At 37.6% G+C, this 119,317-nt stretch overlaps 16 protein-coding genes and 1 pseudogene across 21 annotated transcripts; 6 read left to right on the forward strand and 11 right to left on the reverse strand.

The window, feature by feature from the left end:
• Positions 1-1,080: 1,080 nt before the first annotated feature.
• On the reverse strand, positions 1,081-2,130 carry LOC114522383 (dopamine D2-like receptor). The gene is made up of 2 exons (XM_028543053.1): positions 1,832-2,130; positions 1,081-1,222 (listed from the first exon to the last, which is right to left on the reverse strand). Exons 1-2 carry the CDS (start codon positions 2,128-2,130, stop codon positions 1,081-1,083), a joined length of 441 nt encoding a protein of 146 aa, XP_028398854.1.
• Positions 2,131-6,719: 4,589 nt separating this feature from the next.
• Positions 6,720-7,754, reverse strand: LOC114522384 (beta-1 adrenergic receptor-like). The gene has a single exon (XM_028543054.1). It carries the CDS (start codon positions 7,752-7,754, stop codon positions 6,720-6,722), a length of 1,035 nt encoding a protein of 344 aa, XP_028398855.1.
• A 5,196-nt stretch (positions 7,755-12,950) lies between these two features.
• Positions 12,951-13,727, forward strand: LOC114522385 (type-1 angiotensin II receptor-like). Its single transcript, XM_028543055.1, has 2 exons — positions 12,951-13,183; positions 13,535-13,727. Exons 1-2 carry the CDS (start codon positions 12,951-12,953, stop codon positions 13,725-13,727), a joined length of 426 nt encoding a protein of 141 aa, XP_028398856.1.
• A 778-nt stretch (positions 13,728-14,505) lies between these two features.
• LOC114522421 (follistatin-related protein 1-like) lies at positions 14,506-15,396 on the reverse strand. Its single transcript, XM_028543098.1, has 4 exons — positions 15,204-15,396; positions 15,058-15,100; positions 14,778-14,927; positions 14,506-14,662 (listed from the first exon to the last, which is right to left on the reverse strand). Exons 1-4 carry the CDS (start codon positions 15,249-15,251, stop codon positions 14,646-14,648), a joined length of 258 nt encoding a protein of 85 aa, XP_028398899.1. The 5' UTR covers positions 15,252-15,396; the 3' UTR covers positions 14,506-14,645.
• Positions 15,397-16,867: 1,471 nt separating this feature from the next.
• On the reverse strand, positions 16,868-18,644 carry LOC114522325 (turripeptide Lol9.1-like). The gene is made up of 4 exons (XM_028542990.1): positions 18,467-18,644; positions 18,329-18,359; positions 17,087-17,239; positions 16,868-16,984 (listed from the first exon to the last, which is right to left on the reverse strand). The coding sequence occupies exons 1-4, from the start codon at positions 18,512-18,514 to the stop codon at positions 16,950-16,952; spliced, it is 267 nt and encodes an 88-aa protein (XP_028398791.1). The 5' UTR covers positions 18,515-18,644; the 3' UTR covers positions 16,868-16,949.
• Positions 18,645-20,208: 1,564 nt separating this feature from the next.
• On the forward strand, positions 20,209-24,214 carry LOC114522288 (galactose-1-phosphate uridylyltransferase-like). The gene is made up of 3 exons (XM_028542943.1): positions 20,209-20,320; positions 22,134-22,620; positions 22,982-24,214. Exons 2-3 carry the CDS (start codon positions 22,147-22,149, stop codon positions 23,594-23,596), a joined length of 1,089 nt encoding a protein of 362 aa, XP_028398744.1. The 5' UTR covers positions 20,209-20,320; positions 22,134-22,146; the 3' UTR covers positions 23,597-24,214.
• LOC114522286 (exonuclease 1-like) lies at positions 24,152-34,024 on the reverse strand. 2 transcript variants are annotated; one of them, XM_028542942.1, is made up of 12 exons: positions 33,632-34,024; positions 32,737-32,856; positions 31,754-31,877; positions 31,156-31,293; positions 30,414-30,623; positions 29,483-29,664; positions 28,897-28,993; positions 28,405-28,543; positions 27,579-27,801; positions 26,502-27,165; positions 26,035-26,077; positions 24,152-24,596 (listed from the first exon to the last, which is right to left on the reverse strand). In XM_028542942.1, the coding sequence occupies exons 1-12, from the start codon at positions 33,790-33,792 to the stop codon at positions 24,424-24,426; spliced, it is 2,274 nt and encodes a 757-aa protein (XP_028398743.1). In that variant the 5' UTR covers positions 33,793-34,024; the 3' UTR covers positions 24,152-24,423. The 2 variants fall into 2 exon arrangements, with proteins under 2 accessions (XP_028398743.1, XP_028398742.1); XM_028542941.1 differs by having other exon boundaries at positions 28,405-28,624.
• A 120-nt stretch (positions 34,025-34,144) lies between these two features.
• On the forward strand, positions 34,145-35,565 carry LOC114522232 (galactose-1-phosphate uridylyltransferase-like). Its single transcript, XM_028542873.1, has 2 exons — positions 34,145-34,669; positions 34,866-35,565. The coding sequence occupies exons 1-2, from the start codon at positions 34,217-34,219 to the stop codon at positions 35,481-35,483; spliced, it is 1,071 nt and encodes a 356-aa protein (XP_028398674.1). The 5' UTR covers positions 34,145-34,216; the 3' UTR covers positions 35,484-35,565.
• A 3,342-nt stretch (positions 35,566-38,907) lies between these two features.
• On the forward strand, positions 38,908-48,772 carry LOC114522430. Its single transcript, XM_028543109.1, has 7 exons — positions 38,908-39,580; positions 43,276-43,368; positions 43,791-43,940; positions 44,752-45,514; positions 45,982-46,391; positions 47,138-47,365; positions 47,755-48,772. Exons 1-7 carry the CDS (start codon positions 39,416-39,418, stop codon positions 47,887-47,889), a joined length of 1,944 nt encoding a protein of 647 aa, XP_028398910.1. The 5' UTR covers positions 38,908-39,415; the 3' UTR covers positions 47,890-48,772.
• On the reverse strand, positions 42,531-56,017 carry LOC114522429 (endoplasmic reticulum membrane-associated RNA degradation protein-like). Of its 2 annotated transcripts, none has more exons than XM_028543108.1 (9): positions 55,891-56,017; positions 55,138-55,327; positions 53,837-54,287; positions 52,729-52,986; positions 52,370-52,502; positions 50,808-51,509; positions 50,082-50,269; positions 49,607-49,763; positions 42,531-42,577 (listed from the first exon to the last, which is right to left on the reverse strand). In XM_028543108.1, exons 2-8 carry the CDS (start codon positions 55,313-55,315, stop codon positions 49,622-49,624), a joined length of 2,052 nt encoding a protein of 683 aa, XP_028398909.1. In that variant the 5' UTR covers positions 55,316-55,327; positions 55,891-56,017; the 3' UTR covers positions 42,531-42,577; positions 49,607-49,621. The 2 variants fall into 2 exon arrangements, with proteins under 2 accessions (XP_028398909.1, XP_028398908.1); XM_028543107.1 differs by having other exon boundaries at positions 50,082-50,275.
• LOC114522428 (ADP-ribosylation factor GTPase-activating protein AGD4-like) lies at positions 56,009-65,823 on the forward strand. Of its 2 annotated transcripts, XM_028543104.1 has the most exons (22): positions 56,009-56,338; positions 57,135-57,290; positions 57,428-57,541; positions 57,669-57,761; positions 58,130-58,240; positions 58,367-58,435; positions 58,634-58,705; positions 58,849-58,955; positions 59,302-59,390; positions 59,484-59,539; positions 60,068-60,206; positions 60,421-60,577; positions 60,685-60,796; positions 61,040-61,180; positions 61,674-61,751; positions 62,799-62,843; positions 63,064-63,190; positions 63,496-63,629; positions 63,955-64,043; positions 64,432-64,576; positions 64,798-64,878; positions 65,344-65,823. In XM_028543104.1, exons 1-22 carry the CDS (start codon positions 56,216-56,218, stop codon positions 65,437-65,439), a joined length of 2,334 nt encoding a protein of 777 aa, XP_028398905.1. In that variant the 5' UTR covers positions 56,009-56,215; the 3' UTR covers positions 65,440-65,823. The 2 variants fall into 2 exon arrangements, with proteins under 2 accessions (XP_028398905.1, XP_028398906.1); XM_028543105.1 differs by lacking the exon at positions 64,798-64,878.
• Positions 65,824-66,443: 620 nt separating this feature from the next.
• On the reverse strand, positions 66,444-72,873 carry LOC114522427. The gene is made up of 3 exons (XM_028543103.1): positions 72,448-72,873; positions 70,291-71,523; positions 66,444-68,361 (listed from the first exon to the last, which is right to left on the reverse strand). Exons 1-3 carry the CDS (start codon positions 72,720-72,722, stop codon positions 67,509-67,511), a joined length of 2,361 nt encoding a protein of 786 aa, XP_028398904.1. The 5' UTR covers positions 72,723-72,873; the 3' UTR covers positions 66,444-67,508.
• A 6,971-nt stretch (positions 72,874-79,844) lies between these two features.
• Positions 79,845-81,954, forward strand: LOC114522345 (mRNA decay activator protein ZFP36L2-B-like). Of its 2 annotated transcripts, XM_028543015.1 has the most exons (3): positions 79,847-80,023; positions 80,210-80,818; positions 81,420-81,954. In XM_028543015.1, exons 1-3 carry the CDS (start codon positions 79,970-79,972, stop codon positions 81,495-81,497), a joined length of 741 nt encoding a protein of 246 aa, XP_028398816.1. In that variant the 5' UTR covers positions 79,847-79,969; the 3' UTR covers positions 81,498-81,954. The 2 variants fall into 2 exon arrangements, with proteins under 2 accessions (XP_028398815.1, XP_028398816.1); XM_028543014.1 differs by lacking the exon at positions 81,420-81,954 and having other exon boundaries at positions 79,845-80,023; positions 80,210-81,413.
• Positions 81,955-97,896: 15,942 nt separating this feature from the next.
• On the reverse strand, positions 97,897-102,207 carry LOC114522426 (annotated as a pseudogene).
• A 3,484-nt stretch (positions 102,208-105,691) lies between these two features.
• LOC114522423 (zinc finger protein 883-like) lies at positions 105,692-108,922 on the reverse strand. 2 transcript variants are annotated; one of them, XM_028543100.1, is made up of 2 exons: positions 108,772-108,922; positions 105,692-107,697 (listed from the first exon to the last, which is right to left on the reverse strand). In XM_028543100.1, exon 2 carries the CDS (start codon positions 107,567-107,569, stop codon positions 105,794-105,796), a length of 1,776 nt encoding a protein of 591 aa, XP_028398901.1. In that variant the 5' UTR covers positions 107,570-107,697; positions 108,772-108,922; the 3' UTR covers positions 105,692-105,793. The 2 variants fall into 2 exon arrangements, with proteins under 2 accessions (XP_028398901.1, XP_028398902.1); XM_028543101.1 differs by lacking the exon at positions 108,772-108,922 and adding an exon at positions 108,195-108,232.
• Positions 108,923-110,500: 1,578 nt separating this feature from the next.
• Positions 110,501-113,891, reverse strand: LOC114522422 (zinc finger protein 883-like). The gene is made up of 2 exons (XM_028543099.1): positions 113,740-113,891; positions 110,501-112,680 (listed from the first exon to the last, which is right to left on the reverse strand). The coding sequence occupies exon 2, from the start codon at positions 112,550-112,552 to the stop codon at positions 110,777-110,779; it is 1,776 nt and encodes a 591-aa protein (XP_028398900.1). The 5' UTR covers positions 112,553-112,680; positions 113,740-113,891; the 3' UTR covers positions 110,501-110,776.
• An 838-nt stretch (positions 113,892-114,729) lies between these two features.
• Positions 114,730-116,680, reverse strand: LOC114522424. Its single transcript, XM_028543102.1, has 2 exons — positions 116,582-116,680; positions 114,730-115,938 (listed from the first exon to the last, which is right to left on the reverse strand). Exon 2 carries the CDS (start codon positions 115,899-115,901, stop codon positions 114,999-115,001), a length of 903 nt encoding a protein of 300 aa, XP_028398903.1. The 5' UTR covers positions 115,902-115,938; positions 116,582-116,680; the 3' UTR covers positions 114,730-114,998.
• Positions 116,681-119,317: the final 2,637 nt, after the last annotated feature.

Genomic DNA, 119,317 nt, shown 5'->3' on the forward strand with positions numbered 1-119,317 from the left:
AATTTATTCAAATCAAGCAAATTATATACCACTTACTAACCGAATTTGAGGTCCGTACTAGAAAAATATCAGACCGAGGTCTTGACAGTACGGACCGAGCGATAGCGAGGTCCGTACATAAAAAACCGAGGTCTGATATTTTTCCAATACGGACCGAACGTATTCGGTTAATGAGGGATTTATTATATGGCATACAGTATTTAGTTTATTTATTTATACAATGCGCTGCACCATTCTTGTAACGATACTATCTAGAAATTTTAAAATTCTTTCTCGTAAACTGTTTTCGTGAATTTTTTTAGTATTTATATATAAAGCATATACTTCTTAACCTTCGTAAACTATTATATGATTATAGTTGTTTAGCATTTTAATTAGTACATTTTGATCTATATATATAGGAATTACCTGGAAAATTACCAATGTATATATACAATGTCGTTTTACTGAATTCAATGAATGTTTACGTGATTGCAGAAGCTTTATCATTACTGAAAGTGATGTTTAAAAAATGTTTAGGATCGTCTGGAAATATATAATACATCTACTTTTCTGCAACATCTATAATTAACCTTTTTATTTTATTTTCCCGCTAACGAATTTCCTCATATCGCAAAATGCATGACTATAATAGGTATAATGAACATAAAAATGACCAGTTCAAATCCTTAACATGAATGGGTTTCTTTCCAATTTTTACGTACTTTCTTAACAGCTGAACATGTAAAAATGAGAATGTAAAATGAAATCATTCACTTCAGTTATATATAGAGAGCAGTGGCTAGATTTATTCTCAGAAATCGATAAGCGAATTCATGAAATTTGACGGTGCATTCAGAGAACTAACTCAAAAGAGGCCTAATTACTCGGGCTACTGCGGGAGCCGAGTCTACGTTTCGCGATTATTATTTTTTTTTGTGTGTCGAACGATTATATAGTCTTCCGCGCGGACAGTCGCGTAATTACAGTTTATCAACAAGTTTCAGTGCAGTTGTTTACCGTTTACATAGCCCAAGTTAACGGCTACCGGGCGACTAGAAATAGACTGCTGTGCAAGTTAATTTCATATAGGTTTCTTCATCATGCTCGCAGGTTTTGTAATTCTATTGGTGGTTGTTGTCTTCTTGAATCTCGTCCGCGACACATCATTCGGCGAAACAAATTTTTGAAAGCTTCTTTGTACGTTTGGTCAAGACAGGCATAAATTATTGGGTTACAAAGACTGTTAACATATGGAAGTGTTAAAACTATGGTTTCAAATAAGAGCAACACCTTCCAGTGGCTAAATGAACCGCGATTCAAAGTAACAACATTTGGATGGTGAATAAGCAGCCATGTCCATGCAAACAAAGGACCCCAGCAAAATATAAAAGCCCCAACGACAATCAACAGCATTCTGATCACTTTCATATCTCGACGTAATGCAGTTCGTTGGTTAATTGTTTGACCCAGTTCACCATTCGCGAGTATTTTGTTTCGTTTGTGAGCAATACGAAAAATTAGAGTGTACATACTCAATATAATAGTTGTGGGCAGGAGAATCCCAATTATTAATAAACAAAGGTAAAATAGTTTCCTTTTTTCGCCATCAGCGCCAATATTGCAAAAGTTAAACTCGAACGTTAGAATTCCATCGGCCCCTGAGTCGGGAGTGGCGGAGTAAGTGGCAAGCGTAATGGAAATGAGAACGATGACGAAAATAACTTTAAGTGATCTGGAAGTTGTCATTCGTGATTTGTACAGAAGTGGTTTGCTGATTTTGAGATATCTGTCAAAACTGATGAATGTTAGGGTATAAATAGATGATCCTAAGGCGAAGGTGTCTATCCACATCATAAAACGACAAAGATGATCAGGGATTGAAAATAACGATTCGATATTGAAACCGAGTAGACACACCTTCAGTGGTGCTAAAAACAAACCAACCAAAAGATCAGCGACAGCCAGACAGGCGATGAAATATTTATTTGGTTGATGAAGACTTCTTTCTCTCCAAGTGACAATCAACACCAGCATATTTCCCAGAATTATGAATATGGCGATCAAAATTAATACAATTTTCATGCCCAGGATAAGTCGTTCCCAAAATGCTAACAGTTTCAACACATCACTTTTTGTCAGCCAAGACATCTCTGTTTGATTTGTATAATTTAATGTCACAGTTATATTACTTGTCAACGTCATCGCAAATCCTGACCCTTTATGAAATAAATAAAACACAATATTTTCTCATGCACGCAGTTATAACGACGACACTTTAGACGTGTATTAATTGCAATAATACATGTAACGGTGGCTTTCTGACGTTGAGTGTTAACCCCCTTCTTCGGAGCGAGTATCTCAGTCATTTTGTCAGAAAGCAGACTGCGTGAAGAATGCATAAAACTTTATCCACATTATCAATTCTTGTTCCAGATTCCTGGCCTTACTATGACATATCGCATTATAAGCCCCTCCTCGCTCTTATTCTAAAGGCCCTTTCTGTTAGCTATTGTTTCTACGGTTGTACGAACATGCATGAATATATGAAATTATGAATATACCTGTATGAAAACTTTCGCAGCGAGCACGCTAGTTGGAAATTACGATGAGTGGAAAAGAGCCTTTTTGAAGCCTGACTATATGTATATGCATGCAGCTGTATGATATAGTCAGAAAGCCGCCAAGCACAATATTTTATTGAATTTTGATTGAGATAAAACCCCCGAAGGAAAACAGACAAGACTCTACAGTGAAAATTATAATTGACATCAAAAGTACACCTTTCATTGGGTGACCAATCAGGTTGCAGATATATGATGGGTCATTTAGCAGGTGCCAAGGTTTTATCAATATCATTGTCACGTTACTGTACTGAATATCCTGCTCACGAACTTAAATGTTTTTCGACAGAACTGTGAATTAGAAATTTTTAGCTGCATGTATATTATTAGTGTAGAACTCACTTTGTTTGTTGTATCCCAACTTATATTGTATAGCCGAATTCGTATTAGAGACGGAAACTTGTCGTAGAGAAACTCGTCTGATGTGAATTTGATCACAGATGGGTTTGAGGCTACGCCAGTTTTTTGAAATCGCAGCTGTACGATCGTCAGCAAGCAGCGAAGCGCAATTTCATAAAATTTCACGGTAAAAATCGCAGTAAGCCAGTAACTGAAGTTAGTAAATGTTTGGCAGGCCCAGATCTGGTTTACATTAATATAAGGTTTAGATAAAGCTCGCCGATCTATATTGTTGTCACTTATATATATATATATATATATTTGGGAAACAACATTTTAACACTCAAGTTAGTTCATACCTCTATATGTTCACCTTCGAATATATATGCGAATATATGTGAACCTGTTTCTTCCGACTTTTGCTCAGCGAAATGTTAAAACAGAACTCCCAATTGATAATCACTTTCTTAACTCTTAGAATATTAGAATTTGAAATGACTGTTCTCAACGGCTACGTGTCTCTTTAATTCAGCGCAGTTGGGACAAAATTATCTTATCACGTGTTTTCTGTGGTAACCAATCAGATCCCATGAAGACTACGTCATTCTTTAATTTGTCTGAAATTAATGATTTAAAACTAGTCAATTGTTGATCAACAATTGATGCATGTGAATACGGAAACGACATTATGGTTGCAAAAAACGTAGTTGAATAACTTAAAATATTAAAAAATTAATTACAACATATTAGTTTACATTAGAGCAGAAATATCAGACTTTTTTGAAAAAGTTTATCATTTTTAATTAAGCTGCTTCTCAGTTAATTATAATATAAAGATTTAATATTTCACAAGGAAAAGCCTTAAATCCTAGGATGAAATTATAGGACCGTCCGTTTAAGTGGTATATCTATATGCGATTAACAGGCTGCATTTTATTCCACGGCCTGCATTTGAAATTGATAGGCCCTTTACACTTATGGCCCTATAACCATGACTAAAATTGCTATACGCGGTACCGATTTAAGCCGTGTTGTGCCAACAAATTGACGGTAGTGTAAACGCGACTAAGATGTAGTTATAAAGACTCATGTGATATTGTTTATTATAATAATTAATTCCTTCGCACCAATCAACATCGAGAATCCACCAGTGCAATTGTATACCACTTAAAGTTATTCTCCAGATCAGACAAGGGCACAATAGATTTCTGAGAGGCTAGGATGCAGACTATTATGGGAGCAAATACAAATTTACCTAAATTGAGCAAGAGGAGCGTTTATTCTTGGGCAATTTTCGGGTTAGTGACATTAGCATATTGTATGTCATGACATTACAACATATTAGTTTACATTAGTGCAGAAATATCAGGCATTTATTGAAAAAGGTTATAATTTTTAATTAAGCTGCTTCTCAGTTAATTATATAACGGTTTAATATTTCACAAGGAAATAAGGAAAAGCCTAACAAAACTTTCAAAATACCAAAAAGACTATAGTTCAATTTAATTCCCATGATGAAATTAGGGCGGTCCGTTTTAAGTGGTATATCTATATGCGATTAACAGACTGCATTTCATTTGACGGCCTGCATTTGAAATTGATAGACCCTTTACACTTATGGCCCTATAACCTGCATGGCTAAAATTGAAAAAGGTATATATAGAAATATGAAAAAATATACTTATGATGCAAAATAAGGGAATTATCTGCACTGCCCACTTATCAAAATTAGTCTTGATCCAATATTCCATGTTGAAAGAGGTTTGGGACATGTCGCAGTGCTCGGAAGCTTTCGTCCAATTGGATAATGCTTTTCTATGCTATCTAAAGAACGAAGCTATGCTATTGGTTGAAACAGAAATGTATTGTAAAGTTCAGCCAATGAAAATCATTCTTGAGAGGAGCTGCGACTCTATACCCGGGGGGAGAGGTCTGGGTCTTTAAGATATTGAAGAAAAACGACTAATAATTCCGTGAGGAAATACACTTTTTATGCCATTCGAAATACACCATCGAAGGTAGATTATTATATATTAAGCTCGTTTTCATGTACCGAATCGAATAATTTTTATATTTTAGACGATTTACCATTATGATTGCTATAAACTGAGAATTTATTCACTTTTTGTCATGCACTAGATAGGCATGCAGCAAGTATAAGAATCGTGAGTTATTTCCTTTTTCTTCAAATAACCACAAAACCGAGAGTAAAAAGAAAAAGACAGTAAACGAAATAAACAACATTTAGAAACAACGCTGCAGTTGTTTTCATCAATCGAGGAAAAATTTCAAGTTCACTTTCACTCGTAAAAGGGTTCATTTTTTTACATTAACTACAAATCGTTCATTCACAATACATAAAAGCAACCAGCCGTTGGTTCAATCACAGGTTCGATGTTTGAGGCAGCGTGCAACCGCGTAAAAAGAATCACACAATAAAGCGCTAAAAATTTGGCTGAGAGAAAACTGGTCTAAAAAATTACGCTACCGACCATCAAAGAAGCTATACCGATTTTATCAGTTTGTCTACTGGTAGTTGTTGTCTTCTTTGGTTTGTTCGACATATCATTCGTCGAAACAAATGTTTGAAAACTTCTTTGTCAATTAAGACGACATAAATTATTGGATTGCAAAAGACTAATTGTTTTACTGTATAAAGGAAATGATTAAAGGGGATTTTTCGAGATAGTTGCACCGGTGGAGGGACAGTTTAACGGACCGGAAGCATAACAATGATCAAGCTGGATCAGGTATAGCAGACGCTTTATAATAACGTCGTCTAATGTGACTGTGCACTAATTTAATTGAAACATACTCGTATTTTAAATAAGCGCTTAAAAAAATTAATCAAAGTTGAAATTTATTCAAATCAAGCAAATTACAAATTTTTATTACATATAACCATCTAGAAATGCATTTTTAAAATTCTTTTTCGTGAACGGCTTTCGTTAACTTTTCTATACTATTATATACATAAAGTATATTTATATATTCATATACATATACTTCTTAACCTTCGTAAACTATTATATGATTATAGTTGTTTAGCATTATCATTACTACATTTTGATCTATATATATATATATATATATATATATATATATATATATATATATATATATATATATATATATATATATATATATATAGGAATTACCTGGAAAATTACCAATGTATATATACAATGTCGTTTTATTGAATTCAGTGAATGTTTATGTGACTACAAAAGCTTTATCATCTACTGAAAGTGATGTTTGAAAAATGTTTAGGATCTAGTCTGCAAATATATAATATATCTACTTTTCTGCATTATCTATAATTAACCTTTTAATTTAAATTTTAATTTTCCCGTTAACAAAGTTCCTCATATCGCAAAATGCATGACTATAATAGGTATAATGAACATAAAAATGACCAGTTAAAGTCCTTAACAAGAATGGGTTTCTGTCCAATTTTTACCTACTTTCATAACAGCTGAACATGTAAAAATGTGACTGTAAAATGAAATCATTCACTTCAGTTAAATATAGAGAGCAGTAGCAAGATTTATGTTTAGAAATCGATGAGCGAATTCATTCAATTTGACGGTGCATTTCGAGAACTAACCCAAAAGAGGCCTAATTACTCGGACTACTGCATGCGGGAGCCGAGTCTACGTTTCGCGATAATGATTATTCTTTTTTGTGTCACAGGCTTAGTCTTCCGCGCGGACAGTCGCGTATTTACAGTTTATCAATATAGCTCAGTTTTAGTGCATCTTCTTCAGTGATACTTCATCAAGCTCGCAGTTGTAATTCTATTGGTGGTTGTTGTCTTCTTGAATCTCGTCCGCGACACATCATTCGGCGAAACAAATGTTTGAAAGCTTCACTGTACGTTTGGTCAAGACAGGCATAAATTATTGGATTACAGAGACTGTTAACAAATTGAAGTGCGTACACGATAAAAAGAATAATTAAGTCCCGGTACCAGTCGCTTAATGAATTGTTATGCCAGTCAGGCCAAGGATGGTAAAGAAACACCAACGTACTGATAAACGAAGGACCCCAGCAAAGTAAGAAAACTCCAACGACAACCAACAGCATTTTAATCACTTTCATATCTCGACGTAATACAGTTCGTCGGTTCTGATCGTTGATTGTTTCGCCCAGTTCACCATTCGCGAGCATTTTGTTTCGTTTGTGAGCGAAAAGAAAAATGAGAGTGTACATGATAAAGATGATAATTGCAGGCAGACTAAACCCAAGTATTGATGAAACAAGGTCAAATACTTTGGATTTGTTTGTGTCAGAGTCATTAATGCAAAGAACGAGCCCGGTGGTCGAAATTTGAGTCGCTGAGTAAGTTGCAAAAGCAGTTGAAATGAGAAAAATGGAGAAAATTATCTTTACTGATCTGGAAGTTGTCATTCTTGATTTGTACTTAAGTGGTTTGCTGATTTTGAGATATCGGTCAAAACTGATGAATGTCAGTGTGCAAATGGATGTTGTTACCGCAAAGATACTCATCCACTCCATGAAACGACAGAAATGAATAGGGATTGAAAATCTTAATTCAATTAATATAGATAGAATATACACGTCGACTGGTATTGTGAATAAACCAACCAAAAGATCACCAAAAGCCAAAAAAGCGATGAAATACTTGCTTGGTTGATGAAGACTTCTTTCTCTCCAGGTCGCAATCAACACCAGCATATTTCCCAGAATTATGAATATGGCGATCAAAATGAATACAATTTTCACGCCCAGGATAAGTCGCTCCAAAAATGCAAACAGTTTCAACCGATCACTTTCTGTAAGCCTAGACATCTCTGTTGGATTTGTAGAACTTAATGTCGCAGTTATATCACTTGTCGACGTCATTGCAAATCCTGACCCTTTATGAAACAAATAAAAACACAATCTTTTCTAATGCACGAAGTTATTAAAAAAGTGAAATTTATTGTGATGAAGATGGAGTGACGATAACAGCGATATATTCTTAATTTTTTATTTATATTTATATTTTGAAGTTTCTAACTTAGGCGTGTATTAACTGCGATAACACATGTAACGCTGGCTTTCTGACGTAAGTGTTCACCCCCTTCTTCGAAGCGAGTATCTCAGTCATTTTGTCAAAAAGGAGACTGCGTGAAGAATGCATAAAACTTTATCCACATTATCAATTCTTGTTCCAGATTCCTGGCCCGATCATGACATATCGAATCCTAAGCCCCTCCTCGCCCTTACCTAAAAGTTCTTTCCACGCAAAAACCCACCAGAGCTGTCGCCAGTTAGGGGGGGTGTGCATATTCATATATTATTATTATGCCCGACTGATCTCTTTTGTTAGCTATTGTTTCTACGTTTGTACGAACATGAATATATGAATATACCTCTATGAAAACCATCGCAGCGAGTTGGCCATTGCGATGAGTGGAAAAGAGCCTTTTTAAGGCCTTACCATGCATGCAGCTGTATGATATATTTTATTAAATTTTGATTGAAATAAAACCCCCGAAGAAAAACGGACAAGACTCTCAAGTGAAAATTATAATTGTCATCAAAAGTACACCTTTCATTGGGTGACCAATCTGGTCGCAGATATATGATGGGTCATCTAGCGATCAGGTGTGAGGGTTTTGTCAATGTCATTGTCACATTTCTGTACTGACTATCCTGCTCACGAACTTAAATGTTTCTCGACATCACTGTGAATCAGAAATTTTTAGCTGCATGTATATTATTAGTGTAGAACTCACTTTGTTTGTGTCAATCCTAACTTATATGTTAAACCGGCGTTGAGCTGTTACAGTACTTAACAATGAAGAGCCGGATTCGTATTAGAGACGGGAATTCGTTTTAAGCAGTGTTTACACTAGAGACCCATACCTGACCTTAGACCTAACTTAAGCAGTTAGTCCTGTAGTGTAAACGCACTAGGACTGACCTAAGACCGACCTAGGACCGACCTAAGACCATGATTTCAGGCCAAGCATTAGAGGTGTCCTGAAAACATGGTATTAGGTAAGTCCTAGGTAAGTCTCAGGTCAGTCTGGCGGTGTAAACACATTTTCATTGACCCAAGTGTGATCGAAGCTAATTTCCATGACAACAAACGTAAATTCGAGTCTTTGATGTCAGCATTTAGCGGTCTTGGAATTTTCGCGCGATTTTGCAAAAATTAGGGGGAAATTCAGAGTTGATAATTAGCTACATGGCGAATTTCGGAACTTGCCGATAAGTTATATCATATATTTTTTAATTTTGAATGAAATCGTTGTTTGCCAGTAATCCCAGTAATCACTACGTCGTATTCTTTTACGAGGCTTTGTAGTTTGTACGAAATAAACAAACAAAGAACTGCAAGCTTATTTTAATACTCTTCTCAAAGTACTTTATGTTGCGTGAATGTATATAAGTCCCGTTAGGTAACTGGTGTAAACACACCCTGCAAAACTTGGTTAGGTACGTCTTAGGTACGGGTAAATGTCAGCCCCTTCGTGTAAACACGGCTTTAGACGGGAAACTCATATGAGACGGAAACTCGTCTGATGTGAATCCGGTCACAGATGGGTTCATGCCTATTAGCTACGCCAGTTTTTTGGCAGTGCAGCTGTACGATCGTCAGCAGGCAGCGAAGCGCAATTTCATAGAATTTAGGCCCAGATCTGGTTTACGCCGATCTATATACATATATATATATATATATAATTATATATATATATATATATATATATATATATATATATATATAGATATATATATATATATATATATATATATATAGATATATATATATATATATATATATATTTTTATATATATATATATATATATTTGTGAAACAAACTTTTAACACTTAAGTTAGTTCCTATACCTCTATACATTCACCTTCGAATATGTGAACCTCTCTCTTTTGACTTTAGCTCAGCGAACTGTTAAAACAGAACTCCCAGGCTCTTGAAATGACTGTTCTCAACGGCTACGCGTTTCTTAATGGCTACGTTAATTGAGCGCGGTTGGGACAAAATTATCTTATCACGTGTTTTCTGGGTAACCAATGAGATCCCATGAAGACTACGTCATTCTTTAATTTATCTGAAATTAATTTAAAACTAAACTCATGTTGATCAACAATTGATGGGTATAAATATGGGAATGACGTTATCTTTGTGAGCGAATTTAAATTCTAGTTTGCTCACGAAGTTAAACAGAGTTGGGGTAAAAGACGAAAACGGAAAAGCGGTAACACGGAAAAGCAGAAAAAATGATAAATGACGGAGAAAAGGGTAAAAGGCGGAGAAAAGGGTAAAGGGCGGAAAAGGGGTGAAATGCGGAAAAAACAGCAGAAAGAGTAAAAGGCGGCCCTTTTAGTTACAGTCATTGTGATACATACATGCAGTATAAGATTATGAATAATGTTTTTCAGTTAACACCAGCGCTGTCGTACACATGCATGCCTCTCACTATTCCCTATGTTGAAAATATTTATTTCTTAAGGAATTCGTTTGCTCAGTTAATGTGCACCAAAATATTGGCACAGCGGAACGAAAACGTCAGACTGGGTACGCTCATGTTGAATAATGAATAATTATACTGTTATTGTGTAAAAAGTTTTCCAAAACAAAAAGTTTGCTAAATAACTTACTTCGCTAAAAATATGTTAACATGCGTTTAGGAATGCACAAGCATTCTACGCATTAATGGCAAGCAATAGGCTGTATTTAACAGTTATTCTGCGAACTCGAGTCGTATATATGAGCTGATAGTCGTATATGAACTTTGTCGCTCTTTCGGTGCATTTTGGTGTGCTATTATCAACTAAAGCTTGGATTTCTATTTCACTCAACTCCCCAAATCTTTCAGCTATTTTGTTTACTTTCTCTACTAGACAGATATGAGCTGATATCTGTCTAGTAGCCAACCAATGAAATTGCAGCATACCTCATATCTGGCGCTTGTGTATATAATAACACAATATAGTTGTAAATAAATCAGTTCAGTAAATTACAGCCAGTTATAAAGTTTTCACCAATATGTTTTTAATTTTACGAAATTCAATCTTAGTTATAGCTACTTACATTAGAACGACTGGTCTAAAAGAGGCGATTTCCGCCTTTTACCCTTTTTTCCGCCTTTCGCCCTTTTTTCCTCCTTTCACCCTTCTTTCCCTTTCCGACTTTTACCTTTTTCCGCCTTCTACTCTTCAGCTTTTCAGAATAGTAATTTGAATGTCAAGGTTTGCAAAGAGAGGCTGATTTAGAGCAAACTTTCGGAGTTTATAAAAGAGTGGGTCGAACTGAAGTCAGAAGAGCTACACCGATAGTCAGACAGAGTTACACCGCGTAAATATTTGAAGAAAGGAAAATAAGAGGTAAAGTTGAATCACAGTGATAAGCTTACAAATAGGATTTCACTTGCAACAACAATAAGCAGATGAATATACATCCGTGTCGTATTGCAATATATAGAAAACAATAAGAATTTATTGTAACGTTTGTAAATTGTAAAAAAACGAAGATGAAATCGCTTTTGTGTTCGTGGTATGGCCCTCGAGACTCAGCGCGGAATTCTTTTTAAAAACGCCAATACAAAATATCAAATGTGAGAACAAAGTCCTGACGGGCGATTTTAACTGCAACTTTTTACAACCGAAACAAATACCCTGACTAGAAAACTACACTTGTTACACAACTATATTTATAATATAACATTTATAGTACGCGCGTGCTGATTGGTCGAGAAGCGTGTTCCTATACAACTGTATAGAAACACGGGAATTTCTAATTGAATCGAATTATAATATTTGTACAAAATATTTTTATCGAGTCATATTATAAAAGAAATAGAAAACATTATTTCCTGTGTATCTATACAGTTATAGAAACACTGGTGTGAGTTTGGGAGAACTCGAAATAACGTGGAATAAATCGCCATACAGGTTCAAATCGTTTTCATATTTATCCAGATAAGTCGTCCACACGTGCAAAATTTATCCGGTTTCAGTGGGCGAAAACGCCGGAAACGTGTGGACGGAACACGTAACCGTATAAATATTTATCTGTTTTCAAATTTATCCGGATACGTGTGGACGGGGCCTTAAATAAAAGTAGATCTTATTTGTCGTAAATAGTTTCACATTTCATACCAACTAATCTTTCTTCACCCACCCTGATAAATGATCTGAGCACGTAATTGGTTTGACAATGACTTTGGAATAATGTCGAGATATCACAAGAATTCTGCGTCTTGTGTGTTTATAATAACTCAAATCTTAAGAACTCAAAAATAACATCAGAATCACACAATTAACAGGACGCCCGGTAAGGCGTTAACTCGGCCTATATAGCCGGTAAATGCACTGTACTGAAACTGATCTATATTGATACACTGTAAATACGCGACTGTCCGCGCGGAAGACTAAGCCTACGACACGAAAAAAAAATAATAATCGCGAAACTTAGACTCGGCTACCACAGTAGCCCGAGTAATAAAGCGTTAAAAATTTGGCTGAGAGAAAACTGGTCTAAAATGCCGACCATCAAAGATGCTGCCGATCGTCTACAAATTCCAAATTTGCATCTTTGCCTTAGATGAAACTCAGTATATTGTATACATTATAAAGTAAAGGCATTTCAATTATTTGCAGGTCCTAAATTTGCAATGACGTCGTCAAACAATTTCACCGTCACAGCTGTTCCTACACATATAATAGAGACATCTCAGACATGGACTGGGACTTGGACATGGACTGGGACTTGGAGGCAAAATAGTCATTGGTTGAAAGTAGAAGCATTTGAAGAGAGATTACGCCTATGTCAGATAATTCTAATAATTTTCTTCGCCGTCATTACGATTCTGGGAAATGCTCTCATTTTACTTGCAACATGGAGAGAAAGAAGTCTTCATCAACCAAATAAATATTTCATCGCTTGTCTGGCTGTCGCTGATCTTTTGGTTGGTTTATTTGTAGAGCCATTGATTGTTTACCAATTACACTTGAACAAAAATTCGCGAGAAACAATGCCAATTCATCTATGTCGCTTTATGGCCTGGATAGACGTATTTGCGTTAACAACATCTATTTATTCGTTGACAATCATTAGTATTGACCGATATCTTAAAATCAGCAAACCACTTCAGTACAAATATCGGATGACCACTTCCATTATGCTAAAAACAATTTCCGTGATGGTTCTCATTTCAATTTCTTTTGCCACTTACTCCGCCACTCCACATTCAGGGACCTACGGAATGTTAGACACCGCCCAGGGTCAGTGCACTTATAGCTCTGACTTGAATAAAGTCAAAATATTTTTCCTTTTTTTATCAATAAGTGCCTTTTTTCTACCCGCACTAATCATCCTTATTATGTACGCTTTTATTTTTCGAATTTCTCATAAACGAAACAAAATGCTCGCGAATGGCACACTGGGTGAAAAAATCGATCAGAACAAACGAAGTATATTACGTCAACGAACTGCATTACGTCAAGATATGAAAGTCGTTAAAATGCTGTTGGTTATCGTTGGAGTTTTTATATTTTGCTGGGCTCCTTTGTTTATTAAGTCATTGCTATGGCTTTTTTCTTCTGTTATTAATTGGAGAAGCGATTCAACAAGCGTCATGTACCGTGTCCACACATTAAACATGATATCACGCACATTACCACTCGTTAACAGTCTATGCAATCCAATAATTTACGCTTGGCTCGACAAATCTTACAGAGAAGCTTTTAAGCACGTGCTTTATTGCATAATTTGTCGAAGACTCAAGAACAGACCCGCCATGCACCAATAGCGTTACGTTCCCCGTAACACCTGATGAAAAAACTTAACTAGACCACGACTACAGTTTTCAGAAGGGATAAATATCATATAAAGGGGATTTCAAAAGAGATCTTAAAATTTAGAAACATCCATATGTGGGTGCATGACAAGCGGAAAAAAATTGTTTTACCATGAATCTTCACGCGGGACCTTTAGCAAGTTAATCCCGTTTATTTACTTAAATGAAATAACGTAAACATTTAAAAAATAGAGCACCGCGGAACGAAACTAGTTTAATTTATATAGACGTAGCCGCAATTCTTCATACTTAGGTATATATATAAGGTTTCCATTTGCACGTACGTATACGCCCCGAAATGATTCACCATCATTCTCCATCTATGGTGGTTAGCTGGTTACGACGAAAGATCGCCTTTGCTTTGCTTAGAGCTCACGTAGTGTGTGTTCGTGGCAGTCGAAGTTGGAGGACCGTGTCCATCACATCACTTAATGACATCACTTTGTCTGAATGGTACTCGAACATTAGCGAGTCTAGTTAAGTTGTTTTTGTAAATACTCTGTAGAACTATTATATACTTAGTTTTAATGCATGATCAATTATTGTAAATTTCCCTATAGTACTAATAATAAATTGTTAACATTGCTTAGTAAAAAAAAAATACGTACGCACCGAAATTGCTCGAAATTACGGCTTGCGCGTTGACGGCCGCCTTGAAATTATAGACTACAGTTCTACTAGACTATACTAGTTCTACTGTACAAAAAATTAGCTGCAACGGCCGGCTTGGCGACTAAAACAAACAATTTACAAACATTGGGGTCGAATATTCCGGTTTATTAAATCATTGTTTAAGAAAAGCATTTATGCATGCATATATGTACAATCAGACATTTTCAGTCGCTCGTGAACCAAATCCATCAACCAACCTCACGGAAATTGTATTCCTAGATTGGAAAATAATAGAAAATCAGGAAGAAACGTGGTAGTGTATAGAAACGGCAAAAGTTGAAATGTGTAATGTGTAGTTGACGTCATTCATCATAAATCATGGACACATACCGCAAGAACGCCCAGAAATATCCCACGAAATCCTTCCACCAGATTTACACGAGGCATAATCTAATTCACATTTGTTGACATACATTTGCCCATTTGATCCACAAACTGGCCGGTGCGAGAAGTCACAATGGTTTAAGCGACAGACTACGTCTTAAGTGGTAGAAAAAGTATACCTTAGGTTATTCAAAACAGTCGAACCTCAAGAAATCGACGAGAAAAAGATCACTAGTTTTATAGTGTCATATAAAACTAGTGTACTACAATAGGAGTTTGCCCTTACAAGGATTTATACCACCGATGAAAGGTTTCGCCGTGATGAAAGTCTAAATGCAAAGTTGGAAATAAAATAAAAACGAGTTCGCGCCGTCTAAACCACCACGGATATCTTTAAGAAAGAAATCAGCGTTTGATAAACAAAACACTCACCGTCGAGTAAAGAAAGCAGATTACCAACGCAAATGCATAGATCTTCATTCTCGTTTTTCTCCAGCAAGACGATAAAGTTTCTATACCATGCAGTATTATATAACGCCAAAACCCAGATCACTTGGTGGCGCGGTGTCTTGAATATTTGCGAGCATTCTAAATTCCACGCTATTTTATACAGTGTCGGAATAGACATGCGCATATGTTGGGGGAAATGAGCTTGAACAATGAACACGTTAGTTCTCCTGTTAGACTTTCGTTCTTTGACAAGTAAACAGGAAGTCATTATCAAAGGTGTCATACCGACAAGTGCATGTATAGAGAGGAAATTAAAGATCAGGCGTTTAGTTCCTCTTATATAAATTAATTTGTGGTTTCAACAAATATATATAAAAAGCGAGAAATCATCGTGTATATAGAACGGCTGAAATTTATTTGCATCATCATTAAAATTGATTGGCAAAGTTGATTTATTACCTCGGGTCGATGGACAAGAGGTCATAATTTTGGCTTGGTTTGTCGTGTCGGGCTTTCCCCACGTGACATTCGGTTACGTTACTGAAGCATCATCGGGTCAGCGCTGACGTCGCATCCTACTGATTCGTAACGCGCGGATGTGGAAAAAAGTCAATCTACAAAATTATGTTGATTGCCGAAGTGAATATTGAATTGCTCTGTTTCCTTGGCGACCGAAAGTCATTTTAGGCGATCTGAGTGTCTATTCTACAAACCTCCGGTCTCATTTATAAAATATACAGTACCCGATTTGTTGAGGTTAAAGCCGAGTTGGCGTCTTGTTTCTGTATATATCTTGACATATTCTGACGTGAAATTAAAAAGGGAGTGCCTTGTAACATGGTTGTACTGCAAGGCACCGCAAGTGCAATGGGCAGTATTAAGAAGATAATTATAAAGACAGTTATGAACTGAAAACTTTGCTTATAATAACGTTATGCACGTCTGTACATCATCATGCATGGTCATCGTAAAAACGTGCATTGCAAGCGCATTAATTAATTTGTTATTTTTCGTATAAATCGGAACAGCGATGATCGGGGGGGGGGTGTTAATCATATTCATATTTTTGTTCCGCCCGACGCTATTTTAGCCGGTTTCGGATCGTATAGACCAGCAAACGCGATGCAAATCTTGGCAAGATAAGTACAATTAATGCACTGACATACAATGTTTGACAGTAATTTCCCCCGGTACTTCAAAAAGCATGCGTGAATTGCTTATTAGTTAAGGCTTATAGACCTAATATAGATCGAGGGTTTCCGACATGACCGCAGGCAGCGTATGCGGTAACGTTTTATATGATAACTAAAGTAAAACACGCAATATCATACCAACTCTCCTGAAGAAGGCCCTCAGGTTGAAACGTCGAGAAGAATTTGTCTATCTTAGGCAGTTGTTATACCACAGATGACGCAATATGATTGGTTAATTTTCCCGCTTTCCCGGCACGTCTCGCAACATCCCTCGCGCGTGGGACACGCTATCCTGCATAGAAAACCATTTAGTATTTCATTAATGCGACATTACACATGACAGAATAACGAAACAAACTTTCTTTTTGATTCTAGTTTATAAGAAGCAGGATAAGAAGCGTTGCAAGCATGCGTCGTGCATGACGCAGATGTTGTCAAAGACACATGCAAGTTATATAGGCACACGCATGATTCACGCTATTTTTTATTAAATCATCGCTAAAGAATTACATAATCATGCAGATATGAGATATTATCATCGCGAAAGCCATAACAACGGAGATCCTATTCCTAATAAGAGAAAGTAGGAAATTAGGAAGGAATTTGTAGGTTTAGAAAGAATAAACTTAAAACACATATATATTAAATCAATTACATCTACACATAGCTTACCGCCTAATCCGCATGACTCTGGTCTGGCCTCTTGAATTATTCCACCAGAGACACAACTGGCATAAGCTAATAAACATTTGTTGCCGTACTCTTCCCCATCTGTTCCACAAACTGGGGAACCTATTGCGGGGCAGATTGGGTTGCAGCCAAGCCCTTGGTAGAAAAGTATATCATGGTTATTTTAACGCTTAACAACTATAAAGGGTGAGTAAAAAAAAACTGACACCTTTGAAATTCAAATTAGTCGCATAGCGGCTGTAACGTGACAGAAGTTGCTTAAAATATTTCATAGGTATACGAAGGATATCATATAATTAACCTAAAACATAAAGTTTGTTCCCTTTGGGAGTTAAATACAAAAGAACAGTTTTATCAAATCGTTTTTGTTGATTGCACATGGGAATTGTCATATTCCAGCCATAAGTTCGCAGCTAATTTGAATTTCAAAGGTGTCAGTTTTTTTTACTCACCCTGTATCTAATTTGAATTTCAAAGGTGTCAGTTTTTTTTACTCACCCTGTATACAGGGTGTCCCAAAAAAAACGCAGCCACTTAAATATGCAAGAATATTAATATTGTTCGGGTTTGCACCATAGTTCAGCTAAAATGACTTTTAGCATTGTAAATGAAGGATTAAGAGCCATTTTCAATTCCCAGAGGTGCTTATCTATTGCGCTTTAGAGCTGTATTAATGTTCTGCATATTTAAGTGGTTGCTTTTTTTTTGGGACACCCTGTATAACCATAAAAAGTCGAATCGCGATCAATCGCCGTAGCGGTGAAAAGTATAGGTCGGCTTAGCTTATACACGCCTGTTTGATGAGACGTCGAACTTTTTACGTCTTCATGCATCCTAATGAGATGAAGTTTTGTTTAAGTTAATTTGCAGTCGATTGTTTCATGCATCTTATATCAGTCTATCAAACAGGCAACCAGTTTGTTTAGTAAAGCTATATAGTGCAATACGACATTGCTATTCCGTATATAAGGCATATATAAAACCAAGAAAATGTTTAGTAAAGCTATATAGTGCAATACGACATTGCTATTCCGTATATAAGGCATATATAAAACCAAGAAAATTGTATAGCTACATGTTTCACTTGCATGCATGAATTGAGCATGTGTTTTTTGTTGCTTGAAATGGAACGAAAAATATATGAATGACATCCATTTTTGCATGTGAATGACTTGATGTGAAGGTATTTCCCTCGTAAATAATTAGAGTGAGAGAGAAACTTACCAGGGAAAAAGGGCTTTGCCGTGACGAAAGTCTAAATAAAAGGTAGAATACAGTAATTATATCGAGTTCGTATAAAGAATTTCTGATATCTTCTATTTCTAAAATAATCAGCGTTTGATAAGCAAATACAGAACTCACCGTAGTGCAGAGAAAAAAGATCACCAAAGCCAACGCATAGACCTTCATTATCGCTTAACCTCCAGTAAAATATCAGTATATAATTTCTACCAGTATATCGTCAAACCAGATTCCTTGTTGGCGATATTTTGAGCATTCATGCACAAGTATTCTCAAGTACAAGCTTTTTTATATAGTGCCGAAGGAAACACACGCAAGGGGAAATAAACTTGTAGTTCCCCTGTTTTGTATTTTGACGGCAGTATCAGGAAATCATCATCATAGACGGCCGATAAAAAATCTTAGTATCGGACCGATCGACATGCGTGTATAAGTGCCGCGTGAAGACTGGAGGGGAAATTAGCTTGCAGCTTTAGATCCCCTATGCTTTTATGTTTTTTATAAATGTCTCCACAACTCGTGCAAAAGAATTTACACTTCATATTTTTTTCTCACAGTCATATCATTAACGTGAATGGTGCGAAACAAAATGCTCGCGAATGGCACACCGGGTGAAAAAATCGATCCGAACAAACTATTGCGTCAACGAACTGCATTACGTCGAAATATGAAAGTCGTTAAAATGCTGTTGGTTATCGTTGGAGTTTTTATATTTTTCTGGGTTCCTTGGTTTATTGAGACATTGCTATGGCTTTTCTTCTGTTATGGACTGGGAAAGCCATTCAACAAGCGTCATGTACCGTGTCCACACATTAAACATGATATCACGCACATTACCACTCGTTAACAATCTATGCATGGAATACAATAATTTAGGCTTGGCTCGACAAATTTTACAGAGAAGCTTTTAAGCACCTATTTTATCGCATAATTTGTCGAACAGACTCAAGAAGGCAGCAACCACCAATAGCGTTACGTTCCCCGTAACACCTGATGAAAAAACTCAACTAGACCACGACTACATGGTTTTCAGAAAGAATAAATATTATACATAAAGGGGATTTCTAAAGAGATCTTAAAAATATCCATATGTAGGTGCATGACAAGCGGAAAAAAATTGTTTTACCATGAATCTTCACGCGGGACCTTTAGCAAGTTAATCCCGTTTATTTACTTAAATGAAATAACGTAAACATTTAAAAAATATAGAGCACCGCGGAACGAAACTATAGTTTCATTTATATAGACGTAGCCGCAATTCTTCATACTTATATAAGGCCGGCTTTCATTTGCACGTACGTACGTCCCCAAATCGCACGTACGGCTTGCGCGTCGACGGCCGCCTTGAAGGTATAGACTATTTATTTATATTACAGTTCTACTGTCTACGTACAAAAAAATAGCCGCAACGGCCGGCTTAGCGACCAGTTCCGAGTCACCGAGCATGCGCCAAATTGGCCGCACTGACAGTACATGCAAGTGGAGGCCGGCCTTTAGACTTTAAATTTGGCGAGCCTTTCATGACCTTGTTTTGCATGTCCTATACATAAAATTCCACGCAGAGTTTGACACTACAACACTAAAGAATTTAAAACTATGGCTATATAGCTTTCCTATATTATGTCTTTGAAACTTTTGCAATAATATATCTATAAACGACATGCAGAAAGGTCAAGAAACATATACCATGAAGCCAACTATATAAAGACGACGAAAAAAGGCCTAGAAAGCTGGCAAAAACTACGAGCGATGGAAAGTTGTGAGTGCATGTATAATTAATCGTCATGCATGCATATATGAATTTGAAATTTATATACGATTTACGGAATTGCAAAACTTTTCAAAGAATTTAGATCATGCAAATTGTTATAAGCAGCGGGTGCGAAATCAGAAAGTAAAAGTCATACAGCTAGCCGTTACAGAACTTGTCAAACAAATTGTGATTCTGTGTAATTTTGTCTGCGAGTGATCGACGTAAGTTTTCTAAAATACTTTATCTGTGATTCATTTTTCTATCCACATGATTCCAGGCGTAATTTAGGACGTACGCAATTTAAAATATTTAAAAGGGAGTTATACTTATCGCGCTGAAATAAGGAAAAGCGGCGATGAGAAAGACTTTTACCTAAGTATTTGTATCGTATCTTCTGATGTATTAAACATTCATGGCATAAGTTTTATGTGAATTAGGAAATTCGCCGGCTTCAGTTATAACCTTATCGGGCACGTCTATACATGCATCGTCATGCTCTGTTATTCGTTACGAATTCGCAATTGTCAAACAATTGGGTCTCTCCACAACCAGGAGACTAACAAAATCTTGCAATGGGCAAGGGTTTGCCTGTTTCGTATATATGTCATATATGAAGACGGATAGTCAAGGGGGATTAATATAGATATAATGTGACTGTCATAACCGAAAATGCCAGATTGCAGGGTATAACTACCCTACAGGAGCGGCGACTTTTTTCACACATATATATATACGTTTAATTTATAAGCTAGTTCTGAAGAATTGGCACTGCGCATGCATCTAAACGATCGAGGCTTAACATCTTGGAATAAATCTATAGGTTATAAGAATTGAAACTCAAAAATTTTTTACTTGCAGTTGCATTTTACTCGTACATGAATCAAATTAAGATCGTAGCTTTGAACAAACGCATGTGAGTGTACGAAAGTCTGCGAAATAAAGAAAATCCAAATCTTCAATATATATAGCGTATTTATTTGAATTGTTTTGTACAATATACGCAGACGTTTTGTTTATAGCGTTTTTCTAAGGCACCCACCAGGGCCCCGATCCGCCGACGCGATGCGATTTTCATGAACTTTTGAGTTGCCAAAAGCAACTATAGTTTGATCTAATATTATCCATGCATGGTATATTGAAGGATAGCATATCAAAATTTCCTTCCAGAATTCAATTTATTTGCTTCAAAAAACTGAAATTCGCGCGTGAACAAAATAGCTTTGCGATTTAGATTTGAAATTTTTTAGATTTTTTTGCAGACACCATGTGCAGTAAAAATAATCATAATTATACACTATCATATATCAATAACAATAGATGAAATATAGCGACCAAAGTATTCTTCATTATTTGCCCATTATCTATCGAGTATAGTATATTGTCTCAGATGCGTATATACATAGGTCATAGCATAACAGTGCATTAATTGGACATTGTGCATCCGACACGACCAAAACGCAACGTGTAAACTAAATACCATAAATTGGAAACAATGCAGGCTCTATGATTATGGTGCCTGTCGAAGACCAGTCTAATTTCACACAGCACTAGCTTATATACGCAAATCACGATAGCATATTTCAAACGCAGCGATCAGCCATTTTCACACACACTGTAAAAATGTGTCGTGTGCATGGATATAGCAGAAATTATAAGTAGAGTTTTAAAATCTAAATTAGTCATATCTTATGCATGCTTATAGCCCAACATTCGAAACATAATATTAATGGATAAAAATATAAATTCATACTGCAGTAGTTTTTATATACAGATGCACTACCTGCATGTATAATAGTCAAAATGTATTTTACTAGAGCCTAAACGTATGGTTTCATAGATACAGTACAGAACTGTAAACAAAGATTTTCCAATCATTTTTCCAGTAAAAGTTATAGTTGTTGTGATTAAGCATGCATTCATGACCCCCCCTTTTCAAAGATCGTACAACACCCCCGGGAATCGCAGCAAAATATTTTCATCAGTTACATGTCGTATAATTTATGAACTTATGTGATTTTTTTCAAAATTTATCAGTTTTACATATCAAATGGATGAAAAACCACACATTCGTTTTGACCCTTTGAAAGATGAGTGGGTTGTCGTTTCGCCCCACCGCGCAAGGCGCCCCTGGAAAGGCCAGGTTGAAAAACGACAGGAGAAGCTTGTTCCCAGACGAGATATGAAAAACGAGCTTGTTCCTTCGGCCGTACGAGTAAACGGGGAAAAGAATCCAGAGTATGACGGCGTTTATGTCTTTAACAACGACTTCCCCGCGCTGTTAGAGGAGGGGCAGAGCAATGAAGGGTGTGGTGGTGATGATAATGATGGTGGTGGTGATGATAATGATGGTGATGGGGGGTTGTTTCAAAGTGCCCCCGCTAGGGGTACCTGCCGGGTGATGTGTTTCCATCCCCGGTCAGATATGACGTTGCCTCTCATGGAAACCGAGGAAGTTGTCAAAGTGGTCAAAGAGTGGATATCTCAGTTTGCCGAGCTGTCGAAGAAATATCGCTGGGTTCAGGTACAAATATCATATATAGGTATCCGTAGCGGATTCCTTAAGCTTGTTATCATCCAAGGGAAGAATGATTTCAGAAAGACAAAAGATTTCACTCATCAATAATCACCGACAATAATACTTTGCTGATGCAAGTCGGCGTCATATGGACACCAAGCTTTAATCGGTGACACAATTGAAAAGGAAAATTAAACGAAAAATTTCGCTCGATCGAAAAAGTCGGCGTAATGAGAAACTGCGCCATAATAAGGCATTTTCCACTGATCAAAATGTTGCGCGTATTTTCCTACTAATTTTGTTCAATCTCTCAACAATTTTTCAAGCAGTCTTCTCGGGTTCACGATTAGAAGTGTTTGTGTTTTAGATCTTTGAAAATCGAGGTGAAATGATGGGCTGTTCAAATCCTCACCCGCACTGTCAAATCTGGGCCAGCTCATTTCTTCCCAAGGAACCATCAGTTGAAGACAAAGCTCAGAAAGAATACCTTTCGAAACACGGAACACCGATGCTGTCGCGATACATAGAACTCGAACTGTCCAAAAAAGAACGCATCATCATTGAGAACGACCATTGGCTTGTTGTGGTACCCTACTGGGCTGTGTGGCCTTATGAGACCTTGCTGCTTCCAAAAAGGCATGTCCTGCGACTGTCTGATTTAACCGATCAAGAGCAAGAATCCTTGGCAGTCATAATGAAACAACTTGTAACAAAATACGATAATCTATTCGAATGCGTATTTCCCTACTCTTTCGGCTGGCATGGAGCCCCTACCGGATCATGCGACGCTGATTGCAACCATTGGCAACTGCATGCCCATTATTACCCACCACTACTGAAGTCTGCTACCGTAAAGAAGTTTATGGGAGGTTACGAAATGTTGGCCTCGAGACAAAGAGACCTCACCGCAGAAGCGGCCGCAGAGAAATTGAGAGAAACCCCGGATGACCATTATAAACTGAGAAAAAGTGAACAACAGTAAATCCCACGTGTTCTATAAATGAAAATTGTTGCAACATATACAACAGCAATCAAAGGTCTAAATGAGACGACTCACGGATGCACGAATAGCCGATTAACTGTTGGCTAGTGGACTAACCAGATAAACAAGTTTTTAATACTAGACTAGACTAATCAGATAAACAAGTTTTTAATACTAAGCGCACAAAGCAGGTTGGTCGAGTTAATGGCACTAAAGAATGCGAGACCGTTAGCAATGACTCCCTGATACTCCTACGGAGTATGCTTGAGTCAAAAATGACGAGTTTTGAACAGTCGCAATCCTATAGTCATTAGCAATGCTAAAGCTCTAAAACATCGTAATTACTTCATCATTAGTGAGCTTAAGCAAGCGACGTTTTTGACAACACAAACGGCATGAGTAACGTGAAAAAACTGGGTCAAGGATTGTGATTGGTGAAAAACAAAAACTTTACTTCCGGTAAACGTACGTGTTGTCAAAAACGTCACTTGCTTAAGCTCACTATTATCTTAATAACACAACTGCAAAGTCTTAATTGTTATTTTAATTCGACAAATATATGAAACTACTCTCTATATAATAATGATTGTAAAACCATAGAAGATGCAATAAAAGATACACCCTGTTTTCTAGATTGTTGCATTTATCAAACCAGAAAAAAAAAGCATTCAAACACGGCAGAAAAAAAGGTAAAAATTTGAGAGTACTTCTGCATTGGCCGGGGGAACCGCTTTGAATAGTTTATGTCAATTTGGTCAATTTGACCACGGAAGTTTTTAATTTTAACTTTTTTTAATTTTATGATTTAAATCATCTTTTCACGACACTTAAGATGTAGTTCCTTGTGATATTTTGTCACGAGCTTGATATTTGAAATAACTCAATATCGGTACTGAAATCGGATTAGTTTTGTTTTTGGAATCTTTGATGTTCTTTCGTGGATGACTAAGCCCAACACCACGACATCGGCCTAGTCCCGTCGATGGCTTGCTTCGTAGCCCTGGAAAGACAGGAGAAAACATTAGAATTAATACTAATGTGATGGTGATACCCCGAGTTACCAACCGGTAATGGTTGACCGACGTGGTCAAGCTAATTCTCAGAGTAGCAACATCACACTATTAATTCACACATGTGAGTCATATGCACTAAAGTCATATGCATTTAAGTTGAACATTGATAAGCTTGTTTTTTTGTGACACACTGCATGTAAACTGATCTATATAGTTATAAGGAATATTCACACAGGATGCAAGCACTCTATTTTAAATAAAATTAATAATAAAATTAAAAGACGAAAAAATATTTATTCTATGACAATATGCACACAAATGTTCCTGGTTCGCTGAAGACAGGATTGGGACAGATTCTTGATACTACTTACGACAGAAGAATCTATCATCCATTTGCTCAATTCCTGTTTCCGCAAGAATTAAAAAATTAGAATTGTTTAAAAAGCGCAGAAGATATGAACATTTCTAAACGAACTTTAATTTCAAAATTCTCAAGAAATTGATCGAATGAATGCAGGAAGTTTGCAAATGAACTGATCCAATTCCATTGCTCAAACTGCAACTATGCCTATGGCAGGAATGTACACACAACATAATGTACACACAATATATTATTATGCGTTAGCTATGTTTACACAACAACCTGCGTGCTTGGAATATAGCTCAACACATCACGTCAGGGTAGCCTTAGAGCGACCGCTCTGAGATGTACAGATGATGTCAAGTGATGTCAAATCAGTTATGTTTAGATGGTTATGAACGAGTAGACTTACATAGCCTCATTAATTCTTACCTTTTCATTTCCGATTTTATTAAACCAGGCAACGTTTTTTTTTTATTCAAAGGAAAATGAACTGATTTTAGCTCGCAAAAGAGCGCATGTTCTGTTTTTTCGTTTCTACTCTTTTAGCTAATTTTTTCAGCCGAATATCGCTATCCAATTCAGCTGAATTTCGCCAGTTAAATTTTCGCGATAACACTTAGAGGTAAAACTTTACTATTGTTTATCACTAAGTGTTTGTCCCAAAAATTAAATGCTCAAATTGAAGCCAGTTGAACGGAAAGCGCCGTTTAGACTTCACAAAATTTTCTCTTACAAAACTTTATGTGTATAACATAGTTAATATATTAGCTATGTTATACGGGCGTTTAATTAGAAATTAGGCCGACATCAGCAATAGCACTTATAAGTTTTATAAGTGTATAAAATACTGGATTAGGCCTGAACGATTGCTTTTCTAAATTATAGATAAGCAAGTTTTTTTTTGTAAGCATAGATGACAGGCAGGGGTCTACCACACTTACCTCGCCTTTTAACAAATGTAATAACTGATGATAGGCGGTATGGAAGAAGCATTTCTTCTTCTTCTTCTCCAAATTTACCGTCTACTTTTAAATGCGAACGACAAGATAAGTTTTACCTACCGAGCAGTCTTGGTTGCTTTATCGCCATCGACGTGTCTCGACTCTTTAAAAATAAACCAAAAAAAAAAATTTTTAAATTTAAAAATGCTGGTGGTTGGAAGATATTTTCAGATATAATGAAAATTCATGCGGACATTTGGTCGACCCAACCCTGGGCCAGACTGGATAGTTGCAAAAAATGCATCAATAAGCTTAACGGAGATTCATGGTAAATATTAAAGGAAAATATGCTCTTTGGGTGAGTTCAGGAGGAGGTAAACAAAAATATGCTAAAAAAAAATATTAGCTAATGCATTGTAATGCAAAGGCTTTCATCGATCACTCGATAAGCGGCCATTAATTAGCTACCAAACAAAAGAACACGAGCCGTAATACTTGTTGTGACTCTAACTATTTAACAACCTCTAAATTAAGACATCTTATCGGGCTAATACACCAACAACAAAAAATATCGTTCCGAAATATACCTTTAATTTATCTTGCTTTATTTCCACTTTATATTCAGTGTTTTTCGAAGTGTTTCCATTATTTTCCTTGACATTCTCATCGTCATCGTCCACTTCGTTTACCAGAGTTTCATTAAACTTCCTTCTCGTTTTGAAATTTGGTGACGAGCGGTCGGCCAGGATCGTCCGTGTCGGGGAAATTTTGCCCGTCGTTATTTGACTGCCTTCAGTTTTGAAAGTTCTGTCTTTCTTAAAAGCGAATAAGTCCAGTGTCACTTGAGTACATAAACCTGATCTTTTTCCTCCACTCACAAATTTCTTTGTTTTATCATCAAGACTGCTCGTGGGCGTTGTTGGAAACGTGGGTAGGGGTGGAGAGTCTGTGGGGGCTTTGCCTGAGAGGGGCGTACTGAAGGTTGGAAAAGGTGGGGTGACAGACGTCAGGGGGAGATCCGCATCGTTTTCGGTAGGCGTATTCGTTTCGCTACTCGTTTGATAACCGGATTCTTGAAATTGGCCGTCGTCCTCATGTGAAGACGACGAACCTTGGGAATTTGTAATTATCATTTTATTTTCGGATAAATCATCTTGAGAGTTAGTGAGAGCATCGTCGTCAGCAGCATTTTCGAGCAAGCCCAAATACTGTTCATTTGCCGCCACTTCCATCCCAGCCAGACCAAAGAACCTATAATATGCAACACATGTATGACTATATTAACTGCGTGATAAAATAATTTTGTCGGACATAATGCAGCCGCTGATATATACATGCATGGGACGGAACATTTAGTGGACATGAAATAACAAATTTAGCCAGGGCCGAATTTGAGGGGTAAATTGACCCTCAAACGACAACGTCGGTCCGCTAAAGATGTGTATTAGAGCAAGATTTCCTCCAACATGCTAAAATGTTGGGTCAACCTTAAATGTTGGGTTATTTTGATTTTTGGGTTATGTTACACAGAAGTAAGCAGGTGATACGAGACTTCCCACGTGAAACACGGGAATTTCAGTTCACAGCATGTATTGCTCCTCATAAAATAAACCTAATAAGTTTTCACTCCAGATATGATACAGAGATCATTAATTAATAAATACCGGCTCACAACTTGTTCGGTCCGCGCTTCTGACTTCCGGACCACTGGACTTCTGAATGGATTATTACGCTTTATCTTGAGTTGTGGTTGTTGAATTCGGATCTTTGGAGCGACTTCTGATCTTGACTCGGTTGCTTCGAAGTTGACATCCACCGTCACGTCGTCCATGATTGTTGAATACAATCTTGCCAGTTTTGACCTTTGCTCTTGTTGTTCATCCGTTTCTGCAGGAAGTTGAAAAGGTTTTTGTTTATGCAAAGCGATGGTATACGATGTAGAGAACTACAGTAAACCCACCAAAATCGGAACCTTTAAAGTTTTTGCGCTCATGCCAGTGAACTCTATGTGAACTGGAACGATAACTTGATCGCCATCTTTGAAGCCGAATTGGGCACCAGTGCCAGTCACCTTCTATAGTTTTTGTGTTCACGGTCGACGAACGTACCGGCGAAGACGATAGAGGGAGACTGGCACTGGTGCCCAATTCGGCCTCAAAGTTGGCGACCAGATAAGATTAGTCCAGTCATTATACAGTTCACTACCTGAGACCTGAAATCAGAAGTGCTTCTAAAAGACCTTATGCATAATGACGAATCAAACTGTCATTTACGCCTGCAGGGAATTCTAGCTTTAGTGGTCATCATGGGGGGGGGGGGGGTATTTCGCCGCAGGTTTCACGGCTTGTTACGTCATTATGCATAAGGTCTATATTGAACGCTGACGCCGGAAAATCATTCATTGTTGAACTCCAAACTCGGCAATTTCACAGATTACGTTTGGCAAGCAAACACTCAATATAACTGAACTGAACTCGAATACCAACTGACCTCGTGTCCTCTTGCATCGCACTGGAGTCACGAACTGACTATTTGCTTTTTCTGAGGATTTCGTTTTACGGATAGCTCCACTCACATTCTTCTCGGCGTCGTACTTCGTTTTCTTCACGGAAGAACTGGAATGCGTTTTCTTTACTTGGGGACAGATTATAGATTTGGAAGATTTAGTTTCTTTTCTATGATTTTCTTCATTGTCATTAAACGACATTGGCTGTGTTGATGGAAAAAATGAAACGGTTTTTACTACGAGAATGACTGTGTCAATCAGTTTCATTGAATACGTCATTTCCAGGCTAAACTCTTTTCAGGCTAAATTATTTTGATAGATGTAATTGAGCGAATAAATAATCGTTGACCATACAAAGGTGTTTATACATCAGAGGGATTCATGATCATTCGCTCGCTTGCATCATACCAAGGGAGAAACGAGCGCCTAAAATCGGAGCAAAAATTTCAAGTGCCGTAAACAAGGTCTTTACGTACCGCTGTTAACGTAGAACTTTCCATTCTTTCCCCGGTGAGGGGGTTGAGGTTACCGAGAGCGAGGTCCAAAGCCTGTTCCTGCTTCCATTTCAAACTGCTGTATCACGAGAGTTGTGAAATTAAGGAGAAAAAAAAATTGAATGCCGCTAAAAATAGTCTAACGTCTTTGGAGTCGACAAACCGTCAGGCCCTATTTTACATGGAAAACGAAATAAACAATAAAATGGCAATGCCCTGGTCGTTACGTAAAAAGTCGTTGTCCTCGCTGTGAAAAGTTTCGAACAATCGAGACAATATCTAACCGTGTTCCCAGACCATTGTCTTTATTGACATAGCAACAAAAATTGAAAGAACATCGACTTATCATAACACAAAGCTCTACAACGATTTTGTTATATTCCGAATGTCTTTTCAAAATAAGATAAAGTAAATCTTTCATCGCCTTGCAATGCCCCTGCAACAGAATAACACTGAAAAATATCAGCGTGAACCGGCCTTAACAATAACAGAACTATTTTGTTTGCACTAGCCAATGAGCCTCAAAAAACAAAATAAATAACTTGCAATCGATCAATCAAGAGGATACTGTCCAGCGAATGATAGATTGCCGGAATCAATATCGTCCGGCACTGGATTGAGTGGTACGAGTTTGTTGCTCTTCGGATCAAACACGATTTGATACAGGAATGTTTGTTCTGCTTTTTTGAATCTTTCCTCGTAATCTGCTGGAACTCTCATCTTCGTGTTGAGTCGTAACGAGCTGATAAGCTGAAATTATGAAGCTTATTCATTAACTATATAAAAGATACTACATGTACATAAATTCATCTTTGGCAAATAATGTACCTATCAATAAGGCACGATTCATTAAAAAGTAAGTTTAGTAATCTTACATCGCCAAAAAGCTATGTTCTATGTGAGATATGATAAGCTAACGCATATTAGTATAAACAAGTCAGTACACGTATGTATCGCACGTTAATTCCGACTGTCTGCGCTGCTACATGCAGTTATTTTATTTTCACAAATTTCGGTCGCAAATTGTGTTTTAAAAACGAGCTAGAAGTGAGTGAATGAGACGCACAAGTATTGTTAAAGTTTTCTTTAAAGTAGCCTCAAGTTTACATAATTATAGCAATTAGTCAGCTCGCCATGCATACTGACGTCATAATTCTAAGAGCTGTCCTTCAGTATTCAGATGATTCTTAATCTTACTAAAACTATTTGTTAGGCAAGGGATAAAGGTTTTATCTATGCATATAGAAACCTTTATCGCTTGTCTAACAAATATTTTGGCTTTGTTATAACAAAGACAATTTACGAAGCAAACTTTCCAAGTAGTTAATATTTCTTATCGTAACAAATATTCACCCGGGGTTATTTGCAAAATCCTTATGTTGCTGCGCGTTAAGTTGCCCTTCAGATGCATATATACTATGACGTCGCGTGCGCAAAGGGTCCAAAGCTGTGTAAATGAAAATCATGCATGCAAATCAAATTACATTGAGTGACTATACCTTTTTCAAAGTGGAGTGCCTCTTGACCAACTTATGAGCCATTGCAATTCCAACGCCTTTGACAGACTGAAGGTAATCACAGCCTGACAGGATGCACATTTGTCGAAATTTTTGGTGCGTGAAATCGTCCATACGGAAATCCTTAAGTTTTGGTAACTGCTTCAGGTCGATGATCAGGCCAGAGCCATTGGCATCCATTTTGAAGATAACCTGCATTTATGGGGAGGAATGGCATTCTTGAATATGGGAATGGATGTTTGAATAGCAAATAAATGTCTTTTTAAACGTGGGTTACAGTCAATGTAAAAAAACGCTATACACAAACACTGTTTATAGATTGATATCACCATTTCAGTTCACTAATATTTCTAATTGAATAAGAGAGTTTATTTTCAAAGAAATTAAAAAAATTCCAAATCATTGAGTCCCCCAATGTTATAAGCAGAACTGATATACTCTAAATTATATTTACAATAACTATTATGCGTGCCTCACAGACCGCAATATTAAACTGGACAAAAACTCCTCTCTAGGGTTGAAGGGTTGAAGCCCTTAAAATGCCTACGCATAGATGAATTTGACAAGAAAGATCGACAGAATAGGATTTAGTATCACACAAGCACTGAGTCGCAAAAAAATGCTAAATAAAACTTCTGAATGCCTCGTGCGAATAAGAAAGAGTACTAAGTAGAAATACCTAAAGTATGTCTCTATAGTCGAATATCATTGACTTATAGCATACCTTCTCACAGCCATACACGAGTAGATCCGAATCTTCGCTAATCGTGTACTGGGTGATCCCAGCCTTCGTGAGATATGCCAGTTGGGCGTCTGCTTCGTAGGGCGCGACGATGCAATCCACACCTTTCTCGCGGCAAGCCTGCATGTCGGGCGGACAAAATGACATTAATTTCATCCATGCATCATATGCTAGCTCACTAACTACAGACATACAATCAATAGCCTTTCTCACGATGACGAATATCCGTCATTAATGGGGCAATTTTCCTAAATGCGTTTAAACATTAATAGCAATGCAAAAAGCATTTATTTTTTAGGAGTGCATAGACAATTGGTTTGGCCTAAAAAATGTAAACAAATTTACTGACTAGTTCGAAACGAAATTCCTCTTTTTCCGAGAAAACTTTCCTAAAGCTAAGAGTCTTATTGGGTCTAAATTCGTATATGTAAAAATGTATTCGTTGAAAGCATGCATGCAGAGATGCAGACACCGGAAGGCGGGAAAATCTTATTACGTTTAAACGCGATGGAGTGTGGACATGCAACAGGCTTTAGCAAACAGACCCATGCAGAACATGCAGTATTTCCAAATGACATACTTTAATAACATTTAGCGCCATCTCTGGTGTAATATCAACCGATTTTTGAAAACATTCAAAAGCCTGCGTACGGTTTCCATTTTTGAGGTGAGCAATCCCTTGGGACCTGTAGTCCTGTCGTTTACTGTGGTAAAAAACAAAGCAGAAAGACAACAAATCAACCAACGTACGGGAAAATAAGCAAGCTAGCAGACGGGGGGGGGGCAAAGACAGAGAAACGAAAGACAAACAGACAACAAGACGTAAAACAAATAAAGAAACAATAAGAAAAACATTAGGCAAGAAAATCAATGAACAAATAGACAAAAAAGGTAAGAACAGAGCAAACAGACCTTCAAGACTTAAAAAAACGAAGAAAGAAAAGCAAACAAGCATATGAGCATTCAAATGTCCGCCTGAGCAATATAGTACGATGTTATATATACTATATTTATGACACACTACCAGGGCCAAAACTAGAACGATAATTGGGGGGGGGTGTTTATTCATATATTCAGTTCTGCCCTGCGGATTTCTTTTGTAAGTGCAAAAGCTCACAATGGAAATCCGTCGGGCAGAACTGAATATATGAATAAACACCCCCCTCAATTATCGTTCTAGTTACGGCCCTGCACACTACCAGAGTTTTTCTTTCTCAATCTTATATCATCAAGAAACTGATTGTTGGGTCGCAATGGTCTTAGGGCCAAGTGTCTACAGGTGCCTGTTCCCACTAAATCTTTCTCCCTAAATTTTGGGCTCTTTCTTCTGTTTGAAATCTGGGTGAGTAATAGGAACAGACTTTTCGGCTTATGTATATTGAGAAATAGGCAAATCTTGTTGGTTTTTTGACAGGCCTAAAACTGTTGGCCTTTAATTTACAGCAATTTAACACTTTGCATGTGGATTAGCCAATCTCAGTCAACAGTGTACAAATGACAATTACAGTACAAATGACAATTACAATTGAAAACTGAAGAAACATAATAAAATTACGGTCATACTTTCGCCGTTCAGCCTCTTTCTCGCTTTTTGAAGGCAAATATCCACCATCAAAAACTAGAATGGGTTTCAAGTTATAATACAGCATCATGTTGACCCTTTTCATAACATAGTTAACGTACCTAGATTTGAAAATACAAGAAGAATAATTATGAATTTATCATGCACATTGTCATTATATGTTAGAATATGTTAGGATAGGCATTATTATAAGAAGTCTATCAAGGGCAAAAGGTGGTGATCACAACTTTTAAAACTAATCAAATGGTTAGCCTTTTTAATAGTTCAAAAAGACATTGGGTATCTTGTGTCGTAATAAAATAATCAGTTTTGCAAGGACATAGGATGCAAGATGCTAAATAAAGTTTTATTATGTAGCTCAAGGCCAAGGTCAAATGGGTCCAGTTTGCTCATCTGAACAAATAGTAAAATTTACATTTCATTTTACCATATAAACACCTAAATGTCTGCCAATTTTGTTAAAATAATTTTTGACAGATGTTTTATATTCTGTTGATTCTGTTTTGCTTTATCAGTATTGGAGAATTATAGAATACCTGGCCAATTCAATTTCTTACAGGGATCAATTGTAGGACTATCTCAGAACAGATCTTGTAAAGAACAAAGCTGTTCTACACATTACAATTGATCCTCTATAATCAGATTCCTATTAAACATTAACCCTATAATATTTAAAGATCTATGAACATACTGTAGCAGTATAATTTTTAAGGATTACAAAGGATTTTTGGTTGCACCTTTATGCATAGTGAGACATCTAGCAGGATATCTATCAAATCCATCCTCCCTATGCTATTGAAGTTGAGATTAAAGTCATATTTATTCAAAGATAATTAAATCTTAGATATTATTAGTCCAACGCAAAAAATAACATACATATCCGTGTCGTTCCCTTCTGCGAGTTCTAAAGCACAACCATACGCTCCTTTGTGCAACCAACAGTAAGCATCGACCCCAATGGTACTCCCTGCTAACTCTGAGATGCAAATCGGTTGCTGGATCGACTTCAAAAACGGCAGAAGCCGAGGAATACCCATCACGTTTGATGGTCGATCACTCGATCTTCGCCGCAAAAACACACGAGACCGTATCAAGTTCCTTTATAACAGTTTTCAAAAGAGCACGGTCGCTTCTTTCCCTGTTGGTATGCACCCTCCTAAGGGTCCATTTGAATTACAACGATTGAAGATCAAATAAAACATTAAAAACAACATTATACAACGGATTTTAAAAACATTCAAACGATATTTTGTGACACCATTTTGAACTCGTGTTTCTTAAATCTTCGCGCCCTGACGCGGGCTTCTCGAATTATAGCCGAAGTATTCCGATCAATTCCGAGACTGATCTCAAACGTGTCATGTGACCACATGTCACTCGACTCTATCCAGTTTATAAAAGGAAGTTTAGTGTTACTTTTATTTTTTGTTTTATATAAATCTGTAGATTTATAAACTATTTATGAAAATGGACGAAAAACCTCACATTCGCTTTAATCCTTTGAAAGATGAGTGGGTTGTCGTTTCACCCCACCGCACAAAACGCCCCTGGAAAGGGCAGGTTGAGAAACCACAAGAGACGCTCGTACCTAGACGAGATATGAACAATCCCCTCGTTCCTTCGGCCGTTCGGGCGAGCGGGGAAAAGAATCCGGAGTATGACGGCGTTTATGTCTTTAAGAACGACTTCCCTGCGCTGTTAGAGGAGGGGGAAAGCAATGAAGGGTGTAGTGGTGATGATAATGATGGGGGGTTGTTTCAAAGTGCCCCCGCTAGGGGTACCTGTCGGGTGATGTGTTTCCATCCCTGGTCAGATATGACACTGCCTCTTATGGATACCAAGGATGTTGTCAAAGTTGTTGGAGAGTGGATAAATGAGTTTGTTGAGCTGTCGAAGAAATATCGCTGGGTTCAGGTATGAAAGCTGGACACAACAATGTTGGAAGATAGGGACTGCCGCCCCTTGGGTTTTCAGAGCTACTCATGCTCGAGGGCATAGCCACTAGTTTTAATAGTCATTATATCTGTTTAGCAGACCTCTGCACAAACCCTGACAAACTAGGTAATGTGAAAAATCAGATAATTACATAAAAATAATTGTTTTGCTTTAGATTTTTGAGAATCGAGGTGAAATAATGGGCTGTTCAAATCCTCATCCTCACTGCCAAATCTGGGCAAGCTCATTTCTCCCCAATGAACCATCTGCTGAAGACAAAGCGCAAAAAGAATACCTTGTAAAACATGGCTCACCACTACTATTGAAATACATAAACCTAGAACTGGCCAAAAAAGAGCGCATTATCATTGAGAACGACCATTGGCTTGTTGTGGTACCCTACTGGGCTGTGTGGCCTTACGAGACCTTGCTGCTTCCAAAAAGGCATGTCTTACGGCTGCCTGATTTAACCAACCAGGAGCAAGAATCCTTGGCAGTCATAATGAAGCAACTTGTAACAAAATATGATAATTTATTCCAGTGTGCTTTTCCCTATTCTATGGGCTGGCATGGAGCCCCTACCGGATCATGCGATGCTGATTGTAAACATTGGCAACTGCATGCCCATTATTACCCACCACTATTGAGGTCTGCTACCATAAAGAAGTTTATGGTTGGTTATGAGATGTTGGCCTCCCCTCAAAGAGACCTGACTGCAGAGCAAGCAGCAGCCAAGTTGAGAGACCTTCCTGATCTGCATTATAAACTGAATTCAAGTGAACCGTTAAAATGATTTATTGTATAGGGAACAAGACTGAGCTTTAACTAACTTCAGTTCACTTCAGAGATGAACAAAAATATTTGAAAATTATTACAGCTGAAAATTATGTTATTTTTTTATAATTTAAAGATGATTTATTTTGAATAAAAAATTTCATAGAAAGAAAGAGAAAACATTGATTCATGCCTTTCCAAAAAAAATCTTTTTCCAACTGCTAAATGTACCTTTTAAATATTACATACTTTCTAGCTTTTAATAATTATTTTCTTAAAGTTCTTGCATTCAGGTTACCTGAAAAATTCAAAATTCCTGTGTTCTCAAGCTGTAATTATTATGTACTGTCTTGAATGCTATCTTGAATTAAAAAAATATCCACCTAATGCTATCTTGAATTTAAAAAAAACTATGCACCTAGGAGAAAACTAAAAAAGTTTTCAATACAATGGTTTGTCCATATCATTGAATGGTCTATGATTATATCATTAATATACATGATGTTGTTTACTTAACAAATAGATAACATTGAACCCTTGTTTATAGATAAACGGTATGACGTCATTTTTGATAAGAACAAAACAAAGTGCCGCAAGCCGCCGGCCGGGCGAGGTTATATAATAAAATTGAAAAAATTCCCAAATTCAAAGTAAAAATTTTGCAGATATCACGCCTATAACATGAACTATAGGATTGAAGTAATGCTATTGGCTAGCATTGGCTGACAAAATAAAACAAGAGATGACTGATCAAATTCGCTAAAATCATCTGTGACTGTGACGTCATTCCGTGCGTCTGTCCTCTAATAGATCATGGCTCTCGACCAATGAAATTGCTTGAATTCTTAACGTCCGCGGAAATATGGAATTTATTACGAGTGTTGAGAATAATTTTATGTTTATATTATTTAATTATTTTTTTACCCCCAGGGGGCGTATACCTGCTTCCTGATTGGTAGATAAAATCCACGATAACATGTCTTACTACATAATCATGAATTATGAATAATCGCACTCGGCACATGTTGTGTTATCATCGCTTTTCACAATGGCGGCTTCGCCAATAAAACACTGCATATTATATACTTTATATTTTTTACATATTTGATATTTCAAAGATAGAGTATCCAAATATTATTGCCTGCGAGCAAGCCTGAGCTTGCAAAATATTCAAGCAGTTATGAAATGATCAGTCCTACGCGTTTTATATGCTGTTTTTCAGACAGATTTTATCAACTGATGCATTTTTTTTAAATTAAAAGTTAAATTTAACAAGTTATCGTAAAGGATAAAAGGTAAAGGATAAAAAGCATACATACAAATTGGTATATAAGGCTTACTGAAACATATATAAGCATCGGAATAACGCGAATTATTAAATCATATTCATTAAATCATAATCATACATTGATATTCAAAGTCATCACAAAGGGCTATCGTCTTCCATGACTCTTGAGATATACAGTTCTTAGCCTAATATAGTTTTTATTCGAGTCTTTCGATTAAAGTTACGTGGCGGAAATTTTTATTTTGTTAACTGTTGTACGTTTGTATGAAATGTGTGTTTTGTTTCATGTTTCATCTTTCCGAGGAACGTATATAGCATCTTTTGTAAACAGATGCGAGTTTAAAAGCTGTATCATAAAATGTAGCCATGCAACGCTGCAAGTCTGCAATATATATATTTTTTTCCTGTTTTATAAATTCACATTACATTGATATCGCCGGGTGCAGAATCGATGATAGCGGTGATGATCCACGTCGGTGGATGATGTTGGCTAATGTAATAATGAAATATAAATACTATTATTATACATTTATTATTCCTTCAAGCTCAGTCGTAAGGTTTACAATCTAATTTTCGTTCTTGTTATTCGTTGCTAAAGATGCCTCATATCAGCCTGTTCGGTTGGCTTGCATGCACGTGTGTTTTGAGATATAGTGGAAATGAGTTAAACCTGAGTTGGGTTGGAAATGAGACCTTACTGAATATTAGGTCTAGAAAACTTTGTTGTAAGAATAAATTTCAAAAGCTTTCTTGCGTCCGCAATTAACTTGAGTATCATAGTCGTATTTTTCTCGCCAGCCGCGCGTTAATTTCTTTTTTGGCAGGTGGGACAAATTATCGGCCATACATCGTAATGAGTTTGTTCCATTGATCTAAAAATGTAGTGGTTTGTTCATTTGAAAAGCTTTAATATTTAATCAGTTTCGATCAGAATTTCGAACTCTTTGAAGTCCCTAAAATGCATTGACGATTCGCAGCGGCCTCGCCAAATTAGGAAATCTGTAATTGCAAAAAAATCGTCCCGGATATAATTATTGAAAGTTAGGTTTACAACCGCCATAACTAAGGTTTGTATTTAGAATATATGCTCAAAATTGAAATCCTAACTATAACCACCAGGTGATCTGAAATGGCGGGGGATAACTAGCTAAAGCTTTTAGTCCAATAAAAATTATCCATCTCTCGATTGAAACAACTTAATATCTCTTCAAATATACTTAATTTCGGTTGCAAATTTATGCCAGAACTATAGTTTTTATAGCTGAACATAATCACAAAATTTCGACAAGTTTCCTGATAAAGAATAACAAAAGATATAATCAATAAAATATAACAGAATGTATTTCTATTTCAATAACCCTTCCGACCAGGAGGAAAGATCACTTAATTGTCATTGCTACTCTAAAAGCAAGATAATAGCCGCTTTGAAAGGTCTATGACTGAAAGGTCTATGACAAAAAAGGCTCTGAAATTATTTCATTTTAAGATCTTCATTAAGGCTACGAATGATAACCTATGCTTTTTCAACAATTTCTGGGCAATATCATCTTTATTAACTTTTCTAATTGGTCTAGATACATCTATGGCAATCAGCCTAATCCATTAATTCGAGTGCATCGAACGATCTGTCTGCCTAAAAGGAATATGGACAAATCCTGAAGTTTCATTCGCTAACCGCAGGTTGCAACGCAAGTTTTCTATATTTAAAAAAAAGAAAACATTTTCCGTGTTTCTATATATATACAGTTACATAAACAAGTACGCGTGGGAGTTTGGGAGAACGAGAGATAATCAGTGGAAAAGATTTCAGTACAAATATTATAATTCGATTCAATTACAAATTCTCATTACATTACATCGCTTATCAATTTCGGCGCGAAAAGTCCCGTGTTTCTATACAGTTATAGGCATATGCTTCTCGATCAATCAGCACGCGCGTACTATAAATTTTATATTATAAAAAGTGTTACAGTCCACCTGTTTCGACACTCCCATGATCCTCCGAGGGCTGGACAGTACTAATCAAATATTATTCATTGTATTATGTGGGCCGGCACCTGAAAAAAAGCTGCTGACTGTTCTTTAAAACGAACTATTATCTTTGCAGTGAGACGATATTATTTATTTTACTTTAATGAATTCCTAAAAAGATACCGCGCTTTGCACCTGTTTCGAGCGCTATTAGTGCCTACTAGAATTGACGGCAAACTCTAGAACGTCAACGCGTTCAGCAGATGCCGTATGATTGCCGTATCCGACTCCACCAGCGACAACTTTTACAAAAATAAAGCGGTTTTCCCTAGCTGCTCTTGCTCTTTTTTCTAAGCGGCAAAGGAAAACACGCCAACTCTATAATAATATCTCAATTGGGCCGTTTCTCCACCATATAATTATTGCGGTTTCTCGCAAATGATAATGAAACTCTTCATCTGTCTGTCAATAAGAACAGCCATGGCAACAAAATAACAAGTCTATTTGATCTGGTGGGCAGATTTTCTCGCCACATAGCAAGCCTTGGCAGTCAAGTGGCGTCAGTCTTAACAGTTGACTGATATTTTGACAGTCGCAACGAGCGGTCGGAAGTGCATCGCTTTATATACTGAAACAGATTTTGCCATCCAGCCTCGGGAAGAGCTATATACGTATACATCGTTTTCCGCTGAATGGCGTGTTCGAAGAAAAACTGGGCCTACACTTTCATCGGATTTGGGATTGCGTTTCTGGTGATCGGCATCGTTGTCGGATTCGTTATTCCGAAAATCGTCATCGGCATTGTCGAGGATAAAGTATGCGTGGATTCTTTCTCAGACTCCAACTACGGCGACTGGGTAAGAAATAAAATTTTAAAATCAAAAAGTCAATTTTAACGCGACCTGCTTTCACTTAGCATTTTCACTGTGTGTCCTGAGATTATACTCATTATAGTATTATGCATGCAATGATTTTTATGTAACATGTATTCTTACAGAAAGATCCTGTAGTATATATAGCATTCTCTTTATCTACCGTTGTTTGTATGTATACTTACTTGAAGTACGCACCTCATATTTATCGCAAGTCATAAACAGAGCCGGAGCGTAATCTATACAGACACACACATTAACAACTCTAACGGAAGAACGCACAAGCATTATTCTCACATTCGTACGGGTATCTTTAATCTTTGCCAAGTCGTTCAGACCGATGTCAATTTTTCTGAGATGTCATATCTCACACATCAACATTACTTTAAATCCGAATTAAAACTACACTCGCACAAGTATTAAAATTATAGTCGATAAATAAATAGTGCTGATCGCGGTATGGTCAAAGTACTACGAAAATTACATTGAAACATTTCATGTTTTGCACATGTTCTGTTTGTCTTTATGCAAGAGTCGTTCGGTAAATACAATTGACAATGTATTATACATTTTAACAACGTAGATTTTGTTTTAAACGACGATGGCTTAACAATTTAGTTCGGACTGATCAAACCTTCTTCAAACATCTCAAAGCAAAGGTTGCATTTAATTTGGCAAATCACCACCCTTATAGCGCTAGCCAATCATTATATTTTTTACGATTAAAATTGAATTGTGTAAATACACCATTCGAACCGCTCAGTCAAAATTAAAATTATTTCAATATTCCAGTTAATCCCCTTATTTGGCCGAGTATCGCATATGGGCTAGCTGAGAAAGCTTATATATTTCATAATTTTCAAAAACTTTTCAAAAACTGAGACGTTATATTATCGGAAAAGACAAAATTCCCGTCACAGGGCGTCAAGCGTCACACTTCGATTCAAACCTGCTATATCACACATACACGCATTTATTAAAACCTATAATCTATATGTCCTATCGAGAAATAGTATGCATTAACAACAAACCGTATATTTTATTTATATAAGCGCCCGTGCAATCAAATCGAATTCAAGCTCCATGTTTGTAATAGGAAAACGCTTGTGTTGGTGAATAGCATATAACATTGGACCTTGGCTTGGTATAGCTACGGCTAAGCAGAAATTTTAAGTCGAAAATCATAAACAAAACATGCATAAAATTATATATTTCAGGATTTATATGCAATATATACTATAGGAAACGACGAGTCACCTGCTTAAAAGTAAACAAGCGCGTATATATGAAAAGTATACAAAGCTATATATAGCAGAATAATATATAGGTTATAGCATATATTTTTACACGCTGTATATTAATTTTTTTTGTCCACAATTACAGTGTCAGGAGAGTAATGCCAATATATTTGAATGTTTCAATATTTCGCAATATATATATATATATTAATATATATATATATATATATATATATATATATATATATATATATATATATATTAATAGCTAGTATAAATTATACAATAAAGGTATACAATAATATACAAAATAATTATAGGAGATATTATAGCTAGACGCACTTGTACTCATATTAGATCAATATATGTGCTTTTTTTAAAAGTAGTACTGCTTTATACTATACAACCCTTTGTACTTTACTAAGTCTAAGGCGGTTTTAGACGGTTTTCACTTGGCTACATAGACTAAAGTACGGTAGCCACAGGCGACAGACGTGCATGAACTGAAAAATCTAATATATATAGCTTATAGGTATATATATATATTGCACATGCATGCACCACGAAAATACATGCAGAAAAGCTAGCCGGCTGGAAATAAAATTGTCAACATTATAATCGCACGCAAGTATTTCACTGATATCCACGCATGATAGCTGAAGTATTTTTAGACAAGTCGATAAGTCTATCTCGTGAAGACATGTGCCTCAGCTGAAAACAGGCCGACACAACGAATCCGTCGTTATCTGCTGGGTAAGACAAGGCATGCAGTTATATAGAGAAATTATAGTTGTTGTCATTTTGCCTGCGAGCAAAATTTAATGTTACACACGTTGACAATTTCAAGAAATAGAATTCAAAAACACAGAGCGGTTGCATGTACTTGCGCAGTTATATAGAATATTCAACTTGTTTTCGCTTTAGCTATAAGTAGTATAGCGTTTTAAAGCCTTTAATTGTATTTGGCAAGGCGAAGCGATGATAATTACTATACTTGTGTCAATGCTGTCTCACTATACTTAGTAGGTGTCAGAAATGAAATTTAACTGCTCGTATGCTACTTCATTCATTAACTTGAGAATACCCCAGGTGGATATATGCATCAATATATAGCAGATATATATGAATAAATGATTTTATATCTAAATCTAAAAACATGCAATACTTTTATTCTTACGAAATTGAAATAAAATACCATAATTAAAGTTCTGCCGTTTAAAATTTTCCCTGCATGCAGTAGCTAGATCTTGATGCATGTAAAAGGAGGAAATCCAGTTTATTTTAATGTTAAACTATTAAAGATTTAACGGTTCATGCATAGACCGCTGTTCCAGAGCCCAGCAGATATTATATAGCAAATGAATTCACTATACACGACAGGAGTAGATTAATTCTTCCTACCGAATATTCTTCCTATACCCGCCCACCTTTTTTGTGTGTTTTTTTCACCCCACTTCAAAACGATGAAAAAACGTTAATCCATCACACATTAAAGAGATGTGCATGTTGATTGGTAAAGAGCTGTGTTGACTATACACTTCAGTGTCATTCATTTGACTGATGGTAACATGATAAAATGATAGTATTGACAATTTTTTCATCCCCCCCCCGGTTTTGTGTACCTCATTTCATACATGTCTTTGTGTACCCCATTTCATACATGTCTTTGTCATTTTTAGTATACCTCACGATTTTTCCTTCAATAATTCTCACCCCGCGGCTATATGTCAATGATGATCGATCCCTATCAAAACATATAATAGTTTTTTAAAAAAGAAATAATTCCATATGTCTTCGATTACCGGTAATTATATAGACTAAGATCTTCCCGAGATAGCCTATAGCTATTTTAGCGAAAACCTATATATAGAGCAATATACTTATTGCTAAGTTAAGTGTCCATGACACCGATTCGTGCATCCAAATAAGCCTTTATATAACGATAATGAAGACCATTACGTTTAAACCAAACGTTTTCATCTTAAGAAGTACAAGAGCACAGATCCGGACCAGGGGCCGGTTGTTCGAAAGGCGTTTAGCTTATAAACGGTTGATAATCTATTTATTGAACAACTGAGCTGAAATATTTTGATGTAAATAGTTTAACTGTTAATGGAAGCACATATTAAATGCATAAGATGCTGGTTCAGTCATTCACAAGATATGAGAGTATTTTCAAATTTTGGCTTATCCACCGTTTAAGCTAAACGCCTTTCGAACAACTGGTCCCAGATGTTCATGCACAATTAAACGATTTCCCAACCGATATAGGGCACATATTTACTTTTTAAAAAAGGGCACATTTTTTCCCCTTTGACCTTTGACAAAAAGTGTGAGGGACATCTATACCCACCTTAACGCCGGCCCAATATAAGAACTGCTAGATTTAGCTAAGTTTAGATTTAAAAGTCTAAATGCTTGTAATTTTATATTTTGATAAAGAAAAAAGAGCAACCTGATCGCGTTCTTACGAAACTCTATTACTGGCAGATAACAAACAAAGATGATTTTCTTTATAATGGAAAGTATCCCAACGTAAGTAACAGATCAATTGACGATGATAGTCAACTTGCTGTCTAACTGAATATGAACACCAACAGGAATATGAACACCAACAGTCCCGCTATTTAAATTTCGAGTTATTGTAATTATTCATGTAATCAGAAATCTATTGTTTTCACAGTCAACGAACACCAAAATATTTAGCATAGATCATAGATAGGCACAAATCGTCAAGCTGGCCACGCCACTGAACACCATTATCGATAGCTCAACTGAATACTCCTCAAAAACATAGTTCTTTTTGTCACACAGTATTTTCCGAGTAAAACGAATAGAGGGCTGAATAAAGTTTTCATTCTACCAGAAGATTATAGACCCTGACAATTTTTAACAAAGTTTTTTAACGTAACGCTTTGCAACATACCCACATCCGCCTTCTCCGACTTTTTTTTCAGCTTGAAGAACGTGGTCCATACGTTTACAAGCAAGCAGCTGAGAAAATCAACGTCTCTTTCGGGGAAAATAAACGTTCATCAAAGACGTGGATGAAAAAGGCCAAATTTTTTAAAGAGGAATCTTGTGATGACTGCGAAGAGGATGACAAGGTATCCGAGGTTATTTACCATATGGAAGCTAATAAATTCGCCGCGGGTGACCCCGTTACACCATTTTTTTTACACAATAGACCCTCATTATAATTACGTCACAACATTATCGTTTTAAATTTAGAACCACCTTAAATGAGATGGATTTTTATGAAGTTTTACTCTAGCTCACAAGCTATGTGGAAAGATGCAAAACATCTTTCTTCTAACACATGCATAAAAAAGAATTTTTCATTTTGACAAGCAAGTGTGGAACTGAAATAAACCATAACACAAGAACGAGGCTGCCAGTCGTGGCCTCGTTTTAGTGTTACGACTAATTTCCCCATTTATTGGTTAAAATTCTTTTTCATGCATGTGTTGAAGAAGGATGTTTTGCATCTTTCCACATAGCTTGTGAGAGTAAAATTTGTGAGAGTAAAACTTGAAATCCATCTCATTCAAGGTGGTTCTAAATTTATAAGATAATGTTGTGACGTATTCACAAAGCATCAATTATGGGGGGCAAGGTAGTTGCCATCTCAGAAAAGGAGTCGGGCAGCTGCCCCCTCAGAGAAATATGAATCTAATGAATTTGGAAAATTCTATAAAGAAAATTCGGGCAATATTTGCAGAAAACTGTGATTAGCTTAGCACCAGTCTACCACCAGTTTACCTGTGTTGTCTTGTTTCTAAACTCAAATCTTGAGTTTACAAGATGTTGTTCACCCATGCATTACCCACCGGAGTATGTTCTTATACATTATTAAATTGTCCATTAACGGTCGCCATTTCGAGCCGTCTGCATCAACCATTTTTTGTTAATTTTTAGATCACCATCTTAAATGCTGGCTACTTAGGTTTGATGAAGAAGTTTGGAGGTGATCAGGGATTCGCAATGTTCTCTCTACCCGGGTCTATATCATTCATCCTACAGCAGTTTAACTATTCCTTCGAAGAGTTGGGCAACACGCGAAACACGTCGTGGAACGACCCGACCCAATCCGGGTGGAAAAATCCTGGCTTTGGAGCATGGATTCATGCAATGCAACCGAAATACAACACGTCGACAAATTTCACGAGTTCTGAAATGAAAGGACTCTATGAAGTCTTGAGAAACAAGAGCTTACTTTTCGGCGAAACGGATACAAACGCGACGTTGAAAAAAGATTGCGAAGGGAACAGAAATCCTGTTCAGGAAAAGTGCGGATTTTTAGCCCAAATGACGGCGATGACCAACACAACGAAAACGAAACTCTCTGGTCTGAATGGGTTAATTTCTAGTACATTATGTCTAAATGCTGCCACACAGTGTTTTAACAGAACCAACTTGTTCCGAGCGATTCTTCCATATATACAGCATGTCAGCAAATTCACAATGTGGCTTCTCGTCGGCTCCCGATCATACGAACTGGTCACCACGAGATCACAGAAGGATATCGCTTTAGGGTACACCATGGAGATTGGCCCTGAAAAGATTCCAATACCCGGAATTGTGAGAGGTTATGACAATGAAAGTGAAGCTGAAAAAGTTGCCAAAACAGAAACTTTCTATACCTGTGAAGCCGGAGACAGCAAAAAACATCAATGGGCGGGTAAATATATTAGATTGCTTGTTTAATATCAGACAACACTCGAATAACGCGGAAATTTGTAGAACTTTTCAATACTTAGGCTTCAAACTTGGTGAGAAAAAGATTTATAAATACTCAACAAAATTTTTCTTGCAAAAAAGATTTCAAGTCTGCACATGGCAAAAACGAATTGTCTGAATTGATAACCTTGTGTGCTTGAAGCCTCAAAATGGCCATTTCACAGCTGTCAGATGTGTATGGATGAGCTGTTAAAAGATTACGGAATGCGTATTCAGAAGAAAAATTGAACTTTTGAAAGTTATTCAATAGTTTCCTCTTTAGTTGCGATTTGTCATTTTATAATTTATTTCAAACGCATTTTCTTCACCACGACAAGCGCTGTCGTTAAGTTGTAAGAGTCAGTGGAGGACGTCATAAATATTACTTATAATAGTGGTCCTGAACTATGTTAACTTTCTGTACTTCAGAGTTCGACGGGAAGTCCAGCGTCTCTGGGATCCCCGGCATATCAGAAAAAGACGCGACGGTGAAGGGTTACTCACAGACGGTACCTCGTTCAGAAACGGCCGACAAACCCTGTGCGTTCTCACACGAGCTACCTTTTAAGAAACTCGAACTATTTGCAAGTCAACTTGGTTTGGGCGTCGAATTGCAATACACAAGTGAAGCATCGCTCCATGGCCTTGACCTGAAAAGATTTACGCCCCACAAGGATACGTTTCTGAATAACAGCGGTGTTCATGAAGGATACATTTATTACTCGTTGGGACAAGGTGGGGTACCGGTTTACGTAAGCCTAGCTCATCGACTATACGCCAAAAAAGACTACCCGTTGTCCTTTAACCAGTCACCCAAAGCAGCGAAACACGAAAGCATGGTAAGGTCGATTTAGACTCCTTTAACGTACAGATATCTATAAATGCATACAAACAGGGGGATTGGCAATAAACGAATGTAGTGATAAACTAACACTACATATGTCTTAACATTCTTCCGTGTGATTAAAGTAAATTTACCTTAGTACTAAAATTTGCAAAAAATGAAGCTCGGTTGTTTTCACAAAGTAAAACGGGGAAAGATCTGTTTCAAAATCACCACCATTATCTTCATTACATAGCCATTACCATCGCCAACTGTAGGTCGCTGGGCATAGGGTATTTGGTACGATCATACCAATCAATAACCATCACCACTGTAGTGAATATACCAATCCTTCAAAGCCATCAATGCTCTAGATTGGCTAAATCAATCGCTCATTTAGTCATTAGTCAATTACACATTAGACAACATAGTTCACTATGAGCAACTCATATTCGGTTACACTGAATCCTCTTGTAATCCTTTTAAACCAAAAAACAACAAAATACCTTTTCTTCACCGGCTTTTTACACTTTAATAACAAAGGATTTTAAAACACATGATTGCTAATCTCTCTTTTACAAGAAGATATAAAGTATCCATTGCTTGCAAACGATGTGAAATATGTATTTTCTGTTTGTCAGTTTTACATTTACTTCTTATCACCTTCATACTACCGTAAGTTCATAACCAAAGGCGATTCAATAACTCTAGGGTATCCCAGCCAAAACCAACCAACTTTTGTTCTGCTATCTTCCATAATAGGCAGACGTGGAACCCGTTACAGGCATAACAATAAGAGGCCTCATGAGACTACAGATGAACGCAGCAATAAAAAGTAACATGGTGACAGTAGAACGGATCAGGGGGGCCCTAAACATCTCATTTCTCGCCGAGGAAAATGATGTGCTGTATCGTAAAAGCATTCCAGTTCTGTGGGGAGAATACGGAGGTCAGGCGACGAAAGACGATATTGACGACATCAAGAAGCAGGTAGGTAAAACTTTATGACCATCCAGTCTAACCATTTAGATAACGAAAAAGATGATTCTGTGCTCTTAACAAATGCTGAACCAATGGAGCGAAATTAAAATAAGATAGATGATGAAACCACAAATTCTTCCGTCCTGCAGCTAACGTCTCAGCATTTTATTTTCTCAAAAATCTAGAAGGCAACTTTCAAACTTATCTCCAAACTTTCATGTTTTTGATCAACTGAACTTGTCTTTTTAAATAATGCTATAGCTATTCCAGTCTCCTCCCCAGTCTCCTTCCCAGTCTCCTTCCCAGTCTCCTTCCCAGTCTCCTTCCCAGTCTCCTTCCCAGTCTCCTTCCCAGTCTCTATGTCCTCGGAAATAAGATACGATATTTATATTTTTCAGGTTATCGGAACGCTGGGTCTGGCCTGCGGTGTTCTTATCGCAGTTCCTGTACTTGGTGGCATATTCATTATCGTTGCCGTCGTTCTCTTAGTAATCACCGCTAAGGCTAATCAAATTTCAGAAATGAGCAAGTGATATATCAAATCAGGACCTGCAGACCTGCACATTAATTTTAAAATGTTGTCAAATTTCTTATCTTCGCCCTTTAAGTCACCTGAAAAATTTGATATGCTTTTCTTTGGTTTCTTACGTTTTTGTGGTTCTTGAATGTTGTCAGTGATCAATGAAGTGGACAATTCTTCTGGGTGGACAAAGCATATTATATTTCAATGACCACCGACGATAGACGTCGCTGATGAATTACGATGTACATGAAAACCAGGCTTAGCACAGCTTTCCATTCAAGTGCAAAATGACGCGCGGTCGACTTTTTGCGGACGCTTTATTTTAGACGCAAACAGTCAAACGGAACTGATCTCATTAGATCAGCTGGACTGCAACGCATTTCAAAATTAGTCTAGTTTATTAAAAAATGTTACAAATTGCAGCTGCGAAGCTGAATACCGGCTACAATTATAAAGAAAAATGAAATAGGAAAATATTTACACTACAGCTAATTAGTTTATAGCAAGGCTATTAATATATTTACAATTTGCTGCTTCAAAAACTCTAACCGACGGCGGAATAAAAGGACTTGAAAATCTATTTGTCTTTGCTTTGTCAGTGAAAAGGCGAAATTAAAAAAAATACGATTACAAAAAATCGACCGTTTGCATTGAATGGAAATCTCTTAATGCTGATAGTAGCGTAGCAACAAGCCTGGCGGTTTAATCAGGCTATGTTAATATTTCTGTGTTCATTGACTGTGAAATCTCAAAAGTGTCATAAGAGCGGTCGTATTCATGTAGTTTTAAAGTGCCTACATCACTCGTTGGATCTTTATGCGTTTGAAAAGAACGTAAAAAGTTAGTTAATATATTAAAAAACGTTTTTTGATTTAGTGCAATAATTTCGAAGATACAAGCCTCTAAACTACCTGCGGTTCCTGAGTCCCAACCTCCTGGGTTTAAACACGGCTATTCAATTTGAAACTGCCCATTGCTTACAGGAGCCTGGGACTCAGGAACTGCAGGTAGTCTAAAGGCTAGTATCTTCAAAATTGTTGCACTAAATCAAAAAACTTTTTTAATATATTAACTAACTTTTTACATTCTTTTCAAATGCATAAAGATTCCACGAGTGGTATAGGCAAATATAGGTAAATGTTCTTTCAAGTGAAAACTATAATATTGGCAATATCCCTTATAGAGCTTTTTTTGCCGATGGCAAGGTCTGCCAGGATTCGTACTTTATTGATTCGAGAAAGGATTAAATTCTAGCTTTTTTAAAGACCTCAAGTTTCGGGGTGATGTTTCCGGAAATTGAAGGACAAGTTTGAAAAATCATGCAGACTACTTTCGTTGACTATGAAATCACGAATGTTTGGAACTTAACTATAATTGGGACTTTTTACCATTTAAAAAATTCCTAAATCAAAGATTGTGTGAACACTGATGTGCAAGTATACTGGTGAGAACTATATAGAGAGTGCGTTTGAAATCATTGCATAAATTGAGAGTGTTTTTTTGTAAATATTGTTGTAAATTCTGTAAATGTCTTTAAAGACGTTTTATCAATAAAATAATATATATAGAAAGTGTAAACTGAGCAACTTTGAGTCGACTGACTTTCATTTACGTTTTTGCTTTCTACTAGCGAGTTTTAAATTTAGGTTGATGTAAACAATGAAATAATGCCCTCTTTGTATATATAGTGTATTTTTGTAATCTCTACACTAAACACCGTAACTTACTTGTTTTCAAGAGGCTTATTCATTTTGTTGACTGAAGTAATTTCTTACTTGGTCCAGCCATGCTGTACATACTTCTTTGCATTCCAACCATCTGTTCTTTGAAGAAGACGACAAGCTTGTGAGGTTCTCAGAACACTGGAGACATTTCTTCAGGAATCTAAAAAGCATGCAATGAGAGATGTTAACTAAACACGCTGGTGCAAATTTGGGAACGCCCTCTCACTCGCGTCCAGGCTCATATTGTCAGTGGATGTCCTACGTAAGATTAAGACGAGCATCGACGAGCATCGACGAGCACGTGATAAGCCAAGCTTTAGATTTTTTTCCTGTGGACCGCTGAAAAACTGAGCCTGCTGTACTAGGAAAAAAATTGACAGTTCTCATCAGCGTTGGAAATCTGCATTATTTTTACACCAAACACTTTTACGGTGTCCTTGCTAAGAACCTTTGTTATCGAAACGAGGCAAATACTTACTTATTTTTTCTAACACAAGAGCCTGTCTGTTTTTCGATGTTGATAATTTCACCGACAACAACAGCAGACAAGAGACATAGGGTTTGACCGATCGAAGGAAGATGGACCCAGAATCGTTTGTAGTTATTTCTTTTTCTTGATCTCAGGATTTTCGCTTCCCATTCACTATACCTTGCCGTAGATGTCTGCTGTATCTGAAAATCAAACCAAGTAAGGAATTGCAATTCAAAGCGGCTACCTGCATTCTTCCGTAGCTTTTCGCTTCAATAGTTTATTTTCTATTTATATTTCGGTTTTTTTGGAAATATATATTCAACCCCATATTTAACCATTTAACCAGTATAAACAATGGTTTCAAGGCTACTGAATCCTGTGCAAATTAGGAGTGTGTGCATGCGATTATCAAATACCCTTTCTCTCAGCCAACCCTCGAAAGAATTGCAATTGCATTTGCGTTTCCGCCGTTTCTACCAGGACTGGTCTGTTTGAATTCATTACAGATTTCACAGACCTTAACTGGCTCAACAGTTGATAACAGTTGGCAGTGGGCTGGGGAAACGACGGACGAGAATGTAGTATAAAAATGTATTGTACAATTTGATCTAGTATTCCCCCAGTACCGTACGCACCTCGTATTCGGTTAATAAATGGTAAATAACAACGCAAAACAATTTAAAAGCCAAAGTTTAAAAAACAAATTAAATTGACAATTGTTATTCACTCAACCTGAATTGACGTTCGAGTGCCATTATCAACAACTTGACGCAACAAAGCGACTACTTCTAACTCAAAACGAGGTCTGAAAAACGTATCCAAATTCAGATCATTTAACATCCTCGATATCATCTTCAATACTTCCTCATCGATAATTGATCTCTGCTCTCGCAAAGCACTTTCCGCCGATGATTCCCCAGCCATCTGGGCAGAAGAGATTCCAAACAAATTTGGGGGCAAAATAGTATCAACTATACTTTTCCACTCGATTACATCACACAAGTCTCCACTGCAATTTTCCCGAAATTCGTTCTCATTTGGTCGGCTAAAATTTTTCCATTCAGTCAGACTGTTGATCATGGTCGATAGTTCTCTTCGTAAACAGGAAAATGGATGAAAAATCGAAGAATATTCCCGGACTGCTTTTGATATTTTTGAAAAATGGTCCATGGTTAAAAAACTGTGTGGAAAACCAACAGTTTGTGAAAAATCCTTGGCGCAAAAGCGCAGACAAAAAGCGATGGTTATGCCAAGGACATGGTTCGCAAGATATTTAGGAAATTCTTGTATATCGACCTCGCTGTGACTCAAATGGTCTCGAAGCCTTGGACCTTCAGGGTGGACAAGAACGTCCAACAACAGTTCAATATAGCAAGAGTCGAGAGAATCGAAAAGTTTGTTTGGAGTGCCATCGGCGAGACAGGGAGACAATATCTGAAACATTTATTAAAAACATGTTGAAATTAAGACCTTTGAAATAAAATCGAGATATAGACGATCACATTTGAGAAGATAATTGCGATTTCCTGCTGTTAGCAGTGGCCGTGGGTCTAGAGCGGGAATGTCCTAATTATTGTTTTTACCACCATTTTCCTAAAGGCCCGTTTACACATCTTTTGATAGATGTAAACGAGTGAATTAGTTAATGATGTTCAAATAAGGGCTCTTAGACATCAGAGCATTAGCACAGAATACCTATCAGAAGTAGAACTCCTGTACTTTTTTCGTAAGTGTGATTCGTCATGATTCGTCACTTAGCAAGTGCATTTTTTTGAGGCAGTCACCCCCCTGCCAATACTAAATATTTGATTTTAGACATTGGCAGGGGGGTGACTACCGCAAAAAAATGCACTTGCTAAGTGACGAATCATGACGAATCACACTTACGAAAAAATAGTATAGAGTTATTCTTCTGATAGGTATTCTATGGCATTAGTAGCTAATTACTCTTTCACATCTATCAAAACAAGAAAATCGCACATAAAATCGCAGCAAAAATCGCAAGTGTAAAGGAGAGTGTAGTATCCAATCCATCAGTGACACTTGTTCCTACGATGATGTGAGGCAAAGCAGTGGCGTAGCCAGCCTGACGATTTTGTCCCGCTATGTAAATTTTGAGTTATTATAATTATTCATGTCTTTAGAAATTCATTGTTTTCACAGGCTGGCTACGCTACTGAATTGGTAAGTGTTTTCCCAAAACCGCAATTTGAAAAATAATTATGAAATGAAGAAAGGCAAATATTTTAGGAAGCAAATTGGGACATAAGTTGCGTAGTTGAAGCGAACGATACCTCATTAAAAGTTGTATAAAATTCTGCTGATTCTGCTGTTTCAACTCTTTCCGGCATCTCATTGACACTTGAGTAGAGTCTGCGTAATGAATGCTCCAGCTGGGGCAGCAAAATCATCGCGACAAGATCGTAACTAGTTTCGGAGGAAAACATGTTAACATGAGTTTGGGTTGGGTATATCTGCTTGGAGCCGAGTGACCTCAAAACACTCGTGTATGAACCACTGATCTCATAAGACACTGGATATATAACTGAAGTGATTTTTAAAAAGAAAGTCAGAATCAATGAACTTCTGTATACAGAATTAACGAACGAGTCAACTGACCCATACTAAATATTGGCTATTGTCCTTATTTTACCTTTCCTGTCGAAAAAAATCAAGCGCCAAATACCACAAAGGCACCATGGAGTTCGTGACAAAATCGCTTCTTGAGAACAATTCGTGCAGTTTTCCCGTTAGAGTTATGTCCGGAAAGACGTCTCTGAGTGGAGAAATTTCTGAGTATTTTATTAACGGACGTTCGTTCAGCTTTTCACAACATTTTGTAGGCTGCCTGCTTTCAGAATTCGTGACATCGAACATGGAGAGAGATAGCAATAATAAGAATGACACATATCTGAAAAGGAAAATAAGAGATTTCTGTGTATGTACCATAGACGTATGATAGTAAAAAACACTGAAGACTATTGAAGTTAATAAGTTCACGGCAACCAGCTATAAAATTCATCGCAATTATCGCTACTCTGGTTTAATAAATGAAAGTAATCACCACACAAAGATTACAATCACGACCCATTGACAGATTACATTCATTGGGTCGTGATTGAATGCAACCTTTGTGCAATCTTTGTGAGGTGATTACTTTCATTAATTAATCCAGAGTAGCAATAATGCTTGCTTGAGAACATACAAATCAATAGCTTGGAAACGAGGCGGGCAATATAATCTAATGTTAGCGGGCTGGTTTTCATTGCCCAAGAACAAATTCGAGAAGTGTCTATTAGCAACCAAATTTAAAGTGGAAGCCAAATTCGTGTGTAAACAAACGTTTTTAGGGTTGACCAACACTTTTTAAAACACGATGTGTTGTCATGAGTTACAGTGTATGTACAGAAAAATTCGAAAGACGTAAAATTTGGGCAATTCTTACGTCAGAGGGCCCTCGAAAATTCAGCCCAAATTATTCCATTGGTATTAATTGGGATTTATTCATCAGAGACACTAACTCTACACTCAAATATTGACAAGAAAGTCCAATATTGGTACGCGTACACAAATCCGCGAGCACGACTGAAATTGGTACGGGTCCCCATTTTAGCCTCTCCTTGCCAAAAAATTGTGTATAGTAAAAACGGAGCTTTTTTGAAAAACCTTCAAGTTTAAGCCGCGTTCTCATATTGTCGCGCGCAATATTGAACTCTACAAAGTTGCCACAAAAAGACCACTGAATATTGGTTTTCACATACTGGGCAGGCAGCTCTCCTTCCGACAAGAAACCATGCCAAGCTAAATTTCTTAAATTGAGACCACAAGGAGGACCAATAAACACTTCGAGACAACGCATGAAACTCTTCCCCAGCACAGCTTCGAGCTCTTGTGTCCTTAACAAATCCTTTAACAGAGGCGGACAAGGCGTCTTCTCGCCCGAAAACGTCAGGAAAATATCGCCTAGGAGACGCTCGAGAGTTGACGTCAGCAATAGCAGTGACGTCACGAGGCAACCTGGTTGGTCGGACTTTAGTAAAGTGAAACACTGAAGTAGTGTTTTGGATTTTCCTGTCCTTTTTAGTTGTGATTTGTATTTCAACCTAAATTCTTCAGTTGTTAGTTGGTATATACTGCCATGGACCTGATCACATATTGGATATAAACGTGACATGGCCGAGAAGTAGTCAGACACCCCATCTTGCGGGAAACCTGTCAAACGAATATCGGAGAAGGGGTGAAAAAGCGTGCTTGATGGAAACATAGTTAGAGAGGACAGTTTGATAGAAATGGGTCAAGAGGAGAGGAGGCAAGGCAGGGAATCTGGTGGAGAGGGAAGCTTTAAAGTTGATACAGGAAATTCATGATGGAAGTGACAGAAAGGAATCTCGAAACATCAAGAAATGGGAGGACTTTAACAAATTATATTATAATATAACATTTATAGTACGCGCGTGCTGATTGGTCGAGAAGCGTGTTTCTATAACTGTATAGAAACACGGGAATTTTCCCGCCGAACTTGACAAGCGAAGCGATGTAATGAGAATTTGTAATTGAATCGAATTATAATATTTGTACAAAATCTTTTGATTGAGTTATATTATAAAAGAAATAGAAAACATTTTTTCCTGTGTTTCTATACAGTTATAGAAACACTTGTGGGAGTTTGGGAGAACTCGAAATAACGTGGAAAAACTCGCCCTACGGGCTCGTTTTCCCACTGATTATTTCTCGTTCTCCCAAACTCCCACGCGTGTTTCTATAACTGTATAGAAACACGGAAAATGTTTTCTATTTCTTAATAATATGATAGAAATGCTTCCTTCACACATGATATCATTAGATATCACTTAATCAATGAGGGTATGATTGATGGGTTGTGATATAGAGGGATTATATATGGAATACTGGGATAGAGAGCGACATAATGGGTCACCAGACTGTGGTATATTATATACAATATGTTCAAAAGAATTGTAACGCTTTGATAAAAACTGTTATAATACAGAATGCAGAGGGCATAAGCAACAACAGATCTGAAAATACTTTACACAATACACACATTCATTCAAATTGCATAACTTCAGAATTGCATTCCAGTTCAACACCCCACTTTCACAGAATAGATCATAATATACCCTCTGGGGTAGGCCATCAGGCCTGTAACAAACCAATTTCTTCACATTGCTTGATAAATATGAACTATTTTGACTTATCCATGAGACCGTTTCCGCACACATCCCCTCAAAAACCTGTTAATACAAATAAAGCCAAAATTTGCTGCTTAAATAGCTTAGCAAATGTAGACAGCTTTGATTCACCTCAAAGCAAATGATAAAAGCTATCTATAATAAGCTGGTATAATCTTAAATAGCTGACAGCCAACTATATTGTCATGAATCTACATTGAATCCTTAATGACAGGCAAATTTGCTTCCTTTTTTTGTAGGGTTTGGATTAGAATTAGATTAGGATCAGGTAAGGATCAGGGTGTTATACAATTAGGTTAAGAATAAGGTAGGGATTGGGACCAGGATTAGGGTAAGGATTAGAATTTGTGTGCTGGAAAACTGCCAGTCATTTAGTATTTTGTTGAAGTTTATGATGACAACATATGTGGCTGCTGGATATTGAGTCGATACTGGAAAAAAACTAGTTAGACAACCAGCCGCTGCTACACAGTCATATTACTCTCACGTGTATCAGTTAAATATTTGATTACAGTAATCAACCATGCAGTACAATCCTCAGTCCAGTATACAAAATCTAGTTCTGCTGAATAAACTTCTAGAAATTCGAAAATACATCTCGTTACCTTGACCTTTGTCTAATGAGTGGCCTGTGATTGTTTCTCAGACTTCCATTCTCTAAATCACCCGGCCGATGCCCCTCCGGAAAACACAATTAAATCGATATCCCACAGGGAGGGGGAATAAGAGGAAATGAAGCGAAGCTCTTGACCTGAACAAAGTATCCGATCAACATTAACTTTCATTGTTTTTTTTGTGACAAGCCACAACATAAACGATTAAATATCAATGAAATTGTGGAGTGCTCGAAACGCTATTTTGTTATCGAAAGAGCATCAACCAATTGATCCAGAGTATTTATAATCGCACAATCTTCCTCACTTCCTTGAAATGACATTCTACATCGATAACGAATCGACCGTTTTGCCAGACCTGCCTTCGCTGGGATATATCTTAGACGAAAGTCCACATTGCCAACAATCGCTGAGCTTTTGGGAGCAACAGACCGAAGAGGTACGAGTCTATGAGAAATGAATAATCGATTCTCGAAATATAAACATTACCATTGCTAATAGTTGATAATACATAAATTCTGTTTGTGTAGAAGTGATACGTTGTGCTGTTGCAACATATTCGATTGCTTTATATAGGGACGTTGTGATTCTGAGAGGCTGTTTACCTAAACATTGACGTGAAATCTTTATATTTATATACAAATTATTACTGATTAAAAAAAGATTAAATTGTCATGATTTGTATATAGGATATTTCTTTATAATATATTAAAACAGCCTTTTTAATGGTGATATAAACATGTATGAACACTTGTCAGATGAGGTTATATAATCTTTATCACTGCCCCCTACCAGCCTACATCACACTCACACAAAATATTTTCAATACTCAATACACAATGTATGCCTGTGTGGTTCCTAGCTTATTGTTTTACAATGTCAAAAGCTTTGTCACACAGACACAGTGCCGAAGTTAGCCTATTACGTCACCCTTGCTCTCAGCTCTCCATTACTGACTTCAAAAACTGATATTAGACAGAACGAGGGACTAAAGCAAGATATTAACTTGGGGATATTGCCAGCAAATGTTTTGAAGAGTATTGGCCGTTACAAAAAGTTCAAACCCATGTACTTCCTGCTTAAAAGGAAATGCAAGAACAATACATTTTTTCTTTCTTTCAATGCAAATCGTCCTAGGTCAATTATAATCCAATTATAATTAGGTGGTGATTTTCAAGGAAATAGTAACTTGAACAAGTCCATATATAGTTCTTTGTAACTCCTTGGCATTCTAGATTGGTAATGTTGTTGGGCATGTTTCAAACTGTGCAAAAGCATACCACAAGGCAGCCATGAACTTCAATACTGCGAGTGAAAATTTTACAACTGGCCTTCAGAAAGCTGCAAATGTTTTGGCAAAAGATGCTAACCTGAAAAGTCCACTTTTGAAGGTAGCATAGCCATTTAACTGAATTGTACAAAATTTGTTGCATTGTACAAAACAACCATACAAACTTACTGATGACATGCTCTGTGACATATTACAATACCATTATATTTAAATTTATGTCTTCATAATTAATTCAAGTTTGCAGATATGTTCCAAAGAGTTGACTGTTATCATGCTATGTTTCTCAACCAAACTGAAATGCTCATGTGTGGGCAACTTGAAACTTTGGCTAAAGAATTTGAGAAAATTAAGGTACAGTGCTATCTAAAAATTGTTAAACGCTCCACCAAAGTAAGTTTTTTTGTGTTTTTGAGGTTTAGGTTTATTAAAGTTCTTTTTTAAAAGATGTGTTATAGTGATTGTTTATTTTGTAAAACAGGAAATGAAACAGCAAGTCAAGAAAGCATGTCATGACTTGAATTTATCATGGGAAAAGTTCTCAAGTTGTCAAAATATCACTAATCTCCAAGAGGTGTGTCATTAATTTCACATCCAATAACTCTTCATGGTCATATCAACATGTACTCTGATATATTAAATTGTAATTTTGCCATTCTGCTGATCACTAGACTGATATAGCTCTATGGCCTGTCAAATATAGAACTAAAATGCCCCCCACACGGGATACTACTTGAAAACTGGATAGTTTGTTTGAATAGGTTCCAGAGGAAACATTTAGAAAGTGAAAGGTGTAAAACAATCTTGCAAAACAAGCTCTGCTATATCTAATATGCTGTCCCAATCGTGATCAGATGTCAAAATCCAGCATGCTTTCCACAAACATCTTCGATTTTCAGTTTCATTTTGACATTTACATTAAAATATATTCTATAATTGCAGCCTTCAATATTGGACAAGCTAGCTTATAATATGCTTACATCAAGACATCATTACCAAACACTTCTATCAACTTATATAAATTCATTGAGGGAAATGAACACTGTTAAAAAGGTATATTTATGCTGACTGATTTAATGAATTTAGGAAAGATAGGTGTGGTAAAGCATTCACCTTTTTAAAAAGATGAAAAATATTCATGCTAAGTCTACTGTATTTTTCCCTTTGTTTACATTTTAGGTATCCTTTGTGAAAACACTTGTCGAACACGTTTTAGCAAAATTCTTTTTTGTCAATTTTACATATCAGGTACATGTAATGTAGATATAAAAGCAACACATCATATAACTGCAATTGTGAGAAACTAAAATGGCAATTTTAAAGCGAGCTGACAGTTATAAACCTATGTTTTAACAGTAATACTTTAAAAAAACTGCAGTCGTGGATGCGAAGAAACTAACCTACACTATATCCATGTTAAAAAGCGGTTGATATTCCCTTTTCAAGATATTAAAAGATTCCGAAGACTACACGAACGAACTTTTTGATGATTTGCTGAATCGTGTTGTTCATAGCGAGGTATTTAAAGATAGATATATTGATGTTAAATACCTTTTCCAGGATATCCTGGATTCTTGTGCTTGGTAAAACATACTGTAAACATGTTCATATTCATTACGACATTTAAATAGTCATTTAGACATTACTATTTCGTTTTCTAGATATCGTGTGAAAACGATGCAAAATTAAAGAAAGTTATTCAAGTGAAAATTGACAAATCGTTTGAAAAAGATAAAGGTGCATTCCATACGCCAGCTACAATACTTGGGTAAGTATTATAGAAGAGTTTTACGGCCATTACAGATATTTTCATCGACATTGGCAACGAAAATTGTCACTTAGTTAGGTAGCGATTGGAATTTGTATGTATTGGTAATACTAATGAACTAACTTGATTTTGTAAAAGCATCCTGTTGCAGAATCTGAGCATTTTCTCTGTCTACTCCGGCTGAGGCTATATAGACAGCATTTTCTATGCTATTAATACTTTCTATCATAGTACTAGCTTCGGCATAGTTGCATTCAGTGTAATGTATACATTCAGTGTAATATATATCAGATTAGTGATCTGACCTTATAAAAGGGTCTTGCTAACTAAAGAAACTCTTTCGTAGCTCCTCAACCTTGGCCCATTCTATGACAACCGTAAATACTCAAGCTGGAAAGTTTTTTAATAGAATTAACGACCTACTTGGAAGCTCAGGTACGTATCCATCATCTCTTGTGCCACGAGTCTTATACATCCTGCATACTGAGGACCTGACATGCTAAGTCTTCTGTTTCTTTGATCAAACAGGGCGTCCAAAATCCTCGCACCAATCATCGCCCGCTCCTGGAAGAGACGCACAAGAAGTAGGAAGTGCATTTGTATCTTGCTTGTCAGATTAAAAAAAGATTTTTACAACTTCTGTGAAAGAACTAATGATTGCTTCATTAAAACTTCTTTATTCGAGTCTAATGTTTCATCATGCATGAAGCCTGTATCAACTTTATTGTTAATTTTGATAGTAATTCTGGCATGTTGACAAATTCTTGCAAAGTTGTAATGTACGGACTTGTTACGCCAAGATATTAACGGCGTAACAACTTTGTAGCAAGTGTCAAAATAGGCGAAAGTGTTTTTAATGTCTAAAAACATTACTCGGTAATTAAGTATGCAGTTTAGGCATATAACTAAGTAATGTAAAAAAATGGTTTATATTCACAGTATATGTATAATAGCCATCTTCGCTTGAATTCAAAGCTATTGTTTCTTGTGCACCTAAATCTAAAACGTTCCAAATTAGGTTATCAAATATAGCACGAACTTACTTGAATTTCAAATGTCTGCCTTTGAATGATTGTTCAACAATGTCACACATTTTTGCATTTTCCGTTCAGGATCAATGGGAGGTATTGCCAGATAGCGAGAAGACCTCGTCTAAACAGAGACCTGAAGAAGAAAGTACAAATTTAACTACAACTGAGCCTGAGGACAAAGCCACGCCGAATGGTGACAATGTCATTCTAGACCAACCAGGTGAACAAATGATAGGAAATGAAAATTTGACACGCAAACGATAGTCTATGGATAGTTTTAGACTTTAGTTAACGTGTCAACGTGTCTGGGATTAGGCTATCCAGCTTTTAAACAAGCGAAAGTTGAATGGAATTGATCGGTTTGAAGATGCATGGTAATTTAAGTGCAGTGTGTTGATGTTCATATAAAAGTTTTTTGTCGATATTTTATTTAGCAAAGACGAATGAGGTAGAACATGGAGAAGACGCCTGGAGTAGTTTCAAGTCAGCAGAGAGTACAACACCTACGAGTAATGAACCCTCGAGCAATGTCCCTACGGATACCGAGCCTACGAATATTGCCCCGGCAGAAGAAACGAAGTCTGAAGACAAGTCAGTGAGAAATGAAACAAATTCTTAATCAAACGCTAAAAAAGTTGGGCCAAAACCAGTCTAAGCTTTTGTTTATTATTTGCAATGTTTTCTGTTTTTGTTTACAGTTTAGAACCCGAACTACCAGACATCGCCGTAGTTTCAAAATGGCCGAATTTTCATCGCGGTTACCTAAGGATGAGACAGAAGTCTTTTCCGAAAAATAAATGGCCCTTACTTGTAAGTCGTCCAACGCGATTGAAAACAAACTTTTTAAAATCATGCTGGATTCTAGACATCAAGCCGATGAGATAATGAACTAAATCGAAATTCTATGGATCAACATTTAAAAGAAACGCAGTGAAATGCAGCATTTATGCACGAATTGGGACAGCCTTTGTTTATAATGGAGGAAGAGTCGTTAAATTGTGAAATTGTTAAATTTTTTTCATTGATAACGCGATATTTGTTTTTCTTCTTCAGTATTTTGTTGTCGACGAATCATCAGGAAGTCTCTTGGTTCAAGGAAGAGACCAGAAAGAAGCTGCTGAAATCGCTAACTTGTTGCTGAGCAACGTGAAAACGTTCGATGACTTAGAAGTGGATAGGAATTTCTGTTTTCAAGTAATTGCTTCGTAGCTCAATTAATTTCACCCAGCGCATATACAGTATATGTATTCATGTTCAAATAAGGGTGAAAACAATCATTATGCTATATTCTAATTCTATTCACAACAAACTATATCTTGTGTAGTTATATTAAGCTACAAATATCTCGCTCATTATGCCCTTGCCTGATATAGTCATATATAGGGCCAGTTTTATTGAAAGCTGGATACGCTATCTGCACCGATAATAGTTTTTCCAATCACTTTAAAATTGCCCGTTGTTGGGTATAACTTTGATTAAATCTTAGTTTTCCTAAATCGAGGATGTTCTTCAATAATTGTTGGTTCCAAAGTTAGAATTTTATTGCTTTTCCAGCATTTATAGAACGGTTGAAAAAATCACTATCCGGCTTTCATACAATATAACCTTTTATGGTTGAGCCAGTATTTCGAGGAACTGAGAAAATTATGCATTACATTCTGTTGAAATTCATGCTTCTATATTGCAGTTAACTTCGCCGAAAAGCGAACACGTCTTCCAAGCTTTGACTGAGAATGACATGCACCAATGGATTGCTGCAATTCAGGTTTTACATCGATCATTATACAATACGATATTATCAGACAAAGCAGTTCTGCTATAAAATTATCTCAAAGGCGGTCGGGCCCACCCACGATAACAACTCAGAAACATACTTTGCGAACGTTCTTATAAACTTCTTTTCCTTTTTGTTGGAAGCCCAACGTTTTGAGAATATCAGAGTTTTAGTTTCTCGTTTACGGCAAACGAAAAACCGCGGTTTCACTTTAGGGGTTTGACGTTGCGTTTGTTATAAACATACCTCACGACTGTCGTCGGACGTTTCAAAATGTGCACCACATAAGCAGCTATAGTTTCGCTGTTAAATTGTTTCCAGTTATTCCAAATGCTTTATATTTTCCTATAATCAAACGTCGTTTGCATCAGGGTTGCAAAGAACTTGTATTTTAAGAAAAGACTGTCGAACTACGACGTTATGATAAACCGCCATATTTTGAAACGTATTATTGAATGATGTTCGTCGCTTTCGTGAAGAAAATAAATGGACCTTATTGAAAACAGGCTAGAAAATTATCATAAAGAGAAATTTGAATATCAATTATGCCAACCAGGATTGGTCCTACGCGAAACGGGACACAATTGAAATAACAAAACAATGAGGTAAATCAGCCACGTGAAATATGCACTTCGAACGGTTGAACCGTGAATGTCAAATGGCAAAATCTGAACGTCAAGCCGCGGTTTGCATTTTGCGGTTGAAGAAAAAACGTCGAACTAAAACTCTCTACTTAACATCAAATGTGGTATAACAACTGCCTAAAATAGACAAAACACTTTTTGACGTTTCGACCTGAGGAAGGCCCTCAGGTCGAAACGTCGAGAAGTGTTTCGTCTATTTCAGTCTATTTCAGTTAGGTAGTTGTTATGCCATGCTAAGTTGTTTGAAGACGCTGCCACGCTGCTCCCTGGTCATGTTAAATCTTTTTACTATATAGCGGGCTTTCCTCGCTTTTTTTTGCTGTAAATTAATTTGCCATTAACACGCTTGACTGAATTTTTAAAATATTAAGTATATGTACGCCTTCCGTCTTAGGCAGCAACGACTGAAGCATTGAAAAAGTCCAAAGAGAAACTACAGGTATTTTTAAAGTTCTACATTTCGTATTAATACTGCTTACACCTAGACTGGTTCTCAAGCAGTTGCGTTTGCGAGAAATGACGTCGTATGAAAGGGAGCCAATGAGAAACTGGGCTGGAAACGGGATTCATGTTCCGCCAATATTTCGAGCATTTTCAATATATCTATAATGGTTATATGTCCATATGAATTCTTCATTGACTACAATTATCCTTTATAGTCCCTGAAACCAACTTACGCGTACGGTTATGTCAAGCCGGAAGATACGAAACAGTATGTCGCGAATGCGTCTGAACGAATCCGAAAAATCGATGGAAACAAAAAATGCGTCGACTGTGATCATCCACGTAAGTTTCCTTGGCATAAACATGCAGTGAGTTACATCCGCATGAGAACTCGCTTTTGAAAAGTTTATTTCCAAAGGGCAGAATTTTTCCACGTTGGAGTCTTCAATTGTTGTTGTTTTTCCATTTATGCTGCGAATCTTGCCGGAAATTTGTCAAAATGACGGGCCTGGTACAAATGTGGTCAACAAGTATTTTGGACAACAATGTGATTTGACCATTGACCGGCCGTTATTTTGAGCCCTGCAGTCTACAGTATCAAAACTAACCATCTAATGTAGTTGTCTTTTTTAATATCTTGTATGTAGGTCCAGATTGGGCTAGCATAAATATTGGTGGAGTGATGTGTATCGAATGTTCTGGTGTTCACCGAAGTCTTGGAGTTCATGTTTCGAAAGTTAGATCGTTGACATTGGATAAGTGGGAAGAGAAAGTCGTCCAGGTAGAAATCAAGAAATGATAAAAATATGTGTCAAAGCTACTTTAAGGGCCTGTTTACACGGAGAGCGAGTTATCCCGGCTAGGCGAGGCGAAAACTGCATATAATGAAAGACTAATCAGGTTAAGCCTTTGATGTGATGCGCTTTTTACCTCGCCTAGCCGGGATAACTCGCTCCATGTAAACAAGCCCTAAGTTGACTCAATGAAGGGGATTTGTAATTTATACATGTTATCCGGATCAGTGTATAATTTTTAAAAGTTCATTTGACAGAATTCACTTCAACTGATGACTTTCCATTGTCAATATTTCATTCATATTATTTCAGTTCATGGAGTCCAATGGCAACACCAAAGTGAACGCGATTTATGAAGCAAACTTAGGCAGTTATCAACGACCTTCTCGAGACTCAAAGAAGTAAGTTTCATGATGATGCACAGGATTTTCCCACGTTAAAATGACTGCACGCATGCATTTAGCTTTCTTGCACTTTAAGTTAGAAATATATCAAATACTTAGGTTTTTAGACACAGATGCGCATACCTTTTGATGTTCTAATAGCCAAATGCAGATACTTTTGGATTACTTTTATTGATTGCACGTCTAACCAGATTTACCATCTAACCAGATTTTCGAATCCCGTCTCTTTTACTTTGCACAACAGTTCCAATTTTTATCTAAACAAAACCACAAAGTACTTTGATTAGGTCATGCGATTCTCCATAACACGGGATACAAGTTAAATTTGGTGTACTGTAGCCGTGTTTTGCAATGTAACGTTTTCTCATTTCACGGACGTTTTTAGGGAAGAAAGGGGTAAATTCATTCGCCTGAAGTACACAGACAGAAAGTTTATAAAGGAAGAAGATGATGTCGACCCTGAGGTTGAACTGGCTTGCCTAAAAGAAAGCGACAGTGATGTTGAAAAACTGTTGGAGGAAAGCGGAGAGGTAAAGATTGCTGGGTATACCAATGCAAATATGATGTAAATTTACAAGTCTGTAAATATTTTCACAAGTTGTGCATTGAAATTAGTTCACAAATAATTACAATAGCTATCCATCCACGACGTCAACGCCGAACTTTTTAATCTCCACCGATTACAAGAAAATTCTTTTAAGAAAACGGTTTTATTTCTTTGTAACTGGATTTTCCATTGTTTATTTTTAAGCAAATTTCTCCGAGAGTTTTGTCGTTAGATGAGGACAGAGAGAATGAGTCAAGTCCTTTGTGCCTAATTGAAGATTGCAAGGTTAGACTTTGCACCAACCTCACATAGTGTCGTGCCCAGGCGCCTAAAACTATATTATGTAATAAGTAACCATATTACAGTATCATATAGAGTGCAGTTTAAAACGTGGGGTGAAAGGAGTGCTGAGAGAGTGCGCAAGGGGTATTGGGAAGGATGAGGATTACATTATAACTGCGCTCTATATGATACTGTGATACGATTACTTCTTACATAGTTAATATATAGTTTGGGGCGCCTGGGTACGAGGCTAAACGTCGCACTCAGTGTATTTTCACGTGACCTACTAAAAGCTAAGCCAACTAGGAATTTTGGTCCATCACGTGACCACTATAGGTCACCCTGGTATGAGGTTGACTTTGCACATCTCCAGTCTCGTGCACCTCCGTTGCAATGACGACGGTGATCTCTATGTGAACTGGAATGATGACAAATTTACTAAGCCTACTCTTTTCCCGACAAATGTAGGAGTGTTCCACGACGGGTCACGGCAGGATAGAATCACCGCAATCATTCGCGACATCGCAGTTGAAGGTCGAGGATAACGAGGAGTCCGGAGATTAGCGAAAATTATCTCAGTTTTCAAATGGAAGGCTGTCGCAAGCATGCATGCAAGTGTATTGTACGCCATTCGAATAAACATTCAACGTTATGTCTTAATCGAAATTACTGGACACAATTTTATGTGATGCAAAGTTGTGGTACGAATATATAATTTAAATGTCCAAATGAATAAAGAATATATTTAATTGCTAAGTTATACGGGCAAATCGAAGTTGAGATTGCTTTACTGGATGTTGCATCATTGCACAAAAAAAAACATTGTGAACCATGCACTCAGTTTGTGAAAACACGAATAAGCAATAGAAAAAAGCTAGACTTTAGAATAATACCCAGATCATGCCTAATGACCATAGTTTGATACAAAACTTTATCCTCTCTAATAGAATGATTTAAATATGATATCAGCTGCGCCATTAAAGTGCATGGCTTATTGCTTCAGTCAAACAGTACCAGTGCCCGCAACAGTGTTGTACTGATTGTACAGTATTGCTGTACAGTATTCAGTACACGGCTAAAATCGAACGCGCGTAATTTATTGTGTACCACATAAGAAATACAAGAAACTATAGTCAAATACTTGTAATTCTTCAATGGCAATGCTAGCGCAAAACTACCAAAACATATAACATTATCATGCATACCTTTTCACCAAAACGATGTTGGCAAATACAATCAGTAATACATCAGATACACCGTCTGGTACAAGATAAAGATACTATGGTTGAACACATGAAGTTCGTTTTCCAGTCGATTGTAAACCAGAGTCTTTCGCGTTATTACCCTCCAAATAACTCCAGGCGCAGACAAATGACTTCAGGCGCATGATAGCTGATTTTTGCCGAGGCACTTTTGACGTCATGATCCCAGAATGAGATCAGCAAAAGCTCTTCTTGTACATGTAAATGGATAGAAAACTGCGGCCATAAAAGCGATAAATAGACAGTGGAAACACAATCTACAGAGAATCTTAAAAAATAAAACTTTTCAAAGCGCCTTTGTGGAAATTTGAATGCTTTATTACAATGCTGAACCAAATGAGAAGACTTCAAACCAATGTAAACAATTGACATCTATCACATACACAGATTTGATACAATTACAAGTATTCTATACCAACCAACCATGCAATAAAGTCTTCGATGACGTTGTTAAAATTTTGTTAACAAACTGACATGTCATGTATAATATTAATCTTATTATTGACCTTGCGAGAAGTCTGACAACTCGACACGGTCGTTAGAACTTGCTAACATGTTTAGCGACCTCATGCGAATACAACTTGCTGCCAACTTTAGTAATTTGGCATCGGCACTTTTAGCGCCAAGCACTTTAATTTATTCTTTCGTATATATAATTGTGCAATGTATATAGTGCATAAGTTTGACTTTTCATACAGAAAACAGTTGTGGAAATGTTTATGGTTCTATACATTTACAATCCCGGCCAGGCGTAACTGGAAAGGGAAAATGACGTTTGATGCATGTTATTTGGTCTTCCGACTAAAATGAAAACACCATTTTATAATGTTTTGTTTCCGTAAACTTTGCATAAAGATTGTCAAAAATCTTTTCTTTTCGCTCTTCCCTTCTGTTATTGCTACTCTGGCTAAAATAATGAAAATGTAATCTTTGTGTGGTAATTATTTTCATTATCAAAAACCAAAGTAGCAGCGACAACTGCGATGGATTAAATACTTGCTCCTTGAACTTACTAACTTCACTTATATAGATTTCAGCCTTGATATAGACTTTCTAATAACTACGTCACAACTTAAACTCGGTTGATTTGGCTCCAAAAAAGGAAAAACCCCTTCATACATAAAAAATAATTTCCTATTTTGGAAAATAAACGAAAGTAAACCGATACACGAAAACGAAGCTCGGTGCATGGCCAAGACATTAAGACTAGTTTCAGTGTTAAGGCTTATTTCTAAACTTATTTGTAAAATAAGAATTTCATTGAAGCTGGCCTTAAGTAAAAAAAGTTGTGACGTAATTATCAGAACGTTCTATTTTCCGAGCGAGGTGAACCAACACACAGATTATCTCATGTTTGACCTGCCCGAGGATTCATTCTTTCAGGACGCTATCGAAAACTTCACTATGTAGATACACTTGCATGGCGTCGAGAAATGTTTTAAAGTATTTTTGTAATTCACCATCCGAAGCAATCGCCCACAGGCTGACACAGTAATGTAAACACGTAACTGGATTGTCTTTCTCGACCTCGACCTCTCCTTCGGCCTCATCCTCCATCGCAGCATTCCAAAGCGAGCACGTCTTTCCGGAACAAAAAATATGAAGCTCTGTGCTGCTTCGACGTCTGATCTTCTCGAAACGAACATGGACACAATTCGAAGGCGTCATTTGGACGTTTGAATCGACATCTAGAACAACCAGGGTATTCTGACAAACTTGTTGGACAAGCGGAAATTCTTTTTCTTTGACTTTCTCCCAGAGTTCGCCAAGTTTAAGTTTAAAAATGAAATCGATGGGCAGGGATTCTATTTCGGCAGGTTTAAGGTTTATTCTTCTAGCTTGTGTGATCCTTGGTCTTCTATAGACGCACAAAATATGCTCACAGGAAGGTCTTTCAATGGAGCTATCCTCATCGCAGTCGCAAGAGAACACACCTGCTTCGTTGTTAGAAAGTTCGTCTTCTTCATTCGTTTTTAATTTGTGAAGAAAACATCTATCCTCGGTGGCATTCAAAGTTTTCTTAATAGAAACTATAGTATGTCGTGAACACGTTTCCCTGCAGAGCTGAACGGCAAGAAGATTTTTCTGGTCAAGTGGCGCTTTGTTCGAGCACAAATTGATGGCAACTTTACAATATTTACAAGTCCTCGAACGGCATCCAACATCCTTCTGACACAGAGGACAGAGCATCACACCTCGTCTCGTTGGATTGCTAGCTAACAACCTAGAAAAAGCACGAAACAAAAAATTATTAACTGTTGGTTTTCTTGCTAAAAAAACTAAAATGAACCATTATTACATTATTAGCACACTCTTTTTAAGGGTCTATATACGATTTATTAAAAAAAAACGCAAGTTGCTAACAAAGTAAAATAAACAATTATCACATTATATAAGAGTCTATATACGAGTTTAATAAAAAAAACGTAGGGCAAACCTTAATAACTCCCAGGGGCCTATAGCTACAATCATTTGTTATTGAAAAGAAGATCATATTTATGAACATTTAGCGTTGGCTTTTTATACACCCTGTTTAATACTTGTTTGAGTGTTTTAATCTTCAAAAAACTCTCATTGCCTCTCAGACCCTCAGGCTCAAACGTTTCGTAACAACAACATGCAGTCAGTTAAGGGGTGTGCATGAGAATTGACCCGATTGATCCCAATTGAAAAGAAAATCAAGCGAAAATTTTCGTTCGGAAAACTGATTTGAGGAAAGCAAACAAAAAGTCCCAAGGCCAAGGGGGGTTTTACATCACGTGCGCCGCCTTTTTTTGCAGCATGAAAGTTTTTCTTTAAAATTTATATCAAAATAAAAACAGAATTTTCTTCAAAAACCGTTAGTGGGCCATGAATAAAATGGTCTTAACGAGAAATTGCATGGTAATTTAAAGATGCGGGAGTTGTAGCGGGTCTTTCTGTAGCTATATTTCTGAGTTGAATCTGTCGATACCACGAAGCAAGGTTTGTTGAGAGAATATCATTATAGTTTCCTTCTAACATCGTTACTTTTATTGCTAATATTTACACCCAAAAGGGATCTTGACTGGCAGGCCGAAGGACGAGCTGATATATAAAAAGCCTTTACAAAAGAACATTGGTTGGTTCTGTCTTTCCTTAGCTTTTCGATCTAGGCGCAAAAATCAAGATAGGTTTGCTTCTTCATGTCGTTATCGCATGTTTATAAATTTTTGTTGGATTCATTTTGCAAGGTGCATCAGTTAAATCCCGGTAGATATAAGCGGAAATGAGTAATCTTAAAAAATAAATAATATAAAATAATAACAATAAATCCGGCAATTCACTAAACACCGTGGAGCCAAATTGAATTGTTGTATTTTTTGAATGCAGAAATGCATGACTGCAACTCGGTTAGGCTGCGTTCACACGCGTTCCTGGTGTGAACACGAAGGACTGGTCAAATTTCCATTCATTTTTACCGTGTCAACACTTGCACCGGACGAATTCGATGATGGTTCTAAATTCGTCCGGTCCCGTGTGAACGTAGCCTTGATAATAATAACTCAAACAACTTTTGTTAGTATGAATGGAGTTAAGCTGCGGTTTTATTTCTTATGGGCTAACATTTTGCGATAAAATAGAGGAAAAAGAACTCTATAGCAGCTACGATATATGACTATTGTGCAAGCCATTATGCTGCTGATACATTTTTGGAAGCCGTTCTTCGACTTGGCGCCAGCTTGTCTAGTCATCAAGACTAGACAAGAATTTGGAATCTATCGCTGAAATTTACAAGAATTTTAATTTTCAATGCAACCTGCTTTTTTATTTCATATTACGGATATAATCCGTACCAGTAGCAGTCCTGCTGCCCTGGTCGAGGTGCTAACCGCGTATACGGTTATTTGCATATGTTTTAAAATTTTATTTTCCAGTGGTGGACCGCGGTACATGTATGTTTATTATATAAAAGAGTTTCAAGGGTTTTATCTGACTTAGCTGTTTCCAGGCAATAAAATATCGTTTGTAGTTTCCGAAAGCCGACTGGGAAAATAATACACAAACGTCCAGCCGCCAAAGTGAAATATATTCCCAGACCCCAGTACAAGAGCAATGATTAATAAAGAAAGTTAAAGAAAAAGCGGTTGCAATGTTAGAAAAAGAAATAAATCTATAATTTGTACGTCCATACCTGTTTTGTTTTAAAACCCCTTGTTTGTTTTTGATTGCCTCCTCATCGACAAAAGGTTTTGGCTCAATTCTTACAAACTGCACAATGGACACTTTAGGTTTCTTCTTGACATTATACGGTCCCTTCCACAGTCGCGCTTTCTTTTTTCGTTTTGTGTTTCTATATTCTTCACAGCCTTCGTTCAACTTTTCCTGATTATTTAAACCCGTTTCCAGACCAAACGTACTCTCCGAGGTGTCCGGCTGCAAAGAGACGCTTCTCTCTTGATGATTTGCAGTTTTTGAACTAACATCGGAGGTCGTTACTGAAACTAAACCAACGTTATCGACATCTATGCGTACTGATGGATGACATTCCTCACCATCAGGTACCACCAGCTCGCCAGGTCTACTTTCCACAGAAATTTTCTCCTCGTTTTGAGCGTCTTCGCTTTCATTACAATTGACGCTTTTTTCACCGGATGCCAGCCTTTCTCTACCAACTTCGGGTAAATGACAGATATTTCTTGCCATGTTTCCCTCAATATCTGCCAAATTCCCTGGTCTACTTTTGTGACCGGCACGAACACGATTCGATGCACCACCGTACGCTGAATTCTCCGTAATATAATAGCTTACATCGGCTGTACGAGTCTCCGTTCCAGGCTCGTGATCCACACTCTGACGGCACAATTGCTCTAACGATTCCCGCCTGGAGCTGTCAACGTCACTATGCTGGCAATGGACCTGATCGTTCTCGTCAAAACTGCTTTTATCAGCAGAAAAAGCATCCGTCCTGATTTGCGTTTCATATGCAACATTACTGTGATCAGCATTGTCATTGGGGTTTGCCATTGTACATGCATCATCTCCAGACAGAGCAACTTCTGTTGTTTCACCGTAATGATCAACCAGTTCGGACGTTGTTGGCACATGGACATAAAGCAACGGCTCGTCGGATTTTGAATTGTTCATTTGCACCTCAAAGTTATCAATAGACATAGTGTTGGGGCCCCCCTCTGTACTTTGCCCATCAACATCCACCATCTCCCTGCCTACGACTCCTGTGTTATGTTTAATGCTTGCCTTGTCTTTTCTTTGCCTGACACGTCTTTTTTTCACATTGGTTGTAGGTCGACTAGAATTCCCAGAGGATAGCCAACAATGCTTGCAAACTTTGGACCTGTAGCCCACCCTCCCCTGACATGTTGGGCAGATTCGTACACCTCGCCGGGTGGACCGGGATTCCAGTATTCTGAATGAAAAATTAAAACATCAACATGCCTTTGATTGAGCAATGGCTTATTGGGTTAAAAAGGGATATAATAGATCGAATATAATAATAAGTATAAGTCGATCGATTATAATAAGTCCATAATAGTATGTTGTGATAAGGTACTTAATAGGTTGATTATGTAAAAAGAACTTTGACCTCACTTGCAAAGGAGGTTTGCTGAAGATTTGGTAACCCTCTAGATGTGCCATACAAATATTTTGCAATATACAACCCATTCCCCTCTTGTACAAGGAAAATGAATGGTTTTATACAATACTTTTGAGACAAATCAGACAAGAAACAATTTGGGTGCAAAACTGTGCTTTCCCTTGTTAGGGACATAGGCATGTTGACCTCATGAATGTCCACAACAAGTTGCAGTAGTCTCATACAATGCATAAGTGGAAAAATACTTAAATAATGCTACAGCATGTTTGTATATGAAACCCAGTCAATTAAATATTTTTAGCCCTTTTAGAACAGATTGCACGAGTGATGACTGTTGTACTTCAAATATTTCTGTTCCAGGCCAACAACTGTACCCATAATTTAGCTTCACATTTCATAGCTACTTATCATTTGATATGAAGAAACTGAGTTTACTTAATATGCATTTTGATGGATTCAAACAAGTATATAGTTATGAATGCTCCAACATGTATGTGTCCTCCACTGACCTGTATCTCTTATGCACACACATGTTGAACTCAAGCACTCAATCGAGATGAACTAATGTACTAATATATACAGGTCAGTGGTGCCTCATCTGAACATTCAGAACTATACCACTCCTTTGCATCTGCCAAAAGAAGATTGCACCAATAATTGTAAGTATAAAGGGACTTTCAGTCAAACAGGTGCCCATAGGCCATAACTAGATGCTACCTAAAAGTCCCATCGTACCTCGGACTCCGTGTATCTCCACCATTACCTCCCTCACATTCATGATCGTCAGATTCATGCCTTGGTTTTGGCTCAATTTTTCGAAATCCTCCTCCACAACTTTGCTCCCAACCTATCATCACCTTGCCATCTTCCGATAGACGACGTAGGACGACGGGCAGCACAGAATTCCCCTCACGTACAGTAACTAACAACAAGCTTTTATGCACGGAATCATCCTTTGTGTCTGTTACATCGGTTATATTGGTCGAGTTTTCGACCATTTTATTTGGCATTTTGCGTTAATTTCATCTATAATTACTAATGCTTAACATCACCGCTAGCATACAGCGACTAGAACCAAACAAACCAATAATTTTGAAGTATTTTCTAGTAAATTTTTCACAAAATATTTACAATTTCGAGATTTCAAAAAAAATTATTACTCTTCTGCGAGAATCCGCTGGTCGGATGAATTGCGTGCACTGAATCAGAAAGTTCGGAATGTTTCTTCCGGAAGCCGATAGGAGGCCGAATGATGTACGTGCGTCTCCGAGCCTTGACGTCAATGATCTGCATAAAAAGTCCTTGAACCTTGAACGCACCCATTTTTTAAGTACATGGGCGAAGCTCGTGGGGCATAATTATTTTCTGTTTTTATATGCTTCTACATGCTCTCAGCCGCTTTTAGAACTTTATTTTCTATTTTTATTTTTTCGTCTTTTCAGTCAAAGAAATAGTTTATTTGCCCTAAAAACGGAAATTGACCCTGGGAACGAGGTTAGTTTATCTGGGGACAATTGAAAACGACCAAATCGGCAACCTTTCTTCCTAATACAGCGGTATTATTGTAATAGGCCTTGAGCAAAAACATTGAAAATTTCTTAACTCCAACTTGCGGCAATACATACAAGTCAGTGGTAGCTCGACCACTTTGTGGGAAGAAGTTCAGTAATGGCCGGAAATTTTGGTGTGAGGATATACACGATTTTCGCTCGGATCACCGTTTAGGAAAATGCAGATATTTCCGACTGGAAGAGTGAAGAATTTAGGTTATGTTCGACTACTTTGACTATTACGCAGTTCAACTATTTCAACGAGCGCGAGCGGAAGAATATTAGATTGCACAAAAAAAGCGGGTGTAAACTGTGCGGCAAAAGGGGGGATAAACGCTATGGGCTGCAAAATTTATTTTAGTTCGGATGAAAATTTTATATCTGTGCGTGTTTATCACAAGGAACCGGTTCCCTGTGAACTGCAACCTAGTGTTTTCATGCAGTAGGACCTAATCTGTGTTTCAGTCGAGACATGAACCTCTGCACAAGCATATCGTTGTATCTCTAAAAAAGTTTACTTCTCGTTTGACGTAAAACAATCAGTATCGAATTTGATTCTTAAATTAGTAAATACTCTTTGCAATCCATTTCTCAAAAGGTTAAATGTACAACAAAACAGCTGATTCATGAAGGATTCTAGCAAACCGTACGTCATAGGACTAATAAGTGATAAAAGAAAGGATTATTTGGGTCAAGAAAGGCGTGCGCTACGTACAAGTTCAATAACTCAGAGAGGAATTCGTGAACGCGTCCGCCGGGTAAATATAATTAGCGAAAACCTCGACCGCATGTACGAGTGCCACTTAATAAGGAATCACTGTCGAAATATCCAAAAATATCAGTGAAGAGAAGCCATAGGTGTAGCTACTTTTGGCAAAACAAATGCGTCATATAATCTTGAGGGCATTTCTCAATTAGGAAATGTCATTTTTTATTCATTTAAAACTAAATTAGGGTATTTTTAGTGAAAACCGATTGGCGGGGGCACCTTTCAGAGTGTCCTCGCATTCTTACGCCCTATTAAATCACGAAGTATTACAGCAGGTGTGTCGCAAGACAGTAGACTGAAGTACCTACAGACCGAAACTAAGAAATTTTATCATGATATTGGAGCACTGGGGTATGGCAATTAGTGGGCCAGATTTATTTCCGCGGGGTCTGCCAAAGAACAGCGGAAATATTTGACTGAATTTTTGCCCGGATCGCATTTCCACCAAGTATAGAAACAGGTGGAATGACGTCATTGAGATTAAGTTTATTGTGGTTAAACGAGACCAAAGTAAACTAAGACCTAATATAATCGCCGGATAATTTATTTTGTAAATACTGCAGATTGTACCTTGTTTTGATAACTGATAACGAAATGCTTGTTTTCGGAACAGTATAGGAACTGTTAGTTTCGAAGTTTTACTAAAACTACCGATTACACTGATTATTAGTAACACTACTTCGAGGAATTCGTTTCTGGGTCAGTTTAAGCTGGTCCAAGGAGGTTTTTTGAGTAATTGTACCGTATGATAAAATATGCTTGGACATTCCACTGTTTTTTAGTCGAATTTCTCTACGAGCCTATAAAAAGATTATTGTCATTTTAATTTTTGAAGACACAAAGCATTTTTGTAATCCTTACTATTTTCGCCATCGAAACATCGTGAGAAAAAATGTGATGAATTCTTTGCAACAAAATACATTATTATGACTCTCACAATCTCACTGGCGAATGCCATAAATAATAACATAACATTGAACTCTTCGACGGCGCATTGAAAGTTCCAGGTTCCGTACAACGAAAAACGTCCGTACTGAGGGTTAAGGTTAAAATTCGCAGCTAGAGCAGAGATAAAACAGACGAACCTCTCTCTAAAATTTCTCGAAAATTCCCCATTCACACAAGCGAATTATATTTTCAAATATTTGTCAAACAAAACAAACGGGTTTACGTACGTGTTCCAAAGCACGGTTAATACGTAAAGTAATGTCGAACTTTGGCTCATGTGGGACGGATTACGTTATTCGTGTAATGTCTGATTGTTATAAGATATCGTAGTATTTGGAAAAACGTCCATCCAACACATGCAAACATTCGAAAGTCCTGTGGCCGGAAATCGTGGGGCAATGCCGGAAAGTCCACAAATTTTGGAACACGAATAAAAAACGTTTAACTTGTCCCTGGTGATGACAACAGAGTTGAACTATGCTGTGCCGCACCTTACAGACACTATGTCGTGTGTGACGTAAATATTGCAACAATTAACCTGTTCTAAACTCGAAGAAATGTATCAAAATTGTTGACAACTATGATTGTAGGGCGTCTGCACCACGACGTTCTTCAATCCTGTTGGCATAAACAATCACCACTGGGAGTTTTATGTGTGTCGTATTAAAAGCATGCACGCATGGCCATCTTCACGGCCTCAGGAAGAATTCGCCATAAAAAAGACGCTTCATCTCGACCAACAACCTTTTGCGGCATCATACGTAGATGTGTAAAAACTCAAGGAGGCCAAAAATTTGAAACTTTGAAAGGCGTGTGTATGTAAAAAAAATTTCGTGTTATGTGTGTTAAAAAATTTACGTGTTGCTAAATTAAAGCTGCCCTACGAAAATATTGCCCCAGAAGGGACAATAACTCTTGACTGGCATAATTTATTCAATTCAACAATAGAGGGGAAACATTTCCGCAGTAAATACCAAAGCAGAGAATGTGAGTGAATTCGGATGAGCACAGATTGGCCCCGCCGATAATTTGTTATATTAATTGCAATATCACGGCAACCCGCCTACGCATGATACATATACTAATACAGTAACTGCTTACAATAGATATGCAGAGTCAAGACCATTCACGTAAAGATATTGTTTATCTTTCAAAAAAGAGGATTTCCTTCTGTTGTATTGAGCTTCTCGGTTGAGCTTACAAAGGATTAACGGGTGGTCCCTTCATAATATCAGAGATTAAAAAAGGCACAACACATACATCTCTAACAAAATCGTAGATAGATTTAGAGAGGATTTAGTTGGATGTGCATTCGAGGTTCGGCACAGATATCCCTCAACGACGTGGATCTCTCTACTTCTGGGTCTGACTTGCCGATTTTTTTTTCAATCAACTAATCTGAATTTCCTTTCTACAGTTTAGACAACATGAACTATTGTTCTCAGGCCGACTGAGATGGAACCACTAAGCTTGTGGGATAGCCAGATTCCTGTTTTTCTCATTCAAGGACATCCTAAACCATTCAGTCTGTTCCTATTTATGTTCCATGAACAGCCTCGCCCACTGTTCAGTCTCATTTTAGATCAGCCTGGGCGGCTGCACCACCGTTGTTATTGCGACAATGCATGAACCACCGTTGTACCGTGGGGCATTCTAAACCCAGTGTTTTCATTGTGGGACAGACAAACCAATATTCGTTTAATCTCACTGATTTAATCTTAGAATACATGTTTAACACAAAGTATTTTCGGTGATTCAGGGTAATCTAGTGACTGCAAATCAGATACTATATATAGGCAAAAACATCTGCCTTAATAGTTGGAAATAATAGGCAATCTTATTGAAAAAGGGTAAATTTTTTACCTTACCTGTCAGGAACATCAGAGAACCACCTTGATTAAAACTTGAGTAGTACACGCCAAAAACCCCTATTCTCTTATAGTCTTATAAATTAGTAGAATTTAACAATACATTTGTGGTCCTGTGCCTTATAATAATAATCAACATCATATTGTATAATGAATATATGTCCTTACTTATGGAGACGGTTCCATTCTCCCAAGTTGATTGAGAGCAATTTCTCAATTTACAGCCTGTGTTCCACTGAGTCATTGCTATTTGTCATCATATTAATTAGTCTAGCATAAATATATTATACTATACGGCTTTTCCAAAATAAAAGTGCTGGAATTTATAATATTTATGTTTATGAAAAAAGAATAAAAATAAACTATCGAATAGACTGTTGGGGGTACGTACAAATTTGATATAAATTACCTCGTGGAATGCAACAATTCGTGGTCTAAAGAATTATTTAGGAACACCGTTTTCAAAATAGACATGATAGAATAGAAACTTATGGCTTAAAAGACCTAACTTAGCATTTCATTAAGGTTCCGGTCCTAATATCACTCGTCGTTTTTTTTTTCGATACGCTGTGGTTTGTAGTGATGTTAGCTTCATCGCATTGTATATAGAACGGTGATTTGGTGTTGCACCAAATGCGTTATACCCTGGTGTAAGCAGTGCTAATCTGTGACACGACCAGTGAAGCGAGCAACATTGAAGCCAAAAGTCTTTTTGTTTTGGGAATTGTGTCATTGACGTGATTGGCGTCATCACTATCCTTGCTTCACACAAAATCGGATATGATTCGTTATCCCTAGTCGGAAATATATATAGCAATGTATGCAAAACAGGGTTTTGTATAAAAATGCTGACTTCATTTGCATGTTGGCTTCAGCAAACAATATCTAGGCATTGAAAGCAAAATACGTTTCGCATTCGGTAAAAAAACACGTTTGCATATTTGTCCAAGCGCGTTGTTAGCTCGGCTAGGGGTTAGTTCAGCTTTACTTTTATGGTACTGCGAACACACGATTAAGGTAAATGTTGTTACTGAAGTCAAATTTCAAAATAACCTCGGCAGGGGTCCTGAGGTTTAGCCACATTCAGGCAAAGTCTTTAATCCCATGTTTGTCCAGCCTTCGGTCTGTTTGTGTTAGTGAACATACAAATCTTAAAATCTGTCACAAGCAGTTTGGATAAGGCACAAAAATAGGAAAATTGAAATATTGCAACGTATTGTTGTTGCACGCAGGAAACGATGGCGAAGAGGGCATGAAAATGTTAAGTGGGGCAAAACCATGACGTGAGAGCCCACCGCAGGGAGGGGAACTCAAGACTTTTCGCGGGATTCCTAAATATTCCGTTTGGCAAAATGGGATGTGACTGCAAAAAAGCGGAATTGCTCCTTGAACACGGAACAGCAAAATGTTGCAATTCACTGAGTGGCGGCTTCGAATTCGCGATGTCTATTGCTGTGCAAGACAATGCCGTAAACATTCGTGGAGTAAATTTCCAATGTCAGCAAACATATAATTGTTTTGTTAAGAGCGGAAACGGAACAGTTGAACAATGAGACTTAGGTAGAGGCGTGCTAGAAACACTCACGAGTGCCAGAGCGAAGCGTTGGTTTATTTTTGTGGTGACAACAAAATATTCTTACCCTCTGGCGGTGAAACACCTTAATATGGTATTCGAACTAACGTCTATGCTGGGATTTCGAACCATATAACACGTCTTATAAAAATAACCACTATAGCATGATATAGCGATATTGAATCACCGCTTTGTCTACATTGTATATTGTTTTAAAATTTTGTATTCTTACTCATACATATCACTATTCTTTACAAATAATGAAAGTCAATACGTTGCAATTCACCCGCACTTTTCGCAATCTTGACTGTACAACACGGCATTTAGATGAGCGACTCAGCATGCCTTGGGTTCGTCCGAAAGTTATAGTGAAATACGTCAAGAAGACAAGAATTGATTTGCATTTTTTTGAAAGAGACTAGCCGAGTTCGAAAACAGAAATTTACTCGTCTGAGTGTCAGATGAATCTTTTCGGCGATGGAATCCGAGATTTTGGGAATGCTTTTGATAAATGATTGCCCCAAACAGTTCTCCCTTTCGCTTACATTGCGTGTCCACGAAGTCACAGCAGCATACTGGTTGTTTCAACTCTCAAACCATAAACGCGTAACATAATACCCTCGCATTATTAGTATTTCATTATCTCTGTCAGTCACTCAACCACGCGCTATTTTGAAACGATTTAACGTCTCAAGGCAACAAGCACACAAAGAAATGAAAGATGTGTTAAGTAAGAGCAGTTCTGCTCGTATAAAAACCATGAAAACATTAATAGTATTTCACTTCTTGTTGATAATGAGAAAAACAAAATTAAATGTGTTGAAACATAAATAGCACGGTAAACAGAGATTTTTGTTTATTATTATAATGAGAACAGCTTGTGGTCGCACTAATCAAACTGGATAGATATAGTTTACAGAGATGTAGCAATCTTTAACTGGTATGCGTTCGCCATCATTTTCGGGGGAATAATAAACTTAGCACTCGAAAATCAAAACCGTCATATCCATTCTAAGACTCTTAACGTAGAGATGGAAAGGCGTTCAAAGTGTGTATTGACACACCTCCCTTATATGGCAGCTCATCTCTGTAATACAATATGCCCATCCTACTGACGCAAAACAACATGGAAACCCTAATAAGATCGAACGATTACAAAATTACCAGTAAACTTGACACCTAGACTAAACTTGAAACATTATGAACTCGCTGGACGCAGATAAGCCGATTTCATGCGACTTTTTCGCGACCTTCTTTGCGATATTTAATCTTGCATGCCAACAACCGCTTCCGTTTGCTTATCTCTGCGCGCGTCACGTGATCGGTTTAATTAGCGTCGTCATGGCAATGTCAGTGACATCTGCATTAGATAATAGATAAAAATTGACACACCTCCTCAAAACGCATCTCATTTGTGTATATATATATATTGTGATCACTGCGAAGTATTCACGAACAGCAAAGGAGCAGGCAGTCACATTTGCGGGGTATTCCCGAAGGAATAAACACACAAAAGGGGATTATATTTGTACTCGTGCTTTTCACAATCATGTCAACAGCATTGGTTTCAGCGTTTTACGAAATGGACGATGTTCTCCTGAAGGTATAATAATTTCCCTCGAAATGTTTAGACATAGAAATGAATGATTCGCCATTTGCGTGATATCTTGATATTCAAATAGAAATTTACGATCTTTTTGTTTGAAATCGTCGTTTACGATCGTTAGAATTGTTTCAGTTGCATCAAGATTTGAATACAAAGCTTACGTGTTTTCGCTAATGTTTTTAGAATAAGTTAATGTCACTCGAATTGAAAACACGAGGGGATAGAAGGATAGTTGGTGCTCTACCAAGAAGACACTCCACCAACGGTGTTCGACAAACTCCGACGAACTTAATAACACTGAGCGATCCCATGATAGTTAACAGGCCAACGAGAGATCGTGCTTTTAGTGCTATTTCTTCGGCGGAAGAAGAACGACGAAGGAATAACATCGCGAATTCGAGTCGATACAAAACCGAGTTGTGCAGACCCTTTGAGGAAAACGGAACATGTAAATACGGAGACAAATGCCAGTTTGCTCACGGCCTTCACGAACTTAGACAGCTAACTCGGCATCCAAAATATAAAACAGAACTATGCAGAACATTTCATACCATTGGCTTCTGCCCGTACGGACCACGCTGCCATTTCATTCACAATGCCGAGGAGAAACGCATACCTTTGGAAAGGAGTCAAAGTGTAAATACACCTTTGTCTCCCATTTCAACAGGCAGTCCGCCGTCGCCCGTATTCGAGTCGCCATTATCTCTTTCTCCTTCGACGCCGTTTTTAGATGATAGTCCATTGGGAAGCCCACTGCCGTTGCAAGTCGCTGGCTCGCCACCGTCAAACAATGTGAGTACTGTTTTCACTTTTCCTTCGGCTCCGCGCGCTGAGTTCGTTGTTTCAAATCCGATTCAAATTCGCTCGCCGAGCTATATGGATGCGAAGCAAATGAAATATCGTTCCGATGCCTTCCCTGATTCAAGTTCAAGCGATGAAATGTCTTCTGGTTCTCCGGGGTCTGACGGATCCGACCAAGGCTTAAACAGCCCGCTACGACGCTTACCCGTATTCAACAACATAACACACTAAAGTTCAAACGAACACGAAGGCTTCAAACAAACATCAATTTTTGAAGCCACAGCGACGGCCAAAGAACTGCAATAGTTTTGCGAATAGTGCTTCCTCACCTATGCTTTCATTTATTTGTAAATTGACTAAAGTATTAAGCCTAAGTTTATTCTAATTTATCGTTAAAATTATTTGCCGTATATATTATAGGCTAGAAAAGATTTGAGTCATTTTAATATTCATAAACGTATATGTTTATGCTCTATTTTATTGTAATCAAATCCATCAGAAGTTCAGTCGGCTCGCGATGATTCATATATTTTCCCTAACTTAATCCTTATTGACATTGTCAGAAAGATTTATACATATATTCGTTTTATAGGTTATTTATCAGAATCAGAGCAATGTTCTGGAGTCTGCCGGAGGATATTATGGTGTAAGACACCATTTCTTTTTCTAAGTTGCGCGTTTTTCTATCAAGACATAAGATAAAGTATTCTATCATTTTGTAATTGTATATTATTATTATTATAAGCTGTGAATAAGCCTCGCGAACACATCCATATGAAAGAACCACACAAGTAAAAGTAATTATTATATTATATATATACTGCACAGAAAATTTCCGTAATGGGCTAAAACACATTATACCAATGACCAATATTTATATATTATTTATTAAATGGCGATAGTTATAGCACTATTTTTGTTATTAAGCTAATTCAGATGACCTCTAGAACTAGAATAAATAATTTTAATATATTATATTATATATATTTGTATATTATTAAGAATAAACTGTTCCATTAATATTATATTTGAGAAAAAGAACATTTTGGGAAGGAACTATTATATTATGTGAACTAAAATATTGCTGAGTTTGTAAGAATGCGAGGGGATCAAAATGAATGAAAAAAAATAAAAATCATATGACTTCGAGTGTTTGTATCATTCATAGTCTATCGGTATCGGCTTCATTTTTATGCTGGTTTGAGCCCCGGGGTAAAATCTGTATTTTATACGATATAAACACAAGTGGGGCTATTTTGCAACATTAATTAAATCTGTCATTCGATACGGGTGTAGGGACACGTATGTGGAATGGAATAAATTTGGATCAATTGAAAATATTTGTATAGTATCGTAGCTCTCAAGTGCGCAGTCGGTAAAGTGAATAAATCATTATTTGAACCCATAATTTTTGGCGTCGCTTGTCTAACAAGTTAGCTGTCGCTCGTAAACATCAGAAGGAGTTCAAAACACCGTTTCACATTCACTAGATAATCGAGATTCCCGGGTTAAACTTGTTTCTTATGGGTTAAACTTGTTTCTTATGAGTATAAAAATATCTACAGTTTCTTCTTTTAGAACCCAGTACCTCAAATCCCTTCGGCAGATTTATGACTGCGAACACAGTCTTTGCTAATCTGATTGCTAAGTTCTATACCAAACATTTCCTTGAAGTTTGGTGTTAACATAATATTAACGCCTGACTCTGCTAATTTTGGCATTTTGTTTTGGTTAAAACTAAGCAACCTTGAGTGAGAGCTCGTACAAATCATGATCTTTAGACGATACTATTAAAGTGAGTTTAACTAATTAAAGTTAGGCTTTTTATAATTCGCACCTTTTACAGTTAAAATTCGAAGTAAATATGTATACACCGCCAGACTGCTATCTAAGGTAAACTTTATTTCCTATTTGCAACAGTGTTGCATGTTCGAATCATAAAAATTCCTTTCTGACGTTAATTACGAGATGTGATTTCCCTTCCCTGCGGCGAGGTTAAGCCGAACCGCGTTGAAAAGCAACAACATCAGTATCAAATTTTAATCAGGACTGGTTTGAAAGAGGAATAGGTGTTCCCATGTTTCGATCGAAACAACGAAAGTCACCTAAAGTCTGCAATATAATATCACAATATTAGTGTGTGAACATCTATCTTTGTTCGTGCTAAAAAACATTCGTCATATTCGAAACAACACTTCACCGATGATGGCTCTACAATGGCAATGCTAGTCATTTTCCAAATTTTGCTACTCGCCAAATTTACGAGAAAACTATATCGAATTGAAAACAACTGATTATCAAAACGGGTGCATTTATGCAATGTTTCAGCCCTGACTTGTGAGATTACACCATATAGTCTTACGCATTTGTAGGATATTTTATTGTCTTTCAGCTTGGCCTAAGATCTCTTTGTTAGGAAATTAGGACATGACCGCTAAACATGATCACGCATCATATGTTCTGAGTCTCTGTTAGTCCAAAGTTGTCCATTTTTGTGGATGTTTATATGGGGTTTGTTTTACTTCTATACTTCGTTTACCACGCAACGATACAAACAGATGTGACGGCGCATAACTGATAAGTTCATTCACTACAATTTACCTGTTGTGCTATTGTATCGGTCGTCGTATTAAGTCAATCAGTCATTGTATGAAGTCGCCTAACACAACGTGTTTTGTCTGTGGCGGAAAGGTGCAAAAATTGTTGCAAAAGTAATGAGAATCTTTGAAATAATACAATATAATTGCAAGAGCATGTCCACATTCCATTGTTCTGAATTGCAGCGCTGCCAAGTCGACACTCATTAAAGTTATTATAAACTTTAGCCAAGAAAAATCCCAGGCCACAGCAAATCTTTCATGCGCCTGACCCTAACAATAGTGTCAACAGATAATTGAATAAAAATCTTCGTCTAAGAAGATTAATAAAGCTTCCGTTGCATGTGATAGGTAAAGCTGCAAAAGTATTTGATTATTGACTAGTGTGGGGCATTTCACTATATTTGTTAAGTGTTTATAACCCATTTTTGTGTTATAATACGCAATGAATGTACCTAATGTGTTGTGTTAGCTATAGGAATGCTTAATGGTAAAGACATGTTTCGGAACAGTCCAATAATGCCACAAGTCAAATCCTAGTCAATACACAGTCTTGACATGATTTGTCTCTGCCTCAAAGGATTTAAGTTGACCAAAAAAGACTCGTCGGAATTTAGCGCCATCATCATAACAAACACGAATGGAAGCGCAATTTTGTATGATTGCCTAATATCTAGAATGCTATGGTATTTACCGTGAAACCTCGCTTTTACACAAGTTCACACTTACTCAGCATTATTAACCAGTGTCCTCCTCGCGTTTATCTTATCAACTAGAGCCAAAGTTCAAACGTTAAAAACAAAACATATTAGCTTGTTTTTATTCGTTCGGCAAATCTGTGCATATGACGTAGTTTGGTTCAATATAGAATATTTACGCCATCGAGGGAAATTGTTTTTCGTCAATAACACCTGAAATTGAAAGACGCAAATGCGTTGAAAATCCTTCGTGCTACGCTATCATATTCTCACATGCGGTCTGACACTGCTGCCAAGAACAAGGTGTTAACGCGTTCACAACGTTTGTTTCGTGAGAGAATATGAAGACTGCATGGGAAGAACTATAAAACCAGCGCTATTGAAAGGCAGTTGGACCTTATTTCTCGCGTCTTTTGTTTTACATAGACAGGCGTCTTTTGAATTTTTCAAAATTGCCCCTCTATATCTGGTGTAGTAATATTTAATTTTGCATAATTAAGAGTGAATGTCAAAGGAAGTTAAGTGTGCATGCAACCACACTATCCGTTTCTGCCCGGTAGAGTATTAAGGCACAAAAACAACAATTGCAGTGTGTACTTGATGTTGCCAGATAGCTTGTAAAAGACTTTTGTGTTTATTTAAGGGACGAAGCAATATTTATCCAGCAAAAACATTTACGATGATTTCGGGGTTTGATTTATTAAACAGACGGCCAGTGAGATGACGACGGATTACAGAACCAAATGACAGTCATATTTTAAACAATTTCAACCCACAGTTTGATGAACTCGCTTCGTCTTTGCGTGCTTCAACGATTTCTTTTCAAACTTCGAACCTTTTGTCACATTTGAGCCCGTAATTTTCATTCCACTTCAACCGAGCAATGCTGCATCTCTCTTTGTTTTCTTAAACAATTCTGATTAAAATCCATACCCCCAACTGATGCTTGTGTGTCAACAGGAATGTGGGTTTGCTTGCACAAAATTATGTTTGAATAAAATGTCTGTAATTGCACAAATTTTGACTTATGAAACAGGTAGTGTTTTCATTATACAAACGAATTATGTTGCAATTTTGAGACACGCGAACAAAATGGAACATTATTGAAATGTATCAATTTTGAAATGCTGTTCGTGACTCCTTCTCTTTGATCACTGATATATAAATAGTATTAATAGATACTCAAAGAATACATTACCAATGAAGTTTGTATCGATTCGGGCTCATCAACTCGAGTATGAAATAAGATTTGGAATTCATGGACGAAACAACGTCATGCATCCCACAAGTTTTGATGAAAGAGTAATTCAATTCCATCTTATTATCAGTATACCTGACTAACCTGAGGGCTGAGATGAATTAAGATTTCAACACAATTTCCTCTCCTAATAACTATGTATACTGTGTCTATGCCAAAATTTGGTTCATCATCTTTGAACCCAAAATTTTGATTAATGTATTGATAACTAAAGTCGAGGCCAAAATATTGCCAAGCAGTATCGAGATTTGTATCATTATAGTTTGGATAATTTCAAGTTCACGCTAAAATCATGATTTCCTGATGCAATGTCACTGCTATACGGAATTCAAATCAGCATACATTATTCTAAATTTGTTCAACCCACTTGATAGATACCAACCATTTCTAAATTGTAAAACTATTAAAACAAACTTTAAGACCTCTTCGAGACAAATAAGTAACCTGCACTCGGCCAGCTTCAATCAACAAGTTTATATAATCCCAGATGACAGGTATGCGCAAGTAACATTGGCGGTCGGCCTCGTTTTCGAACGATTAATCATACTTCCATTTAGGGAGGTGCAAGTCCTTGACGATCCTGAAGTGTTTGGCGCTCATTTGCGATATCACGTGATCATTACACTGGAAAATAAGCCTGGCGCAGCAAGGAGATACTTGTCATAATATACATAAAGATATGCAAAAACATTGTTTTTGCCAATGAGTCAGATTTCGTTTTGATCAAGCCGGCGTGACCTTAGCACACACATAATATTATCTCTCCGAAATAATCGAGCTCAAACAATGTCCTCAAAATCGACTTCATTTCTTTGGTGAAAACATTCATACAGATTTAAAGGTAGAATTCTCATTGACGTGTCTTTGGCTTAACAGTACTTGAGTCGTGTTTCTGAATAATTCCACTTAGAGTATGTTTGCGATCGTATACATGCATCGGTAATTATGATGTTTGGAATTGCTTAGTTAACCAGTTTTGTTCACAACAGAGGCACACATGTATATAAGTAACATATGCGGTATACAGCCATCACACGCCTGTAATAGGTGCCGTGCATTACCAATGAAAAATGGGAATCTATCGTTTTCACAAACGGAGGCAGGATGTTGGAAAGGAACTGTCTATAACAACAATGCCATAAAGCACTACTGTATTGTGTTTCTTAGTACAGTTTAAGGAGTTAAACCACCTGGGTATATTTGCGAAAACAAAACCTCAATAAAGACAATATGTATAATTTGTTAACTGATACATTGGGTTACACAGCAACCGTGATATATAGTTAAACATTAGACTTGTTTTACCATGAAATGAAAGAGCCACGGAAGACGCTAGATAAGTGCTGTTGGGTTATATAGTTAATCATTAGAGGTAATGTAAAACGTGTTTTACTATGAAATGAAAGAGCCACGGAAGATGCTAGATAAGTGCTGTTGGGGCTAATGGTAAAACCACATTCCACATCCTCTTAGGGACTTGAAAATTTGCCAATACGTGTGATAACTTTTGACTTAGCCCTTGACAGCTTCGGAGTGGATGTAGTCGAGCAATGATAGGTCAGTGTTTCAGTAGACCAGAACTAATGGGTTATGCAATGTGTGTTTATGTCAATACTGAAAGCCAAGTCATTCTGCATCATTACTATCTTCCCTAAATAAGGAACAGAGTTCAAGATTGGGAATGATTATAAAAGAATCATTAGCCTGGTTACCTCCCTAATTTTATTGTATGAAGTACTTAGGAAGCACGACGTCCTTTTTAAAGATCTTGTTCCTATAGATCTTAGGCCAACACCATCATTATTATTGCTGTTATTACTATCATAGATTTAAAATTTATTTCGTCCAGTTGTACCAAAAATATATAATTACGATAACTTGTTTATTTTTGTACTTCTCTTGTTTTAAACCCACCGGCGACTGTCCGAAAAAAAATTAGAAGTACGGCTAATATTGGTCGACTATAAATACTATGAAAAACGGGTTGCCAATTCTCCTCAGCCTATATTCGCTTTATGCCAGTGTTAATTTATATCACTCAATATCATTTCCTCTCATGTCAGGTCAAAAATTAAATTTCCAAATGACATATTCTATATGTTTTTTTCTTCTTTATTACCACCATATCGCATATTTTCGTTGAATGCCAACAGCACCATCGTTGACTCATAAACACGCAGTTCCTGTAGATAAACTCTTAGATTCTACAGTACAAATATAATCCAGTTACGATCACTGAAGGTTAGAAAGGTCAGCTTCACTATCCTTACTGCTTGCCAGAATATTTACTCGAATCGTCTGATTGACCAGCCCGGCTATGCAAGTACACCCACGCTTCCGACGTCTGTTTTAATTGTGGATATACAACTAGCAAACGTTCAGATCATTGGTAAATATTGCAGAGATGCTGTTGTAATATAAACTTTGTCATCTCTTCCGCTTTACCACATAATATTTGCCGAAATGTGGTAAAAAAATAGCTAAAGAGCTAAAAGCCAAGGTTACCGCCCTCGCTCTCGACAAAGATTCAGGGCTGAGATTTTCGTAAGTCACGTACAAATAATCACACCCCTGGATCTTAGTATAAATCATCGGGTACATTGGTACTGCGGGGTTGCCAAAAAGATCCGTGTACATTTGGTACTACAGGGTTGCCAAAAAGGCTCCGTAGGGATTTGATACTTGTTTGTACTCCTTAGACCACAACTGTACAGATATACTGCCCAGTGTACTATAGAAGTTAGAGACTTCTTTGCCCTGGAGTTTGTTAGGCTAATAGATATACGATCTATCGGATCTAATTGAGGAGTGTTCCATCACATCACTCCAGTTAGATCGGTTCCATCGCTCCAGTGCACCAGAATGGCATCGCTTTAGTAAGACAAATATAACCTACCAAGATGTCGAATTATAGATGGGGTAATCTGGCCCTAAATCTTATCAGTGTTAATTTTGGACGATAGAGTTGGTAACAAGGGTTTGCTCAAGGTTAGGATTTACGGCTGCGTGATCTTTAACATGGACTTAGTTATAAATTCTAATTCGATTTCCGAAGACATTTCCCCTCAGAAATCAGTTACGACGTTTGTTGTAATGAATTCACAAACATATACACAAAGCACTTGTCTGGCTATACTAACATATATATTTTATGCGCAGAACAGAAAATTCGGCGTGAATGTAAACTTATTGTCTATTCTATACCGTTGTAATAATTGAAGTCCACCATTTCAAACTCGGCACTAATTATTTAAAAAAATCAACCGCTAATGCAAAGCGTCAAGCTGAGCAAAATATCATTGAAACAGCGGGTGCTAAATATTTCGATTTGAAACATTACGGTGCAAAAAATAACCCACAGGAAGTTCCCAACACTAGCTTTATTTGTACACAAACGCTGAAATAAATAAACTCGGGTGGTGATGGAAAGCGGGTGTGAAGATAGGTTTTGGAACAACACCGCGATGTTCGTTCGTGCCACAAGACATGGCCGGATGGAGAGGTCGAAAATATCGCACGTTTTATTGAACGTTTGTTTTATTATAATTGCTACTGGTAATTGTCAGGAACGTCTCAAACATGCAGCCATCATAAATCGATATGTTATCGCCGTAGTTTAACCACAAATTACTGCAGTGCGCAAAGACTATGACGTCAATTCGTTGGCGAATGATTTTGACAGAGGCGTTTTGAGGCCGCTGTTCGGTTACCTCATTATTAAAGCCCTGTAGAATATATTCTATCGCGCGCGCGCGCCGTGACGTCGTCACACGCTGGCGTAGACGACGCGGACAATACGAATTCGATAAACAAGCCATGACGCCATTCTCGAGGAACACTACACGGACACTTATTAAATTCAGCTTAAATCGACTCGTTTGTCGCACCTGGGCCAGTCAATTTAGCTCCGAACCATTTTAGCATTGTGCGCCCCGTTTCAGCACTCTGTGGGACGCCAGAAAAGATTAGCCTGCATGTCGATTGACTAACACGACGCCCTATAGGGACCATTTTTAATACCCTGCTTGTAGTCTTTGATGTCACCGCAAGCGAACTCCAGACGCGTTACTTGGCCGAACGCGAAAGCTTCTTCCATTTTTCACGAATTTACGGCGCAAGCCAAGTTGCGAATTGTTGTTAAAAGCATTTAGCCATGTTGACGTTTGGTGGTCGCGCTAAAACGGGACGATAATTTTTAGCCTATTACGGTTAATCATTTCGTTATCTAATCTGTGATCGGATGAAAAATATGACAAAAGCCGACTGGCGACTGAGCGTCCCGCGTGGATCATTTGTTACTTGTTTGGTGCTGGGATGCTGATTTTTAATTTTGAAAACAAACACCATCGGAGGAGCGTAAAGACCAACGTGCGTAATTAGTCGAGCGCGTGGTGCGTGTGAGAAGGCCGTATAAATCTGGAGCGAAGCGGTCTTGACGAGCAACTACGAGGAATGTTATCTTGGTCCACGCGACTGATAACTAACCGGGTGAATTGTGGGTCGAGAGCTTTGCCAGATAAATAGTCGATGTGTTTTCGCACGGAGTGAGCACTAACATATCGTTTATGTTTTGCTTTCAACAATGTCATGCGCATACACACATGTATGATTGAAATCGCGTTAATACACGTAAAAAACCATTACCACACATCGATTTAAGCATTCTCCATTAAATGAACGCCTTGTTATGTTGAAAAATGTACTATGGAAGTACAAGTCAGAACATGTTTAACCGTGTTTTGTGACGATAATGATCAAAATTTCGAGGTCTTAAGATTACAGTGGTTGGTGACTTAGTGTCACGAAAGTGGTTCATGCAGTTCAAATTCTAGCCCATGCATATCTGATTCGCAGAGTTTTCGGTGCGAGAGTATTATTAATCATGCATGTAGTGCATATAATATATCATTGTCATTCCTTCGAAGGTCCTACTTCACAAATCTTAGACTTTTGCAACAGTGATCATTAGACAACCCTCTAAATTTCTGTAGTCTATGTGCACCTAGGCCAGCCATAGACAACCCGGCAGAAGCATGGAGCATATAGCTATTGGTGCACGTATAATCAATTTACAAGAATACGCCACGCGTTTTAGATTAAGTATACAGCTATTATAATCGTGAAATAGTGTGCTATATTTATTGCAAAATATACCACCCATGGTGTAGGTGCACATGCATGGAAACGAGTATTCTATTTCTCAAGAACACCGCAAACCATTCCGAATTGAAGTCCACACAAGACTAAAGGATAAAAACATAGTTTTTATATCCCATTTAGAAGATATATTTAACAAAATCTTTATATCCTATTTACGCATGCCTAGATATTTAGGCGAATAATGCGATGTCGGATTGCCTTCGCAAAGCAGAAGTATTTCATAGATAATATTTTAAGTCTAATTTAAACAGAAAGCATCCAGAAATGGCCAAGAATTCGATTTATCAATCACATCTCATATGCATTTTGTCTTCATCAACGGGTCAAATAAATTATGGCATGATTTATCCAGTCTTTGCTGTCAGATCGGTGGTTGTTGACAATTCTTGGAACATTACTTTACTCAGGATTAATGAACAAAGAGATTTTTGCCATAATAGATGAAGCTGGCCAATAGCGCTCAGTAATACGAGACAGCCCTCCAATCACTGTGGCTTACAAGTAAACATCAAGTAATTCATGTTTATCTTTCTTTTACCAATTGGCCTTACCTTCGTTGCTATGGGCCTGGTTTCTGGTTGTATAGTGAAAGATTTATGGTCAAGACCCGCTGTGAACAGTCCACATTCTATGGTATTTTAAAATGGAATGCATGCTTGTGAGTAAAACATGCAGTGAAACACAATATCCAGGGCTAGAGGTCAAGTCAGATGATTTTTTAACATCCAAAATATGACAAAAGGAATAATAAACAAGATCTCAAATGCTGTGTAAAATTCTAGTCTCGTATAATCCATGTGGGACTTGCAATAACTTGAATTGATAGCATTCTAGGTTAGTTATCGCTTCTATCGCCTCTCAGAATGTCTTAACTAAGAAATTCGTTATTCCTATTTAAATCACACGCTGAAAACAACATCTTAAAACAAGGAACAGAAAGTGCTTGTTTTTTTCCCACCTTGCCAAATAAGCAATTGTTTTTTTTCACTGGATCTAACCTATAACGAACATCGAAATCGCGTTCTCAGCAGAATTATCAGAGATGATCATGCCATCATGGGCGATGACTATGCAATAAATTGAAAGAAAAATATCCTTTTAGGTGAAAAATAATCGGTTTTTAGGCCCAACCACAGAAACCTTTGAAGATATGTGCATTCATGATTCGCATGTGCACAAGGAGAAGTACGTGATGTGAAATTAAACACGCGGCAAATATTCATGTACGACTCGGGTTTCAGGATTGTGCCAAAAAGTGTTTATTTTTCACACTATATTGTCCTAATACCTGTTCTTATCCCAGAGCTTAACTTGAAACTCAGTAAAACGGAAATCTGCGTATTTCCTACAACAAAATGCTCTTATATGCTATGGGAGAAAAGGCCAGCGAATCGCAGAATGTGCAAAGAATTTTCCGGGTTTCCTCAGCAGGGGATAAGTCCTCGCCAATCCATCAAGATACATCAATCAACTCTAATCCAGACACGAGCTGAGGGGTGTTGACATGTTGAAGCGAAAAAAAATTCAGTCGGCTTGACATTTCGCCAAAACAGCCAAAAATAGTAGGGAGTTACTCAAGGGATTACGCGTGCATTATTTCGCTGGGAAAAGAAATATTTTTCAATATCAGCGCATAATAAAGAGTAAGACTAGACGAGTGCATACCAATTTTACTGCATGTGCAGAGTTCAAGTCCATTTCACACGAGGCAATATGCATGTTTTACTGCATAACTGCATGGAAATTTCTTTGCAGTATGATTAAACCCGTGTTTTGCCTGTGTTGCACACTGACCATATGTTTCACCGCATTTGCATTATCCGCTCACCTCCCGGGGATGTTTTCAAAGATAAGAGAGGCTCATGGTATAAGTTTATACGCTTTGCACCGTAAAAACAGGACCAGTTAGAAAATTGGTCTCAAATTCATTTATCGGCCAATTGTTTTATTGGTTAAAACGACTAAAAACTTGGTTAAAACAACTGGAAACTTGATTAAAACCACCAAACATGGTTTTCCTCTACAAACCTTGAATGCTATTATTAAACTGCAAACTCTAACCGTGCAAAGAATGTAATGGTAGAGCACAAACGTCAAGTTTAGCGGTTGAATAGGCACATGCTTGGCGCGCTTAGGGATGAGCCTTTTGCAGTAGATCTATATCATATGAAAGAGGTTCGTGTATTTGATCAGTTTACAGGGAATAAAGGCGAATAATGTTCTAGTAAGCAATTGGACGCACGCCACAGTTTTATAAAATCAGGTATGCCTGCTATGTTGAAACTTTAAGTAAGAGGATCGGTAATCTTCAGGCTCTTGTTCGAAGAGCTAAAGAACGTATTTCAGCTTGTCAGCAATCCTGTGGATTAGTCGGGTGTGGGAGCCCGGAAAAACCCACGACCTTCAGACACTGCGCGAACCATCCAGGCACACTTGATGGACGATGCCACAGAAGTGACAAAACTGATTTCTAAAAGGATCATAGGTCATTTCAAAACAGGCGCATTCCTAGCTATAATCTGTATCAAATTTCCTTTCACATGTCGTTGATTATTCACCAGGAATTTCGATCTAATCGTTCACATATAGACGCCCACGCCTGCAATTAGATTTATCTGCAGGATTTATGGGTACGGTTTGTTTTTTCAAGGCCAAGGGGCAAGCTTCTGCGTGCGTCGGGATGAAATATCAATTGTTGGGCAATGTTTAAACGATTATCTGCAAGCTGTTGGCAGAGAAAACAAAGCTAGTTGTGTTCAGTACGAATACCTTTGAGCGTCGTAGATAAGAGAGATTGACTGGAAGGGTACATTTTTAATCATAACATTATCTCCAACACGCACAAGTGCTCCACTCATCGGGATTTTGTTTGTGCATCCGAACGATATAAACAAAATGGACACGATCTATAGTGCATGCTTAAAATTTCGAGTTGATTAGTGGCACTTGGAAGAAAATTAGGCTTTAATTATTGTTTATCTTCGTATCCGTCCATTCTCGAAATGACTTCACCTACAACTATTAGTTTTTTAAAAAAGGTATAATAACCACATGTAATGATTACTGCATATGGTCTAATCTTTCAACAATTGGAAGCGATCGATAGAACGGGCGTTAGAGTTTGATATGTTTTCAATTTTATCGCTCGGATCGACCGTTAGCATGGTTCGTTTTTTCACTGTTTATAATAGCGATCAAACTGTTTTACAGAAAACTTCTGTGCGACAGCCAAGGGATAACGCCTTTTAACGTATGTCTGAATGAGCTAACCAGAGTAGTGAGGTAGCATGGCAGGTGGCGATCTTGAGGCAAATGTGATGACATGCACTTTATTTTTATTTCAAGCATTAAGATTATAGCAACTAGCCAGTAATGTGAAGATTTCGAGATATATTGTAAAGGCTATATAAAGTACGCTGATTTTTCCAGTTATTTAGGAGTAGAGGGGACTTGGCTTAGCCTTCGTGCGGTGCTGAGTCAGCCTCTCTTAAAAGCAGCGCCTACGAGTGTCCGCATTTAGACTCTGTCATGTATTGTGATCGCTTAAAAATTACTGAAATGCTGCACTCGAAACAAATTTTCGCTGATAGCCATCACATCAAGTTTCGTTGCAGGAGGTGGATGAACCCGCGCGAATAACACAACGTCATAGGCGCCAACTCGTCTGAGCTGAATGCAAGACTCCCACATATGCCAATTATGAACACATAGCGTAGCCTTCCTACGCAAACCAAGTACCAAGCACGAAAAACAGTCTCACAAATTGTCTCACAAATAGCAACGATAATATCCAGTCATTAAAGTTTGCATATTATGCTAATGTTTGTTATGGCAGCGCAAGAATGATTATACATGTATGCATAATGACTAATGAAACGAATGATATTGGAATAACGTGTACGTGTGAGTGACAGGAGCCACGTAAGGCCCCAAGGCAAGGCTTGCAAAATCACCCCAAATCCCTCGACAAATCCGGTTGCATTTCTCGAGGGGCGAGGAATGTAAACAAGAAAACCAGTTATTTCAGGCGCTATAAAACACGTTGGCAAACATCGGTAAAGGGTGGGGTGTAAAGAAGGTATGGGCACATGATTGTGTGCACACAAGAGCTGTGGGGCATCACAGAGTACAAAGCCTCAAAAGACATGAGGGGCGCAAGGGATGTGGGGCTTTGTGTGGTATGAAACCTCAAGAAGCATTGGCCACAAACTACACAAAGGGTGTTAGGGGCTCGAGAGGTTGAAACAGAAGCAGCTAACGTAAATGACTGAGACGTGATCAGTGAGCACTCTGCCAAATCCTGTTCACCGTGAAGCTGTCTTAACAATAAATCTTAGCTCATTATGGACGCCTTGAAACTTCCCTGAATATCTCATTTGACCACACAGTTGTTTTTGTTACCCATATTTCAAGAGGTCGCGTGATAGACGAAGCCAAGTCAATATTCAACCTCGCAAACCATGGTACAACACTGTTACATTTTGAACTTGTGAAATTAATCATACAAGTACTGATAATTCAGCAATTAAAGGTCATAATTGGTAATTAATAACACTCGGGATAGTCATAAGTGCACTAAGAATGATTTATGTATCACAAAAAAATGAAAAACATCTATTTGAAAAACAATGGCCAGATTTTAGGAATCATCCCTCAGGACGAAGTTGGGCAAAGGGAGCAAATACCATCCAACAACTTCTAAGAGTCGGAAAACAGCAAAACATTTCAACATGTTCCCCACAAATGATACAAATCAGTAAAGTGCAGGTCAGATACACCAAGCAACATGCTTTTAAAAATTGTTCTGATGTTCCACGATAAATTGAAAAAATAGCTGGTTTTGTGATCTAACATATCAAATATCGCGGCGGTATATTCGTGATTTGTGAATTTGCTTGTTTATTTTACACCACTCTGTGGTTCTGGTAATGTGACCCAACTGTAATTATCACAACTAGCGGTTTCTAATAAAATGCTGCCGCGAAATTGAGACGGCAGCGACGATGAGCAACCAAAACAACTATCGTCCTCAATAGAATTCACAAATTATTTTCCAATTACTTTTTTATATTGCCCTATGGCAAGGGAACCTGCACATAAGCCGCATGGAAATTTCTAGTATAGAGCTACCACTAAAGCATATCCTTGCAATATCGTGAGAAGATTCATAATAAATTTCAAACAACGAATACACTACGAACAATATTAACCCAGCTGTTATTGACCACGTGTATCAAATTGCAAATGCTGAAACGGATTTCAAAAACTCATTTACAATTCTCACGAATTGAAAAAGATGTACGTTTGTAAATTGTACAGAGATTTTTCCTGACTTACATGAACCTTTAGTTTGTTTCTCTCGACTTGGACAATGTTTACTTTTAAAATTAGACCGTCAGTGAACTGGTTTTCAATGAACGCTTAAAAGTATACTTTACGTAGCTACAACTGCTAAAAAAAATCTGCGAATGTAATTGCATACCGATTTACAGTTGTTGCAAATCGTTAGTAACACGAATTCTCGCGTTGTACTATCAAACTTGTGCATCAATTCAATAATATTTTAGCAGGTGTTATCAACGAGCAGATCTTAAAACAAAAATTCTCTGTGGTCAAAGGTCTTTGTTTATCTGAGATAAAAGCGTCTATCAACGCATACGGGATATGACGCACATCGGGCTAATGGCTTCCAGACACCTACTTGACAGGACGAGAATACAATATTGGCTTTCGCACCATGAAACGCAGTAAACTGCTTGGGGAATAATTGATATCCGTTGTCAACCGTGCGTGTTTATGGCGAGAACGTAGTAAGTTGGTTCCCTATTTCTCGAATAGTCTCGACAATCTCTTGCGCGAATGGAAATCTCGTGCATGGGAAGCGCAAGTTTAAGACGGCCGCATAGCAGCAAGCGAAAATAGTTTTAGTTGTCCAGTACATTCTCAAGGGTCTTTCGTAAACATAATTAAATCGTTTGGCAAAAAAACGTGCAGGTCTGAAACACGAACAGTGTAGGAGGATCGCCGTTGTTCATAAAACGTTGAATTTTGCGCTGTCATGAAACTGGATGTCATCGATTTGCCGTTCCAATCGATGCTTATATTGCGGTTTCGTTAGTTCCGTGTTTGAATTTCGTTGGTAAATATAACGAGGGGCTATTCAATTCAAATTATGCCCAAACACAGACTTAATTATGTAATTTGTGTCGACAGGAAGGAACTATATTTTCATATCAAGGAACTCAATATAACGATAATTATTGAGCTATATGTCGCTGGAGAAAAGTTTGCCAAGGTTAATAATTTCAAACCTTTGAGCTTTACCTAATGGTCATTGCTCGTGTCGGAACAATCGTGTTATATAATCTAATACCTATATATACATAAATATATATATATATATATATATATATATATATATATATATATATATATATATACATAAATATATATATACACTTGCAGACTTGAGTAAGACTAAGGGGGTTAAAACGCGTGGGTGAATGTCCAGTTGAAGCCATGCAGATTTAAAAATCGATCTTTAAAGAAATAAGAAAATCTTGACATTATGTGAAGCATACTTTCAAAAGTTCTGTTATTAGTGTTATAATTGGATTAATGGTTCCAAGCCTTTTATTTTGTACGCTACAAACGCTAGCCTGCAACGCAGACTATATATTGGGGTATACAGGCTATACAAACGCAAGATTTTGATGAAATGTTTCATGACCAATCCATCAGCCGTTTTGAAGCAGCTATTGTAATAATAGACCAACGTAACTTGATGAAAGTACGCGGAACTATTGCGCGCATGAAAATTTCAGTCTGTTTCAAAGTCTTGTCGACATAAAATCTTTCCCAAGCTATGCTAACCATGCAAAGGGACTTATGCATGGTTTTTGTTCATAAGTCGAGAGATTATTAGAAGATTAGGACGAAGCTATTAAAAGATTGTTGCAAAATCAAATTTCCAAAACAACATTCCAATCTCTACCTTGGCATGTGATGGATTTAGTTTCTTTTATCAAGTTATTTTTCGCTTAATTCGGGAGGACTCTTGAAGTAATTACAGACTTATGGATGCTAGCTCACTTCAAGGCCACTACAGAGACAAATGAAAGCCATCAAAGGATTGGAATGACAATACCATATACATGTTTACGGAACTTCGGTTACTGCACGCATAGCGCATATTAGACCGCGGGGGTCTTCGGTGCTACTTGAAATCTTCAGCTATATTGGTTGTTCAATGCAACTAGACTCTACCATTGTCTATAATATTGTCTATAATATAGTGAAAAATCTTTGACTCTTGACTTGTGTATACAGGCGTGATGTGACATTCGGTATGTTATATTTATACTACAAAGGGATGGTAAATACTGGCCTAGGTAAATACACCATGGAGACCATTGCTGATATAGACACTATATATAGTCAATACAGCTACAAGCCTACATCCTGCATAAAAAAGTTGTTTATGAAATTTGTTATAATTATTGCGATCGTAATAGCTTGTCAGACTGAATTAAAAGATTTACATTACTCATTAGGCTTATTTGAATCTATACATTATGACATTTATAGACTATATGACGCATATCCATGCATATACCCTATCGATACAGTTTTCTGTTGTGTAGTGAGACGAATATTGCTACAAAGACACTATACACAGCTAGCTATACAATATAGACGAAATTGACAAATGCACATAAATAATATTAATAACAACAGAGGGCAAAAGCTATACAGAATTACAGCCAATTCCATTGGCATTGCCCTCCAAAACAACAGACCTTCAGAATTCTGCACGCCTAAAGAACATCAGGTTTTTGGTTATTCAGACTTGTAAACTTAGAAATTTTTGTTTATAGGAATACCTAAGATAACATATAAAAAATTCGCAACTGAAAGCATACGCGTTAATAGATCCATCATCATATATGCCAAATATGAACTATTGGCACAAAAAAACCAGACATATAAGACCTCAATATAAAGAGGCATACCAGGTAAATGTATTAAAGTGTATTCAGATTTTATGAGATACATACAGGCAGTACAGATTTTCAGTACGTGTGCCACTCGGGCCGTTCAGCGGATAGTGCAAAGCTGACTCTCCCCGTAAGAGTCGTCTGACTCACGCTCTGGCTCACGGCCTGGGCATGAGAATGTTTTGGAGACTGGAACGAAGTTTTATTCTGTCTTGATTTTCGTGATAAATTGGTCAACCAAAAGCAGAATTTAACTGAATTTGAGTGTTTTTAGTACAGATATGAACCAAATTAAACAGTGGGTTTTGTTTTTTTACCCCAAATACAAAATGGAATAAAACTTAAGCTGTTGCTATAAATTTGATACAATTTTTGGAAGCCATTGCCGTGTCCGCCGGCGCCAGCTTGTCTAACAATGGCTGAGTTTAAATTTTGGAAAGAACATGTTGCTTTCGGCGAAAGAAATGATAAATTTCAATTTAAACTACCCTTGGGTGGGTTTTTTTGGAGTTCTGACTGGGCCATAATTCACGGATATAATTGCGAAAGCAACGCGTGAAACGGGTGATAATTACATTTTTTGCGATCAGAAATGTTCAACTCGAAATGTTATCCAGCGAATTTTCAGTCGATTTTTAACAGACTGAGGTTATTTATTTCGGCAGTTCCGACCACAAGTATAAGGCCTGGTTCTCATATGTCACCGACAGTCGGTGCCATCGGTTATCACTGATGAATGAAGTGCTCTGCCTTTGTTTTTTTGAAAATACTTTCCTCGTCATCGGCCACAAACAATAGAGAGCTTTACTGCCTTTAACAGTGACTACGAGTACGAGTACAAGTACAAAAATTCGTCATTTTCGAGCCAAACTAGGTGCTTTTCTCTACGCCATCTGACGAAGCTTGGCGACTACGAGTTTTGGCTGATGGCATAAGCAAACGCGCGAGAATGAGGAATCTTGTCACTGCATCGCCGACGGTCGGCGACATATAAGAACCAGCTTTACTATAAATTATCTATGTCTATAATCACACAGAATTCACACAGAATTTTAACAGAGACCCGTTTCAGATGTCGAACTTTTTATGTGCCGAGACTAATGAGACACATTAAGCCCGTTTTAGAACTTTTCTTGTGCCGAATCGAATGCAAATGAACTCGATTAAACAAAGACTAACATTAGGTTCGGCAGATGAAAAGTTGGACGTCCAAACCGAGTCTTAATGAGCTAAATTTTAGTTCGTGTTCAAGTTTATTCACATACGTTTAGACTGACTTTATATGGCGACCCGATATGGCGATAAATACGTATTTTGTCAAATTACTCAGCGACAGCGCATTTTAACATATATCTACTGAGTACTGTGTGGTATAGTTTCATCAGATTGTATATCCGAAAAATTCACTCTTTCGATCTTGTGCAGGCTATCCATGTGTTTTACCAGTTGCCATGGTGAATCGAATACGTCACCGCACATAGTACAAACATGTCCAACAACACCACCAGTGGCTTTCGTCGGCTGCAATTCTTGACAAAGACAACATTTTAATTCTCCGCCTTCGCCGTGTCTATTTGCGAGATGGTATGAGATTTTTCTAAAAGTACTAAATCGTTGGTCGCACTGATCACAGGCATAGCATTTTCCGTTTTCCACCAAATATTTTTCGAGATCTTCTGACTGAGTTATCTCTTTGGCGCAAATACTGCAAAATAAATGCGTCTTTTTGTGCTTTTGAAGGTAGTTAGACAGCGTGAATGTCTTCCCGCAAAATTCACATCTAAAAGGCTGCTTGGAAATTGCATGAATTTTTCTATGCCGGTTGAAGCTTGCTGACTCTCTAAATCTTTTCTTGCAAACATCACATTCATAGGGTTTCTCACCAGTGTGTAATCTCATATGTTTATGCAAAGGACTAGATTGTGCAAACGTCTTATGGCAAATATCACATATGTACGGCTTGTCTCCTGTGTGTTTTCGTTTATGGATTGTCAAGGTATCCGCTCGTGAAAAGCACATCGCGCAAACATCACATTCGTGTCTTTTTTCCTGCGAATGAATTCTTTGGTGTCTTGTAAGAGAGCTGGCTATGGAAACCTTTTCTTGCAATCACCACACTCGTACTGTTTATCAGCCAAGTGTGATTTCTTATGTAAAGCCAGATTACTACTTGAATAAAACTTTTTTTTGCAAATATCACATTCATGAGGCCTTTCTTTCGTATGCGTTCTCTTGTGCATCGCCAGACCGTCAGATCTCGCGAACCGCTTGTAACAAAGATCACATTCATATGGCTTGCAACCTGTGTGCACTCTTAAATGTCTTTGCACGTTCGCTAACACGAGGAATTCCTTCTCGCACACGTGACATTTGTATGGTTTGTCCTGGTCGTGTTTTCGCCTATGCTCTGTTAAGGTGACAGATCTTTTAAACCTCTTGGGGAAAATATCGCAACGATTCGCTTTTGCATGAGTTTGTGTTTTGTGTCTGAACAAGCTGGTCAGCCTAGGAAATAGCTTTCCACAAACATCACATTCGTGAGCAATGCCTTCATTATGGGGCATTACTAAAAATGATCAACGACATGTCCTTAGTTTACCACCATAGAGCACCAACCTTCTTAAGGCTATCTCGTACATTCTAGAGTTAAAGAAAACTGCTGAACTTGTGCTGATGGCACTGTAGCCTGTTTGTGAATTAAGTTTTTCATTAGATTGTCATTGAATAGCATATATAAGAACAGGTAAACATAATGCTGTTTATATGTTCAACTGAATTTGTGTTCTGAATTAGCATATATAACATAATTACTGCATGTCTTTTTTTCAGATATTTTAAAATTAGGACAAGAAAAATAGAAATCCTACATAAACATGGACTTATTAATTTGACATTCACCCTCCTACTGTGATAATGAATTTTTATGTTTGTCTTACACCTGACTGACTTTAAAGATGTTTGCATGGTTACATGCTATATACACCTTCCAATGGTCAGTCCTGCAAAATATTATCAACAGTTGTAACAAAGCTTTAAAAAATTCTTTTTATTTCAAGGGGTGCATGGGTTGCAAAATTTGCCTCCTAGGGGGCAAAAATGAACACTCTTTGAGGAAAATTGTTTAAATAGGACCTACATTAGTGCGATCGGCATCGTCAGCAAAAGCAGGTAATTGAAACAAAGGTTGACTTTCAAAGTTGCCACTATAGGTTGGCATTGCAAGGTCAATAGAGGGCACATGGGAAAACATGTTAAAATTCTATGCGAAATATGCCACATCAAATCAGATAGCATTTCAAAAGTACAATATTATGCAGTTTTATATTATTCAAAGCCAGCAAAACAACACCAAACTCAAGCTGTTTGTCAATTAGACATGTGCACTTTACCAGCACTTTATCAGCATACCACCATCTTACTGGCTATGGTGCACTGAGAATGCTCATAATTGCAAGTAATTTCATAAGCTACCTACAAATATATATATGATAGCACATATATTAATCATTTAGCGATTCCTACATAAATCCCCATTAACAAATGGTCACCAGCTCATCATGACACTATGAACTCAAGCAAAGGTTGTTTATAATGTTCCTCATTTAGTTTTTTTTTCTTTCATCAAACATGCAAAGAATCACATATTAAAAACTGATATAAATTATAAACTAACTTACCGCCACAAGTTAAAACTTTCAGCGGTCTTTAGCGTTTAAAAGATACTTCTCCATGTAGGACGATGGTCTCAATATGCTTTCACAAAAACAAGAAAAGTAAATATAAACCAATACAATATAAAATCAGGTCAATTATGTAAAATATCAATATACGATTTCAAATTTTCAATACTCCATTCACGTGAAAACAGTGTTTCCACTTGCATTGCACTCCCAAAAAATATTTTCCCGAAACGGGCTAAACCAATGGGCAGCGTTTAGAGCAAGCGTGATGGCGGGAAAACACATCAGCTACATACACAGTGACAGTGTACATTCACTTTCAGCAATAGAAATCTTATTATTCCACGATACAGATGAAGCGTGCTTACATTGAACCATAACATGATTTCAGGCTAATAAAAATACGACCGAAATAAATCGAAATAAGATCGATTCATTTCGCAAAGTGATACGAACGGTTGCATTCATGGTTCTATTTTCTTTACTTTCATGCGCAACAGTTTGTGCGCGAATGCAAGCGAGTCGCTAACCTTTATTGTTGTCGCTTACAGCAAAATGGGCTTCACGCAAGTCGAATTCTATTCAGTCAACTGTGCGCATTGTTTGCGCAAGTTTTAAGTGACTGCGCCAAAATGATTTTTTGACGCCATGTGAAAACAAAAGGCTCATCATCGTGTTACACGAGAACTACATAAATTCCATTAAACAATGGGGTTGAAACTGAGATTGGGCAATGCTGAAAATAGATCTTTTTTTGCGTATATTGCTGACGGACGTGCGCGATCTTGCACGCATTCGAATGTGCACGGACTTGCGGTTGGGACTTGCGCAGATTCGAGTCGATGACGTTTGTTGAATGTTATTCGGCGCATATGTGATCAAAGTATATGTGACCAGTCTGATTTTCGTGACTTAATTGTGCCGTATCCATTCATCAAGACTAAAACTTACACAATGGCTTACTTCACGCTATTTACTATGGTCGCATTTCTAATCGCGATTCAATGCTCAATTGCGTTCACATGCAAATACCCACAGGAAGGGAAGAACTTGAACGGTAAGCATATCACATACCATTAATGCCAATTTTGGTTGCATTGTATTTTCATTGTATTAAGGCTTTTGCAACGCTTCAACGCTATAGTTAGACCGAGCGATATAAAATTGTGGTAAAATGGTGCGCCTCAATTTAGCCACAGCTTAAAATGATTCAAGAGGCATTACATGTATTTTTAAACTCTATTCGCCAGCTGACACTTAAATTAACAGGGAGCTTTAGCAGTGACTACGACTACGAGTACGACAACGAGATTCGTCATTCTCGCGCGCTGTTTGCTTACGCCATCACATCTGCCAAAACTCGTAGTCGCCGAGCTTCTGAGTACGAGTTTTTTGATAAATTTCGTAATCGAAAGCCCAACGACTACGAGTTTTGGCTGATGGCGTAGGCAAACGACGCGCGAGAAGAACGAATCTCGTAGTCGTACTCGTAGTCACTGCCACACTGCTAAAGCTCTCTAATAATGTGCAAAGTGACCTAGGCAAGGGCCAGGCACATATATTACTTTACAGGACGACGCTTAGGCATCGCGCATTGAATTTAATCGAAGTTAAGAGGGGCTATAAATATTTGATATTACTTATCAAAGACAAAACAAATTTTCGCCCCGAAGGTTGTAAAAAGCTCGGCAGATAATCGTGTTTGTTTATAAACGCTTTTCGGTTCAATATAATGCAAATAATTTCCAAATTTGGGGAACAATGATTATTCCATTCAGGTGACCACTTCCAGGAATCTATGAGCGAGCAGCTATGTTATAGAATAGAGAGCGCATCTGTCTTTCCAAACCACCTAACTCCAGAAGATGAACGAATTACTAAGCTACCGGATGATAGACTTGCTCGATTCTATAATAGACAATCGGGAAAAGCCAAGGTCCAAAGTTCGATTGCCTGTAACTATTTACAAGCACCAGTCCAGGCGACAAAACGCAACAACGTCGATGTTTTTAATTCCTAGACACGTACAGCGATTATTTCCTTGGTACAATGAATTTTTATGACGCGCTAACGACTAGACGTAAACGTGGGGTGATATGGCCATGGACTTTCAACCACAGTCTCATCTTGTTTCGAGGCAAGATTTTCGAATGGGGGATCCACTTCACCTACTACATGAATCGTCGTCCAAATTCGTGCTACATAAATTGGCACTGGGGTAAAAAAGGCACCAGTAAATGTTCACTCAGCGATATAGAAAATTGGACAAGAGCTTACGGTAAAAAAAGTACATATAACTTGTTTACGAACAACTGTCACATGTTTACGAACGCACTCGCAAAATACCTTGACACCAACTGTGAACGTTGATCAGCAGAGCGCAATGAGTTCTGGGAACAGTCAAATGGAAATTAAATACTTGGTGTAAGCCATTTCTCCGGGGGGATTCAGGTTTGGGGTAAAATATAGAAATAATTTGAAGGAGAGGTAATTCAAGATTGACGTTTACGACAAACTGCTAACCGCAAACGACAAACTGCTAATCGCAGACGCCAAACTCGCATGGAATCCTTTCTTTAGTCATATATAATTATTTCTTTAGTCATATATACAGTTGATGTGCTTGGGCATTAATGTGTTTTTGGCCCTCCTCAGAACACATATTAACCCTCGCCAAGCTCGGGCTAAAAACACATTTATGGCCCGAGCATCAACTATATGGTTATATTAGCTGATCAAAGCTAGAGCAATTTTTTTAATGAAAATTGATACATGGAAATGGAATGTGAACTTATTGTAACTAAAACGGTAGGATTCATTCACTTTCATATGCGATTTAAAGTTTGCTGTGTGAGGTGGACGTCAATCGTATAAGGTCTATTATGACTGTCAGCGTCATGCCTTCCATTTAATCGTTCTTTGGCTTTGGGTTGCCGCACTGAAGTTGAGCGCGCAGGGCATGACGGTTGACATTCTTTAGGGTTTTTATATTTAATGATCAATTTATAATTTATAATCAATTGGGTTTTTATATCCTAATATGTATAGTGGGAAATGGCATCCGCAAATTCTAACATGGACATAAAATGGGGGCAAATTATTTTTGTACGTGCGTGACCTCAGTCGCTTATGACGACTAAGTAGTACTTTACTCACCAGGGGCCGGTTGTATGAAAGCTGGGATAGCGCTTTCTACCGGATAGTGGGTTTTTCAATCGCTTTAAAATCGCCCGTTGTTAGAGATAACTTTGACTATTCCTAAATCGAGGATTCTCATTAATAATTGTTGGATCCAACGGCATTTTATTGCTTTTTAAGCATTTTTAGAACGGTTGAGAAAATCACTATCCAGCTTTCATACAACCGGCCCCAGAACACCCAAAAAATGTAATAGTTAAATTCAAATATAATACAAAGTTAAGGAAGTTGTTTATGAATGGAATATTTCAAAGGATGAGTCGATGAGATGATGTCTCCAAGATGAGGTGTAGCCGGGACAATTTCTGGTCTCTTCGCAAACAATGTCTCTAGCAGTCAGTAATGCTAGATTTACACAAGTACTTCGTGCAATTCAATTCAACAATCACAATCGCACTCAGTCTTAATTTTTTTGTGGATCGCCATATGACTTTCTAGGTCATCAGGGAAATCAAACACAATATCACAGATCGAACAAGCCCAACGGACACCAGTAGGAGTGGATTTTGTGAATTCCACTTCCTGACAAACGGCGCATGTGAGTCTCGTGTTTCCACATTCTCTTGCGAGGTGTCTGAGGAATTTTCCGAATGTGTCATACAGCTTGCCGCAGATACCGCATTGATAACGCGTTTTATCGCTTAACTCCCCCACTAAAGATTTCCCCAAATCTTCTGGCTTGGCAATCTTTCTGCCACAAATGCTGCACGAAAGATGCATCTTTTTGTGCTTACGGAGGTTATGCTTAAACGAAAACTTCGCTTCGCAGAAATCACACTCGAATCGTTTTTCTCTTGCATGCATCTTTCGATGCCTCGACAAGTTCCCTGCCAACGAGAATTTCTTCCCACAAGCATCACACGCATAAGATCTTTCCCCAGCGTGTGTTCTTTTATGACACCTTAACCCGCACAAGGTTCGGAACCCTTTCTCGCAAATGTCGCAATTGTACGAGGTGTGCACCGTAATGTCACTAACAGTATGCGTTTTTTTATGTTTCGCTAGGGTTCTAGTGTTTTTATACACTTTGGCGCAAACATCACATGTATGAATTTTTTTGTGGTTTCTCAAACGCGCTTTTTCGAAGCATCTGTAACTACACAAATCACAACCATAACGTTTTACGCCAGTGTGCGTTCTCTTATGCGACACCAAACTGGAAATTCCCGCGAACCTCTTCTCGCAAATATCACATTCATAGGGTTTTTCTCCGGTGTGTACTCGTTTATGAGCAGCAAGGGTATCGGACCTTTTGAAACTCTTTTGACAAACGTCGCATTTATATGGCTTGTTTTCTGAATGAGTTAGTTTGTGTCTTTTTAAATGAGTTAAAAGAATAAATTTTTTGCCACAAACGTCACATTCAAACTCTCTTTCTTTGGAATGACTCTTTTTGTGGGATACTAAAATACCAGATTGTGTGAATCTTTTCTGGCAAACGTCACATTCATATGGTCTTTCCCCCGAATGTATTAGTATATGAACTCGTAGGGTTCTCCTGGCTGCAAATTTCTTGTGACAAACATCACATTCATGTGACCTTTCTCCAGTGTGTGTCGTTTTATGGCTCTTCAATTGGAACGAATCTCTGAACCTCTTGTTACAAACATCACATTCATAAGGTCTGTCTTGTGTGTGTGTTTGTTTATGCGCTATCAAACCACTTCCAGAAGCACATTTGTACGGGCACAAACTGCATTCGTAAGGTTTTTCACCAGTGTGCACTCTTTTATGCACATTTAATTGACTTGATGTTGTAAATCGATTTTTACAAGTTTCACATTCAAAAGGTTTTTCGCCGGTGTGCCATCTTTTATGGTCAGTCAGGATGTTTCGCGAGGCAAATCTTTGCTGGCAAACATCACATTCAAAAGGTTTTTCACCAGTATGCGTTCTTTTATGCCCTTCTAGGTTATGAAGTCTTGCAAACCATTTCTTACAAACATCACATTGATAAGGTTTCTCTCCAGTGTGCACAATCATGTGACTTTTTAAGCTGCTTGCATCTGATAGTTTCTTCTTGCAGACATCACACTGGTGTTGATAGTGCGTTTTTTTATGTCGCTTAAGCATTTGTGGCGTGGAAAATTGCTTCATGCAAACTTCACATTCATAATCTGATGTTGACATAGAATCATCAGAATTAGCAGACATTATTGAGAGCTTACCATATGCTTTCTATAATATATGAACTCACAGGAGGAAACTGAAAATGTGTTCTTTTTTACCACCTACAGCTGACAGAAGCTTCCTCTTGGTAACAGTGAGTATTGCCTGGACCACTAAAAAATTGAAAGAAAAATGCTATCAATTTGAAATTATTTGAAGGGAATGTCCAGCCAGGTTTGCGCAAAGCTTCTGCTCATAACAAATGAGACCCCACTAATTTAAAGATTGCCAAAATTTTGCATGCTTCAGATCTTTCTGCACATTAACTTAATTCATACTCATTTAAAAGCTAAAACCATAGAGAAACCAAGATAGAATACTATTTTGTTTCATGCGAATATGAAGCCTCAAAAAAACAGCAATGTCACATGTGTGACCAGAGAATCACCCACTAATTATTTCCACATTTATTGGTCAAGTAAAAATATTTTTCATTAATGTGTTGAAGAAAGACATTATGCATCTTCAAATCCATTTCACTGAAGGTGGTTCTAAAGTGAAACTAATAATGTTGTGAGGTAATTATAAAAGGATCTTTTAGATCAGATTTTAATTGAGCAATTTGATAAATTTTGACTGGGCCAACCTTAGACAACAATATTTTATTTACCAGTAGCACTTGTCTTCAAAATTATTTGTTATAAGATTGAAACAAATTTGTATCATGAAATATGTAGTTGTTTTCTAAAAATATTCCAATGGAAAAGTCAAGTGAGTAGCAGAACAAAGTCAAAACAAATAATTTTTATAATGTTGAAACTCTCTAACTTGAAGCTCAGACAGTGCTGATAAAGTGTAATCATTTCAAACAGTTAATATTTTGACAGTGCAATTCAGGACAACTATTAAATACAGGGTCAATCCAATACCTAGCAGGAAACAACTCCAGTTAGACAAGACAACGTATGCAGTTCTACACACAACATGCAATTGAAGCTCACTACAACAAAAGATTCTAAATAAACATTCATCCCATAGGCAGACAAGGCGAGCGGGCAAAAATATTTGAATCTAGAAAATCAGAATCTAGAATCTTATCAAATCCTATTCTCAAGCAGTGCTATTAGAGTTCACTGTTATCAAGACGAAAAATGATCATGAAGATGAAGTATGACCTGTTTATATTGCAAATTCCATAGTATCGAAATATCGAATCGTGCTCAGAATTGGCTTAGCCATTTACTCACCGATAAATTACTTTTTATACCGGCAAACCTCCCAGGAAAGTCGACGACCAGTAATGATAAACAAATTTACGATAAATGATCCTTTTAAAATCTATTTGGCACTTTTAACCTCCTTATGAGCTTGATTTAATACAACTAGTTTCTTCGAGCGCCTTCGGCATGTCCGAATCCGAAATCCAAATTCCTGGTGATGTGAAATGGCGGGAAAAGACTGGGACTAACTTGTGAGTTGTTAGGGCGAGTGGCGGGCTCTCAATGAAATTGATTTATTTTGGATGTACCATAACAACTTAAAATCTCTTGAAGTCATATTTTATTTCAGTTTTAAATTTATGTAACATAATCACAAAATTTCTACTGGTTTCATAAAGGGGCCTGGACAGGGGCGGACCGGCCTATACATAATTTACCGGGAACACTAAAAAAGGGGGCGCCATTTTAGAGCTAACATGAGCAACAGTTATTGAAAATGTGTGTGCTGCCATGTCGCACTTAAAATTTGACCGCTACAATGTTGAGTATCAAACTGATACATGATTTAGATCAGATTATCTTTCCTGTGTTTTACTTCAATGGTTTATCATTTCCTCCATAATTTTCTCCAAAATGGGGCGCCAAACGGTATGTAAATCAATATGGGGCGCACCGGGAAATTTTGCGGTTTCCCTGTGGGCCAGTCCGCCCTTGGGCCTGGGGAATCAGAATGGTTTATATTCCCACAACCCTTCCGAGCTCTGATTGGCTAAAATACTATGTGCGCGAAGACTTCCCGCTAAAACATGAAACTTACAGTTAATTAACTATTAAATACAAAGGAGCTTAAACCATTGGTAGATTTAATTTCGTGCGTCGAATTCTTAAAGTAATTTTGAATATTCAATTGTACCCGTTACTTAAAAATGTTAAGTGCAAACGCAATGGGTCGCTGGACAGTAACCGCCGGCGCAATTGGCAGAACACCAGGCATCAGACGCCGTCGGATTAATGGAATAGCATTGTGAGCTTGGAGCTGGGTTGCTTATCGGCGGAGCTGTAGCAGGCGGTGCCATAGCAGGTGATGCAGGTATTTCAGGTTGACTCGAGCAAGGTGTTACTGTCGGGCAAACGACGGGCTTCGGGCAGTTGCAAGGTGGACAGGTGCCCGTACTTGATGTAGTGACAGGATTCGGTGCCGGTGTGCCTGGACCCTGCGGGCTAGAAGATGGCAGGATTTGATATCGGCGCAGTTGACAAACGTCTCAGGTTCATTTTTCTTCCAATTATTCCCTGTAGTATACCACTATTGCATCTGCAGTTAAAACTATAACTTCAGTTAAACATTTAATGAGCTTGAAGGCGCGCAATCGCCTATTTATGAATCCGTAAACAATACTCCCACTGACTGTTTGGCACTGGGGTAAAAAAGGCACAAGTAAATGTGCACTAAACGATATAGAAAATTGGACAAGAGCTTACGGTAAAAAAAGTACATATAACTTGCTTACGAACAACTGTCATATGTTTTCGATAAAATGGGCCAATATTATTTTTGTACGTGCGTGACCTCAGTCGCTTATGACGACTAAGTAATAATACTTTACACACCAGGGGGCCGGTTGTATGAAAGCTGGGATAGCGCTATTCACCGGATAGTGGGTTTTTCAATCGCTTTAAAATCGCCTTTGTTAGAGATAACTTTGACTAAATCTTAGTATTCCTAACTCGAGGATCCTCATTAATAATTGTTGGATCCAACGGCAACGCTGAAATTTTATTGCTTTTCAAGCATTTTTAGAACATTTGAGAAAATCACTATCCAGCTTTCATAAAACCGGCCCCAGAACACCCAAAAAATGTAATAGTTAAATTGAAATATAATATAAAGCTAAGGAAGTTGTTTATGAATGGAATATTTCAAAGGAGTCTCCAAGATGAGGTGTAGCCGGGACAATTCTGGTCTCTTCGCAAACAATGTCCCTAGCAGTCAGTAATGCTAGATTCACACAAGGACTTCGCACAATTCAATTCAACAATCACAATCGCACTCAGTTTTAATTTTTTTGTGGATCGCCATATGACTTTCTAGGTCATCAGGGAAATCAAACACAATATCACAGATCGAACAAGCCCAACGGACACCAGTAGGAGTGGATTTTGTGAATTCCACTTCCTGACAAACGGCGCATGTGAGTCTCGTGTTTCCACATTCTCTTGCGAGGTGTCTAAGGAATTTTCCGAATGTGCCATACAGCTTGCCGCAAATACCGCATTGATAACGCGTTTTATTGCTTAACTCCCCCACTAAAGATTTCCCCAAATCTTCTGGCTTGGCAATCTTTCTGCCACAAATGCTGCACGAAAGATGCATCTTTTTGTGCTTACGGAGGTTATGCTTAAACGAAAACTTCGCTTCGCAGAAATCACACTCGAATCGTTTTTCTCTTGCATGCATCTTTCGATGCCTCGACAAGTTCGCTGCCAACGAGAATTTCTTCCCACAAGCATCACACGCATAAGATCTTTTCCCAACGTGTGTTCTTTTATGACACCTTAACCCGCACGAGGTTCGGAACCCTTTCTCGCAAATGTCGCATTTGTGCGAGGTGCCCACCGTAATGTCACTAACAGTATGCGTTTTTTTATGTTTCGCTAGGGTTCTAGTGTTTTTATATACTTTCGAGCAAACATCACATGTATGAATTTTTTTGTGGTTTCTCAAACGGGCTTTTTCGAAGCACCTGTAACTACACATATCACAACCATAACGTTTTTCGCCAGTGTGCGTTCTCTTATGCGACATCAAAGTGGAAATTGTCGCGAACCTCTTCTGGCAAATATCACATTCATAGGGTTTTTCTCCGGTGTGTACTCGTTTATGAGCAGCAAGGGTATCAGACCTTTTGAAACTCTTTTGACAAACGTCGCATTTATATGGTTTGTTTTCTGAATGAGTTAGTTTGTGTCTTTTTAAATGAGTTAACAGAATAAATTTTTTGCCACAAACGTCACATTCGAACGCTCTTTCTTCGGAATGACTCTTTTTGTGGGATGTTAAAACACCAGATTGTGTGAATCTTTTCAGGCAAACATCACATTCATATGGTCTTTCCCCGGAATGTATTAGTATATGAACTCGTAGGGTTCTCCTGGCTGCAAATTTCTTGTGACAAACATCACATTCATGTAACCTTTCTCCAGTGTGTGTCGTTTTATGGCCCTTCAATTTGAACGAATCTCTGAACCTCTTCTTACAAACATCACATTCATAAGGTCTGTCTTGTGTGTGTATTTGTTTATGCGCTATCAAACCACTTCCAGAAGCACATTTGAACGGGCACAAACTGCATTCGTAAGGTTTTTCACCAGTGTGCACTCTTTTATGCACAATTAATTGACTTGATGTTGTAAATCGATTTTTACAAGTTTCACATTCAAAAGGTTTTTCGCCGGTGTGCCATCTTTTATGGTCAGTCAGGATGTTTCGCGAGGCAAATCTTTGCTGGCAAACATCACATTCAAAAGGTTTTTCACCAGTATGCGTTCTTTTATGCCCTTCTAGGTTATGAAGTCTTGCAAACCATTTCTTACAAACATCACATTGATAAGGTTTCTCTCCAGTGTGCACAATCATGTGTTTTTTTAAGCTCTTTGCATGTGATAGTTTCTTCTTGCAGACGTCACACTGGTGTTGATAGTGCATTTTTTTATGTCGCTTAAGCATTTGTGGCGTGGAAAATTGCTTCATGCAAACTTCACATTCATAATCTGATGTTGACATAGAATCATCAGAATTAGCAGACATTATTGAGAGCTTACCATATGCTTTCTATAATATATGAACTCACAGGAGGAAACTGAAAATGTATTCTTTTTTATCACCTGCAGCTGACAGAAGCTTCCTCTTGGTAAAAGTGAGTATTGCCTGGACCACTAAAAAATTGAATGAAAAATGCTATCAATTCGAAATTATTTGAAGGCAATGTCCAGTCAGGTTTGTGCAAAGGTTCTGCTCACAACAAATGGGACCCCACTACATAATTTAAAGATTGCCAAAATTTTGCATGCTTCAGACCTTTTTGCCCACTAACTTAATTCATACTCATTTAAAAGTTAAAACCATAGAGAAACCAAGATAGAATAAGCCATACTATTTTGTTACATGCAAAATATGAAGCCTGAAAAAAAACAGCAATGTCACGTGTGTGACCAGAGAATCACCCACTAATTATTTCCACATTTATTGGTGAGGTAAAATGATTTTTCATTCATGTGTTGGAGAAAGATGCTTTTCATCTTCAAATCCATTTCACTGAAAGTGGTTCTAAAAGGATCTTTTAGATGAGATTTTAATTGAGCAATTTGATAAATTCTGACTGTGCCAACCCTACACAAAAATATTTTATTTACCAGTAGTGTCTTCAAAATAATTTGTTATAAGATTGTTTGATTAAATGTATTTTGTATCATGAAACATGTAGTTGTCTTCTAAAAATATTCCAATGGAAACGTCAAGTGAATAGCAGAACAAATTCAAAACAAATATTTTTATAATGTTGAAACTCCCTAACTTGAAGCTCAGACAGTGCTGATAATGTGTAAACATTTCAACCAGTTAATATTTTGACAGTGCAATTCAGGACAACTATCAAATACAGGGTCAATCCAATACCTAGCAGGAAACAACTCCAGTTAGACAAGACAACGTATGCAGTTCTACACACAACATGCAATTGAAGCTCACTACAACAAAAGATTCTAAATTAACATTCATCCCATAAACAGACAAGGCGAGCGGGCAAAAATATTTGAATCTAGAAAATCAGAATCTAGAATCTTATCAAATCCTATTCTCAAGCAGTGCTATTAGAGTTCACTGTTATCAAGACGAAAAATGATCATGAAGATGAAGTATGACCTGTTTTATATTGCAAATTTACATAGTAACGAAATATCGAATCGTGCTCAAAATTTGCTTGCCCATTTACTCACCGATAAATTACTTTGACGTCACCAAACCTCCCGGAAAAGTCGACGACCAGTATTGATAAACAAATTTACGATTAATGATCCTTTTAAAATCTATTTGGCACTTTTTAACGTCCTTATGAACTTGGTTTAATACAGCCAATTTCTTCGAGCGCCTTCGGCATGTCCGAATCCGAAATTCAAATTCCAAAATAAATATTCAACGTGATGTGAAATGGCGGGAAAAGACTGGGACCAACTGTGAGGGAGGGCTCTCGGAATGAAATTGATTTATTTCTCTTGAAGTCATATTTCATTTCGGTTTAAATTTATGTAACATAATCACAAAATTTCTACTGGTTTCATAAAGAATAACAAAAAATATAATCGATTAAAGAGGCGGACTGGCCTATACTGGCTTATAAAACTAAAAAAAGAGGGCGCTATTTTACTTTCGTTCTAACACGAGCAACAGTTATTGAAAATGCGTGCGCTGCCATGTTGCGTCTAAAATTCGACCGCTACAATATTGAGTTTCAAACTGATACATGATTTAGATCAGATTATCTTTCCTGTGTTTTACTTCAATGGTTTTATCATTTCCTCCATAATTTTCCCCAAAATGGGGCGCCAAACGGCATGTAAATCAGGGGCGCACCGGGAAATTACCCGGTATCCCTGTGGGCCAGTCCGGGGAATCAGAATGGTTTCTATTCCCACAATCCTTCCGAGCCCTGATTGGCTAAAATACTGGCGATAAAGACTAGAAACTATAAAGTACTTTTCGGCAAAGCAATTATTGTTCTATTCATTCCGTATGGAGAGCACTTTAATATACAGGGGCCGGTTGTATGAAAGCCGGATAGCGCTATCCACCGGATAGTGCTTTTTTCAATCGCTTCAAAATCACCCGTTTTTTGCTACAACTTTGATTAAATCTTAGTATTCCTAAATCGAAGATCCTCTTTAATAATTGTCGCTTCCAAGCTGAAATTTTATCGCTTTTCGAGCATTTTTAGAAAGGTTGAAAAAATCACTATCCGGTGGATAGCGCTATCCGGCTTTCATACAACCGGCCCCAGAAGTTGAAGTTGGTCTACAGAATTGCAGTAAAAAGTAACAAACGAGGTAACAAATACAAATAATGACACGAACAAATATGAAAGGACCTTAATATCTTACAGTTAACTATTAAATACAAAGGAGCTTAAACCATTGGTAAATTCGTGCAACGGATTCTTAAAGTCACTTTGAATATTCAACTGTACCATTACTTGAAAATGTTAAGTGCAAACGCAATGTGTCGCTGGACAGTAACCGCCGGCGCAATTGGCAGAACACCAGGCATCAGACGCCGTCGGATTTATGGAATAGCATTGTGAGCCTTGTGGTGGGTTGCTTGTCGGCGGAGCTGTTGCAGGCGGTGTCGTAGCAGGTGGTGCAGGTATTTCAGGTTGACTCGAGCAAGGTGTTACTGTGGGGCAAACGACGGGCTTCGGGCAGTTGCAAGGTGGGCAGGTGCCCGTACTTGATGTAGTGACAGGATTCGGTGCCGGTGTGCCTGGACCCGGCGGGCTAGAAGATGGCAGGATCTTGATATCGGCGCAGTTGACAAACGTCTCAGGTTCATTTCCCCCCCAATTATTTCCTGTAGTATACCACCATTGCATCACGCAGTGATCACATGATAAGCCCGTGGGTAACCTGAGGGTGATGGTGTAATCACCGGCACCAGAATCGGGCAGTGTCCACTCCTGGTTCCCATTCTCCAACGCTAACATGTTCTTGTCCAGGTCCGCTTGCGTGATCGGTGGATTGACCAATGGTGCCACGCGAAATATGAAATAACCTTTGTGATGCGCTGTTATTTTCACGGTCACTTCAATCAGTTCCCCCTCGGTGTAGGTCTTTACGATGGGTGGATTTTTTGCAAAGACTCCCGGAGAAACGAAACGGGGATTGCTTATGCCATATTCATCGCCACAAGCCCCGCATTTCCCCCCGTGTTTCGACCACTGGACATTTCGGCCACCACAGCTCAATTGATTGTCAGTGTACTCCCTTGGACCAGAAAAACCGTATCGCCAGCGGCTGGCCCGGCTCGGAGGATCTTTCAGGTAGCCATGGCCATCGACCAGACTCAACAACATTGAGAGGGAAAGCAAACTAACCGCTACCGTCTTCATATTCTTGGCTGAAAGATGTCCTTCCTGAAGGTGTCACCTAGCATGACAAAGGAATGGGAAATTGTGAATGTTTGTTTACAAAGGCGAATTCATTTCAGCGATTTTAGGTCATGAATAGATGTGAATGAGTGCATGGTTTTGCTATGAACGTTTAGATAATAACCATGCCGTTATAGACAGCTCAATTATACATTTTGTCATTCATATATCTTTTACAAAACCTCCCCAAAATTGAATGCATATATAGACAATACTATCGAAATTTTAGCAAAAACCAAAACAACTATGGAAAGTGAATCGATATGCGATAAGAGAAAGCAATAGCATTTTCAACAGGTTTCTCGCGCTTGACTTCGATATTCATACAATCTTCATAATAGCTAACGGATAACACAAATCTAGATACAAGATCTGATAAGCATTGCATTTCAAAATCTTTAAGCAGAATATCAACCCTAGCCTTGATATACGAGTAAAATAGTCACGTACGATATACGCAAATCATAATTCCTATAATCAGTGGAATTCCGGGGAAAACACATACAACTATAATCTATACAGTATAGTAAAGAAAGGAAACCCTAACATAAAACTATCAGAAAGTTAAAGATATATATGGACACGAAAAAACATTACACAATACACATACATGCTAGAAGTTTCACTATAGATGTTCTTACCTTTTAAATCGCTAGTTTTTCTGTGATCCAAGAATGTAGCCTTAATTAATATACTAATCGACAGCTAAACATTTAATGAGCTTGAAGACGCGCAATCGCCTATTTATGAATCTTTAGACAATACTTAAAACTCCCACTGACTGTTCATCATGGCAGACGATGTATACCAAACCCAAACTGCGTGGGAACAATTGGTTCCATTCCAGACCCACCCCACTTTTGTCGTAAAATTTACACTTTTGGAAAAGAGCATCGATATTGGTCATTGTACACATAAAAATTACTGCTCTGCCATTGGTTAATTGCGTAAAAAACAGCATGCGGTCATTCAAAAATTACGTGCTTGCAGTAAACTAACTTACTCCATCAAACATGTGTAATTTGATATCGAACTTCAGAACTTAGTTTGGTTTTAAACCCTGCCACGGCTGATTCTATCGCCAGGAGAAACTCAACGCTCTGAATTTCATCATGTTAAAAGACAAATAGGTCACATAACTACGCCACAGGTTGAACATGTCCATGCGAATTGAATAAACCGCTATAAATTATGCTGGACAAATAATAATAAATACCCGAACAAGACGCCTACTCAGGCGATCACTCGGGCTACAGTTATCTCGTAGTAACATGGAATGTTCGTGACACCCGCGCGAGAAACGATCCTAGGACGATTTCGATTGGTTCGAAGACTTCGTGCCGCCCACGCGTGCTTTTGTAAACTCGCGACGCAAAAGAAAAAACCGAGCCCATTTTACAACTCGGTCTACCTCGATCTATAATGCCTCTGCTCGATCAGTAATGCGATGAACAAGTGATGTTATGGTATTTCTTTTCGAGGGTAGCTGGTGACATTACAGGAGTCAAGAGTCTCAACATTATTCTTCTTCAACATAAAACGTTCTTCATTTGAAAGTTGCCATTTAACACTTATTTACTTTGCCGAGTATAATGCTGATTACTGATGCCAAGGGAAACAGTGTGTTTTGTTGACCCGAGCTCGCCGTCGAACAAGGAGCGGTCGAGAGTCAACAAAACACACTGCTTTCCCGAGGTGTCAGTAAATAAGTGATTTGTTATTATATCTGGTGTCAAAATGAAAAAAAAAACAGAGGCTAAAGAAGAGCCAATACCTAGACATATACTTGTATAGATTAGAATATGAAACAATATAAAGTTAATTTAGTTCTTTATCCTCAAAAGTATACATGTTCGCCACTTTCCTGTGATTTCCAGGGCGCGTTGCTAGGGAAAGCATAGCAATTTGAAAGCTCGGCTCGTGTTGTTGATCACGCTTAATCATGGAAATTTGAAGCCCTCCACGCGTCGAGCTGAAAAAAGATGAATTTTGACTAAAACGTGCTTTAATTCGATACACAGGTGCCTAAACCCTCCTCCCCCCTGCAAACTCTTTTTTGTGGTTTTTCTAATAACAAAGAAAATTAAGATGCACTTTCCAATTCCAGAAGCATAATTAGTCAGTGCAAGGTATCCTCTTTCCTCCCCCCGGAGAAAAGGTCCATAGTTTGCATCATGAATGCTGATTGGACAGTCGCAACGCTAGGAAGGCTTTTCATTGGCTAAAGAAGAGTGCTGATGAAATAATGAAAAAGTGTGACAAATGATTAGTCGGGTGCTCCTGATGGTATGTAATTAATGATATTATCGTATCATGCCCATGAACGACGAGCGTTTGAATTTCATGCATGTCACTGTTCGGTCCTGAGAAGGCAATGATCATTTAGGCAGATCCATTACCTAACACCTCCTTCAATCATAACGTCTGCGATATTCTTGGCTAAAAGATGTCCTTCCAAAAGTCGTCGCCTAACATTACAAAGAATATAGGAAACTATGAAGTCTGTTTAAATAGCCGATTTCATTTCAGTCATTTTAGGTTTGTTATTCTTCTTTAAATAGACGTGAATTAGTGGATAAGCTATATATATATATGCATTAGAGTTCAGAAAATAACCTTAGCTTATATAATGAACCGCTCAACTATAGATTTTGTCATTCATGCATATCTTTGATCAAAATCGCCCAAAATATGGAGCGAGATTTCTATATGGGTTTAACCGCTTAAGATTGTAAGTGAAATGTTTACAAGTGATACGATCCATTGGTAAGTGCTTGCATGCTTTTGTTATCAGCCACTTCAGTTACGTAAAAAATGGCGTATGTACACTTCAAGAATGTTTGCGGTCGTAAATTGTTTTAAAAAAAGGAAAGTCCTTTAAAAAGATACCTGAAGCAGGAGATTATATTTTTTGTTGTCCATGTTTTCTGTATGATTTATTAGTTCTTGTTCACTCTTTCAGAAGCATGCATGACTGGCAGATGGTCATTTAGAAAACGCGGAATGCCTGTCTGTTCTCCTTATCTTTGAATCCATCTTTGATCGGCTTTAGAACTTTTCGTTTGCTTAGTCGTTTTTTCAGGCATCACTATGGTTCTTAATTTCTCTTTAACATTAAATATATCCTCGCATGCATGCAACTCCATTCATATATCGGTCCAATTCATCACAAACTTTAGTTATGTGGTATATCAAATTCAATTTCATACTTCTCGATTGTTCTTTGTTTTCGAAGTGTGCAAGTCACTTTCTTTGAGTGAAACTCGATGATGAAGCTTGACAAATTAGTACGCCATGTAAATATATCATTAGCGTTGACGGTTTGTTTTGGAAACGAAAAACAATTTCTCCCAAAAAAACAACCTTCAAGTTCAACG

This window comes from Dendronephthya gigantea, unplaced genomic scaffold (assembly GCF_004324835.1).
Source record: "Dendronephthya gigantea isolate DGI-Jeju-01 unplaced genomic scaffold, DenGig_1.0 000022F, whole genome shotgun sequence".
NCBI classification, from domain to species: Eukaryota; Metazoa; Cnidaria; class Anthozoa; order Malacalcyonacea; family Nephtheidae; genus Dendronephthya; species Dendronephthya gigantea.

What these genes read in the sequence shown, in the direction of transcription:
- LOC114522383 (XM_028543053.1), bottom strand. Translation starts at nt 2,130, where the DNA reads ATGTCTTGGCTGACAAAAAGTGATGTGTTGAAACTGTTAGCATTTTGG. An exon ending in CATCTTTGTCGTTTTATGAT is followed by an intron (nt 1,223 to 1,831) that starts GTGGATAGACAC and finishes ATATGTTAACAG; the next exon opens with TCTTTGTAACCCAATAATTT.
- LOC114522384 (XM_028543054.1), bottom strand. Translation starts at nt 7,754, where the DNA reads ATGTCTAGGCTTACAGAAAGTGATCGGTTGAAACTGTTTGCATTTTTG.
- LOC114522385 (XM_028543055.1), top strand. Translation starts at nt 12,951, where the DNA reads ATGCCAATTCATCTATGTCGCTTTATGGCCTGGATAGACGTATTTGCG. An exon ending in CATTCAGGGACCTACGGAAT is followed by an intron (nt 13,184 to 13,534) that starts GTTAGACACCGC and finishes TATTAATTGGAG; the next exon opens with AAGCGATTCAACAAGCGTCA.
- LOC114522421 (XM_028543098.1), bottom strand. Translation starts at nt 15,251, where the DNA reads ATGAAGATCTATGCATTTGCGTTGGTAATCTGCTTTCTTTACTCGACG. An exon ending in TCTGCTTTCTTTACTCGACG is followed by an intron (nt 15,101 to 15,203) that starts GTGAGTGTTTTG and finishes CTTTGCATTTAG; the next exon opens with ACTTTCATCACGGCGAAACC. An exon ending in CATCGGTGGTATAAATCCTT is followed by an intron (nt 14,928 to 15,057) that starts GTAAGGGCAAAC and finishes CTACCACTTAAG; the next exon opens with ACGTAGTCTGTCGCTTAAAC.
- LOC114522325 (XM_028542990.1), bottom strand. Translation starts at nt 18,514, where the DNA reads ATGAAGGTCTATGCGTTGGCTTTGGTGATCTTTTTTCTCTGCACTACG. An exon ending in GGCAAAGCCCTTTTTCCCTG is followed by an intron (nt 17,240 to 18,328) that starts GTAAGTTTCTCT and finishes TTTTCTACCAAG; the next exon opens with GGCTTGGCTGCAACCCAATC. An exon ending in AGAGTCATGCGGATTAGGCG is followed by an intron (nt 16,985 to 17,086) that starts GTAAGCTATGTG and finishes TTCTCTTATTAG; the next exon opens with GAATAGGATCTCCGTTGTTA.
- LOC114522288 (XM_028542943.1), top strand. Translation starts at nt 22,147, where the DNA reads ATGGATGAAAAACCACACATTCGTTTTGACCCTTTGAAAGATGAGTGG. An exon ending in AGAAATATCGCTGGGTTCAG is followed by an intron (nt 22,621 to 22,981) that starts GTACAAATATCA and finishes TTTGTGTTTTAG; the next exon opens with ATCTTTGAAAATCGAGGTGA.
- LOC114522286 (XM_028542941.1), bottom strand. Translation starts at nt 33,792, where the DNA reads ATGGGTATTCCTCGGCTTCTGCCGTTTTTGAAGTCGATCCAGCAACCG. An exon ending in TCGTGTATGGCTGTGAGAAG is followed by an intron (nt 30,624 to 31,155) that starts GTATGCTATAAG and finishes CCATAAATGCAG; the next exon opens with GTTATCTTCAAAATGGATGC. An exon ending in AAAGTTCTACGTTAACAGCG is followed by an intron (nt 28,625 to 28,896) that starts GTACGTAAAGAC and finishes CCATCAACACAG; the next exon opens with CCAATGTCGTTTAATGACAA.
- LOC114522232 (XM_028542873.1), top strand. Translation starts at nt 34,217, where the DNA reads ATGAAAATGGACGAAAAACCTCACATTCGCTTTAATCCTTTGAAAGAT. An exon ending in AGAAATATCGCTGGGTTCAG is followed by an intron (nt 34,670 to 34,865) that starts GTATGAAAGCTG and finishes GTTTTGCTTTAG; the next exon opens with ATTTTTGAGAATCGAGGTGA.
- LOC114522430 (XM_028543109.1), top strand. Translation starts at nt 39,416, where the DNA reads ATGGCGTGTTCGAAGAAAAACTGGGCCTACACTTTCATCGGATTTGGG. An exon ending in ACTCCAACTACGGCGACTGG is followed by an intron (nt 39,581 to 43,275) that starts GTAAGAAATAAA and finishes ATTTTGATAAAG; the next exon opens with AAAAAAGAGCAACCTGATCG. An exon ending in ATAATGGAAAGTATCCCAAC is followed by an intron (nt 43,369 to 43,790) that starts GTAAGTAACAGA and finishes CTTTTTTTTCAG; the next exon opens with CTTGAAGAACGTGGTCCATA.
- LOC114522429 (XM_028543107.1), bottom strand. Translation starts at nt 55,315, where the DNA reads ATGTGTGCGGAAACGGTCTCATGGATAAGTCAAAATAGTTCATATTTA. An exon ending in GAAGGAGAGCTGCCTGCCCA is followed by an intron (nt 52,987 to 53,836) that starts GTATGTGAAAAC and finishes TTTCCTTTTCAG; the next exon opens with ATATGTGTCATTCTTATTAT. An exon ending in GATTTTTTTCGACAGGAAAG is followed by an intron (nt 52,503 to 52,728) that starts GTAAAATAAGGA and finishes CTCCGAAACTAG; the next exon opens with TTACGATCTTGTCGCGATGA.
- LOC114522428 (XM_028543104.1), top strand. Translation starts at nt 56,216, where the DNA reads ATGACATTCTACATCGATAACGAATCGACCGTTTTGCCAGACCTGCCT. An exon ending in TTGTCAATTTTACATATCAG is followed by an intron (nt 58,436 to 58,633) that starts GTACATGTAATG and finishes TCCCTTTTCAAG; the next exon opens with ATATTAAAAGATTCCGAAGA. An exon ending in CCTTCTCGAGACTCAAAGAA is followed by an intron (nt 64,044 to 64,431) that starts GTAAGTTTCATG and finishes GGACGTTTTTAG; the next exon opens with GGAAGAAAGGGGTAAATTCA.
- LOC114522427 (XM_028543103.1), bottom strand. Translation starts at nt 72,722, where the DNA reads ATGCCAAATAAAATGGTCGAAAACTCGACCAATATAACCGATGTAACA. An exon ending in GGAGATACACGGAGTCCGAG is followed by an intron (nt 71,524 to 72,447) that starts GTACGATGGGAC and finishes TTTTTCATTCAG; the next exon opens with AATACTGGAATCCCGGTCCA. An exon ending in GGGGTTTTAAAACAAAACAG is followed by an intron (nt 68,362 to 70,290) that starts GTATGGACGTAC and finishes TGCTTTTTCTAG; the next exon opens with GTTGTTAGCTAGCAATCCAA.
- LOC114522345 (XM_028543014.1), top strand. Translation starts at nt 79,970, where the DNA reads ATGTCAACAGCATTGGTTTCAGCGTTTTACGAAATGGACGATGTTCTC. An exon ending in TGGACGATGTTCTCCTGAAG is followed by an intron (nt 80,024 to 80,209) that starts GTATAATAATTT and finishes TAATGTTTTTAG; the next exon opens with AATAAGTTAATGTCACTCGA.
- LOC114522423 (XM_028543100.1), bottom strand. Translation starts at nt 107,569, where the DNA reads ATGTCTGCTAATTCTGATGATTCTATGTCAACATCAGATTATGAATGT.
- LOC114522422 (XM_028543099.1), bottom strand. Translation starts at nt 112,552, where the DNA reads ATGTCTGCTAATTCTGATGATTCTATGTCAACATCAGATTATGAATGT.
- LOC114522424 (XM_028543102.1), bottom strand. Translation starts at nt 115,901, where the DNA reads ATGAAGACGGTAGCGGTTAGTTTGCTTTCCCTCTCAATGTTGTTGAGT.